We start from the raw sequence: 144,179 nt of genomic DNA on the forward strand, positions 1-144,179 counted from the left end.
TTACGTTTTAGCCGTTTTAGTGGATATTTTATATATCTTCCTTAGGAATACTGTGTTCAAGAATAACAATCGATGACTGAGAGCTGGAAGACGCTGCGTCTTGCCAACGCCCGTAAGCTCAGAACCGCCCATGCACGACTCGTGCAAACGCCGGTTAGCAACTTTCTTTTGTTTCTGCGAAGTGGGCTGCTGTTTCAAACTCTGTCGTGCACCGTGCGCTTGCTAAGCTATGCTTGATTCTAACTATGCTTCTGCCCTGTGTTATTTCGTTATTTAAAAAGAGCGTATCTTCTTCAAAACCTGTGGCTTGCTCCGCAGTGTGAGAAAGATTCCCGCGCGGCGGAACCGTGCACGGTTCGGGCATGTTCTTTGCGCCGTCGTGCGGCGCTCGTCCGACGACGCTTGTGCGGAGCGTTCAAGTGCCGTCTAACGGCAGTTCAAGCATTCAGTCGCCGTCCCAAAGTGTTAACCACACGCCATGCTAGTTCTGACGTCTTGTCCTAACAGCCGCTCGCCACCGATTTGTTTCATAAAGCGGAGCGAGAAAAACGTTAGAAGAGCGAGCATGCAGCATGATTTTTTGCATAAGCTAATGCCTGTGCGTAGAGACGCGCGGTCTCTTCGTCATATTTCCGAGGGTAAAAGCGCTAAAAACAACGGACAATCAACGCCCTGTGTTTGTTTCTTTTACTTGTCCATTGTTTTTAGAGGTTTCACCCTCGGAAATTAGGTCTTTTCGCGTTTACCGAACCGGCACACTTTTTAAGTTTACGATTGTGTGATGCAAAAAATAAAAGGAGTTTAGATGTCACGTTTTTTAGTAGTGGCGAAAGCCCATACAAAAATCAGAGCAGCTAGAAAAGGCAAAAACATGAAAAAAGGCGGAAAAAGTTAACTAATGTCAAACCTGAATATTTGATGGAGTTCAAAAACTACCACCGTACCAACTCGCCCGGTTATTCTTGCTGACAAAGAATAATAGCCAATATTAATAAACAAATAAATGCCAACTATTAATTGGTTACGAAGTCGTAATTGCTGCATTGCAGCCCTACGCTGCTCTACTCTTTTGGTGATATCAGGTAATGTGAAAATGTATAGGGCAGTTCATAGCAACCATTTATGCCCGACCCATTATATTGAGTTTTTTCTTTATATAAAAGTTATATAAAAAAGTGCTCTTCCTAAATTAAGCCGCGCCACTGAATGTACAATAGCGTGTAACGTTTATGTATGTTCTCAGCAAAAGAAAAAGATGCATTAAAAAAAAGGCCAATCATTTTGTTTCCTCTCTGTTGGAGCTGCTTTCACGTACACGCAAAATGTGGGTGTCTACGTCTAAAAGAGTGGAATTGACATTTCCTGCAGGCTGGAAGGCCTGACCCAGTTTGGCTAGCAGCTTGAAACCTATGGGAACCTGGGGAACTGAACCACAAGAGTGAGAGTGACACCCGCCTTGCACTTCCTGAACGATGGCACCATGAGGAAGAGGGAGCTGCCCTAAAGTGAATGCAATAGCAGATGGGTCGTTCCAGTGAACCCCTATACAGATGATACCAAGCAGAAAATTATTAATAAATGTGTTATTAAAAACATGAAATGTGAATGGCACGGACAAGAAGGAGGAGATCAACCCAGCGCTGTGCTTTGTTCATATCCTCTGTTCCCATATTCTTCATGCTTTCTTTTCAATAATTGGCTGCAAACTAGTTGAATCATCAGCAAAAAGGAGGGTGCGAGCTAGCTAAACAGGCTAAACACATAATTTATTAAAGGTGGGTTCTCTGAAGGATGACACAAATGCAGAGAAGTATCAAACACAGCTGAGTATTAATGGGCAAAAATGAATAGGCGACCCCAAAAAGAAAACGCAGGAGAAGACATGAAGTCAGTCTTTACAATTTCTCTTCTGCTTGCCACCACTTTACAAAGGGAATTCCTTCCTGGGCCTTACAGCGTTTTACTGTTCACAACCCCTGACATACCCAAGGACAGTAAACATAAAAAACCAACCTACTAACATTGGCGTAAATGTGATTGAACAAACAACAGGGAATGCCTTGAGCTTTCAACCTAGGAAATAAAAAAAATACGCACAACATCAATATTAAAAAAATCAAAAAAGCAGACGGACGCATCACACCTGTTTCTAACAAAAATATAGACCAAGAAACTTCTTCCACTCAATGGCAAAACACAGGAAAGGCACTAATAGATTTCTAGGTTTCATCATCGTTAGTGATTCTTTCAGTATACGCTTGTGGTCACTCTCTTTAGTTAAAATTATTTCATCATAATCATTCATTAAATCATCATCACAGTTTTGTTCTTTAAAGGGGTACGGAAACAAAAATTGAAATATTCAAATTCGTTCGGAAGTGAATCAAGTATGAGGGATAGTAACCGTAAAAGATAATCGCACGTTTGTATTTTGAACGAATGGCTATATTTTGCGTTCCAAACGGTGCACTCGAGCAAGCGCTCGAAGAGAAGCGAACGGAGAGCGCGATGCGTCATGGCATATCCGGCGCAAAAAAAAAAGCAGAAAAGATTCCCCGCGTTCGTGGAGTAGCAAGGCGGGCGCGGTTATCAGCTTTGCCCTTGGTGGCGCTGGCAGCGTTGTGGTGGTGTCAATAGCGTCAGCGCGTTACAACCGAGCCGTTCGAAGTACCCGTGGCGTGACGAGCGTGTGGCTGGCCCAAGGAGCACGTAGCTTCCACAACACTGTCAGCTTAGGGCTGAACGGGGTGGAGAAAGCAACTTTTGTTCGAGTTTTGAGCGTCGGGCTAATCTTCTAGGAGGAGAATGGTTTCCGGTTGCACGAACGAGGGTCCGAGAATGAGGGGAGTCCTTCCTTTCCGTCTTCTTGGACCGTTTGGTACAAGGCGCGATTTGTGAGTTGAACCAGATGCGCGTAGGAGACAAGTGATAAGCGAAGCGTGGGTTGCCTGCAATCCTCTGAGACAAACAAATCATGTCACTTGATCTCCAAACAGGAAAGCTTTACATGCTTCGTTTGTGGCAAACCAAAATGTTCACAATGGTTCAGCTGTGCAGTGCTATGCTTGGGGCCACTGCTTCCTCACTTAGAGTTCGAGAAGGGGGGGTGCCGTAGCATTTCCCAATTGCCCACGGGGTTATAATATGGCTTGCAAGGAGCTCTTTTGTATTACTTCCTGAAGTGAGTTGTGTTTAGTTTGACTCATTATTTCTTTATCACATGCCTCGTATGTGGTGATGTAGCAATCCTTCTAAGTGAAAAAAGTGTAAATGTGTTCAGTAAACATGATAAGCTGTAAATCATGTAATAATAATATAAGAATATGCAATACCATATATGATTTTTGTACAATTTACAAGTTCTGATATGTGTATTGGACACATTCCAATGAAATGTTCACTGGGGTCTATACTTCATTTCACCCTTCGTCCGAGCGCGGCGGACGCTACCAGCTAATCCAGCGTCGAGAGAGCGTCATGTGACCTTGTACTCCACATAACCAAAACGTTGCATGATACCCTCCCGGCGCCAGATTGGCTGGGGTGCCCCAGCATCCACTGGGCCACCCCAGCAGGTGCCCATTTCATGCCAAGCACCTTTTACCAAGGGTGTTAGCGAGCACCCTTTATGAAGGGTGCTTGCCTGAACGCCATAAGGGTGTTAGCCCAGGGACACACTGATTTACACCCTTAAGTGTGTAAAAACTTTTACTGTGTACTCAAGCCTTCTCTTTCCGATTAGTGCCAGTAAGCTTGTGTAAAGTGAAAAATATTGTAACTGAACAGTAGAGAGTTTTAGTAGATCGCTCCCATGACTCCGATAGTGATACCCGATACTCCGCCACCGCCTCCCTTGCGCATGCATTGTATCGTTATCGGGGCTATCGGAGGTATCGGAACGATCTACTAAAACTTTCTATTGTTGTACTGTCCCTTCACCTAAAGTTACTTCTTTTTATTTTTTTTACTGCTGCACTACCGGGGGATCTTAATGGTGGGACAACATACCATCCCTGAACCCACGACGACTGGAATGGTGGTCGCAACCAGCGTCGTAAGACTTAGTACTCAAAAAGTCCAATAAATATTGAGCAGCCTTGCAGCAGCTTCGCGTGTCATTACTATGTAAAAGTTTTTGGGGTTGAGTTCTCAAACTAGACCTCCCGAAACTCCTTGACAGTCTTCTGAGGAACACCCAAATTTTCTGGCAGTCTGTGATAAATTATGTAATAAGTGTATAACTACAGCCACTTTCGCCCAGTGACTGGCCGGAAGTCAATGGCTACCCAAGCAGCACGTTGTGAATGGGCCATCGCTGGCAAGTGTACTATGGCCAACCAGATTTTCGATGGCCCAAGCTTGGCCAAAGTGCTCGGCAATAGCAGTGTTTTAGTCCTCGTCTGGTGACTTTCCATTCACTTTATGCCAGTCGCTGGCCATTCACTTTAGGCCAGTGAATGGCCATTCACTTTAGGCCAGTGACTGGCCATTCACCTTTGTCCAGTTGCTGGCCATTCACTTTAGGCCAGAGACTGGCCATTCACCTTTGGCCATGACTGGCCATTCATATTTCGCCAGTGACTGGCCATTCACTTTAGGCCAGTGACTTGCCATTCACGTTTGGCAGTCACTTTCGGCCAGCCACTGGCCATTCACATTTGGCCAGCCACTAGCCATTGACTTCCGGCCAGTCACTGGCCGAAAGTGGCTGTAGTTATACACTTAATACATAATTTATCACAGACCGCCAAAAAATTTGGGTGTTGCTCAGAAGACTGTCAAGAGCTTCGGGAGGTCAAGTTTGAGAACTCAACCCCAGAAACTTTTACATAGTAATGACAGGCGAAGCTGCTGCAAGGCTGCTCAATATTTATTGGACTTTTTGAGTACTAAGTCTTACGACGCTGGTTGCGACCACCATTCCAGTCGTCGTGGGTTCAGGGATGGTATGTTGTCCCACCATTAAGATCCCCCGGTAGTGCAGCAGTAAAAAAAAAATAAAAAGAAGTAACTTTAGGTGAAGGGACAGTGCAACAATAGAGAGTTTTAGTAGATCGTTCCGATACCTCCGATAGCCCCGATAACGGTACTATGGATGCGCAAGGGAGGCGGCAGCGGAGTATCGGGTATCGTTATCGGAGTCATGGGAGCGATCTACTAAAACTCTCTACTGTTCGGTTACAATATTTTTCGCTTTACACAAGCTTACTGTCACTAATGGGAAAGAGAAGCCTTGAGTACACAATAAAAGTTTTTACACACTTAAGGGTGTAAATCAGTTTGTCCCTGGGCTAACACCCTTATGGCGTTCAGGCAAGCACCCTTCATAAAGGGTGATTGCTAACACCCTTGGTAAAGTGTGCTTGGCATGAAATGAGCACCTGCTGGGGTGGCCCAGTGGATGCTGGGCCACCCCAGCCAATCTGGTGCCGGGAGGGTTTCATGCGACGTTTTAATTATGTGGAGTACAAGGTCACATGACGCTCTCTCGACGCTGGATTAGCTGGTAGCGTCTGCCGCGCTCGGACGAAGGGTGAAATGAAGTATAGACCCCAGTGAACATTTCATTGGAATGTGTCCAATACACATATCAGAACTTGTAAATTGTACAAAAATCATATATGGTATTGCATATTCTTATATTATTATTACGTGATTTACAGCTTATCATGTTTACTGAACACATTTACACTTTTTTCACTTAGAGGGATTGCCACATCACCACATACGAGGCATGTGATAAAGAAATAATGAGTCACACTAAACACAACTCACTTCATGAAGTAATACAAAAGAGCTCCTTGCAAGCCACATCATAACCCCGTGGGCAATTGGGAAGTGCTACGCCACCCCCCTTTCTCGAACTCTAAGAGAGCAAGCAATGGCCCTAAACATCGCACTGCACGGCTGAACCATTGTGAACATCATGGTCTGCCAGAAACAAAGCATGTAAAGCTTTCCTGTTCGGAAATCAAGTGACATGTTCTGTTTGTCTCAGAGGATTGCAGGCAACCCACGCTTCGCTTATCACTTGTCTCCTACGCGCATCTGGCTCAACACACAAATCGCGCATTGTACAAAACGGTCCAAGAAGACGGAAAGGAAGGACTCCCCTCATTCTCGGACCCTCATTCGTGCAACCGGAAACAGTTATTCTCCCCCTAGAACAGGGGTGCACAACATACGGCCCGCGGGCCGCATGCGGCCCGCGGCCCAGCTGAGCGCAGAAACCGCTCGCCATGTCATTTAATGCACTACAGCCGTTGACTTGGCAGAAAGCATTCGAACCCTTTGACCTACTTTTCTCAGAGTCCTCTTTTTCGGGGGAAACTCCGCGTCCTTGGGGGGAAACTCCGGGGGGAAACTCCGCTCACAGACATACGTGCTCCCAAAACGGAGTTTGGCGAGCACGTATGTCTGTGATCAGACGTTCTCACTGATGACCCTCAACAAGGGCCGTCTTCGATCTTCTATGACGGGCATGACACTGCGAGATGCGCTGAAGACGGCGACTAGTGCGGTGACGCCAGATATTGAAAACCTGTCTGCAGCAAAAAGGTGTAACCTGTCACACAAGGTGCGGCCCGCGCAGTTTCCAATAAACAATGTTTGGCCCGCGTCATTTTTGAGTTGTGCACCCCTGCCCTAGAAGATTAGCCCGTCGCTCAAAACTCGAACAAAAGTTGCTTTCCCCACCCCGTTCGGCCCTAAGCTGATAGTGTTGAGGAACCTACGTGCTCCTTGGGCCAGCCCACGTGGGCCAGCCACACGCTCGTCACGCCACGGGTACTTTGGACGGCTCGGTTGTAACGCGCTGACGCTATTGACACCACCACAACGCTGCCAGCGCCACCAAGGGCAAAGCTGACAACCACGCCTGCCTTTCTACAACACGAACGCGGGGAATCTTTTCTTTCTGGTTTTGTTTGCGCCGGATATCCCATGACGCATCGCGCTCTCCGTTCGCTTCTCTTCGAGCGCTTGCTGGAGTGCACCGTTTGGAACGCAAAATATAGCCAGTCGTTCAAAATACAAACGTGCGATTATCATTTACGGTTATTATCCCTCATACTTGATTCACTTCCGAACGAAATTTGAATATTTCAATTTTTGTTTCCGTACTCCTTTAAAGAACACAACTGTGATGATGATTTATTGAATGATGATGATGAAATAATTTTGACTAAAGAGAGTGACCACAAGGGTATACTGAAAGAATCACTAACAATGATCAAACCTAGAAATCTATTAGTGCCTTCCCTGTGTTTTGCCATTGAGTGGAAGAAGTTTCTTGGCCTATATTTTTGTTAGAAACAAGTGTGATGCGTCCGTCCTTTTAAATCTTGATGTTGTGCATATTTTTTATTTCCTAGGTTGAAAGTTCAAGGCATTCCTTGTTGTTTGTTCAATCACATTTACCCAAATGTTAGTAGGTTGCTTTTTTATGTTTACTGCCCTTGGGTATGTCAGGGGTTGTGAACAGTAAAACGCTGTGAGGCACAGGAAGGAATTCCCTTTGTAAAGTGGTGGCAAGCAGAAGAGAAATTGTAAAGACTGACTTCATGTCTTCCCCTACGTTTTCTTTTCTGGGTCGCCTATTCATTTTTGCCCATTAATACTCAGCTGTGTTTGATACTTCTCGGCGTTTGTGTCATCCTTCAGAGAACCCGTCTTTAATAAATTATCTGTTTAGCCTGTTTAGCTAGCTTGCACCCTCGTTTTTGTTTATTAATAAATGACTGTAGGATTCAACTGCAAGCACCGTGTTAATGCATACTTATAAATAGCAGCATACTTTTATTGACTAGTGCTGATGATTGGACTAGTTTTTAGCCAATTATTGAAAAGAAATCATGAAGAATATGGGAACAGAGGATATGAACACAGCACAGCGCTGTGTTGATCTCCTCCTTCTTGTCCGTGCCATTCACATTCCATGTTTTTAATAACACATTTATTAATAATTTTCTGCTTGGTATCATCTGTATAGGGGTTCGCTGGAAGGACCCATGTGCTATTGCATTCACTTTAGGGCAGCTCCCCCTTCCTCATGGTGCCATCGTTCAGGAAGTGCAAGGCGGGTGTCACTCTCACTCTTGTGGTGCAGTTCCCCAGGTTCCCATAGGTTTCAAGCTGCTAGCCAAACTGAGTCAGGCCTTCCAGCCCTGCAGGAAATGTCAATTCCACTCTTTTAGACGTAGACACCCACATTTTGCGTGTACGTAAAAGAAGCTCCAACAGAGAGGAAACAAAATGATTGGCCTTTTTTTAATGCATCCTTTTCTTTTGCTGAGAACATACATAAACGTTACACGCTATTGTACATTCAGTGGTGCGGCTTAATTTAGGAAGAGCACCTTTTTTCATATAACTTTTATATAAAGAAAAATCTCAATATAATGGGTCGGGCATAAATGGTTGCTATGAACTGCCCTATACATTTACACATTACCTGATATCACCAAAAGAGTAGAGTAGCGTAGGGCTGCACTGCACCAATTACGACTTTGTAACCAATTAATAGTTGGCATTTATTTGTTAATTGCTAATGGCTATTATTCTTTGACAGAAAGAATAACCGGGCGAGTTGGTGCGGTGGTAGTCTTTGAATTCCATCAAATATTCAGGTTTGACATTAGTTAATTTTTTCCGCCTTTTTTCATGTTTTTGCTTTCTCTAGCTGCTCTGATTTTTGTAAGGGCTTTCGCCACTACTAAAAAACGTGACATCTAAACTCCTTTTATTTTTTGCATCACACAATCGTAAACTTAAAAAGTGTCCCGGTTCGGTAAACGCGAAGAGACCTAATTTCCGAGGGTGAAACCTCTAAAAACAACGGACAAGTAAGAGAAACAAACAACACAGGGCGTTCTTTGTCCTTTGTTTTTAGCGCTTTTACACTCGGAAATATGACGAAGAGACCACGCGTCTCTACGCACAGGCATTAGCATATGCAAAAAATCATGCTGCATGCTCGCTCTTGTAACGTTTTTCTCGCTCCCGCTTTATGAAACAAATCGGTGGCGAGCGGCTGTTAGGACACGACGTCAGAACTAGCATGACCTGTGATTAACACTTTGGGACGGCGACTGAATGCTTGAACTGCCGTCAGACGGCACTTGAACGCTCCGCACAAGCGTCGTCGGAGGAGCGCCGCACGACGGCGCCCAGAACATGCCCACGGTTCCGCCGCGCGGGAATCTTTCTCACACTGCATGCGGAGCGAGCCACAGATTTTGAAGAAGATACGCTCTTTTTAAATAACGAAATAACACAGGGCAGAAGCATAGTTAGAATCAAGCATAGCTTAGCAAGCGCACGATACACGACAAAGTTTGAAACAGCAGCCCACTTCGCAGAAACAAAAGAAAGTTGCTAACCGGCGTTTGCAGGAGTCGTGCATGGGCGGTTCTGAACTTACGGGCGTTGCAAGAGGCAGCGTCTCTCAGCTCTCAGTCACCGATTGCTATTCTTGAACACGGTATTTGTAAGGAAGATATTTAAAATATCCACTAAAACGGCTAAAACGTAAAAAAAAGGAAATTTCCGAAGCCTCTGGAACTTCAACAATCATTCAACCGAGCCCAACGGAAGCTGATTGCGATAGCGATGGTCTTGCGCAGCCTTTAAGAGTCTCTTTTCCTTTTTATTTATTGTTAATTTTTTTAGAACGATACTAAGAAAAATATTATTATATTAGTAACAATAAGAATGTCAATAAAACAATAATGTAAAATGTTACAAAAAGTAAGTAAATCTTAGGTTTTATTTAAACTTCAGGTTGTTTCTTTTTTGTGTAAACCGATACCGAAACTAACTTAAGCAACGTTTCCTTCGTCGTAATTGTTTGCGTGTGTGTGTGTGCATGCCCGTGCGTGTGTTGGTGCGCGCGCGTGTGGATACGTCCCCGTGCATGCGCGTGTGCGTTTCTGGTTGTGCGTGCGTGTGCCTCTGCGCGCGGGTGTGGGATTGCGCGTGTGCATGCGTGTGTACGTGCGTGCGCGCGTGTATGTGTGCGACTGCGAGCGCGCAAGCGTCTGTTTGTGCGTCCTATTGCACTGCGCCCGCAAGAAGAACAATTGGATGTCCCTGGACACTGTTAAAACACTATCTTATTGATTATTATTATTATTATGGTTTTTGTTGTTGTTGTTATTGAAACATAGCCCTGAGACTTTAGACACAGGGCCCTAAACTTTTCTATAGATGGCTCTAGCTGTATCTATAAATTTTTAAGGCCGACCATGCAAAGCTACAGGGGGTGATAGCCTCCCATTGAATTTCCCATAGACGACTATAGGCCATTTTTTATGGGATGTCTCGGACTGGTTTATTATGGTATTTGCCTCTTTATGTGTGTGAGTTTTTGTGCATGTCACCATATTCTCAAATGAATATTTCACTCGGGTTGACATGGTCAAATTTGCACATTCCTCAGTTCCGCCAGGTACTCTTGTCTCCATCGGCGCCAGAAGGCTTCCGTTGTCATCTGTAGGTGGGTTCAAAACCTGCGGAGGTTGGTGTAAACACCTTCGACATCTTTCCTCCCTACGCTTGGCAGCGTCGTCAGTCGTCTGCCCGTTAAAAGGAAAGACGGACAGAGTGACTCGGGCTCTCCAAGTTCAGCAGGGCAGGCAGCTGTCGCGTAGTTTTTTCTTTGCCGAAGAAACAGGTTTCGTTCATTGATGCAGTAATTCTGCTCAGGATTGATAGCGTTCTCCTGGAACTTTCCTTCTTCTCGCTTTTATTCTGTCCTTGATCCACGCGGCTGTTGCCTCGTAGCTAGGTTCCTGCGGTTTTGGACTTCGACCCTCAAAAAGGCAAGCAGTCGTGAGAGTAGTGGCACGATACCTCGTTCAATGGTGCTTGTCTCCATCAGCCGTTCCTGAGAGTCCTCGGATCTCGTGGACATCCCACCAGCTGAAGCATCCAGCGTCGACACGTCTGATGCCTGCTCGGTCACAATCGTTCTGTTAAAATCCAGCAGGATTTCTTTTGTCAGTGCACGGTGAACCATTGGAAACAGAAGAGCACCAAAGGTCTGATGCTTCTGTCCGAGTGCCTCCAGTACTCGGAGGTGGGAGATGATGGTGTCGTAGAGTTGACGGAGACCCCGGACGTCGTCGGCGTCTCGCACTTGCTGTAGATCTAGGAGCTTCTGCATGTGTGTCTGAACGAGGATGTCCTCATCTCCGAAGCATTTCTTCAGCAGAAGCACCACGTCCTCGTAGCACCGTGATGTGGGAGGAAAACTCCTGATGGCACTTGACGCCTCGCCGGTCACTACAGCCCTGAGGTACCCGAACTTGTCAAAGGTATTACTTGCGCGAACTGCTCCCAGAACTCTTGCCAGGAGAAGCTTTTGCCGTCATACTTGTGCAGCTCGAGCTTCGGGAGCTTCACTCGGCAGGCAGTCGTTGTCGCGTTTCTATTGTTGTGCATTGCCGATGAATCCGAATTTTGTGGTGCCCTTGCTCGGACTTCCTTCAACTCTTCTTGGAGTGTTGCAATATAGGTGACGACCCGATCATTGGATTCAATTGTTCGCACAAAGTTTTGCTCGGCTTTTTCTTCCGGCACCAGTGGCGCGATGGCGGCGTCCACCTCGTTCAGTTGGGCTTGGAGGGCGCCAAGCCTGGCGGAGGAGATGCTGAGGTTCTTTTCGTTTTTCTCATTGCTTTTGATGTATGAATTAATTTCAGAAACGAGTTTGGTCACCTGTATTCGCAGGGCAGTTCGTTTCCCCTTGAGTTGTTCCATGGTCCTGAGCTCGTTGCCTCAGCCGTTGGCGAATTTAAGATGGCTCCTGCCTTCTTCTCGTTCGTCTTTTTCCCTTTTATGTCGTTGAATGTTCTGCATTGAAGTCATGTCCTAATTTCCTTCATTCCCGGGTTTCGGCACCAACTTTTTAACAGTGTGGAATTAGTGAAAGGACTCGTTGTTTTTTTTAGTGTAACAGAACATGGCTTATTTCTAGTGAAAACTGATTTGAGTAAAGCGAACGAAGGCACGTCCACCTTTGTTCGATCAAGAAGGGAGAAGTAGCCCACACAAAGCGTGGGTCCAAGAGGGGGGCTCGTCATTTATGACCCCAAAGTGGGGCGCGCTCTCCTTGCGGCTCCCCGTCCCTCTTCGCGGTTTCTTGGAACGTGGCCGGTGCCTCGGTCTCGGCTCGTCCTCAAAGTCGTTTGCCGCTCTTTCTTCCCTGCTCGGGCATCTCCAAGTTCTCTTCTTTTTAATTTACAACAGCCCCTAAAGGTGTCCTTTTTGTCTATGGAAGTAGGAGGCTTCTGGAGGCGACATGAGGCCACCAGGGGTGAAGCCAGAAGCGTTGGGGGACACGCCCCCAATGATAACCAAAAACCAAGAGTTGCTATTGGACAGCTGTTGAGCCAGCTCTCCTTTTCGTCCAAAAGCGTCTCTTGGTTTTTGCTTATAGTTGGGGGCGTCGCGTCTCCTCCAGAAGCTTCCTACCTCCCTGCGAAACGGCGCCGTGTTGTTTGCAGACCAGTGGCGTCGCTGCGTTTCCATAGGAGCTAAGCCTTTTTCTTTCTTTACTTTTACGTAAGTTTGCTCTTTGCAAATTTTACAAAAAAAATGCACCATCCGTGGGCAACGCTGCACAAAGTCGTAGCGCGATAGGTTAAGGAACCGAATTTTCCGGTCAATTTAAAGAGCCTGGACAACGAAGAACCCGCATGAGTCACGGTTGCCGCGAGACATCAGGCACGATGAAAACGCGACAGCCGACCACGGATGAGGTGTTCGTCTTCGTCTCTGATAAGGGTGACCCCGCACGAGCCAAGATTGATGCAAATACACCCTGCACCACGGCAATGAAAGGGCAACAACGGATTTGGTGTTTAAACAAAGAACTAGTGTCTCAAGCATGTGCCCGCGAGGGAACACCCTACTATCTGTTTTATTTTTCTGTTTCTTTTTCTTCTTTTGTCATCCTTATGGGGGTCTTGACGTTGTTCTTCCTTCTCTTCCTCTTTGTAAATATAGTTGTGAGTAGCGGTCTTTTCTGTCTCTTCTCCAGACGTGTGCGCTAATACCGTTCAAAAGCCTGGCATCTCCTTCTATCACCCTGTAGAATGCTTTCTTGCAGCACTTGTGAAGACAATTGTATCTGTTTTTGTATTTTATCCTCGCAGTACATGTATTGCAGTATTTGTGCTCCCAGAATAGGTTTTCGAGTATATCTGACCAGCCCTGGCTATCTTTATCCTGGTGGGCAGCTTCTATATAGCATATAGATGGTCTTCGTCCCAAATTCAGAGGCTATAAGAACTCGATTTCAAGTGGCAGAGTACCTTAAAATACCGAGCAAGTGCCCACTCAAAATTTGGAGATAATCACAAACCATTGTGGGATGGGTGCTTGTTAGGTCATCATATTAACATGTATATATGTGTATTGTGCAAATTTTTTTTTTCTTCAAATGTTACAAACTTTGGGGTTGGGCACTTGGAATGGGCAGACGCTCTGTATACTACGGTGCTCTAAGCACTAGAACAGCGAGCACTATCATAATTCTTGACCCCACAAATAGGTATGGGGATGGGTTGAGCTAATAGGTATGTGTCTGCTATATGCATTGGCTTGTACAAAATACACAAACACCCAAAGGAAGGAATGGAACTCTGACCGCTGTCTATCAACTAAGGTTTATTACTCCTTCCTCTTCATTCCTGTTTACTGGGACCACTAATAGTGTTCACTTTTTTGATGACTACTTAAAAATGATTACCCCTCTCATTGGATTCATATGTGCAATGTTTGACAAGTAGTGAGCCTACTTAAAAATAAGCAAGCACATTAGAAAAGAACCGTGCCAGTGTGCAGTTATACTTTTCCCACACCATTTTAACAGCAATCCATCGAGCTTGGCATGTTGTAAAATTTTGAGCCGCCATTGCCGAGAAACATCACAGAAAACTTGGGCGGTGTGACTTTCCTCCAAGACATTCCGCCCTGTCCCACTGCCTGCCCCGCGGCTCCATGAATGTGACTTAGAACTCTTATGCCTTGGCACCTTACTCACTGGATGTGGCACCATCGGACTTTCATCTATTCCCTGCGCTCAAACAAGATCTGTAAAGACAGCCACTCCAGCAAGGAAGCCGTCGTAGGCGCTGCACGTGGGTGGTGCGAGGAGCAAGAGAAACAACTTTTTTCTGTGTGGGTGGGCTTTACTAGAAGCACATAACACTCAAAGGAGACTTTGCTGAGAAATAATAAAGGGCCATTTGCATGTGAAAGTCCCATCAAAGATAGGCTCACTACTTCTCAAGCTTCCCTTGCAGACAGGTTGTGTACCAATCTTTAACAACTTTCTACAGTACTAGCCAACAGTTTTTCAGTATGCTTCATATTTTTTGTTGGGTGTATTTGCGCGCCTTGTGTTGCACTGCCAGTGCACCTGATGTAAACTTGCTTTTGTGCGTGCCTGCTTGCAAGTGCAATGTGCCTGAAATAAATGGATGGATTTGTAAAGTTGCGTGCAGGGAGTTTTGTTGTCGGGTCTGCTGCATATATAGTCGACCATGCTGATCAGCTGAAAATGTCTTGCCTCGTATATTTTCCCTACTGGTTTCAGAAAAATTAGGCATTCCATAATTTGACTGCACATGGCCCAGTTGAGGTCATGCAGCCAGAAGTGTCAGTATTCTGTAGTGGAAATTTGGGTTGATGGAACCTCGCAAGTGGTTAACATCACCAAGTTTGGAAAAGAGGACAAACTGAGATGAGAGAGCTTATTTTTGTAGCTGCTGGAAACAGAAATGTCAATGGCAATGTGCCCAACATGCAGTGCATCTTTTTGCGGCGGCATTTTGAAACCCTGTTGCTGAAGCAAAGCTCACGCTAGCTGAATTCGGTTTCCCTTTATGTCTAGAGTACCTATTCACCAGTGCCAGGTGCCAGTTTGGCCGGCTTTTTGTAGTCGCAAAGAAAGATGGAGGTCAGGCAGGCAAAGCCAGCCCTCGCACTGGGGGGCTATGTTGCACATTTTGGACTCCCAGGAGACTAGGGAGAAGGAAGTGACGTCAACAACGCTCTTTAGATGTTGATTGGTGTAGTCGCTGATGACGGTATCTGCAGAAGTTGCTAAGACACGTTTATTCACACCTACGTCACTTCTTTCTCCCTAGTCTTCTGGGAGTCCAAAACGTGCAACATAGCCCCCCTGTGTCTAGCACAGGCTTCAAGTCACTCGGGCAAAACTATCGAAGGCTTGCAGACATGTGTGAATACAATCCTTTGCAGATATTTTGAGGTGAGCATAGCAAGGTCAAATCTCACACCTGCTGTCTGCAGCATGCGCACACAGCAGTGGGCATGTGGGCATATCACATTGCAGGGGCTAATTGGTAAGCACAGCGAGGACAACCCTTGACATCAACCAATTCATTCACACACGTGCCCAGTCGTCGGTGCAGGTGAGAACGATGACGGTAAATGGCCAGTTGGCTTGTGGAATATTTCCTCACGGCCCGCTTCCTTCGCTAAATTTGTAAGAATCACTACGTCACTTCGCGTCACTCCACAGTGGGTGTACGAGTGCGTGCACGCTGCCCGCGGACATGCTTCAGCCCCTCGAGTGATCGCGCAAAAAAAAAGCTTTGGTCGAAGTAGCTGCGTTCACGCTTTAGTACCTTTTCCAGTGGAGCACAAAAAGGCTGACATCGGGTATAGATCAATTTCGCCGCAGGCTTACAGGCTTGACAATGCACTTCTCTATTTCGACTAGCTGCGGGGAGCGCGATTGATTCTTGCAGAGGCGTGACAGTGTATGTGCAAAGCACAATTCAGACGTGCACTCGCGATCACCGCTTCTGCTCCGTTGGCGTCTCACATACGTACCTGGCGCGATTCCTGTTGAGGCCAGCAACGGGCGAATGTTGTTACACCCGTGAATAATGCAGCCAAGCGGCGAGTTGGGCATCGCTGTAGGGCAGAATACACAACACCGCAGCGGCGCGTCGTGCGAATGAAATAAAACATTAGCTACACTGGACGTTTTAGCGAAAGCCAAACGAGCTGGGTTTATTTCCAGGCCGTAAATAACTTGGGAACGCTGGCAGTGGTCGCGGGTCCTTAGGCCTAAACATACCCTTCCGTCCTGGCGTACGTGAACGTTACGGCAGAAAGCATAAAGCGGCCGTAGCGTAGCTGCCCAGTCAGCATTGAGACCTGTGCGCGTATGTTATCCAGTTTCACACCAACGATATCTTCCAATATCTAGCACTGCGTCAATGCACTTCTTCGACTAGGGCGTGGAGTACTCCAAAACAAAACGGCAGGGCGTCTGCTCAACGGCGGTAGCAGGGGGAGGGGGGCTGCACGCAGCTTAGAACAGCCATTAGCGCGCGCGTACCACGTGACTGCGCCAGCCAATCACGGTATTCTTCCCTCCTCCCTTTCCTTTTGCCGTTTTTTATTATTATTAGTGCAACAAGTAAAGCTTGTTCGCCTCAAAACGCCGCTCGGCCATGCATACCCGGCCCGCGCCTTGTCAATTCTCCACATGGGGCGATCGAACCCGTAGCCCCCTTGGCGACCGAACACCCGGCCAGTGACAGACGGGTCGAGGAGCCCAGCTGTGTTTGATAGAAGAGAAGTAATAAAAAACTGACCGTACACACATACGATCGACATTCTCCATATAATTATTTGTTTTCCCTTTGTGAACAATACGTAGCTATGTTCTAACTCTGCGACATGTATTTTCTCCACATAGGCCGTGTCCCCACAGCATCTCAAGAAGCCTGAAGGTTTTCCCGACCCCATTAGAAAAGTTCTTGACAGGCTTTCAGACATTTCAAGGCATTGTAAAGGGGACTTCAGACATTTCAGGAGAGCCTCTGACGGGGCCAACGAACCCACCAGGCAATATCGGTGCACCTTTCAAACATCACAAGAATTACTGAAGTCCCCTTCACACCCTTTAAAGAATTCCTGAAGTCCCCTCAGAGCGATTTTCAATAGGGAGCTACGGGCCATAGTTAGCAAACAAGTGCCAAAACTAGGCATACTGCCTTGGAGTTCGGCTGATGAGGTATTTGATGTACGCGGGTGGTCTTCATCTTAATTAAATAGAAATCAAGTTTTATTTGGCTAACCATTTTATCTTATTTTGCTGACCCGACTTTTTGCCATGCGATCTAGTCGCGGAGAGGCTGAGCCAATCAACGGCGTTCGGAGCGAGAGTTTTTGAGAAGTGACTTGCCAACGAAGACGTTGGACTCCCTCATCGCGCACGCCAGAGTGACCATCTAATTATTTTTTTTTTTTGCGATGCGATTTAGTCGCACCGCGCGACTGCTTACATTCCCGGTGTGAATGCCCCTTCACAGAAAGTGCTGCCATCGAGCTAGCGCTGCGCGAGAGTGATGTGCGCACGTCTCCTCAACAAATATTATTATTAGGTGGCGCATTGCAAAAGCGAGCGTGGTTCATGTAAGTGTCTTTTATTGTGATTGAGCACTGTCAAATCCTAGCGATAACAAAGAGCGGAAACGACCGGGGCTCCGTGGCGCGGCTCCCGCATCACACTTGGGGAATTAAAATGAAATCCCTGAACTTGTACTATTTTAGCGTGTTGGTACTTTTTAAACATTTAGAACGTGGAGACACATAAGCGACGATACAGACAGGAGAATCTTTCAGCTTCAACAACATTTATTTTCGGCTTCAAGCTCAAAGCCCGCCCGCTCCGTGGGAGAAGGGGAAAGTGAATTCTCGGGGGAAGAGAAGGCGGAGGAAGTGTACGCGATCGCCCTGTCCTGCGGGGCCAGGTACATCAAGCGAACGGGGCGATGCCTCAACGACCGACTCCGAGAACATCAAATGGACGCCGAAAGAGCTGCTTCTCAGCACCCGATCGTCATTCACTGGAGAAAATGTCCCGGCTGCGCTCCTAATTTCACCGGCGCAAAAGCCATGGGAGGCCACTGCGAGCGACTCGGGAGAGAAATAATTTAGGCCTCTCGCATGGCGACAAGCCCGCAAAACATAAGCACCCTTCCATTTCGCTTTCAAGAAAGGAGATCATCTTTCTGAGGCCCACAATGGAAGCCGAACGCTGACAGACTAGGCAAGGCGACAAGGTCGTCGGCAGAAGCGACCTTTCCTTTCATTCCGTTCCATTTCATTCAAGAGAAGGGCTGGGATTCCCTTGTCCCTTATTACCCTACTGTTGAACAGGTCGGGATACACTCTCTCCCCTGTAGCTTTGGCTGTACAGCAGAGCTTTTTTTTTTTTTTTATAAGTTGTTTTCGTTTTTTTTTATACTGTAAAGCGTCGAAAATGCTGAAGGAGCTTAGCTGCGTTGTTGATGCCCCTTCGACCTCGCCTTTTGCAAGTCCTCCCCACCTGCATTTTTGTCTTCGTCTGGCTGTCAGCGAGCGCGACACCCGCTTGAAGCAAATCATAAGCGTGGAGCGAAACGCGTGACCTCTCACTGTAGGACGCGTTGGACAAAAACATTTGGACGAAAATTTGTCACGTGACTCTCTCTGTCACGCTGATGGGATCTCTGGCGCTGTTGTGTTCGCTGTTTGCCTAGTTATACAAATAAGCGGGCCACGTAGGTCCGGTTTTCGAAATGCGCTCTTCATTGTTCTGTTGCTTTCGTGCGTTGCAGACGCGGCCGTGTTTTTTCGTCGTAAACGGCCGGAATAGGTCCATGCCAATTTTTCGGTAACAAGCATTTTTTTCACCGGAGTTCGTGGAATTTTTGTGATGTGTTTGTTGGACAGGCTTCGACAAAAACTGCTCTTCGCCGACGACGAGACGTCAGTTGAATGTGCGCAACCTTCCTTCTCGAGTGTGTTTGTGGGGCGCCTGATTTGGATTATGAATCTATCAAGGACTACATGGTATCACTATTTTATTAGTAAGTACACTGCAAGCACGCTTCTGATAGTAGTCCTGCTTTCCTCTCAATCTCCGCGGTTTTTTGTGTGATGAGTTTTGCTAGGCATGAGGACAGTGTTAATTCTGTTTTATAATTTGCTTTTCGTTTTACAGAGAAGTGTGACCTTTGTAAATATGTCGAGAATACACTGTGTGTAATGATAGTGGTTTAATAAACTTCTGGGAGCGATCGAAAAAATTTTGTCTGTCCGTATTTGTGATTGGATATGCAACAAATGATATGCAACGTACACATACTTGCACGACGTTCGGTCAATACGGAGCAGACGGATCGTAGATTATTCGGACAATATTGCGCGAACGCGAGGCCGGGGCAAAACGGCTGTACGGCAATAATTGCCGGATATCAAACGGTGGTGCAAAACTGGACGTCTGAGTGATATTGGAACCGAGTTTCGGCCGGTAATGTCACGATACTGCAAAGTATATCCGTGCTGTTTGGGAACGGAGGTGATGACATCTGACCATCATGCTTCCAACGCTTATTTAATTTAATTCTCTTCTGGGGCGCGTGAAAGAGCACTTCTGTGACACACCAGAGATATTCCAAACTTGGGCAGGCCTCTTGTCTTTCTTTAGGCACTTATTTGGCACTTCAGTGGGTCGCCAGAGAAGAGTCACACTTCGGCATGCCCCGAATCGCCAAATTAAGATTTGCTGCGGCAGTTATGGCTCAAGTATGGCACTATATTGGCACTTCTATGATGGACCAGAGAAAAGCCAAACTTTGGCACGTCCCAAATACCGAAATTAGGCGTTGCTCTGGCAGTTACGGCTGAAGTATGGCACCAACTTTGGCGCTCCTCTGGCGGACCAGAGAAAAGCCAAACTTTGGCATGTCTAAAATACCCAAATTAGGCGTTGCTCTGGCAGTTATGGCTGAAGTATGGCACCAACTTTGCCGCTCCTCTGGCAGACCAGAGAAAAGCCAAACTTTGGCATGTCAAAAATAACCAAATTAAGCGTTGCTCTGGCAGTTATGGCTGAAGTGTAGCACCAACTTTTACGCTCCTCTGGCGGACCAGAGAAAAGCTAAACTTTGGAACGTCCTAAATACCGAAATTAGGCGTTGCTCTGGCAGTTATGGATGAAGTATGGCACCAACTTTGGCGCTCCTCTGGCGGACCAGAGAAACGCCAAACCTTGGCATGCCCCGAATCGCCAAATTAAGATTTACTGCGGCAGTTATGGCTCAAGTATGGCACTACATTGGCACTTTTGTGGCGGATCAGACACAAGCCAAACTTTGGCACGTCCCAAATACCGAAATTAGGCGTTGCTCTGGCAGTTATGGCTGAAGCATGGCACCAACTTTGGCGCTCCCCTGGCGGACCAGAGAAACGCCAAACCTTGGCATGCGCCGAATTCCCAGATTAGGATTTACTATGGCAGTTATGGCTCAAGTATGGCACCAACTTTGGCACTCCTCCGGAGTACCAGAGAAGAGCCAAACTTTGGCATGCCCTAGGATCGCCCAATTAAGGCTATAGTTAGGCACCGTACTTTGGCACTGATGAGTGCCAGGGTGCAAAAACCTAACTGCGCCAAAGTTGGGCCCTTATGTTTGCCAGACCTTTGCCCAAGTTCGGCATTCCTCTGGCGTGATACCTGGATACCCTTGGTGTGATATGTTGAGAAATAGAAAATACCCGGGCTCGTAGCCTGCTTGGCCTTCGCAGGAAACGAACCAAAAGAGCGAACGTCATGCAGCCCGCGACGCAGGCAGTTCGACTTTCTTGGAAGATTATTTCTGTTGAGATAATCTCCAAAGAGCCTTTTTGGATATGTTTCGGGTTTCCGCAATAGCTGATAGGGTCGGGTCCGGGGTGTGGGGACGGAATAGACACGTTCGCTCATTTGCTTTGAATCTGTGCAAAAAAAAGCAGCTTTCTTCTGCATGTGCCCCAAAACCAGACTTTGCCTTTCTCAAATACTCTACTCAAGATACTGTATCTTAAATACATTTTTGGAGTATCTTGGTATCTTGCTAATACCTTTGATGGACAGTATTTAATACTCTATTTTAATTACAATTCCAAGTATCTTGTACTCATTATCTTAAATACATTTTTGACATTCCGCCATTTTACGAGTTTTTCGGTACGAAACGAGCAAACGTGAACATTATTTCGAGCAACCGAATCCTGTTGCTAGCTCCGATTAGCTACGGTGACTTTAACTGTGCTCGTGAAAACATCGCAATTTTTTGCCGACTGTGACTCATATTTCAGCCCAAAGTTCGTACAATGAAAGTTCTCCCCTCGCCTTCTCAAAGGCGCCTTTTGCTTCTATAGAGTTTCCCCCCAAAAAATCTTCAAACCAAAGGTGTGGTTTTACGGGAAAAAAGATGCCACCCTGAGGCGCAAGCAGACGGGGAAACGACCTACGAGAACAATGCAGACTCAGGTGTCGAGAAATAACAAATAGGAGAAAATGAGAAGCGGACACACACAAAAAAGTAGACGTTTTTATTTTGCTCTTTGTATATTTGACCCTGCTAAAGCGAAACGTCGAGGTTTTTTTTTTTTGTGTTGTCAGTCCGGCACTTATTGCTCTCGCAAACACTGTCTGTAAGTGAACATTGATAAGCAGAGAACAGTACAAGAAACGAACTAGGAGCTGGATGACCTCTCAAAATGCCAACAAAGTGTCCCCCAACGTTGTGTGCTTTTCTGAACGCAACCTACTTGAAGAAGGTGCGACCACTGCCGTGGCTATTATGTGGGTTCTCTTTGTTATCCATTCACTCATATCCGTGTCCCAAGTTCGTTTATAGTGAATATGGATTGCAGTTGAACGATACATCTAAGGTGCGCCGCATGATGCGATATTCAGCAATGTCACTATGGGCGAAGCGCTCTGACCCGTTTGTCGCTCCCTCACCTCGGTGTTTACACAACGCAAGGCGTGTGCACATGTCCACAGGGCTTGTGGGCATGTTCGTGTCATCTTTTTTTTTTTTATATAGCGCGGGGCATAGTGTAATGAAAATAAAATATACCAACAATTAGTGAAGTGACGTTAAGTGCCGGGTCTCCCCCGAAATCATTCCTCAGCAGGTGCAAACTTGACCCACTTGGGCTTTTGTGCTGAGCTGGGCAGGGCGCATGCTCCATCGTTCATGCAGGCCGGAGTGGTAACAAAAGAGCCCCTCCTCCCTTTCACCGGAGAACACGAACTCCAGCCGAATGCTGACGCCGCGTTCGGCTAAGTCAGCCGAGCGCTGAGCCAATGTATTTGTTGTCCCCATCCATCTAGTTCTAAAGTTAACCGCTTGGCGCGCCACGGTCTCATCTCCTCCCCAATAGCTAAAGCGACCTCTTTCTTGTTGTCCCAGAAATGTTTTGTAACATCTATGAGTGATATTGCCATGTGCGTTGCCCAGCGAGCGCGTAGCCAATCAATAAAGAGAAAAAAAAAAGCGAGCGCGTGGCTGAATGGTTACCGCATTCTGCATCTGGCGTTCGTACCGCTCGGACGCAGAATGGCTGGCTCCCACGGAGCAGTGATAACGGCCAACTCGGGCCGCGGTTTATCTGTTCTTTCTTCGACGGACGATTATCGTGTTGTTCTCCCACCCCTGCCAGCAGGAAGTTTTGCTGTGAACACCGTCTTCCTTCATTGCGACGTGACCGGTCGCCCTTACCGGGTAGACCACTTCAGGGCCGAACTGGAACGCCTTGGCGTGATGAAGGAGATAGCGGCGATTGGTGCCTACCAAATGAACCACCTGTGGATGCTGACACTTCACACCGCAAGAGCCAAACAGAGATTAGTGGAAGCACGAGAACTCTCTGTGAAAGAAAAGAAGTGCTTAGTGCTTGACCCGGACAACTCCGAAGACCGGTTAAAAGTGCACTGGGTGCCATTCCACGTTCCGGACGAGGCTCTCTTCCGAGCTTTTGAGCGGTACGGGAAGGTTCAGGAGGTCACTCGCGAAACCTGGAGGACGGAAGGCTTTCAGGGCATACAGTCGTCCACGAGGATGGTGCGCCTTAGCCTGAAGCAGGGCGTCACCATTGATAGCCTGCCTCACCAGCTCAAAGTCTGCGGCGGAGGTGTCCTGGTCGGGGTTCCCGGACGCGCACCCCTGTGTTTGCGGTGCAAATCGAGAGGACACATCCGGAAAGATTGCAGGGCACCCTGGTGTCAGCAGTGCCGCAGGGTTGGGCATGCACCTTAAGACTGCGTGCGTACGTACGCCACCGTCACCGGGGATCGTTCAACGGATGATGTGCAAAACCTCGAGATGGACGAGGAGGAAGCAGAGGATTCGGCTCGGAGCGAATCTCAGCGACCACCGCCCGCTCCACAAACAAACAAACAGGAGAATTCCGGAACGTCAAGTTCTGCTACCGGTCCCCCCGAGTCCAACGCTGAGCCAGAACCCAAAGCTCAAGGGACAGGTATCCTCAGTGAACCAGTTGGAACACCTGTCGAATTGACCGAACAAGCCGCAGAGACCTCCGACACTCCGCTGAGCAAGGAGCGTCAAGAAGAAACTGAGATCGACACCGACGACGCACCTCTGACTGACGATTTCCCAGCCTTGCAAACCCTCGACCCGTTCTCTCTCAGCCCTTCTCCGGACAGGCCACACAAGGTAGAACAAAACTGGAAGGGTAGGTTGACCAAGAAAGGACGCTTCAACCCAATGCCTCGTATCCCACCTGAAGACCGCCGGCGACAAGACCCAGCGTAGACAGTGACGCCGCCGAAAATCCGAGACGCCAAGAAGCGTATGCAAAGCGGTGATCTTTTTTTATTCATTTTTCCGCAGTTTATCTCCTCACATCACGCCCCTCAAAATTAAGCAACTTAAGATCGCCACGTTTAACTCGGTCAGTTTAATTTTCGAATAAGAAAACAGTGGCTTCTAAATTTGCTTTTGAAAGAAAATGTCGATATAATTTGTCTTCGGGAAACCAAACTTTCTTCCGAAACACATGTGAATGACATGAATTTTTTTTTCGAAAAATATTATCACTCTTTCACTCAAGGGCGGTCGGGCACAGTGGCGGCAGCGGAATTTTGATAAGAAAAGACAGAGGATTTGTGATCTACCCTGAATGGGAAACAGATAGGAACGGCCGGGTTTGCTCGGTGGAAGTGATTAGGTATTTGGAGTCGGTAAAAATAATATCAGTACACGCCCCCTGCGACGCGGCCGACCGCAAGGCTTTCTTTACCAATCTCCGGAAGTATCTTGACAGTCCTGTAAAGACGATTATCGCAGGAGATTTTAACTGTGTTTTAAACACGCAGGATTGCTCACGCAACTTGCAATCAGACTCCAGCCGGTCAGAACTTGATAAACTACTGCGAGACTTTGACCTCGTGGATGCGATCGAAGCGTCTCAGGGATCACGTCCTAGCTACACTCATTGGCAAGGCTGCTGCCACGCCCGGCTAGATCGCGTTTATATGTCGAGCGAACTCATCAGGGCAGTCACCGCGTACCAGGTGTCTCCGGTGGCCTTCTCTGACCACGCAATGGTTGCGCTGCGGGTAGGAAAGGTGAACAAAACCACAAGAAAACCATTCTGCTGGAGCTCTTGGAAGCTTAATGAGAGTCTCCTCGACGACGAGGCCCTCTGTTCTCAGATAAAAAACACTATATCGGAAGCAACACAGAAGGGGGATGTTGATGCTGCAGCATGGGAAGAAACTAAAGAAAAGATTAAGCTACTCTGTTATGACCACAGCAAAGAAAAGGACAAAAAGGCGCGGGAAACAAAGAATGCATTACTACAAGCCTTGTAAACTTTAATCGCCGAAGAAAACAAAACCCCGCGCGTTTTCACCGATGATATCCGTGCCTGCAAGGCGCAATTGCTTGGTCTCATGGAGAGTGAATACAGAGGAGCAATGGTTCGCAGCAGGCTCAGAGCGTTAGAAAAAGAAGAAGACCCCTGTAAAATTTTTAAAACAAACGTAAGAATGCGAGCTCAGCACAACAGAATAGACTCCCTTCAGGTCGGTGACAAAGTTTTAACAGAACAGAAAGATATAGAAGAGGAACTCGTGAGAGAGTTCCGAGAACTATTCACCAGCAAAGACGAAGGGATCAACAGGGCGCTAGATGAATGGGTGAATGCGCTCCCCAAAATTTCTATAAGTACTCAAAAACGCATGAACAAAACAATCACTAAATCTGAGATTGCTAAAGCAATAAAAGAACTACCACCACGGAAATCCCCTGGAGTAGATGGTTTAGGATCAGCGTTCTATAAAAAAGTTCGCCGACGTTCTTGTTCCCGTATTATATTACGCCTTTGCTGACATTCTCCGGAGGGACCTACTACCACCCTCTATGCGACAGGCACTAACTGTGCTAATTCCAAAAAAAAAAGCACGGGCTCTAGCGTCTTAACATCAGATAGATTAAGGCCTATCAGCCTTCTAACGACAGATTATAAGCTGCTGGCCAGGATACTGGCAAAACGATTGGAGATGGGCCTTAAGTTCGTAGTGGGCGACCATCAGACCTACGGGTTCAAGGGGAGATCTATTACCTCTAACGTTCACACGCTCCGGATTCTTTCAGAAACAGCTGAAACAACCGGACTCTCCGCAGCAGTTCTGCAGATTGACCTCAGTAAAGCTTTTGACCGGGTATCGCATGCCTTTCTATTCAATATTCTGGAAGCGTGTGGTGTTGGCAAAAAAATCGCGAAATATATTAAGCTATCCCTACTGAAAAAAACCATTTGGCGCCCATATGAAAATAAACGGGTCCATACCGGTAACCGTTTAACCATACTGGTCACCAGTTTGTCAAAGGGGTCGCCCATATGGCTCAAAGGGGTCCCCCTTATGAGCCATAACGGTCACCTATTTGGCAAACGGGTCGCTCGTCTGGGCAAATGGGCGACTCGTTTGGGCAAAGTTGTCGCACGTTTGCTCAAACCGGCGACCATGTTGCAAACTGCACCGGTTTAATCAAACGGCTCTCCGGAGCCCGTTTGATATTGAACGTACAGATCGGCGGCGTGGGCACGCCTAGCGTTTCAGCCGTGGCAGCCAATGTTTTCCGGAAGGCTGGGAGCGCCGGTTCATCGATTTCAGATCGTCCGCGTAATGCAAGTAATTATATTTATATTTCAATTGCGCTGATTTTCGATTATACTGCAACTAAAACTAACACCTTTTTTTTTTTTTTTTACGTAAACGCGCGACGTTGGTGAGCCGATATTTTTGACAGACCTTTAATACTTTGTCCATCTTTGCTGCCTCAATTTACTTATTCAGCTCGAATCTCTCTCGCAGAAGACGCGACCGCGTGAAAGAATGTACGTCTAGACTCCGTTTCACTTTAATTCAAGACGCAGCGAAGGTAGCACGCGTACACGCGGCTGCAAGAACATCGAGCATTGCGAGAGCACGCCCGCCGTTGCAGCACTCAAACTACGAGCTTGCGCTGAGTTCTTTCTTCGCTCGGGTGCAAGCCGAGCTTCTCGCAGCCCCGCCGCCATTTCCAAAGTTCGAGCGCGCGCGCGCGAGCGCGTTTGTTCTTCGGGACTACAAAAACGCATCTCCCTGGAATGCCTGGGGAGAGGGAGAGGGGCTGTCCCGGTGGTCCCAGCGCCTTGACCTCGCTCCCTCCCTCCTCTCTTGTCACCCCTGTCACGTGACCCACAGCAGCGCGCGAGCTATACTCCGTTTCAAACATAGCGTGCAACGTAGTCAAAGCTAGCGCGCCGGTTTGCACAGCCGACCGCGACTGCGTTCGCTCCACAAAATAGTGCGGCCCCTGAAAAAAAAAAAAAAAAAAGTCGAAAAGTGTACATTTTTGTAGCTAGTAACTAATAGTGGCGTTATGATTTCGAGGGAACACCGATTCTTTTTCAATAAAAAGGAAAAGATAATGTAAACTACTCCAAATTATTTTCCGTTTTCGTTCGTGCGGCACTCGCACTCACTTCGGGTTTTCGGGTTGTGCGGCTGCCCCTGCCTCGCCGGTTTCGTGAAGATGGCGTCTTACGCGGGAAGCTTTCTTTTCCTGCTCGGATATTTTCGAAGATTCGTTGTGTGAAGATCTCGCAAAAGTGCAAGCAGGTGATCGCCAACGTGTACGCGAGTTCAAGAACGTGTTTCCCGGAGACGTCGGTCCGAGAGGTCCTAGAGACGGTCAGTAACGACGCCGGAGTGTCTGGCAAGGTGGCGTCCCCGAAGCGAAGACCTCGCAACGTGAAAGTTCCGAGCACGCGGACAGTATTGTGAACTGCCACCTGTTGTTTCTGGTGTTGAAATCGGCCTTATGGCTTCAAAGTGAAACAAGCGTCAAGAAGGAACTGTGTCGGTGATGAATCGTGCCTACGGCTCCGTCTGCTTGCGGGACCTTACAACAGGCGGTGCCCGTGATTGCATTCCGAAGCGTCTGGGTTCTTCTGCCTGCGGGACCGTAACCATGGTCGGCTCCGTCTGCCTGAGGCACCTTAACCTTGGTCGGCTAAGTAAACGACGCACATGCCCGTGCCTGTATTCCGAGGCCCCTGCTTTCCTCGAAAAGGAAACAACACTCGATCCTGATCTCGAGTGCCGTGTGTTGTGTACGCGTCTATTGTGAATCACTCCCGGTTCATGGGGGCGCCGGCACCAGAGCACCGAGATACTGCCGTCTGGATGACTTCTTCCATACACCGGCGAGTATTCTGACTCTGGAGGAAACTTCCATGAAGTCACATCACGTGAGGGAATGCCAAGCCGTCTGAACGATGGCAGTGCGGTCCCCTAATCACAATATTCGTTATATAAAGGACCGTCCACCACACTCTCAAGGTACTCTCTGATTTTCACGCTACCATGTAAATAAACGGCTTTAAATAGAGACGCCCTGGATCTCGACCGTTCTTCCGTTTTGACGAGGCCGGCGCAAGTTCGAGCGGAACACCAGCCCCTAGTCTACCTTCTTATAAATGAAATAAAATCAACAAGAAAAGAGGAATTGAAATATGCACTTCCGCATTACGCACAATCTTGCACAAAAAATCGGTCGAGAAAAAAAAACCAAAAAGAAAACAAAAAAACTTTGCGCCCTAAGTGGATTCGAACCACCGCCACCGAGATGTCGGAATCGCAAGAGCAGCGCCTTGTACCGCTCGTTCACGAAATCTCGCGGAGTAACACAATTTTGTGTGTTTTTTCATGCGCACTACTTCAGTAGCTTTCCCAGCGTTGCACGCGATGTTTGAAACGGAGTATACACGCTGATAAGCATCGAGATCCGGAAGGGCGCGCCTTGCAGCCGCTTTTTTCTTTGTCTGCTTGTTGTCAGTTGCTGCTCGAAGTTCGCTCGGCCTACCTGCTTCAATCTGTCGCCTAACCCTGCGGTCTTATTGGGATGTCTCTCGACAACGTATTGGATGTGCACCAAAGCTATCAGTGTTCGAAAAGACCCACGTGTATGTCGGCAACGAGCGATTCTTCAAAGAAGTCGCAAATTCTCGCGGTTTGGTTGGGTTCGGCAAATGACAGCTTGTGCGCCGCATCGTGTTGAAACTTCCAAGGAGCCGTTCCCTCTCGTTTGTGTTTGTGTGGTTGTCCTGCTTTGACCGTGTCGACAAATATCACGGATTACCTCTTTCAAGTCCGCTATTGTTATGGTAAGTGCACTGCAACCTACGTGTTGGCAACGATTGACCGTTATTCTACGCGTACTCTTCTAAATTATCTAAAGAATTATGCAGCGCCTATTCGCGCGGCAGCCAGGAGAATAATTTCCCCGAAAGTCTACCTGTATAGTGTTCACAGATCGCCTGCACGTTTGTACTTGTCTACAGAAGAGGTAATAAACTTCGAGGAGAATTGAAAAAAAATCCTTTGTGTCGGTTTTCCTGTCCACTTACAACCACCTACGCGAGTGCATTTGTTCTACGTGTTTTCTCCATGTTATAAATACGTTTATAAGTTTCGGGACGTCTTAAATATGTTTAAGATAACCAACCTCCCAGACGATACCCATTTAGGGCTAGCGCATAATTTGCCATTTCGAAGGGCACGTTCAAACGTGTGGTCACGTGCCATGTCGAACGGGTACTCGTACCATACGGCACCCGTATCAAACGGGCACCTGTATCAAACGGGTACCGTTTCGAACGGGTACCGTTTCCAAACGGGTACCCGTATCCCATAATCACGTTTGATCCAAACGGATCGACAGGTTTGATTCAAACGGGCGACCAGTTTGCCACCCGTTTGAATTTCAAATGGGTTTTTTCAGTAGGGATGTTACAAAGATATATCGACACGATTACTGGTTAATGGGAGCGTAACAGAAAAAATCTCAGTTCAGGGCTCGGTCAGGCAAGGCTGCCCCTACTGAAAAAAACCATTTGAAATTCAAACGGGTGGCAAACTGGTAAATCAAACGGGTGCAAACTTGTCGACCCGTTTGGATCAAACGTGATTATGGGATACGTGTAGCCGTTTGAAACGGTACCCACTCGAAACGGTACCCGTTTGATACAGGTGCCCGTTCGACCTTGCACGTGATCACACGTTTGAACGTGCCTTTTGAATCGGGAAATTATGCGCTAGCCCTAAACGGGGATCGTCTGGTAGGTTGGTTATCTTAAACTTATTTAAGACGTTCCGAAACTCATAAACCTATTTATAACATGAAGGAAACACGTAGAACAAATGTGCTCGCGTAGGCGCTTGCAAATGGACAGGAAAACAGACACAAAAGATTGTTTTCAATTCTCCTCAAAGTTTATTACGTCTTCTGTAGACAAGTACAAACGTGCAAGCGATCTGTGAAATGTGAGAGGCACTCTAAGCTTTTATACAACTGAGAAGATAGCAAACCAAACAAGAACCGAAGTGATTCTAGACTATGAAGGTAGACTTTCGGGAAATTATTCGCCCGGCTGCCGCGAGAATAGTGGCTGCATAATTATATAGATAATCTGGAAGAGTACGAGCAGAAGAACGGTCAATCGTTGCCAAGAAGTAAGGTTGCAGTGCACTTACCATAAAAATAGCGGACTTGAAAGATGTAATCCGCGATATTTGTCGACACGGTCAAAGCAGGACAACCACACAAACACAAATGAGAGGGAACGGCTTCTTGGAATCAACACGATGTGGCGCACAAGCTGTCAGTTGCCGAACGCAACCAAACCGCAAGATTTCCTGACTTCTTTGAAGAATCGCTTGTTGCCGATATAGGCGTAGGACTTTTCGAACACTGATAGCTTTCGTGCACATCCAATACGTTGTCGAGAGACATCCTAATAAGACCGCGGGGTTAGGCGACAGGTCGAAGCAGGTGGACGCGCGAAGATCAAGCTGGAACTGACAACAAGCAGACAAAAAAAAAAGCGGCTGCTCGGCGCACCCTTCCGGATCTCGGTGCTTATCAGCGTGTATCTCGCGCCCGGCTGCAGGTCACGTGATGGGTGACAAGAGAGGAGGGAGGGGGCGAGGACCACAGGGACGGCCCCTCTCCCTCTCCCCAGGCATTCCAATGAGATGTGTTTTTGTAACCTCGAAAGAAAAAAAAACACGCGCGCGCGCGTTTTAGCACGCTCGAACCTTGGAAATGGCGGCGGGGCAGCCAGAAGCCCGGCTTGCGCCCGAGCGAAGAAAGTAAGTTTGACTGCTCCAACGGCGGGCGTGCTCTCGCAATGCTCGATGTTCTTGCAACCGCGTGTACGCGTGCTACCTTCGCGGCGTCTTGAATTAAAGTGAAACGGAGTCTAGACGTACATTCTTTCACGCGGTCGCGTCTTCTGCGAGAGTGATTCGAGCTGAATAAGTAAATTGAGGCAACAAAGATGGACAAAGTTTTAAAGTTCTGTCAAAAATATCGGCTCACCGACGCCCCGCGTTTACGTAAAACAACAACAAAAAAAGGTGTTATTTTTAGTTGCAATATAAGCGAACATCAGCGCAATTGAAATATAAATTTAATTACTTGCATTACGCGGACGATCTGAAATCGATGAACCGGCGCTCCCAGCCTTCCGGAAACATTGGCTGCCACGGATGAAACGCTAGGCGTGCCCACGCCGCCGATCTGTACGTTCAGTATCAAACGGGCTCCTGAGAGCCGTTTGATTAAACCGGTACAGTTTGCAACATGGTCACCGGTTTGAGCAAACGTGCGACAACTTTGCCCAAACGAGTCGCCCATTTGCCCAGACGAGCGACCCATTTGCCCAACGAGCGACCCGTTTGACAAAGGAGTGACCTGTTTGTCCAAATAGGTGAGCGTTATGGCTCATACGGGAGACCCCTTTGAGCCATACGGGCGACCCCTTTGACAAACTGGTGACCGGTATGGTTAAACTGTTACCGGTATGGACCCGTTTATCTTCATATAGGCGCCAAATGGTTTTTTTCAGTAGGGGCCCCCTCTCGCTTATACTGTTCTCGCTATATTTGGAGCCTGTCTGTAGAAGAATTATAAGCGACACCAGGATTCAGGGCGTCCCTACTGAAAAAAACCATTTGAAATTCAAACGGGTGGCAAACTGGTAAATCAAACGGGTGCAAACTTGTCGACCCGTTTGGATCAAACGTGATTATGGGATACGGGTAGCCGTTTGAATCGGTACCCGCTCGAAACGGTACCCATTTGATTAAGGTGCCCGTTTGAAACGGGTGCCCGTTTGATACAGGTGCCCGTTCGACCTTGCACGTGACCACACGTTTGAACGTGCCTTTTGAATCGGGAAATTATGCGCTAGCCCTAAACGGGGATCGTCTGGTAGGTCGGTTATCTTAAACTTATTTAAGACGTTCCGAAACTCATAAACCTATTTATAACATGAAGGAAACACGTAGAACAAATGTGCTCGCGTAGGCGCTTGCAAATGGACAGGAAAACAGACACAAAAGATTGTTTTCAATTCTCCTCAAAGTTTATTACGTCTTCTGTAGACAAGTACAAACGTGCAAGCGATCTGTGAAAGGTGAGAGGCACTCTAAGCTTTTATACAACTGAGAAGATAGCAAACCAAACAAGAACCGAGGTAATTCTAGACTATGAAGGTAGACTTTCGGGAAATTATTCGCCCGGCTGCCGCGAGAATAGTGGCTGCATAATTATATAGATAATCTGGAAGAGTACGAGCAGAAGAACGGTCAATCGTTGCCAAGAAGTAAGGTTGCAGTGCACTTACCATAAAAATAGCGGACTTGAAAGATGTAATCCGCGATATTTGTCAACACGGTCAAAGCAGGACAACCACACAAACACAAATGAGAGGGAACGGCTTCTTGGAAGTTTCAACACGATGTGGCGCACAAGCTGTCAGTTGCCGAACCCAACCAAACCGCAAGATTTCCTGACTTCTTTGAAGAATCGCTTGTTGCCGATATAGGCGTAGGACTTTTCGAACACTGATAGCTTTCGTGCACATCCAATACGTTGTCGAGAGACATCCTAATAAGACAGCGGGGTTAGGCGACAGGTCGAAGCAGGTGGACGCGCGAAGGTCGAGCTGGAACTGACAACAAGCAGACAAAACAAAAAGCGGCTGCTCGGCGCACCCTTCCGGATCTCGGTGCTTATACACTCCGTGCGACGCGACTGGCGCGCCGCCGCGCGGCCGGTAGCGAAGGTAGGCAGTGAGAACCCCGGAGAAAACGAAACCGAAACCACGCTTCGTACATTGGTACGCATTGAAGTCGGAGTGGTGCGGTTGCGCTGGGTTCACAGCATGAAGTGCTGCCTGTGCTGCGTCATTAAGTGCTTCAATAGTTATGCGCCGTATCTAGTGGAGACAAAGTTTCACAGTTTTTCACCTCGCCGATGTTTTCTGGGACAGCGACAACGATGGAGCCGTGCCGTACGACGCGAGAAATTTGGTCCCCCGATCATGTCTGCCACTGTGTCATCACGGCTGACATATTCTACTCTGCCGCTTTGCGCTCTGCGTTTGTTTTCGTACCAGTAACGCCTATATGTGTAAGCGCCGATGGGACGAACTGAAATGCCATCCCACACTCGCGGGTATGAAGTGCCAATTTCGTTGGAGGAATGCCCTCCAAAGAAGTTTCGTCCCCATCGTACGTGTCATTGATATTTCCGGGCAAGTATGGCGCGCAATCTGTACTTCATGAAGAAAGATTCGAACGGTAAAAAAAAGTGACAAATATAAATCTAAAGAAAACAACAGTGAAACTCGGAATCACTGGAGAATCGACGTTTGAGTATGGAAGTTTATGTGGTGTGCTTTCTTTCTGGATCAGCCTCCTTTTGGATGTGAAAACGCTGACACCCTGATTTCTGTAGACAACAATCTTTTTTCTCGGCTTTAGAGTTACCTATCCCAAAGTGGTTCGAACTGAAAGTACCGTCCACTGGTCCCTTTTTACCTGTGAAGTGTGCACCTCCCACGATGAGTGATATTATCTTGACAGCCTTTGACGGTCAAAACTGGTTCCCATTTAGTTACGTCGCCCAAACTAAATTTCCGCCTGGTTTCGCTATGCCAACTCTTTTTGTTATAATAAGTATTGTGCCAAGTGACGGTCATGTCAAAGTACCTGTGCGCCGAAAATCACCACCTCGCACAAGAGGTTATTACACAACAGCTGACCGCAAAAGCCCTTGGCGGCCAAACCGTGTGTTGGCCGACAGCTTTGTTTTCTCGGCTTTGGAACCACCTTCCGTAAAAATGTTTTAATTGGGAGTACAGTCCACCAGTCTCTTCCTACCTGTAAAGTCTCCACCTCCCACAATCAGTGGTATTCTCTTGACAGCCTTTTCATGGTCAAAACTGGTTCCCATTGAGTTACGCCGCCCAAACCAAATTTTCACCTGGTTTCCCTTTGCCACCTTTTTCTTTTTGTATAATAAGTGCTGTGTCATGTTACTGTAGAGTGCAAGCACCTGTCTGCCCAAGTCTGCTCTTTGCACAGCCCGCTATAACACAACCTTTTGGGTCCAATATTGGATATCCCGTACAGCTTTATTTCTTTATTCGTTAGAAACATAACTTTCACACCTGTTGTCTTAAAGAAACTTGGCACTCTTCGTGCACAAACTTAGTGAACATCTCACTCGCCTCCAATATCATCGTTCCAGCAGTCCTACGTTTACAGCGACGAGCGAAACAAATTTCCCACGGAGAGCAATTATGGTGGCGGCCGTCTTGTTTTTCGGAAAATTGCTCAAACTCCTTTTTCGGCCGCAACTAGAGAAATTACCCCTAATAACGACTCAAACTCAATATATAAGAAGTGGAGAACAGCTAAATGCCCTTCTGCCCCAGCACTCATGCAACGTCACCCTCAACTTATCGGCTCAAAAAGCAAAAGTTTCGTCCGTGCGCGCTTCCGCCGCCACAGTTTGGCATGCGAAAAGGCGCCGCAGGCTGCTGAACGCGCCTCACAGTCGAACGCCAGCTCCTCCGCTAGTGGCGCTGCGCGCGTTTTTCAAAGCGCCCCCTATAGTTCCCGCACGGAGTGTATATCAGGGTGTAGCTCGCGCGCGGCTGCAGGTCACGTGATGGGTGACAAGAGAGGAGGGAGGGGGCGAGGACCACAGGGACGGCCCCTCTCAATCTCCCCAGGCATTCCAATGAGATGTGTTTTTGTAACCTCGAAAGAAAAAAAAAACTCGCGCGCGCGCATTTTAGCACGCTCGAACCTTGGAAATGGCGGCGGGGCGGCCAGAAGCCCGGCTTGCGCCCGAGCGAAGAAAGTACTAGTTTGACTGCTGCAACGGCGGGCGTGCTCTCGCAATGCTCGATGTTCTTGCAACCGCGTGTGCGCGTGCTACCTTCGCTGCGTCTTGAATTAAAGTGAAACGGAGTCTAGACGTACATTCTTTCACGCGGTCGCGTCTTCTGCGAGAGAGATTCGAGCTGAATAAGTAAATTGTGGCAACAAAGATGGACAAAGTTTTAAAGTTCTGTCAAAAATATCGGCTCACCGACGCCCCGCGTTTACGTAAAACAACAACAAAAAAAGGTGTTATTTTTAGTTGCAATATAAGCGAACATCAGCGCAATTGAAATATAAATTTAATTACTTGCATTACGCGGACGATCTGAAATCGATGAACCGGCGCTCCCAGCCTTCCGGAAACATTGGCTGCCACGGATGAAACGCTAGGCGTGCCCACGCCGCCGATCTGTACGTTCAGTATCAAACGGGCTCCTGAGAGCCGTTTGATTAAACCGGTACAGTTTGCAACATGGTCACCGGTTTGAGCAAACATGCGACAACTTTGCCCAAACGAGTCGCCCATTTGCCCAGACGAGCGACCCATTTGCCCAACGAGCGACCCGTTTGACAAAGGAGTGACCTGTTTGTCCAAATAGGTGAGCGTTATGGCTCATACGGGAGACCCCTTTGAGCCATACGGGCGACCCCTTTGACAAACTGGTGACCGGTATGGTTAAACTGTTACCGGTATGGACCCGTTTATTTTCATATAGGCGCCAAATGGTTTTTTTCAGTAGGGGTCCCCCTTGCCAGGAATGCCACAAAAATGCTAGCATATGCCGATGATGTCACTGTTGTTTCCGCCACCAGATTAGAAATTGTTCTTGCGGTGCAGCACTTTGCTGATTTCTGCGAAGTATCCGGTGCCCAAATGAACCACGCTAAGTCCACAGGCGCATGGCTCGGAGACTGGGACGTGAAACCACGGCGCTTTATTAATATTGATTGGAGCTCTACTCTTACGAATTATCTTGGGGTCAGCTTGGACCCCTATTCGCTTAGAAGTGGTAAAGGGGGCATTCACCTCAACAGTTTGAGGGCAAAAGTGCAAAACTGGCGTGGTCGGAACCTTTCCATTCTAAATCGCGCCTTCGTATGCAACTCAGTATTCTTCTCCACTGTATGGTATGCAGCTCAACTTGTGCCATGTCACGCAAGCGAAATCCATAAAATGCACCGCTTTTGCGCAACCTTCATTTGGAATTCCAGCTTTGAGCGGATGAGGCGCACTAACATTTTTGTTAACCAAGCCAAAGGAGGATTTGGTGTTTCAAACCTAGAAATTAAACTCAAAGTTCAGAGGTTTTTATTTTTCCGCAACCAGAGGAACTCTGTTATTGTGCAGTCATTTGCTAAACTTGGCGGCCGGCTGTTAGCACCATGGCTCGTTGTAACCCAGGAAGGAGCTACGTCAGCGGCTATACTGAGGTTTTATAAAGAAATCGCTGCTGCCATCAAATTTTTCGAAGCACGTTTTTCTCGGCAGTATCTTAGCAAGGTGAAAAGAAAAACCCTGTATTGGGATACAGTCGACACGGTCTTTCCTCCGCCGCTCTATCGCTCCTTTCTTGGAACTGATGTAGAATCCACGGTTTTCAAGCGATTCCGCAGCTACCCCGTTCGCAAAGCCGCAATCGACTTCTTTATTTCTTTTCACACCGAAGTGCTGCCAGTAAAGACGTGGCAGGAAAAGAAAGGCTTCTTTGTTCCGTGGAATTTGAACTGTGTGCTGTGTCCCACACCGGAAGCTCTACAGCATGTTTTTCTTTTTAGTCCGAACGCGGAGTTATTCTGGGCGGAACTACGCTGTAGATTACAGGTTGAATTGTACATGGATTGGCGCAGCGCAAAGCTTCTTGAGTTTGGCACAGGCCCTGACAGCAGATGTCTGGAGGTATTGGCATTGCTTGGACTGCACGCAATATGGAAGTCCCGCACAGATCACCTCCTGGTTCTCGAAGAAGGCAAACCAGCATGGCGTCACTTTGAAGAAGGTTTCATGATTGCGAGTAGCCTCATTGCTGAGGTGGGAAACCCCGAAATGGCTGGCTGGGCTGAATTGGAAGCGCGCCTTAAAATGCCAAAAACGCCTCGAAATCGGAGGAGATAAGTGCGGAACTTCGAAGCCACTGTATGAATGTGACTGGATACACGAACCAGTGTTGTTTAAATGACCACATCGTGCGCTGTCTTTGCCCAAGTGTATTTTAACCATGTAAATAACCCTTGTTTTACATAAACAATAAAAAAGCCAAGTCGGCAAAAAAAAAAAAAAAAGGCTGAATGGTTACCGCGCTTGGCTCTCGCGCGGAGGGCTCCGGGTTCGATACCAGAAAGCGAACTTCTCTTTTATTTATTCCTGCAACTTGACGTTCTTTTAAGTTCGAGAATTTTGTGGTCTGATCGACTTACGAATGTTCTACGCGCCGAACGTTTTTACGCCGAATGTTCCAGAAACCCACGCGGGTAGAAAAGGTGCTCCGAGTGGCGGTCCGGAGTCAGTCTCGCCCCAGCGGTCGATCCTTTTGTTTCGCCGACATCGACGCCTGCAACGCTAGCCTTTCTCTCTTTTGTTTTGGGAACTAGTTCGCGCCATTAAACGTGAGTTATTCGCCGCCTCATCATTTATCATTCGTGACATTATTTTGTTCTTTATAGTCGGACTGCATAAAATAGCCCTGGGATACTTTTTTTTCCGATTTGTGTTGTTGCGTGCACACAAACCATTCTGGTAGCCCAGATTTGCGTAGCTGCATAATTGTCGTTAATTAAGCAATAAAGGCAATTAAGCAATCAAAAGTAACTGAAATACATTTCTAAGTATTTGTACTCTACTCAAGATACTTTACAATGAAAGTAACTTCAGCAGTATTTTAAATACCTTATTGCGCAGGTATTTAGTAACTTAAATACTTTTACCGAGTATTTTGTCCAACACTGCGCAAAACACGCCGGGCTTGGTCCGATCGTTGACACTCTATATTGAACATGCGGTGTTATTTGAGAGCTTTCTTAAATCCTGTTCGGATAACGCGGCACCGTGGGGTATGTACAATATATGTTGTTCGATTGATGAGACTCGTGGAATTGCATATTGTGAGCGGGGAATATCCATGCAGTTCGGATATCCTGTGGTGTGGTCAAATATTTTAGGCAGTTCAGACCTTTGTAGATTGACACGGCGGAGTGTATGGTGCCGTAAAAAAGATCTGCATAAAATAAAACAAACATTCCTGCTGCATTTGTTATGTCACGCAAGGACTCACCAAAACAGCTTTCATTTCTTTGTTTTTATTCCCAAAGATAGTAGAATGCATTCTTTAAAAAAAATATGAAAGCTGTTTACAACTCTTCTTTTTTTTCTCCTCAGATTCTGAGCGTGCGATTTTTCTAATAACACTTCGAAGAATTTGTACCGTATAATCTTGTTTTTAGAGCGCAGCTCTTAGGCGCCCGTTCCCAGCTTGAGTGGCGTCGGCGTTGCCGTCGGTGTAACCGTAAGGTCATGTGACCCCCCAGGTCATGTCACCCCCACATGTCACGTGACTCCCCAGGTCACGTGACCCCGAGGTCACGTGACCCCGAGGTCACGTGACCCCAACCAGGTCACGTAACGCCCCCCCCCCCCGAGATCATGTGACACCCGTGAAGGGAGGAGGAGAAAGGAAAGGGGGGTATACCCTCCCCTCGGTACCCTTCCTTCCTCCCCCTCAAGAGCTGCGCTCCATTGCGGCCTTACAGGGAGTTGAAAACGGCTTTCATTTTTTTTTATAGCAAATGCTTATACAGTTTAAGGGTGAAGCTGTTCAGTGTGCTAATGTATTCGGTCAGTGCTTTGGATTCTATTTTTTCTTGTAGTGTTCCGATAAGAAAGCTTTCATGGCTGTTTTTGGACGCTACCAGAAAATAAAACATTAATATTACTAAGAAGTTGTGTCGGCTGAACAGCCGCCTTGCACCGTCCGGGCCAGGTTTTAGGACGGCCAGGGGTCAAGCAGGAGCCAGAGGGCCACCATGTCGCGGGAAGTCAGGAACAGCATGAAAGCAGCCCGCCTTAGGCCAGCGAAGTCAGTACTCGATGCCACTCCGTCGTCGTCGTGGTCGATCATCATTACTTTCCGGGTTGAGGTGCGTCCGACCTTGGCTAGCTTTGCCGCTTTGAGCCTCATGCAGAAGAAACATATTTCTGCTTATTATTATAATGCAATTAAATGCGAAGGTGCAAGGGAGGTGGACAATAATGATGAAAATAATCCCTGGAGAAGGGGAACAAGAGGGACAAAGGACAAACACAAATCTCCAAAAAGAGCTTTGTGTTTGTCCTTTGTCCGCCTTGTTCCCCTTCTCCAGGGATTATTTTCATCAATATTTCTGCTGTTTGTTGCTATTCTAATCAGTTTGGTATTGAGTTTGGGCTTAATATGTAGACGGACACACTGGGTAACTAGATGTAGATAAGCAGTTTTGTTTGGTCTGCAACACTGCAAACATCTGTGCGACACAAGTGACTTGTTCCGAAGCTTACACATATGATCTCAGTATTTGTTTTAATAATATAGAGATCTCAAAGGTTTTTAGATTTTTCTAAAATATATTAAATATAGATGAAGGACTCTGTATTGTTGGCTGCCTTGCATGTACAATTACTAAGATTTTGAACGCACGGAAGAATGAAGTTGTCCATAAAGGGCTTAATTCTAACGAAGTACATCGGGAGGTTGGTGACGTTGCATGGCGTCTCGGTAGCGGTTATTAGTCCCATCAAGGTCCAGCGGCCATCCTTTGCCTTGTACACCAACGGGCCTCCACTGTCGCCCTGTTTAAGAAATGAAAGGGGAACAGAATAAATTGAGGAGTTAAATACCGGAAATCCACGCAAAAGCTAATTTACGTTCGCTCACGCTTAAGAGATAGCGCAATGTGGGGCAGCCATTACGGTAGTTTGACGCCCTCCATTTTTGTGTCGAAGAAACCTGTGGCTTGTATTCACTAATCAATGTACTCTCACTGAAAGGTACCTGGAATGCACCGTGTCTGCGCGGCAAGACACGTTTAATTCGAGTTGTAACTCAAAATGTACTTTAACAACATTAACGAATATTTGATTGGTGGCATGGGTTTAATTTACAATTCCAAATATTACTGAAAGCAGTATTGACAAACCAGTATAAACACCAAAAGGCTGACGGTAATGGTTGTTGTTGTCTGTCTTGTTTGACTAACAGTTTTCTGTCCTATACTCTTGAGTCTTTAGAAGTTCTAACAATCAGTTCTAAAATCACCAACAAAATTCCGTGCTCACCGCAAAGAGCACTGCACGGAAGAGCTACGCTGGGGGTCTTAAAGAAAGCTTGAGTACACCTTGACTCCTCTTTGTCGGGGCTTGTTTCTATACCAAGTTCATTTGTCAACGGGCAGTGTAGTGGAATCAAAGTGCTTGCTTGACCAGTTATACGTCTATTTCTAGCGCCACGAGAGCGGAGTCAGATGATGAGAGGGAGGCGATTGATTGACCCGGCGAGCGCGCAGCTCCCATCGCACTGCCAGCATAGGGGTGAACGAAGTATAGGCAGAATGCTGAACATTTGGGGTTTGTCTGTATGCCTAGATAATCGTCGTGGAGGCAGTCTATCAGGTCGAAATAAGTCAGAGAAAAAACAAAAACGAAAAAAACAGACAAGTCAAGTGACTTCCAATCCAAAAAAGAAATATATTTAGGAAAGATGTTGTTTTAGGGATGAAGGTGCAGAATCACTGCGAGGAGAAGCTCCAGTTGTTTCGCCCCCAGCGCGAGCTTCCGACGTTAGACGACGCTTTGACGTCTCGTGCACCTCAAGGGCGCGTGCGCTGCCAAAGCACAGTTGAAGGCGCTAAGAGTTTGCTGGCGAACGGGCGTTCTGAAGACACTCCCTATCATTCTCATTCTTTCAGTGAGCACAATCGACAGCGTTCTTGATTGCTGACGCTAGAAAATGATGCATTCTGAGTTTTTTCAGTATTAATATTACCGGGACTGGCTGCCCATGTGTTCCTTGGGCTGCCAGATGTTTTTAGGGCCGGTGAGCGCATGCGAACACCTACGTAAGATATTTGTGTTGACTGCAGATGTTTTTAAACGCCGTCGAAAAGACGATCGGTATATTTAGTTTTTCAGACTTGCCTTATTTTAACTTAATGGTGCATATCTTGCTAAGAAATGGTTATCCTCACCGAGCATATAGATCCAAAGTCGTGCATAGCGCAAACGATGTTTCCATGAAGGGACGTCTCGTTATAGAGCTTATCGCATTCCTCATTTGGGATTAACCGAACCCGGGCTTCTTGGAGCATATCAGGAAATTTATTTGTTGCCGGGTACACTGGTGCCAGAGCAGGGTCATAGTAGTCGTAATACTCGGTTGTGTCTGAAATATAAAATCAGATGGAGGCCGAGGGATTAAGATGATCATGAAACTTTTTTTCGTAATTCTAACTGAGTTTGGAAACCGTGAAAAGTTTTCTAAATGATCTATCTTGCGAAATTGGTCTTCACGATTTATGTTGAATTCTAAGAAAAATTAAAGAACGCAAGAACGTTTATTACTGCGAGATTGACATTAGTATATCTGTATTGACTTTAGTATATCTGTAAAATCTTAAAGATATTAATTCCTTGCGAAGGGAAGCATGTAGTCAAAGGACAAGCACAAATTTTCAACGGAGCTCAGTGACCTGTACGCGACTCGAAAATCCGCCAGGTCATGCTTGGTGGAGCGCTGCACTGGAAATAGAGACGTCCCTGGTTCGATACTAGGACCAGAAGGATTTTTGCAGTAGCGCAAGAGTCACCTAGTTGTGTTTGGAGATTTGTGTTTTTCCTATGTCCCCTTCGCAGAGATTATTAGCGTTATTCTTGTCCACTTCGCTTGCACCTTTGCACTAATTACATTATCATCAAAAGGAATCTTGTTAGTTATGAATAAGAATATACATCTTGAACGTCGCTAAAAGTAGGGTACCTGGATTTAAACCCCTGGAAATTAAATGATGAGGTGATGAGAGTTGGAATGCTGGAACACTTTAGCAACGCGTTCAAGGCGAGTTTCACCATTAGAAGAACCCTGATTATGAGTTTTCAAATTAAGTTTGTTATAGTGAGCTATACTATAAATATTATATAGCCACAGATACCTAGTGAATAATATTATTTTTGTACTAGATATTTGGAGCGTTTCTGCCCCAGAAGCATTGAACCAAATGGATGCGTGAACCTAAGCTCTTTCACGCTTTTATAGCAAGCCAATACCGCAGCAACATTCTTAAAGGGTAACTGACACCCCAAAAGTTGTATTTTTTTGTTGTTGAAAACGATGCAAGTTGTAGTGCTAGAAACGCAAAAAAATGCCACAACGCAAAAACAAAACTTTTCCTACAAGCTAGCGTGCCTTCTTTTTGACGCCTTTCTCTCCCTCGTCTCACTTCCTTGTATCTTTTTATTTGTGGCGCGAACAATATGAAATTTAGAAGAATTGTAAGCGACGTTTCTTAAATTTTTAATGAAGACATTCGTAAAAAAATGTATTTTAACGCAATTGTGAGCGCACTACGGCCCTTGTTTTGGAAATACCGAAAATCGGAGTCTGAAGTAACGTCACCTGCTGGCTTTGTATTATCCCTCAGTAAGCATAGCGGTGCTGGCGGCGCACGGCATATATGGCAGTGAGGATGATCGGTGAGTGGGGGAATCGGAGAAGTTCTCTTTTTTAAATGCCCGATGACCTCTCAGACTTCGAAAAGGAAATCGTCAAGCGGTCACAACAACTGCGTTCGGTATCTGTTTTACCGTAGTTTCGGTGATAACTCTGCCGGGGCAGCCTTTCACGCAGAACCGGCGCGACGTGGCCCCCCACGTCGCTGGCGAAGTCCACTGCGTGTCCTCTTCGACCTCGCACCGTTTCAAAGAATTTGAGATCGCTGAAAGGAACCTAAAATATCTTTACTATCGAAAGTGAAGCGTCGTCTGCTTACAGCAGCAGGCGGCGGGCACGAAGAGGAGAGTTTGATCGCGGAACGCGGGCGAACACGGCACCTGGGACGGGATGGTTTGGAGGTGTGAAAGAAACTTGAGTTGCAGGACAATTGAATCTTTGACGTCACTGCACTAACACGGATCTGGGGGGAAGCTCAAATTCTGCTTTGGGAAACTGCTTTTTTACTTCACAAAAACTGAGTTCCCAAGTTTCGAAGCTTGAGGATAATGTCCAGGCATCGTTTTCAATCGTTTCAGATTATAAAGAAAATATTATTTTGACCTGTTAGCGCCCCTTTAAGCACATCTGAGTGCATCGGTATACCCCACCTTCAGTTACTTCTTGGGATTCTTTCTCTAAGCCGAAGTTTACTGTCGTCAAATCTTCTTTGCCATGAGACCCGTCCGCATCTTCAGACAAAGACTGGTTATTCCACATGATCGCTGCGAAAAGGAGTAGAAAAAAAGAGATATTGATTAATGTAGCTGGATTCTGTAGGTGCTAACATTTAAGAGTGCATCAACATCGTTAAATGATTAGAACAAATTGTTGTGAATGTAGTCCCAGGTAATATGCATGTATTATTATAAACTATATTGGTAATACAATTCATCAAAGCCTTGGAAAATCAGTGTGCCGTGGACGTATGCGGAGCGAAGGCGATTTTATTGCTGTTTGGCACCATGCATCACAATTGCCCTCTGGAGGCTTGATACTCACGGTGAGGACTTTAGAATACACATTATAACCCCAATGTATTTAGACGTTCTGTAAACCAATAGGGACAATTTTTGAGAACAGTCTTTGCAGATTCGGGTCTTGCATCGGAGGCGTTGGCCAGTATTGAGTTACACGAAGAAAAGTCAGTGAGACCAGCAAGCGAGAGCTCAGTTTTTTTACGAATTTAATGCGTTCGCATCACCAAGGCGCTTCATAATGCCATGCCGATTTTACCAGTTAGCAAAGAACGCCTAAATTAAGTTTTTTTTAAAAATTGTTTTATAAAAGGGGATGAATTCTACTCGATTTATGCGTATGCCGAAATCATTATCCCAAAACAACTGCCTTGGGCTTTCTCAAGAAATACAGTATTTTATTTGTCTGCTTTTATGAATAAGTGAACCATAAATTTCTTTGACAGGAGTTTAGCAGCCTCAACTTTGATTTGCTTCCCAAAACTTTGATTTTGTTTTTTTGACGCTGTAATCACTGTAGCTGACGTGAACGCGTTAATATTTACTTTTTAAATATCTGTTATCTGGTATCATTCCTAAAAGAAGTGCTTTCATGAGGTAGTATTTACGAACTTTGCCGTTCCGAACAGTCCCTCTCATACAGAACAGCAATTAAGCTTACATGATGAGAAGGAAACATGTTTAAAAAAGTACATTGCAAAAAAAGAAAAAGAAAATAAGGTGTTAATGGTTTATCTACCATTTCAAACATTTTCTTAGGAGCGAGTATTATCTTGTGATTTTTTTTTTACGATGAACCGCTGAGTTCAAAATTGTAGGAAAATTAGTATAGGTGCTGCTCAACCACACATTGAATTTCTAATGTTTTAAAGAGTATCTTCAAAGCAATAAAATAGTTTAAATGCAAATTTTATGTATGCTATGAAATTATAATTTGATAGGCTCTTGGTGGAAGCGTAACAGTATGCTGAAAAAAGCGCTTTTAGTAATACCTGAGAAGTTTAATATGCTGTTGTACCACAAATAAAAAACAGTGTCGTAATTTCGTGTAATAAACTAACTCTAACTGTTAGTTAGGTGTCACCTAATATGTTTTTACAGGGGTATACTGCAGCGCCCAGAGGGATTATCACCTGAAAGCTAACAAATTATTCCAAATCATTCACGCTATGCTACTGTGTATCCGATTTCATTCTTGGACTATTGTTGGATAGAAGGATTATATGAAACATAAATTACCGTACAACGTTTACATTTTAACTTCGCTATCTTGATCGGACATTTGCGAATTGATGTATGACTATACTCCGTGTCATCGTACGATGGACTAAAGCCCAGTGGTACAGGCCGCTGGGTCCAATAAGGAACCCGATAAAGCCACGTGATTTGTTTGCTGACTGCGTACGCTTGCTACTACTGAAGACTACTGAAGGGACTAAATATCATCTGAATGCGATGTGATGAAGAGAACCCGCGATAAGAACCAGTGGTCATTAAGAAATGAAGATGAATCGGATCGAGTGTTCGACAAGGAAGCGTATGTTCGGAGTACGTGTGTACGGGGGATGCGGGTCCAGGTGCGTTCACAAAGATTGGATTGGATTGGCTAAGCGACTTGCGCCCTCCAGCTTATCCAAACAGTTGACATGTTTACGAAATATGGCATAAATGCTTATGAGACAGAATACTGTGTACCTTCCTTCACCAATATAAAATAGCGCCCCTTGAAAACAGAAAACTATTTGCGAAAAATTACGGCTCTTCGTACTCTGCGTATCGAAAGTTCTCTCGCGCGCTCTTTTGAAATTCGGATGCCCACTTTCCCGAGGTAGTGCTCCCCCCCTTGGCCTTCGGGCCCTAGTTCATCGCCGGGTGAGACGGAGTATAGTACCAAACCTTATCTTTTCGATTTTTGTTTTGTTTGAGTATATATATTTTTCATCAGTATTAACCAAAGACAGTTTTCACAGAAATACCCTGGCCTAATTGAAATGAACTCATGCTCTCGTAGTAGCAGTATGTTACAAATAGTCGTGGAGGTTTTTTGAGCAGTTCGTAAATCCTAGGTATGTTCCTCTAGAAATATTTTCTGTGGAATATACGCCCAAAGACTACACTTGTTCACCTAACGCTACAAGTTAAATATTTATAGATTAAGGGCCAACGAATGGAAAGTGTTATCTCGTAAACTTCACATGGTAGCACGTCCAAAGGCCCACCGCCATTTTCCTGTTATTACTCCAGCTGAGTATACGTTTAAGGTCACCTTGCGTAATGGTGTATTCTCAAAAAAATGTCAATATTTAGGTAAACCATACTGGCATCACTATACAGCCGGACGATAAAAAATACATCATTTGGAAGTTCAATAATAAGGATTAAAAACTAGAGATGTCCTAAAAAGAAAGTTTTTCTTTTTTCAAGAGGAAAACGGGCAACGCCGGGAAATACCAGAGGTGGCATCAACTCTTTGTGTTTCCTTTCTGTTAACTAAAACTGCCGTAAAGTTCCAAGAGAACGCATGGCCCCGAGTTGGTATCCCGTTTTTCTGGCTAATTATTTGTAACATAAAGATTCCGAAACATCGCCCAACCACCGAATCCTGTCGGACGTCACGCGATATCTGAGAGGAATCGCACCAACCCCGGAATTCGCTGTACCGGCAGGTCTGACAAATGTGACAGGCAAAAGTGTAGAGGGTTACCGCGTCTTTGTTGCACCATAAAAACTGCACCTGCTGCGTCCGCCCTTTGCGGCATCCGTTTCCGTGAGATGCGGGTTCTTGGCACCGTGAAAGGCGAATCTGCTGCGTCCGCAACCTGCGGTATCCTTTCCAGTGGCACAGGTCTTCGTAGTAAATTCCCGCGTGTTTATCGCATCGTTAAACGCGAATTTGCCGTGTCCGCGATCTGCGGTATCAGTTCCCGCGTCACTTGGTTTCTAGGCGGTGACAGGGTGTTTAACATTATTTCTTTATAAAGTTTTGCTGTGGCACCCCCAAAGATAGCCCATCCCATATTTTCCAGCATTTAATTCCTCATTTTGTGTGGGCGTTCTTTCGGAACGTTACGGTACACGCAAGCTGCTTGACTCGATGTGGACAGACAGAAACCTCTAAAATATTCGTTTGGTTTTATAATATTACAATTAGGTGTTTTAAATGAGAACTTTATTAGTCGCTCTTACGTTCAGTGAATCCCCATCCTGCAACATACATGGGAACGTTAGAATCAGGATTGTCATTGATGTCGGGCAGACAAACTGTTTTAATTGTTTCTGAACATTCCACAGGTCTTTTCAGTGTTATGATGGCTATGTCAGTCTAAAAAAAAAGAAAGATACAAGTGGTTTGATATAATTCTAAATTGAATGAGAACAATATTACATACTTTCAGATTAGTATATTGCGATACATAAAAATAAATTTAATTATTCGCCCTGTGCATGAACAAATCGGCGACATTCAGAATAATAAAATTTTAATTGGGCTATTCTGGAGAAGGATAAAACTTCAATATTTTAAATGTTTTTCAGAATTCATTTATAGCCCAGGGAAGAAAGAACCGTATGCGGTTTATTAAAGAAACATAATTTTTCTTTGCTCTATTGATACAAATTGTACGATATGATGGAAGAATTGGACGATAAAACAAAAACAAAACACGTACATACTCTTTAGTGTCGTCAATATGAAGCACTATTTGAGCAATTGAGAAGTGTGATGTAGGAAACAAAGTTTTACAGAAAATATAAAAAAAATCATTGGCAGTGCATTTGTGTACGTACGCGCATGGTGTTACTTTCAGCTGTACTTTAGATTGTTTCTCACTTTGCAAGCTGCGGAAACAACATAAATTATTTACGTTCGGCAACAAGCCGTGCTACGCTTAACACCATTCTTTCCGGACGGTGCGAATTCTCGCTAGTAAATAAGTTGTTGATGTTGATTTTGGCAACCCTAGAGAATTGTTGCCAAATCCTTTTTTAGACCCCTTTTGACAGAATAAGTGTTTGATCGTTATTGTTGAATAGTGGATGGATGGATTAATGGATAAGTTATTCTAACATGTTCTCAACTCACGTAATTAAATAAGTTTCATTTGATTTTTTTTCTCAAGCATTTCATCATATTATAGTCTTCATGAAAAGGTTTCATAATATTTTCACAACGAATTAGATAGTAATATTAGTATTTTATTACACCGGAAGGCTCCTGGCTTTCATTGGAAGGGGCGATATTCTCAAAGGTTAACAGATGCAGTAAAACTTTGGTGGTAAAGGCATGGTGGTTTACGCAAGGCCGGTTTACACCCTCGCGTTTTTCTGCAACCATCGTCGTTGTGCAGACTTGCCCTCTCTTGTGACAAGATAACACGCTGCCTGGTACTCAGGCTCCATCTGTGAGATAGCACTGAAACTGCATTTAACTAGTGTGAAGGTTTTGCAATATTTGCGATATTAATTGTATGCTCTATGTACAGAAAATAGTCCTTCACAACATTGTTAAAGGTATGTTAAGCTTAGGTTGAAAAAAGATGTACAAGTAAAGAGAATGTATGAACATTTTAAACGATCCAGGGTTCCCCGTTTGATGACGTCACTGGTCAGTGTGTTCTTTCATAATAAGCGAGCACAATTGGGTGCACAATGTTGTTTAACACACTTGGTTGCAGTCAAACGGAAGTTTGAAAGCCAGCCTATAGAATCTGCGCAGCGTTACCTGAATTTAGAAACTGCTTCAATAGGGCATACGAATCTCGAAACATAGCCCTAAAGCTGCCGTAAAACCAACGGAAATTCCTCTCTATGCTTCCAGAAGATCTTCCAGAAACCCTAGATTTGAGAGATGGAAGAACTTAAAGCATACATAGCGCTTCCGGTTTATTGGCGGCCAATTCTTGCGCGGGTTGGCTGCACGTCGGCGTTTTCGCGTCAAGAGCAAGATCGCGGGCGGAAAGGAGTAATTTCTTGCAGTTGACCAACGCTTTCGTTAACTTCTTGCACCTTAATTGTGCAGTTAAACTTAACTCATAATACAAATCACGAAGTACCGATTCACCAGTTTGAAGCGCTCTCAAATTCAGGCACACGAAAAGCTTCATGATACGGGTGTCGCCGTGGGGCGGTTAATTCCCTACCACCCGAAGAGGGTAAAAATATTGGCGGCCGGTGGTACTTAGAATAAAGACTTACAGCGCCACCTGGTTAATGCAGGTCGCTCATAAAACTGGCAACGTCGCCTTTTGCAGCATAGATATAAGAAGTTTTATTACCTGAACCCCCGAACTCGCTTAAGCATTGCTCCTCGCAATGGAGGATTCGAATGTTCATACACGCTTCAATTTTTCTGTTCTAGCCTTTTGAACATTTTTTGAGCTGTTAGATAATTGGCATTTTTCGTCTTCCCTTTAGCATTAACATCACAAAAACACTTCATAATACCGTATTTACTCGAGTAATAGGCGCACTATTTATGAACAAAGACCTTGCGTCTACTGTCAAACATAAAACATTTACAGCCAATCACTGCGTTGCGCACATATAACACACTGACGAACCAGATCGATAACACGATTCTCTATACAGATTCAATCTTTACAGATCGCATCTTCGCACGAAGACGTTATCTCTGTCCTGTAAACAGCTGGAGTCATGCTGTCGATCGCGCTGATTGCCGATCTGCGTGCTCTGCGGAAAAACGAACCCCCAAGTTTTCCTCATAATCAGTGCGGCTATTGCTCGAGTAATTACGGTAATATATACTATTAGCGCATTGACTTCGCCGAAAGTACATAATGTATGTAGCGTTGACGAGAAATATAGATAGATTTAGACAAATATAGAGTATGTGCTGCAAGAGCAGGTCATATCGATAGTGATTCTTTAAATTTTGTTTTGTTCTTATAACAATTAGTAATTGAGTAATTCAGTTAATTTAATTAAGTTTGATTGCTATTAAATATTATTCAAAACATCTTGGTCGGGTAACAATTTTTATGGGAGCATTCATGCTGTCACTTGCCTCGAATATGTTCTCTACAAATTGAGAGTACATGCAGATGGTTTCAATTTCTTCCTCCAGTCCTTTCTCTGCTTGCTGCCTGGAATAGCTCCCGAGCAAAACTCTAATGGATTTCTTGAATACGTGGCTGTAAATTGATTATAAATAGCATTATTATTTCTGTGCTTACTCTCTACTTTAAAGGAACGCCATATGAACACCACGTGCGACCTTGTGCGTCCTCCTGATTGAATTTATTCACTAAAGAAAGCTGATCAGTACAAAAGTTTCGAAAAGACTACATTGTACTCCGCCAAAGGTTTATGCGTTTCACGTGACGTCAACGTCTCGGGCGCACATCTGTTGCTCGTCTCAGCCACTGGGGGGCAGGACCGCGGGTGCTTTTATGCGCTCCGATGACGCGTTCAAACTGAGCGGTTTTTCGGAGCGCCGTAAAATGCTCTCCCTGCAGCTGCCCTATATATTTCTAGAAAGAGTTGTTTTAGCGGTTTCGGATGATGCTTGGCAATTTTCCCAGCTGAACCACATGTTTGTTTTTACCAACTAAAACATTAATGAATAAAATTGTATTTAATTATCTTGCTAACTAGTACGTTTTTGCAACTCTTAACGTCCGCTAGGGACGGTAGTTCGTTCCTTCAAAGAGTTCTTTTTTTAAAATTTCGAATAGCCTATATTTAGGGTTTTTTGATATATGATGAAGAGCGGTTCCCGCTCGAGACGTCGTAATAAACTTCGCATCAGTAACCTCGACAGTACGCATCTTAGACTTTTTCTCAGCCACTGGGGAGCAGGACCGCGGGCGCAGAGATGCGCTCCAATAGGAAATCCAAACCTAGAATAGTGTCCAAATTCAGCGTTTTTACGGAAGGCCCTAATATATTGCCCCTCCGTTATATTCTTCTAAAAAGAGTCGATTGAGTAGTTTTCGATGTCGCTGAACACGTTACTAATTGAAAAAAATGTGTCCTATTCTTATATTATTAAAAGCTAAGTTTTGATTTTTAATTAATTAGTTGGCTGATTATTACGATTAGCCTCCTAGACTATGTCAGCCTGGCCGTATAACTCACCTGCACAAACCGCATTACTGTAACTTTCACAGCATTTTTTAAACTAATCTATTAAGTTAAAAAAAAAAAATATATATATATATATATATATATATATATACGAGGACACGGAGCACGACGAACGCAGCGATGCGATCGACCAGATAATAGAGTTTTAGTAATACGTATAGGTGCAAACGCAAACCCCCTACGTTAGCGTTAACGCTGCGTCGACCGAACGTTACGGAGCGCGTCGAATACGCACTTTTAGTACAGCGGAAGAAGAACGCATACGTAAAGTCTTGTAGTACCATCTAGATGTGCCCCTGTAAACTGCTTCAAACAATCCAAGGCGGGTATTCGGTGAAGCCGATCCAAAGCCCTGATTCTCCTCGCTTTGTTACGGAAGTGCGTGCTTCCGTGTGCCTGCTGTGTACGTGTTTTGTCTTTTTGTTTTTTTGTACCGACCGCACGGTAAACATTTTTTGGGGTTCGACGGCGTCGTCAACGTTCTTGGCTATCGAAACCCATCTTTGTGGGTGCTCGAAAGGGTTTGTCGCGTTGACTTCTTTGAGGACGTTGATGTCATCTTCAATGGTAAAGCGAACCCGTACAATGCGCGTAGCACCTCCGCTGGTTTGCCTCACCGCGGTCATTTTTCAAACTGGACTAGTCTCGCGCTCTCCCGTGCGCGATGAGAGCAACGAGATGGCACGCAGGGGACCGCTACGTATGTTCGCAAAAATCGATAGCGAGCGTACATACGCAAGGCTCGCCGCAGTACGTACGTATGGCGCATGCGCAGTGTGGAGGACGCAACGTTAACGTTAACGTATGGGGTCTGCGTTTGCTCCTATACGTATTACTAAAACTCTCTAATGTTCTGCTGGTGCGCGCCCGAGTAACCTCAGGCAACAGCGGTTCCGCCGTCCATACGGCGCAACCAAGGAAGAAAGAAAGGGAGACAATTTGTCTCGTTCCTATGGCACCTGGGCGCGCGCTCTTCCCGCTCAGACATAGCCTCCTCGATACACCTTTCCGAAAAACGCTCCTAGGCCGTCGCCATGTTGCTGATGCTCATGCGGGTGGTGCAACGAGGTAGAGGGGCTTAGAGTGATAAACCGGAAGTTCGGAAGTGGCACCCCCCCGGTTGCCGCCATATTTTACGCAAATGTGACCACTCGTCACATGACCTTCCAAGAGCCGTGACGTCACAGGTAAGATGGCAGCGCCCAGAGCTGGCGGATGCGAGTTTGTTCGGTGCGCGGTAGCCGTGATGTGCTGCTGCTTTCCGACGACTTCGGGCTTCTTCGTGCTCGCTGACGCAGGTATAATGTGAAAATATGAAGGAATGATACTTTATACCGTTTTTGCGCAAGATCGCTCTGGATCATCTGGATATTAACGCCTGTGAGACAGCATCAGCTCTGCATCGCCGTACCGGTGCTCGGATTCCGGGATGTGTCCGAGGATAGATAGAACTTTGAGTGCTTTTAACATGAAATTTTCGCATTCTCTTAGCTTTGTTTGAACGTTGAAATATCTGAGAATCTACGCGAAATGTATACGTCACGTTAGGGCCTAAGGGAAGTTGTTTCAGCCCTCCGTCATTGAACCACCATAGGAACTTTTAGCGAGAAAGCTCCTGCGATTTTAACCTTTTGTGCTAATCCACGATTCTACATTCGATCGCTTTTCTTCCTTTTTTTGTGTGTGTGTGAGTGCGAAGTGCACCCTTATTTTCAGCTACGAGGATGGCGTTTTATTGAGTATGGGGAAGAATAAATCGTTGCAGGCACCTGCTTCAAAGCTATTCGACTTGCTATAAGAACAACTGTTTTGGTGCATGCATAGATTAACTGCGCATTTTTTCTGTTTTGTAGGATTTATTGCAGCTATACTCTTTTCCATCAAGAGTGCATTGTATTAGTCGGTCAATTATTTAATTGTTCTAATTACCTGGATAAGATGATTCATATTTTTGTTCATCCCTTGCCTGGAGAGTAGTTTGTTGAAAAATGTTGACTACCATTCCTTTCGGTCTCTTCAATAGACTCTTTTTAAAAGTGTGGGCTGTCTATACTTCGCATCACCGTAACTTGGAAAAGGCCAACCGCCACAGCCCCCTCGAGCCATTCAGAGAGACCGAGCGAAGGTGTGTGACAAATCTGTGCAGACGAGCACTCTGATGATATGTTGTCATGTGCCTCTGTCCAATGTGTGTATTGACTCACCGAGACTGTAGCCTTTGCCGTCTGCCAAATTCTGATGAAACAAATTACAGTAGCTACTACTGTAATTACCCCAGGCTTTCATACTTTGGGCATTTGTTCGACAAGAATGTTATGTCCGCCATCCCTGTGAATTCGGCTCAGCTCCTATTCGACTCGAATGCTGCATTAGCGTTCAACCTGAACTGGGGCCCATTCGTGTGCTTCACGCCGAAAAAAATGATGGCAGTTGTGTTGCTTGATAAGGTTCTGCAAAGGGTCTATTGTGTCATACATAAAGGAAGTGTCATGCTATATAACAATGCGTCAACACATACTATTAAACTATATGCTCAGAGTTGTGTTTGTTTTTCCAATTAACAAGTTACAGCAGTGTGCTTTAATGCTATTATCATGTGTGTAGTTTTAAGTATCCTCTCTGCAATGCCTACGAAGGCCCCTGGAAGGAATAAATTAATAAATAACATTTTCACATCACTGGAGTTGGTTTTCAGATGCACCACATGTTCAGGAAAGCTTGAACGAGTGCAGCCCCTTGCAAGAAGTCTGCCAGTCTGGTATGACCCCTTAATTAATATTGAAGGGTCAGAAAAGCGAGTGTCCTCGTAAGGTCCAGAGCGTGCAGTGGACACAATTCTCGGTGTGTAGACTCTCAAGGCATGAAGGCAAGCGGAAATATGTTTATCTGGTTAGTGTATCAAATATGTTCATTTCCATTTGATTACATAATTATTGAGTCTTAGTAAATGGTTAAATAACGAGTTCTTTCTGCGACTTTCTGCAGTCTCGTGTCAGGCGTTCAGTCGTAGTACCTGTGGACCTTGTTGTCGGATGACGCTCCTGGCACGTCGGTGTTCAGTTTGGTCGAGTGGCAACTTTGACCGACTGATGCTGTCTTGTAATCATACGTCATGTGCGGCCACTGACGTCTGATGCAGTGAAGCTGCAGGGCTGGCTTCTAATCCGAAAATTTTCCTGGTAGTTTTCGGCATCAATGTAGCAAGCTCGGGCATGTATTGCTTACGTGGCTGTGCCTTTTGCTGTACCGTTGACTTGATAGCTGGCAACAATTTTTGTTTGCTATCCCAGTCTGGTGATGCTTGCAGTTCACTTTTGAGAGCAACCAACCATTCTACTCCTTCAAGTCACTGAGGGGCATTTTCCCTCAAAGTTGGAAATTGTGTGCTTCATTGCATGGACACAGATGAACGGTGTCGGCAAATTATTAGGTATTGTCCTTGGACGACAACTAACACCAAATCAACTGTCACTGCATCGCCGCTCACCTGCTTTGTCGTGCTTACCTCTTGTTGAGGTGATGGACATGAGGAGCTACGGGGTAATCAGGGATTCAGAACCTTCGATTCAGCACCTTCGGCATCAGGGACAAAGGTCGCCGAAGGTAATCCTTAATCTCCCGTGGTCGCTCCTCGAGACGTAATCGAGGGTCATTTGGCACGAACCCTCGCAGACCAATTCATTGGTACGGGCTGCTTTGGTAGACATGGTCGGCTTCATGCAGTGGTAGCAAAGTGGTCTTCGGTCGCACATTCGCATCACCTACGTTTTCCTCGGTGCACTTTGTTGAGCACAGACCTACACACAATGTCGGGAATGCTTCGGCGTTAGAGTGTCTCATTGAATTGGCATCGAATACTAAGGGGCAGCCGGTGGCGGTCGTCGTGCCATTGTGGCGTAAGTTGCCCTCGGTTTGTCAGATGCCGCTTCGCTCGCAGAAGTCTCGGTTGAAATACCTGTCAAACTGGTTCCGAAACAATCTTGGCAATCAAAATAAAAGCCGGGCAACTGATGGCAGAAAGTAGCTTCCTGATCTCCTCCCAGACAACGTCGTGGATGCCTGGGAGGCTGGCGTCGAAGTAGAAGCTGGACAACTCGAGTGTCGAGACGCCGGGAAGTTGTTCATAGTGGCAGGCTCGGGCATGCAGTGCACATTCCATGTTGGAAGCCTCGGTGATATGAACACTTCGACTGTTGTTGGGGGGTTGCGGACAAGGCTGCCGAAGGTGTTGTCCCTCACGTGAGGGGCATGGGATTCTTAGGTTCTTGTCTTCTGTAGCATCAAGGTCGGCGTGGGCGTAGGCGTGGGTGCTCGATCAAGCGCAAAACATCCTCTACGAGTGCGGTGGCGCTCTCGTTGGGGCAGTGTCCTGGACAGAATCAAGAATGCGGCTCTCTCTCGTTGATGTTGGCTGACGAATGCACGCTTCAGCTCGATCTTGCAAACTTCCCATGACGTTAAGGAGGATCTATGGTTCTCAGACCAGCGCCGGCAGTTTCTTCCACTAGAAGTAAGGTTCTGCAGGAGCTGGTTGTCTGTCCACCCAATGTGGCGGGCGACACTGTCATATTGTTCAATCCAGTCCTTGACGTCTTCATACAGCTTGCGTGAAAAAGCGTCGGAGTGTGATTTGCGACGGGCATGCAAACAATGGTGGGAGGGGACACGGTTCGCTGCTACAGGTTTGTCATTGTTGGCTTAGTAAGCTTCGGATTTTCAGACAGGAGACCGAATTCCGGTGGTTTTTCCTGGCAGCAGCAACTGACTCGGATTTCAGGTGCTTCGTGGTGTATTTCCGAGGGTACTCCTTGTGGTACTCGGTCGTCTTGAGGTTGTTCTGCCAGGCTCGGGTCAGGACTTTGCTTACGGCTCGACGGGGGTATAAGACGCAAAATAGTCCGCCAACCGTGTCCCATTATCGGGTAACTCGGCTGACACACAGAGTGAAGGGCTATGGGTAAAGTGCCCAGCACCTCCACCAGAACATACAATTACAGTTGAGCATGACCTGCAGTGTCCCAGAATAGCGAATATTGATAGAAGATAGGACTGGAACAAGGATCGTGACAGTATAACAAAACTCGCAGAAGAGAATCTATCCTGATTACTGAAGAAGCTGCATTGCTTTAGTGGCATTCTGTCCGAATAAATCCTCTCCTTCGGGGTTTGGCGACTGCCGTGGACGAACTGAACTGAAATGGATGTGGGACCACTTTTCTGGTAATGAGCCACTGAAGAACTGTTGCCACAAAGCGGCGTGAGCTGGGTACGTAACACGCTCGATGAAATGTCCGGACAGCTTGCAATTCGCGTAACGAGTGTGAATGAAACGTTTGTGTTGACGAAACGTGCGACAGACCAGCGGGACCAATACCAACTGCAACACCTGTGCTCCGTGAAAGTGCACGTCTACGCCGGAACAATTTCGGAAGCAGCACAGCATCACTTAAAGCATGGCACAGGAACTACCAGCTTAAAGGCAGCTCTTCGGTGCGCCGCACACCTGTGCTCCGTGAAAGTGCACTTCTACGCCGGAACAATTTGCAAGCAGCACAGCATCATTCAGCACGGCACGGTAACTACCAGCTTCAAGGCAGCCTTCCGGTGCGCCGCACAACCGAAGTGAGCCCTCGGTCATTTGATCGAAGCTGCACCGCGATTGCACACCGCCAAGCACGACTCACGCAATTTCCGTCGCTAAACTGTGTATCCAAATATATTGCACACGCTTCACTGCAAACCTCGAAGATTCCGATGGTCAACGAGAGCACAGAAACGTCGCCTTAAATTTTATCCTAGCGGTATCCGATTCAATCCGAGGTCCGAGCAACGTAGGTCAGATTGCCTCTTCCGTGGCAATATCCCGGTCGGTCACCAGCGAAATGCACACCGTTCCTCCGTATTTTCACGTTATACCTACGTTAAACACCACGCTGAACTCCGAACTCGCTTTCGACCGGCCTCATATGACGGCTTCCGCGTCTGAAATCAACTCGCCGAGACGAACGACAACCAACAAAGCATCCGACAAGCTCCGGCTCAGCTGGGGCCAGCCGCTGCATGGGCGCTGCCATCTTTTCAGTGACGTCACGTATTTGGTCTGGTCATGTGACGTGTGGTCAAATTTGCGTACAATGGCAGCCTCCTTATGGGGGTCACTTTCGAGTGCAGACCGGAACCCCGGTTTATCGCTCTAAGCCCCTCTACCTCGTTGGGCTGGTGCGACTCTCGCGCCCTCTATCAGCTAGAAATGTTCTGCCGCTTGTTGGACTGTGAAACCACGCTCAGCGCGATTCTCTACCTATGTCTTACGGTTTTGCATTCGACGTTTTCTCGCCCCTCTTGAAAGTTTCTACTTATTTTTTTTTATGCGTGCTGCGTACCCTTTTTGTGTTATCTCCCACTGCGACAAATAGGGCAAAAAAAACAACAAAAAAAAACACAACAATTTGTTTGCTTTGTATGTTCATACAACCTTGATGATAGACGCCTCAACGGGTGATCTGTCTGTTAGCTGTCGATGATAAATTTAGCCAGTGTGGTGCAACCGCTAACCTGGGGGTTCTAACGTGCATCACGCAGTAGTGATTCCACGAGCGTGTTCCGGTACGGAACTCATCCACATCGAAACGGGCGGGGGCGGTAGGGGCCGAAACCAGGAGGCTCCCTGCGCAAGCTTTCGCTCCACGCTCCGAGCTGGGACGCGTTAGCTCACTCGGCCACTGATTAAAGCTACCATTAGCTTTAAGTAGCAGCATATCGAACAGCCATCTGGTGGTGCCGCATGCAACCAAGCCGAGGAGAGGGTTTTATCTTGCAGCTGCGGCGCGCGCGGTATCCATGCCTTTTAGATGTGTTACACGCGGACCACGCATACCCGTGACAGGAAATATCAGAAAAACCGGTTTGGTTACCATGACTGCAGAGGCAAAAGGTTGTACAGAAAAGGAAAGAATAAATCAAATACATACTCATCGCTACCAGGAATCGCACCCACACATCTTCGGCCGCCTCCCTATGCTCTACCGCCGGGTCAATGAATCGACTTCCGACGTGTATCGACCGAGGAGCGACCTCTACGTCTCCTACCACAATAGCCTCTTTTCAAAAGTTCTGCCAAACACATTGGCGGTCGCCATTGCTGTGACCCGAAGCGCGTGTTTGGATCCGAGTGCACGCCGAATGATGACGCAGCCTTCGTGTCCAATACACGCACAGGGTATGTGAGCGAGGAATGGCGGACAGGCGATGGCGCGGACTTTGGAAAAGGGTCTATTACGATATGCTTGCGTTTTCCGTAGTGTTTGGTGGTGTTGTAGGGGAGCATGGGGAAATGAATAAACACTGTTTTTCTTCACCCGGAAAGCGACTTGTTAATGTATTTTTAAACAAATTTAAACGATCGCGTTTTAAACAACGCGTCCCATGTCCGATACCGTCCTTTTCGAACTAGTACGCGGAATATATAGATTAAAAAATTTATGGTTTATGGGGGTCGGACTATCTCCAGATGCGTACAATACAAGGATTGATTTTCGTTTTCTAAAGATCGTTTATTATGACGAAACATGACGGATTTTGTGAATTACGGAGTCGGTTAGTGATCGTTTATGTATAATACAACCTTCTTTTCGAACTAACAAAGCAGGCATTTTTTAAGGCGTGCTGTTAGGAGAGCTGTTTTTTTACGTATACTAGTCAATATACACTCAAGCGCCAAGGACAAGGACTAGCAAAAGACGTAGAGGAGAAGCGCTGTAGTAACAATTCAAGCTTAACTCAAAATTGACGTTTAACTCCGAACCAGGGATGGGCAGTATTTCAAATACAAATATTTGAAATACGTATTTCAAATACTTTGTGTATTTTGGATTTGTATTTAATTACAAATTGGGTAATGTATTTGACGTGTGTATTTAAATACTAAAACGTGGGTATTTCAAATACAATTGTAATTAAATACAATTTTGTGGGCGAAATTACATCCCTCAAATTTATTGTCACTGTCCAGAGCAGGAAGAAAACTACGTTCTGCACCAAATGCAGTGTCTCTCAATCAAGCACAAGTGTTTAGTGACTTTGTGATTACGGTGCTAGTCCAGGGCAAGAATAGTGACGAAATCGACGTTCACAGGCAGACTGGCTAAATAAGTGCCTGTGACAACTTGTGATGCTTTCCAGCCTGGTTTCCATCCACATCTGAGTTGCAACAATAAAAAATTCTCTAGCTAGCGCTGCGCGTCTTGGTCGTCCCGGTTCTTTGCTGGCCTATACCAAAATGTAATCGACAAAAAAAGCTGCTTAAGGCTCTGTACTTTTGTCACCTATTACGTCCAAGCTGATTACATTTTTGTTTTTGTGATTATATTTCTGTTACGTTACTAGAGCCTCGCACACTAACTCCCTAGTGTGCGATGCAAAATTAATATAAGATACCCAAAAACCTGTTGCAGGTGCCCTGAAGTCGCTGACGCAAATTTTGAGGAATGTAATTGGAAAAGTATTTGGAGGGAGACCACATACATTTGGGTGTATTTGTATCTTGTATTTGAATGCTTTTCTGGAAATGTAATTAGATTTGTAATTAAATACATTTCTGACGAAGTATTTTGTGTTTGTATTTTGATACATATTTGCATGTATTTTGCCCATCCCTGCTCAGAACTGATGTTTAACTCACAACTGACTTTAACTCATAACTGACGTTTAGGGCTGAATCGCATGTAAGCGATTTAGCGATTGACGAGATTAGCGACGGCGATAGCGACGAGAGTCAGCGACGAGCGACGAAGATTTCTCACTCTCTTTTGTCGCGTCGCTCGGTTTCTGGATTGCTAGAAAAAGTCGCTCATATCCTTGGTCACTTGCTCCTGCTGCTTCCTTGCGGTTTGCCTCGTCGCTCGAGCGACCGAGCAGCAGCAAAGCGGGTCGCCGTCGTTCGTCTCGTCTCTCAACAAATCGCTTACATGTTGTTTATACTTTATACTCGCAACTGACGTCATCTACTATGTACGAGGTGCGAACTATGAGCCGTGTGCACACCACGTTCCTGAAAATACGGCAGTACTTTCAAGGGAAGTGTCACTGGCATTTTGTTTTTCTTGAGTTTCGTAAAACACTTGATAATTGTTGATATGAAGAAATTATTTTAGACTGCTTTGGGACTCATTCAATGAGAACCTTACATAATAATATGTCTAAAATTGCTTACGTCAGACAGTGAGCATTTGTCAACACATGTCGGGAGGTTATCAGGGCTCCACCGCAGCGGTGTCCGCTTGCATCAAAAATTTCAACCATCCATGGCCATGCTCCAGGAGTCGCGTTTGTGCCGTTCAAAATGCGTTCACTTATCACCGAGTCTGGCGTTGTTGTAACAAGTCCACAATTCTCTGAACGAAACGAATTTGAAACGTTTTATTGGTAATGGTTATGTGGAATTAGTAGGAGGTAATGCTTTATGGAGAAAAAATAGCCGAGCGGTACATTTAATTGAGATCCGGGATATAAAACAGAGTGCTAGCAGAGTGGTTTTTAGATGAAAGTGTTCGACTCTTCATGGTTAACTATAATTAGTAGCACGAAGTACTTACTTTGAATTGTAGCGTCAGAACATAGACGAGATGCTCTCAGTACGCTGTGGCTACAATGATTTGCCAAAACCTTAGTATATAAACAGAATAGAGAGCAAGTGAAGTATTCACATTTTTAACCAGAGCAGGGAAACAGGACGGGACAACTCTTCCCACTCCACTGTATTAAAATGTCAGATTTTAAACATCTCGCCTGCACTCTTGCTTTAACTTTATTAAGTGAAGTGTAGAACTGTAATGTCTTTGTAAACAAATTTGAATGACCAGGCAAACGTTTGTTCGCAACTTTTCACCCCAAGTTTACCCCATTAAAGGTTTATTAATTGCTGTTTATTTATTGTTCTTTTGGTCACCACCCGTATTATTCTGGTGGATGTGCGGGGTACCGGATGGGGTCCCTGCAGCGTACCCCTTCGAGGGCACGCAGGGCAAGTCCGACAGCAAGCCCATGACGACCCAACGAAGACACTACCAAGACCCGATTAAGTCGCCGCACCCAAGGCCAACACCCGGAACTGGGACGTTTGCTAGCCAGCACCTCCACCAGAATGTCACGGGTGGTGACAAAAAAAAAAGAAGAAATAAACAGGTATAAATAAACGGTTAATGGGGCGAACTTGTGCCCCAAACAAAAAGAGAGCAGACGATAACAACAGAGCGTCGCGGGCATCGAAGTCGGCGTAACAGCGGGATCGAACGCTGGGCGAGACTGACCCCGGCCCGCCACGCGGAGCACCTTTGTATCGGTGTGGGTTTTTGGAACATTCGGCCTAGAACGTTCGGCGCCTAGAACGTTCGTAACACGATCAGATGAGAAAGTTCTCGAACATACGAGAACGACAAGTAGAAAGAATAAATAAAAGAACATTCCGCTACCTGGACTGAAACCCAGATCTTACACGCGACAGTTGAGCGCGGTAACCATTCGGCCATGCACGTTCTCGCTCAACTACGCGCGTGGCATTGTCTAATGTCTTGCCTGTGTAAATGGGAATATTTGTAAACACACACTGATTGGAACGGCCGCTTCGACGAAATTCAGTGAACCAAGAATTATGTGAGCATATGCAGCAAGCCGCAGGAGGAGATGATTCTGCTAAAATATTGGAATCACTAAATTTTGTTGCAGCGGCTAGTTACCTCAGACTGTGCGTTTCGAAGCCAGTCTATGAGTGACTGAATGGAAAGCGCTGAATAAACAAGGATGAAGAAGAGGAGAGAGATGAAGCGCACTCTCAACTGAAGGTTTATTGAAACAAACGTTCACTATTAATACCGTCTATCTGGGTGTTGGCTCAAAAAGAAAAAAGCTCTTTATCTGTTAGGTTTAGTGACGGCGCACTAATACACAAACTCTCCTCTTGCTCTCTTATGCGGAATGCCTCATGTATTTTTCGCGCTCTTATGTGAGTGTATCTTCCCAGAACTGTTGTTTTTTTGCAATTCCGAGCCACATGGGCGCCTCTTACAGTGCACCGCAAGATTGCCCGACGGGGACTGTTTCATTAAACAGGCATGTTCCCTGGCCCGCTCATTTATGCAACGCCCCGTTTTGCCAACACACGATTTCCCGCAACTCATTGGTATGTTATATACCATTGACGTTGCACACTCCACGTAGTTCTTAGCGTGTTTCTTTTGACACACTTTACCCTCTCTATTTTCGTTGTTTATTTTTGAACATAGATGAGACAGCTTGTCTGGCGCTGAAAATATCGCTGGTACTTCAAAATGAGCCGCCACTTTTTTATTTTGAGATAGATTGTGAATGCAAGGAATCACCGCCGATCTTGTTAGCTGTCTGGAAGGAATGAGATCGTAATTTTTTTTCTTCATCTTGGAAACGAGGTTATCCGCTACTTCCCCCAAGGAGCGATCGGGGTACCCTCGGCGTTTTAGACGGTGCACCTGCGTGAGGGAGCTTTCATCCGCGACATGGTGGCATGATTTTGCCAGCGAGGCCCTGATTAGGCACGATGCTGTTTCCCTTTTAACGAGTTTAGATTGCGCAGAATTCAAGGGCAGAACCCCTTTCTTAGTTCGCAGCTCATATTTCCAACAAACATGGTCACCTACGAAGTTGAAGCCCAAATCCAAAAAACTGCAGCCTTCCCTTCGTCATTGTTTCATGGGTGAACGTCAATCCATGTGAATTCAAGTTAAAACAATCCAGCACATTGTTGATTAAGCCCATGCTAACAATAACGAACTTCGGGGCAAGCACCAAAAAGTCATCCACATGCCGACTGATTGTGAATTCCCCCAATTATTCGATATCCTTACGTACTCCCTTATCACATTCAACATTCAGCCAAACATGTACCGCAGAGCACTGGGGCAACATGGGAGCCGATACATATGCCTCGCTTTTGAACGTAAACACCATCCCCAAAGGACACAAAGGCTGAGTTAACGTAGCATTGTAGTAACTCTAAAAAAGGCACCACAATTACTCCGCTCGAATTTCTGAAGCTTATTCCATCGTTTTCTTCAATTCACTTTTTTCCCGTTCGGAAAAGCTTGTCATGCGAGATGGAATAGAAAAGGTCTTCCACGTCAATAGAAAACGCTCCGCCGTAGGACTGGTCGCACTTCGTGAAAAATTCTATGACAGCCTCCGAGTTTCGCAACAGGAATGGGCCACTCAATTCAATGCCGGCCATATGCCTACTAAGGAAGCCCCCCTCCCCCCCCCCCCCCCCCCCCCCCACACACACACACACTTCTTTTTGCTACGTATCCCTTTCCGTTACGATCGCTCTAAAAGGGCAGTTTACATTGTGGCTCTTGACACTAAAGAACAATGAGGTTCTGTACTTCAATTCTGCGCAATTCATACTCGTCAAAAGGGGAACAGCATCGTGCCTAATGAGAGACTCGCTGTCAAAATCATGCCACCATGTCGCGGATGAAAGCTTCCTCACGCAGGTGAATCATCTAAAATGCGAAGAGTACCCGATCGCTTCTTGGGGGAAGTAGCGGATAACCTTGTTTCCAAGATGAAAAAAAAAAAGATGTCGATCATATTCCTTCCAGGCAACTAAAAAGACCGGCGGTGATTCTTTACATTCACAATCTATCTCACAATCTAAAAACGTGATGGCTAATTTTGAAGTACCAGTGGTGGTTTCAGCGCCATCCAAGCTGTATCATGTGTGTTAAATAATAAAAAAACGAAAAGGGAGAAGGTAAAGTTTGTCAAAAGAAACACGCTAAGCAATACGTGGAGTGCGCAACGTCACTGGTATATAACATTCCAATGAGTTCCGGGAAGTCGTATGTGGGCCAAACGGGGCGTTGCAGAAATGAGAGGGCCGGGGAACATGCCTGGTCATTAAAACAGTCCCCGTCGGGCAATCTTGCTGTACATTGTGATAAGTGCCCATGTGGCCCGGAATTGGAAGAAAAAACAGTTTTGGGGAGATACGCTAACAAAACAGCACGAGAAATACATGAGGCATTCCGTATAAGAGAGCAAGGGGAGAGTTTGTGTATTACTGCGTCGGCACTGCACTTAACAGATAACGAGTTTTTCATTTTGAGCCAACACCCTGATAGGCGGTACTAATAGTCAATGTTTGTTTCAATAAACCTACAGTTGAGAGTGCGCTTCGTCTTTCTCCCCTTCTTCGTCCTCTTTTATTCGGCGCTTTCCATTCAGTGATGTACCAACACGCCCAGTCATATATTCTGCTACAGTGTATGAGCTATTTTTAAAGTAGACCGTTTTTTTCCTGCTTTCAGAAACTGAGCTTTGGAAACTCTTATTGCTCTGTAGCGAGTGCAATTCTTAGTCAGTGATATGCTGCATAGATCACTAAAACATAGCAGCTGATGATAACCGTTTTTGTAAAAAAAAAAAAGAAGACGCGAAGAACATATTTAAATAATAATCCCTCGCATTACCTCGTGACATTTCTGCTAGAGGTGCGGGGCACCGAAACCCATGAAGGACGCCCCTCTGAGGCCTCGCCGGGCAATCCGAGTCCCGGGCTCAAGAAGACCGTCCGTGCAAACTACAGAGTCCTGAGCAAGCAGCCACACCAAAGGTCGACCCGCCAAAAATTTGGACTTTAACGGATTCTTGAACTTATTACAGAAGAATAAGTAGACGAAACCATCAGCCCACTGGGCCTGCAAACGAAGACTCCCGCTGTTGCCTACCGCGTCGTTTACCTGCCCGCCCCTCCTCGTACGCCGACGCCCCTCGTACGCCGACGCCCCTCGTACGCCGACGCCCCTCGTACGCCGACGCCCCTCGTACGCCGACGCCCCTCGTACGCCAACGCCCCTCGTACGCCAACGCCCCTTGTACTCCGACTCCCCTCCACTTCAACCTCTACGAAGACATCAAGGACTGGATCAACCAGTACGAGCGCGTGGCCCGGCATAATGCGTGGACGCCTGAGCAATGCCTGCAGAACGTCTAGTTTACCATAAAGGGCACGGTGCAACACTGGATCGAGGATTATGAAACCTCGATTACGTCACGGTACCAGGTGAAAGGAGGGCGTTCGTCAGTCAGCAACGATGGGAGAGCGCCGAGGACCTCCTTCGAACGAGGGCACAAGGCCCCAACGAAAGCGTCACCAGCTTCATCCGAGATGGCATGCGACTGTGCGCACGTGCCGACCGAAAAGCAACGACAACAACAATCTGCGTGTCCGTATGTGCGGGGTGAGGGACGACATCTTTGGAGGCCTCGTCCACAAACACACCGGCAACAGTCGTAGCTTTTATCACGAAGGCAATGAAGACAGAGCGCGCCCTCCAAGCACGCGCCTCCTACTACTCAACGGCATTCAGACGTCATTGCCTCCACGCTGCTTAGCGACGACATTGGTGAAGGTATCAGGGGCATCCGTGAGGTTATCCAGGACGTCGTCCGGAACGAGCTTCGAAAGTTGCTTCCTGCGGCCAGTTCTCCGGCATCCCTCTCCATCGTTTAAGCTGTTCGCGAAGAAATTGACCGGTCGCTACAACCAGAGGTTCCCGTCACCATGGGGGCGTAAGGGGAGCCGAAGTTGACCTACGCCGCAGTGACCCCACGACCGCCGCCTGCTCCCCGTTAAAACCAGGCGCCATCTCGACGGGACAATTCAGCGCCGCAGTAACCTCGACGCCAAAAACAAGTCCAGCACGTCCGACCAGAGCAACCCTCGCCGAGAAAAACCGACGTGCGCGAAGGGCCGACCGACGCCCCATTTGTTACCATTGCGTAAAAGCCGACGACGTTACGGAAGATGCCCCTACCGCTAGCTGGGTCTGTGAGGGTTTGCGCACAGTGACCTTCGACCACGCTATAGGGAGAGACCTCGGGACATCCACAACTACCTACGCCGCTTGACATCTCTTGAGCAGTCTCCTCGCCGAATATATCGCTCGCCTTCACCGCGAAGCCCTGCATTGCCTTTTCTTAGGTCCCGCCGGGAAAGCCTGTGAAATATGCCTCGCCGGGGAAGCTAATCGCGGCGACCCCTTGAGATGGAGTTGCAAAAGACGTCCGGCAGTAAGATCATCAATGAACGTCGGAGGGTCCTTACTCTAGGGACGACAAGCATGAAAACGACGATTCTGCAAAGGTGCCCAACAACCTCACCGTTGCTATCGACAGCAACGACGCGTCGGCAGTCGTGGACACCGGAGCAGATTACACAGGTTTCAGTGGGGAGCTGCCCCGTCGCCTTCGGAGAGTCACGATACCGTGGGTCGGCAGGTAAATACGCACCGCCGATGGACACTTCATCACTCCTGTTGGGAGGTGCACTGCTAGCGTCGAAATTTATGAAAACCTGTCCAGTCAAGTTCGTCATGCTTGAGGACTGTGCGAGAGACGTATTTCTTGGCGTAGATTTCTTGTGTGAGCACGGTGCCGTGATTGACCTTGCAGCAAACAAGTTGAAGCTGTGAAAGCCCAACAACGTTTGGCAGGATCCAAAACGACGCCAGCCGCCCACTGAGTCATTGCGGACCACGTGAACCCGGTTCCGCGGTCGAGTGTTCTTGTGCTCGTCGTGACCGATGCTGTCGATTGCGGAAAACTTCTTTGGCAGGAGACGTCCAACAGCTTCTCGGCAAAAGAATAGGCGTTGCAAGGGGCGTAACAGAGCTGCAGGATGAACGCACTACTGCAGTCCTCGTGACGTACCTCCGACAGAAGGCATAGCACTTCACGAAATGTGCCGTTGTAGGACGCGTCGACAATCTCCGGAACGTCGCCGAAATCACCGCGATCTCCAATGAGCCCTCGCCATCTCATCCGTGCACTGCATCGCCGCCGCAGTTTGATGTTAATCTCAAGCTCAGTGCCACAGAACGACGATAGCTCAGAGTCCTCCTTGCCAAATTCAGGGACTGCTCTGCGATTCAGTCGAAAGTGGGCCGAACACTTGCGAAACATAGCATCGTTACAAACGACGATGCGCTCCTTGTGCATCGGCCACTGTACCGGGTCTCCATAAAGGAAAGAGAGGCCATTCATGAACAAGTTCAAGAGATGCTCAACGAGGACATCATGCAGCCTTCAAGTAGCCCGTGGGCCTCACCAGTCGTACTCGTGAAAAAGAAGGACGGAACGATTTGATTTTGCGTAGAATACAGGTGGCTCAACGCGGTGACGAAGAAGGACGTGTATCCGCTCTACCACATCGACGACACACTTGACCGGCTGTGCCACTCCTAATACTTTTCATCGATAGACCTGAAGAGTGGCCACTGACAGATCGAATTCCACGAACGGGACCGAGAGAAGCCTGCCTTCATCACGCCCGATGGACTCTGTGAGTTCAAGGTGATGCCCTTCGGACTGTGCACGGCGCCAGCAAGCTTTCAACGTGTCATGGACACCGTGCTGGCAGACTTCAAAGGCGAAAGTTCTCTCCTTCACCCCGTCGACGTCGTGGTATTCTCGGTTAACTTCCACGAGCACTTCCGGCGCCTTCGAGCCATTCTTCAAGAAATCAGGACCGCCGGACTGACCCTCAACCCGACAAAGTGCCGGTTTGCCTACGGCGAACTGAAGTTTCTAGGCCAGGTTATGAGCAACGAAGGTGTTTTTCCTTACCCTGAGAGGACTCGCGCCGTAATGGCATCTCCACTTCCCACCAACGAAAAAGGCCGTACTAAGATTTCTGGGACATTGCGCGTTCTACTGGCGGTTCGTTCGGGATTTCGCCAAGCTTTCTGAACCACTCACGCACCTTAGAAAAGACGGCGTGAACTTCGAATAGGGAGAAGAGCAACAACGGACATTTGCCGAGCTAAAGGAACGACTGCAGTCGCCACCGATTCTTGGCCAATTCGTGCAATCGCTCAAAACAAAAGTCCACACGATCGCCAGCAATGCAGGACTCAGCGCAGTACTGGTACAACGACAATAGGGTACCGAGAGCGTGATCGTCCTCACTGGACGGACGTTGTCGATCGCGGAACGAAATTGCTTGACGACTGAGAAGGAATGCCTGGCCGGCGTCTGGACCCTCGTAAAATTCCGCCCCTACTTGTACGGGAGTCCTTTTGGAGTGGTCACCGTCCACCACTCGCTATGCTGGTTAGTGAGCCTGAAGGATGTATCGGGACACCTCGCTCGATGAGGCCTACGACTGCAAGAGTACGCCGTGACCATGGTTTGCAAGTAAGGGCGAAAACACAGCGACGCCGACTGCCTTCCACAGCCCCCGTCGAGTAAGCTACGGTCTGTGCGAAAGACGACGATGACGAGGATCGCTTTCTTGACGTAGTGAGCGTTAACGGCATGGCAGCGCTCCATCGGGACAATCCTGTACCTCGCGCACTGATCGATGACTTGAAGAAACGAGGCGAACAATTGTCCGAGCCTTTTCACGTACCCTACCAACATTTGTCCTCTGGAAAGTTATTCTCTACAAAGAGAACTTCGAGGAGAGTAACTCGACGTAACCCGAACGAGTCTTCGAGAAGAAATCTTCCAAGCCTACCACAATGACCCGACATCTGGTCACCTTGGCTACAGCAGGACTTTCGCAAGTATCCGAGAGAAGTACTTTTGGCCAAAGCTTCCAATGACTGCCCGCCACTACACACGATCGTGCCACGAGTACCTGCGACGGGAGAAACCGCCGTCGAAGCCGGCAAGCCTCCAGCAGCCGATCGCGCCCCCGACTACACCGTTCTAGCAGATTGGAAGGGATATACTTGGACCTTTTCCAACGTCGCGGCAGTGAAACTGTTGGATAATTGTGCAACTCAACATCCCGTCCGGCACGAGAGGCGAATGCACTCCTGTCGGGAACCTTTTTGAAAGAAGCCAAGTTCTTCGTTGAGTCTATAGTCCACCGACACGGCGCTTCCCAATTTATGATTACAGACCGAGGCTCGTAGTTCATGGCGCAACCGACGCATGGGATACGCCGCCTGAGCCAGATCGACCACCGCCTAATCACGGCATACCAGCCGCAGACCAACGGCTCACGGAGCGACTAATCAATACCATCGCCGACATGATCTCGATATACGCTTACGTGGAACACAAGACATGGGATAAGGTGTTGCAACCTTTCCTCTGGTGCACGGCAGGAAGGTGACGACAATGCTCGACGCCAAGCTGCCCTCCGACCCGACGGACGACGGTACCGACGACGTCCAGCTTGTCACCCAAAGGGCAGAACGGGTACGTCAGCTAGCCTGCTATCGGATAAAGAACCAACAACGTGTGGACGCTGGCTGGTACAACCTTCGTCGCCGCGACCTGGAGTTCCCGCCCGGAGACAGGATGTGAGTGTGGATGCCCATTTGCCACCGCCGCCTCTGCGAGAAAATTAAAACGCTACTTCGGTCTCGAAAAAATCGTTTGCCGCATTGGGGACTTGAACTACGAGGTGCTTTCCGACGGAACCCGACCTTCAGGACGCCACCAGCCACGACCCAGAGTGGTCCACATTGTCCAACTCAAGCCGTTCTACGCGCGTTAGGCCTGTGACGCTGCATTTTTATTTCATCTCGCCGTTGATGAAAGCCGCGTGGGGTCCAAGAAGTGTGATCGTGGCCCGGGTCGGATCCGTGGAAAGTTGCTTCGTCTGGTAAAAATTGTACCGATTTGTGGAAATAATGTTTACGACCTCCTGTCGGAAGTTACAAGGATCATCTGGAGAACTATGTTACTACTGTAAGTGGACTCTTGAGCATTTTACGGTCATGTTTGTGTCGACCAGGTGTCCCGCCTAGGTAATCCTAATGCTACCGGTAAACGAACACGGCGGCTCGTCGACGGCCGAAGCCCCCGGTGCTCGCTTCGGAACCCCGCAGTGGAGGCACGATGACCATGGATGTGACTGTAGAGGGTGCCGAAATTACACCCGAAGAAGTGAGAACCAAGGATTGGCCACGAAAGGGGGGGTTCTGCAGCTCAGAGAGCTGCAGAACCACGCGAGTGGCAAACGGCGAGGAAGCCAAAATGGCGAAGCGAGGGCAGGTCATGGAGCCGATTTCGGGAGTGCGAGAAGATGGCGGGGGAAGTGAACGCCGGGTATAAGAAGCTTAGCAGAAGATCGCGGAGCGTTCAATTGCGCCGCATCTCCCGCGATTACCGGCGAACGACTACAAGATAATTATTCGGCCGAAGAACGGGCTGGCGCTCGCAAAAAGTTTTGATTGCCAGGCTGAGTGTGGCGGTGCGCAGGGCTGCGCAAATTCCGTTGCTTAAGGGTCAAGGAGAGGACGTGCTGGTTGTTAGCGATAAGAAAGGCACCCTGATTTTCAGCACCCCGGACATGGGAGGCTGGAAGATTAAGTCTATCAAGATCTACGACGACGACTACGAAATCTCGGCGTACCTCGCGCCTCACGAGGACAACGGGCGGGTTGGGGCACCCGTCATCGACCCGAGATTGACAATACAGGAACTGACGGAGGCCCTTTGGACACCCGAAGAACCCACCGATACTTGGCGTTCAAAAGCTGGGCAACTCCAGTTCGGCAATCGTAACCTTGAAACACGAGACAGTGTCGATGTGGATGTACTGCTACGGTGTAGCTCTGAAGCGCGTGCTCTGCAGTAAACGCTATGAGATGTGCTACCGATTTTGCGAGTTAGGACACAGATGAGGCGTATGTGTCAGCGCCCAAGTTAATTGTCGGGGATGCGGAATTTCAGCCCCACCGAGGATCACGTATGCGAGCCCAAGTGTAAGTTGTGCGGTAAAGGTAATTTGACAGCAGACCGGAAATGCAAAAAAGCTTTCAGTACCCGGTATGCGATAGAAAAGAGGAAATGGAAAGCGCAGGGAAGAGGAAGACTGGAAGGCGAAGGAGGCCGAAGTGGGGAGGAGCCGATGGGAAAAGCATCAATGGAGATCCAGAAGTTTTTTTTTTTTTTTTTTTTTTATTTCTTTCTTTCTTTCCGGATTGACCGGGAGGTGGACAGAGACTAAAGGCGTGATGCCTGACGAGGTCTCTGTCCCCTTTACAGTTCTAACACAGCAGTGCGGGGTACATTGATTTTTGAACATGAAAATTAGAGAAAAGAACCTATAAAATTCTATACAACTCAGAAACAGTAAAAAACAGGATCGATCAAATATTCCACGATAATTTTTTTCAGCAAAGAAGGATAAAAACATATTGGTCAGAAACATGTTTTAACAATTCAAAAGTGAAATATGGACATGATTTAACAAGTACACAGTACAGATATATCAGAACACAATGTCACTGCCCACCAGAAGTGTCTTTAGTCTTTTTTTGAATTGGAGTATATTGCAGTTAAAATCTATTAGATCTTCCGTATTATTCAAGATTTTGGCGACTTGGAAGCATGTCGTTTGTTTTCCGTAATTGGTACGTATTTTTGGAGGTCGTCTGATTCTATGTCTAAGAGTGTGATACGCTGTGTTTTCTGGCGGAATTGCGAAGAGTTTTTTTGTGTGTATTATCTGTAACAATTTAAAATAATAAATTTGATTCACTTTAAGTAGGCCATATTTGCTGAACAGCGGTTCAGTTGGGAGATCTTGAGGCTTACCTTTATAATTTTCAAATAGTCGCAGAATTTTTTTTTGTAAGATGATCAACCTATTATAATTGGTTGCCGATGTCGTGCCCCAGACTAAAATGCAATAACACAGTTTGGAGTAAAATAAAGCGTAATATATATTCTTTTTTAGCCACAAAGGTATGAGATTTCTTATTTTATAAATACATCCGATGGCTCGGGATAGCTCAGAGCTCAGTTTATTTATGTGCGTGTTCCAACTTAACTCCCGATTGAACCACACACCAAGAAATTTTTGTTCTGTAACCTCCTCTATAATTTCCTTTTCAAAATATATTGTCACCTTAGTGTTGTCGCACCTATTAACGGGGGTGAAAATTATATATTTTGTTTTTTTTACGTTTAGTTGTAATTTATTATTTTGAAGCCACACTGATAGATTGTCTAGATAATTATTTGTCATACATTCTAAGGCCGCTTTAGAGGTTGAAGCAAAAAATGCGTTAGTGTCGTCTGCGTACATGACCAGCTCAGGGGATCCCAGAATATTTGTGATATCATTCACATAAAGAAGAAATAAGAGCGGGCCTAAAATAGACCCTTGCGGAACACCGTACTTTATTTTGAGTGAATTAGAATAATGGTTGTTAATATAAACATACTGCTTGCGATTTTGGAGGTAGTCTTTTATTAAAGTCAAAGCAACCCCACGTATGCCGTACCTTTGAAGCTTAATTAGTAATATGTCATGTTGGATCGTATCGAAGGCCTTTCTAAAATCTAGGAACAAGCCTAAGGTGTATAATCTATTTTCAATATTGCTTATAATTTTATCCTTTACTTCTACAAGTGCCTGCTCTGCAGATTTAGATTTTTGAAAGCCATATTGAGATTTGTTTAATACATTGTGCCTGGAAAAAAAATTGTCTAATCTAGAATTTATAACCCCTTCAAATATTTTTGAAAAAATTGGCAAAACCGAGATTGGTCTATAATTCTGTAGAAGGTGTTCCCCGCCACCCTTATAGATTGGAGTAACTCTTGCAACTTTTAGTTCGTTAGGAAATATTCCAGTTTCTAGAGTAAGATTGATTACATGTGACAAGATATAAGATATTTGTTGGGAGACATATTTGACAGGCCTTGGCTTGAAGTCGTCTACGCCAGCTGCGGCGTTATTTTTAATTTTACTTATAAGCCCTTCTACTTCATATGGCGTAGTTGGAAATAGCATTATCGTGCTTGATAAGGAAGTCATTGCGTCTGTGACACAGCATTGCGAAGTGTCTTCGTGTTCTGGTGGTGAACCAACGTCAACAAAATGCATATTCATTAGATTTGCCATTTCCTGTCCACTCACGTTCCTGCCGTCGATAGTGACACTTTGCGTTCCCTGCACACGTTTTTTCCTATCGGTAATTTCGTTCACAGTTTCCCATATCTTTCTTGGGTCATTGAATACCCTTGAAAATATATTTTGATAATATTCGGATTTGGCCTTTTTAAGGTCGGAGTTCAATTTATTTCTTGTTTTTTTAAATTCGATGAGAATATTTTGGTGCCTATATTTAATAAAATTATGGTACATCCTATCTTTTATCTTAATACGCCTGTATAAGTCATTTGTAATCCAAGGTTTTCGTACATGTTTTTGACGATTATTTACTTGAATAAGCGGAAAAGCGACGTCATAACAAAGCTTAAATTTGTTAGAAAAAAGTGCATACGCAAGGTTGGGGTCACGTTCCAAAAGGACGTTCTCCCAGTTTGTTTGCTCGAGCAGGACAAAAAAAAATTTGCAGTGATTCTTCATTTATGCGTCGGTAAGAGTAAGTATCGCGTTTCGGTGTATTTTTGCCACGATAGAAAGATGTCAGACAGAAAACTGGCATGTGGTCGCTTATATCTTGTGTAAATATGCCAGATGTGGCTTCCCTAGCGTTGAGATTAGTTATACATATATCTATTGAACTAGAAGTTTCTAAAGTCACTCGGGTGGGCAGTGTCACAGCATTAGTACATCCCCAAGCAGATAAGAGATTATTCATCTCTATTACGTAACTATTACATTTTAGTAGGTCGATGTTTGTATCACCCATAATTAAAAATGGTTTGGAGGTCGATCCAAGAAAAGATAGTAAGTCTTCCAAAAAAAATTAAAAAATCTTCCTTATTACCAGTGGGGGGTCTATAAATAACAGCAATAATAACAGTTTTGGCATCTAAAACAAGGCACTCAACATCAGCTGTGATCACAGAGAAATTTTCAACAACATACCAAAAAATATTTTGTTTTAAATAGATGGCAACACCTCCTCCTCTTTTATTTTCTCTGCCTAAGCTGGCACATTTATAATCATTAAAGTAAGGTGGTTCAGCATTTTCGGGAATCCAGGTCTCAGAAAAAAGTAGTGCGTCAAAGCGCATGCTCAAAGATTCAAAAAAAATTTCCAGGTCGTCACGTTTGTTATTGATACTCCTGGTGTTAACGTGGATTGCAGAAAAACTACTCTCAAAGTTGCGGAACGTGAGATTAAATGATGAGTCGTCAAAATATCTACATTCTATCGGATATGTTTCATCCATTAAAAATATAAATTGTAGTTGAAATAAGATCTAGGGAATAACCGAGATTACCCCGTCATTTTTTCTACGTCGTCGGGGTCAGCAATTCTGATAGTAGGTGAGGTTTCATTTTTTCGTGCGTATACCCTTCCTCCCGATGACCAAACAAATTTCCATTCTACGACACGTTTTCGAGCGATCGCTGCTCCCAGAATTTGTTTGCTTTGTCGAGTCAGGTGCTCATTCACATACACGGGGGATGCCGCACCAGCAGCACCAAGATCTGAAGTCGTCATGCGCTTCTTTTTACATTTTTGCAACAAAGAGTTTCTCTTGCTTCGTTGTACCAGGCGTACGATTATGTTTTTTTCTGTGGGTTTTTGTGTGGGCACCCTGTGACAGATGTCAATGTCCGCGTCGGTTATAGGCTCGCCTAGAATCTCTGCAATCTGTTTTACAATCATGACAGGATCGCCTACTTCTGGCGCACAAGTGAGTCAAGAAACCGGAGCGTGTCGAGAGGGAGATCGGACTCTTTCCCGGGGTGTCCGCAACGGCAAGAAGAGAAGCAAAAGAAGTCCGGACCCGGGACTGTGGGGACCTCCAGAGGCGCTGTCCTCAACAACCCAGCCAGACCCAAGTAATCGAGCCGAAAAGTCGGATGGGTGGACATGGCCTTCTAGGATAAACGCGATGAAGAAATGTTTAAGATTAAGGCAGAATATCGCATGCTTAAAAAAGAGCTAGTGGTGATGAGTAGGCAGATTGCGGAGCTTCAAATAGCTCTTAAGCCTCATACAGCATCTCCGAAACAATCCCAAGAGCCGGAAAAGCCAAATGAAGGAAAAACAAAGGAGCAGAGTGCGGCTCCGCTGCCGGCTAAGAGGCGAAAGGCGTGGACAAACCCAAAATAGATAAGGACACAGAGACAGTGATAGACCTAAAAAAGTGAAATTTGAGGCAAACTTTGAGGCCAAATCTAGCCAGGACGATGAATGGCGCAAGGCCTCTGAGGAACGCATGTTGGGAATGTTTCAAACTCTGCCGGAGCAATTGCATCAGCGATATAAGTATCTCGCAGAGCGACTGCATCAAGGGGATAATGATCTCACTGAAGAACTTTAGGAAGAATTTGGAGAAAAGGGACCCGGCAGCTGAGCTGAGGGATCGGCATATGAACAGCTCACCCAACAAGTTTTAGGAAGTCGGCTGGATCTGGTAATTGGCCAATCATGTCTTACAGGTCAAGTAAAAACACCGCGTGGCCCTGGAACTTTAGAGACTTCACGCGTAAGCGTGCGGTGGAAACCGAAATGACAACGATGTGGTAGACACGAGATTAATAAATCTCTGGATTACAAAGAAAGGGTTACAGGACCGTCTTCGACAGAGGAAATGAAACCGGAATACCAGAAAACAGATAGTGGCTTTAAACAGGAAATTGAAGAGCGCGCAGTCGTGCTCACGAAGCAAAATTGCGGGACATCTGCGATCAGATGGGGAGGATTTTAAGTAGCGCGTGTACTTGGCAACTTGTTCGCCACCTCTTAGATCCGGATACCAAAAAGTCGGCGTCCAAACAACAGGTGGAAAGACTGGCGTATAAATATGACGGAACTAAGAATGAACACGTGAAAGTTCGGAACACGTACATCAATCCGGCCGGACCTGAACCCCTCCCGGACTGCGGAGGGGGAGAGAATTCGGAACACGACGTTCCGATCTCCTTGTCTGAGGGCAGAGCGGAGATTAACAGGCTGAGGTCTAAGTCAGCGGCTGGGCCGGACAGAGTGAGCAACAGAATGCTCTGTAATTTAGACGACAGGTCTATCGCCAACCTCGCAGCGTACATGCAGGAGTCCTGGTAGAAGGGGACAATATTGCTGAGTGGAAACTTGCAAACCTTATTTTCATCCCCAACCCGGAGAAGAAACTGGGCTTCAAAAACTTCTAAATGATATCACTCACCTCTTGCGTGGGTGAGCTCATGGAGCACGTCGTTCCGACGTGGCTGAGTACGTACATGGAGGAAAATGGGCTTTATCCGGAGACCAAGATCAGTTTTCGAGCAAAGTTGTCGGCGTGCGACATGATGCTGCGGCTCAAATACAAAATTATAGAGGAGCAAACGCGAGACGCGAAAGTGATCGTGGGGTTAGATGTGGCGAAGGCATTTGAGAACGTTAGACACCTGTCGATGTTGGAGACGCTGAACTGATTCAATGTCGGGAAAGGAGCGTAAAATTACATCACGGACTTTCTTACGAACAGGAAAGCCACTTTCAGGATAGGGGAAGAGTCCATTGAGGACGTTAAACTGAATAAGGGGGTGACGCCGCGGGGCTGGGTGTTACCACCGACCCTCTTCAAGTTTGCGAGGTTGATATTCCCCGAACACTGAGGTAAATTAAGAATCTATACCACACTTTATACGCGGATATGACTTAACATCATGGATAAACAAGGGCCGTAACGGGCAAATTGAAAGCTCCCTGCAAAGTGCTATTTATATCATCGAAGAGTACCTGAAACCCAAAGGACTCAAATGGTCGACAAAAAAGTCGGAAGCACTGTTCCTCATGCCCCCCGGAAAACAGCGGCTTCACCAAAAGCGCGAGGCGGACATCCACCAGTACGTCAGATGCGGAGAGATCTTCGCGGTCGCCTGTATCCGCGTCCTCTGTTGAATATTTTCAACAGCGATCGGCCAAAGAGAGAAGACGACGACGATCACGACAGCCGGCTTAGGGGCAAGCATCAATTTTTTTTTTATCCGCCACGGTGCGAGCTTGAAACGGGTATCATCCCAAGAAACCCATTTCCATGCTTTAAACAGTAATATCGTCCAGTTATTTTACAGAACATTTGGTGCCGAAACCCGGGAACTCGTCGCCTCATCAGCGGCCCTTACCAAAACCGGAGGACGATCTGACCACATGGAACGGGTCAGAACAAAACGGACGGCTCGTCGCGCTCAAACAAACTGGCTAATCAATGAGGTCCGTACAGTATTTTCAAACGAAGCCTACGACCTGAAAGACCTTATATTGTTGCACGAACGATTGAGCCGCAACAGCGAGGAGTTCAAGACCCTGAACCGGGAGTTGGATCAATTTGTTGCAGATGGAGATTTAGAGCAAGAATACGAGAGCGTAATGAATTACGAAGATCAAGTGGCCTGCGCTCTAGTGACGCTGATGTACCACATTGACCGGCTGAAGTACAGTCAGGCATTTGCGGCACCTCCAGCGACGTCTCAAACGGGAGAACGACACCGCGAGGAAACTCCAACGTTGGTGGCAAAGCAACCGAAGCTGGAGATGCTGAAATTCGACGGGTATATTGGAGAGTGGCAGTCCTTCTGGGGTATGTTCATCAACAGCGTCCACGAAAATGCGCAACTGCAGAACATCGACAAGTTTCAATACCTGAGATCACTTCTCACCGGAACAGCTGCCAAGGCTATCGCTGGCATCCAAGTATCGGACTCCTGCTACTCCGACGCAGTGAAAATTCTAAAGGGATGATTTGGCGACACCAAACTTATAATACAAGATCACCTAGCTAAGCTTTGGACTCTGCAAAATGTCAAATCATCCAGCGACATATTCGCCCTGCGGAATTTATTTGACAGGGTTCAGATCCAGATCAGACGACTAAAGCTTTAGGAGTCGACTCCATTTCGTACTCGGCTATGTTGTACGAGATTTTGTTGAAGGATTTACCTAGCGACATCGTTATAGAGTATTACCGGCGGCAAGGCTTCAGTGGCCCAAGCACATCGGCAAAAGCATTGGCAAGCGGCGAGCTAGACGGAATTTCGGGACATTTGAAGGTCGAAGTAGGGATTCGAGAGAGGAGGCATGGTTCAGACCGAGCTACAAAAGGCAGTGGTCGGTCTGCTGAGCCCACTGTAATACCATACTCGATGCCATCAGCAGCAGTACTTCACAATCGTACGAAGCCGGCGCCTAAAGATTGCTTTTTCTGCGGCTCGCAGACGCACAAGACGGAAGAGTGTGACACAGAAGGGAGAAGCAAAGAAAAACAAACTCGCACAAGACTGGCGCTGTTACAAGTGTACAATGAGACCTCATCAAGCACGGAACTGCAGACGGCGTATATCGTGTGGCACGTGCAAAGGGAGGCACGCGACAACCATATGCAAACCCCGCAGAAGGGGTGCGAAGGACGACGCCTAAGAGGAAGATTCCAAGGCATTAAATGCCTTCACTGATGACAGCAACAGAGGAAAGGAGAAGCCGCAAGTCTTGGTGGAGACATTCAGGCCATGGGTCGCCGGTAACGGAGCCTACATCTATGCGAGGGGAATTCTAGCCGGTGGGAGTCAACGGATATTCGTCCGAGAAGACGTTTCTCGTCGATGCAAAATGCGGGTGCTCGGTGAAGCAAACCTCAACATTATCATCTTTGGATCAACCCAGCCGCGAAAGCAACAAAGACAGATCGTTGAAGTGAATTTGAGAAGTCAATACCATCAGACAGAGTAGGTCTTAGAAGCGGTGGAGGTACTATATTGCCGCACGCGCAGCTGGCCAAGTAGGCAGCGCGCGCGTGGCCTAACGGTTATCGCGCTTGCTTTCCACGCTGAAAGCCAGGGTTCGCTTCCTGGCCGCGGAGGCACATTTTTGTTGACTCTGTAAATTAATGTTCTGGTAAATTCGAGAACCATGTTGCTTGTTCGAGGTTAGAATATTCTACGCGCCGAACCTACTAAGCCGAACGATCCAGAAACCCACGAGGGTACATAAGGGATTCCGCCAGGCGAGCGCAGTCAGTTTCGCACCAGCGTTCGACTCTGCTGCTACGCCGACTTCGACGCCCGCGACGCTCTATTATTATCTTTTCTACTCGTTTATTTTTGGCACAAGTTCGCCACATTAAACGTTTATTTCTTTCTGTTTATTTCCTGTTTTTTTTTGTCACCACCCGTGACATTTTGGTGGAGGTGCGGGGTACCGCATGCCCCTGCCGCGTACCCCTCCGAGGGCCCGCAGTGCAAGTACGACGCCTAGCCCACGAAGAACCGACGAAAGCACTTTCGAGATCCGGTTCAGTCGTCGCACCCAAGGTCTACACCCGGAATTCGGACCTCTACCGCCCAAGCCTAAGCAGCCAACGAGGCCAACGATGGACAGCCAGTCGTCCCAGAACCCGTCCACCACCAGCGTCGTATACCTGCCCGTCGCCCCACGCAACCCGACGCCGTTCCATGGTGAGGCCCATGAGGATGTGGAGGATTGGCTACAGCATTACGAACGAGTGGCCCGCCATAACCAGTGGACACCAGAGCAGTGCCGTCAGAACGTCTACTTCGCTCTGGAAGGCACGGCGCGCACCTGGTTCGAGAACCACGAAGCGTCGATTTCTACGTGGGAAGAGTTCCAGGCCGAGCTGCGACGCACCTTTGCCAACCAGCAGCGACGACAGCGTGCCGAAGAACTCCTCCAAGCAAGACACCAAGGGCCAAACGAGAGCGTCACAAGCTTCGTCGAAGACGTTCTCCGCCTCATGAACCGCGCCGACCCAAACGCTCCCGAAGAGAAAACGTTGCGGGTCCTAATGCGCGGCGTCAAAGAAAACATCTTCGAGGGCCTCGTGCGGAGCCCGCCTACGACTGTCCAGGGTTTCATTACTGAGGCCACCAACATCGAACGTGCCCTTCACGCACGGGCCTCACACTACCAGAGACTTCCCGGCTTCGCTGCCCTCTCGCCGTCCAGCTGCAGCATCCCGGACATCCGCGACATCATCCGGGACGTCGTCCGGGAAGAACTAAGGAAGCTGCTGCCTGCTGCCAACCAGCCGGCTTCGCTGTCGATAGCCGAAGTGGTGCGCCAAGAAGTTCAGCGCGCAATTCAACCGGAGACTCCTGCCAGCGTGGCCGCAGCCGATAAGCTGGCGCTGACCTACGCCGCAGTGGCCCGAGGACCGTCGCCAACTGCTCAACACTACCCGGTGGCGCCACGACGAGACCCATCAACGTAGGCGTACCCCCGACGCAACGACGAAGTACGTCAGTACGACCGCCGAGAACAGCAGGCGCCAAGGAAAACCGACGTGTGGAGGACAGCGGATCGACGACCCATCTGCTACCACTGCGGGGAGGCCGACCATATCTACCGTCGTTGTCCCTACCGGCAAATGGGCCTGCGTGGGTTCCACCCGAACGACCCACGCCCGAGGTACGGCGAACGCCCTCGCGACATCGAGGAGTACCTCCGACGTTCGCCCTCCCCAGTGTCGTCTCTCCGCCGTGAAGCCCGCTCCCCATCGCCACGACGTTCAGCCTCCCCAGCGCCACGATCCCGCCGAGAGAGCCTGTCTCCCCTGCGTCGTCGGGGAAACTGAGTGCGGCAACGCCTGGAGGTGACGTTGCCGAAAACGACGGAAGCAAACAGCCTCCAAGAACGCCGGAGCGCTCCCACTCTCTCGACGCCCCGCATTGCACCGACGCGCCTGCAACGGTGTCCAACAACCTAAACGTTGTTATTGATGGCCAAAACGCATCGGCACTCGTTGACACCGGGGCAGACTACTCAGTATCGAGTGGGAGGCTCTCTCGCCACCTTCGAAAAGTCACGACGCCGTGGGATGGACCGCAGATACGAACCGCCGGAGGACACCTCATCACGCCTGTCGGAAGGTGCACCGCTCGCGTCGAAATTCACGGCGAGATGTGTACTGTGAAATTCGTCATTCTACAAGACTGTTCCAGAGACGTCATTCTTGGCATGGACTTTTTGTGTGAATACGGCGCCGTCATCGACCTTGGAGAAAACAGATTGACGCTGCGGACACCTGTTCCGCCTTCAGAGAAACTCCAAACTGCGTCAGCCGCCGTCCGACTCGCCGCCGACCATGTGAATCTACCGCCGCGATCAAGTGTTGTCGTACCCGTCGTGACCGATGCAGCTACCCGTAGCGAAGTTCTTCTGGAAGGTAACCTCCAGTTGCTTCTGGGAAGAGGAATAGGCGTCGCACGAGGAGTAGCTGAACTTCAGGATGGCCGCACTGTGGTCCTCGTGACGAACTTCCGGAATGAAACGAAACACCTCACAAAAGGTGCAGCCGTTGGCCACGTCGAGGATCTCCGAAACTCCGCCGAAATCGCTGCCATTACTGATGAATCCTCGCCACCTCAGCAAGACGGTACGTCGCCACCGCAACTCGACATCGACCCTAAGCTTCCGGACCCGAAACGACGGCAGCTGATTAACCTCCTCTCCGAATACCGTGACTGCTTTGCGACGTCGTCGAAGGTACGCCAAACAGCCGTTGCGAAGCACCGCATCATTACCGAGGACGACGCGCGCCCTGTGCATCGATCACCGTACAGAGTCTCCGTTAAAGAAAGGGAGGTGATCCAGGAGCAAGTTCAAGAGATGCTGAACGACGACATAATCCAGCCATCAAGCAGTCCGTGGGCCTCTCCAGTCGTACTGGTTAAGAAGAAGGACGGAACGCTTCGGTTCTGCGTGGACTACCGGCAGCTGAACGCGGTGACGAAGAAAGACGTCTACCCACTCCCCCGAATCGACGACACGTTAGACCGGCTGCGCCACTCTTGATACTTCTCATCGATGGACCTGAAGAGCGGCTACTGGCAGATCGAAGTCGACGAACGGGACCGAGAGAAGACAGCTTTCGTCACGCCGGATGGGCTGTACGAGTTCAAGGTAATGCCCTTCGGTCTATGTACGGCGCCAGCAACTTTCCAGCGTGTTATGGACACCGTACTGGCAGGACTGAAGTGGCAGAGCTGTCTGGTCTACCTCGATGATGTCGTGGTATTTTCCAGCGACTTCGACGAACACTTGAGACAACTCCGAGCTGTTCTTCAAGCCATACGGACCGCTGGACTCACCCTCAAGCCGTCAAAGTGTCGGTTCGCCTATGACGAACTGAAGTTTCTAGGTCACGTGGTTAGCAACGAAGGCGTGCGCCCAGACCCTGAGAAGACTCGCGCCGTCGCGTCATTTCCAGCGCCGACAGACAAAAAGGCCGTGCGAAGATTCCTTGGACTTTGCGCCTACTATCGTCGCTTCGTTCGGGATTTCGCACGAATTTCCGCACCGCTCACAAACCTCACGAAGGACGCCGAGAGGTTCGAATGGGCCGAGGAACAGCAGCAGGCATTCGACGAGCTGAAGAGACGACTCCAGACGCCTCCGGTTCTTGGACATTTCGATCAGGATGCGGACACCGAGATTCACACTGACGCAAGTAACGCAGGACTTGGCGCGGTACTAGTTCAAGTACAAGAAGGCACCGAACGAGTCATCGCCTACGCAAGTCGGACACTGTCCAAGGCAGAGAGAAATTACTCCACGACTGAGAAAGAATGCCTTGCGGTCGTCTGGGCAATCACGAAATTTCGTCCGTACTTGTACGGAAGCCCGTTCCGCGTAGTCACGGACCACCACTCGCTCTGCTGGCTTGCGAGCCTCAAGGACCCGTCAGGACGCCTCGCTCGATGGAGCCTCCGGCTACAAGAGTTCAACATGACCGTGGTTTGCAAGTCAGGACGCAAGCACAGCGACGCTGACTGCCTGTCCAGGGCCCCTGTCGAAACACCTTCCGGCAGCAACGACGACGATGATGACGAGTGCTTTCTAGGGGCAGTGAACACCGATGACATGGCACGACGTCAACGAGACGATCCGGAGCTGCGAGCCTTAATCGAGCACCTGGAAGGGCGCGGCGGTACCGTACCCCGTGTTTTCTCACGAGCCGTGCCGACCTTCGCCATTCGACAAGGTGTACTCTACAAAGAGAACTTCGGGGACAACAACTCGCCGTGGCTGCTGGTAATCCCAACCGACCTTCGAGGGGAGATCTTTCAAGCATGTCACGACGACCCGACGTCCGGACACCTTGGATACAGCCGGACACTGGCCCGTATTCGTGAAAAGTATTACTGGCCAAAGCTCCCCAAGACCGTCCACCTGTACAGACGATCATGCCACGAGTGCCAGCGACGCAAGAAACCTCCGACGAGGCCGGCCGGACTCCTGCAGCCTATTTCTCCTCCAACTGCACCCTTCCAGCAGATCGGAATGGATCTACTTGGTCCTTTTCCGCCTTCGACGTCGGGGAACCGCTGGATCATCGTCGCCACAGATTATCTCACACGGTACGCCGAAACGAAAGCTCTTCGTTCGGGGACTGCTGCGGAGGTTGCCAAGTTTTTCATTGAGTCCATCGTCCTCCGGCACGGCGCTCCAGAAGTTCTGATTACAGATCGCGGATCATCGTTCATGGCACGACTGACCCAAGAAATCCTCCGACTCAGTCACGCCAGCCATCGTCGTACAACTGCGTACCACCCGCAGACCAACGGGCTGACGGAGCGACTCAACAAGACAATCGCCGATATGATCTCTATGTACGTCGACGTAGAGCACAAGACGTGGGACGAGGTGCTTCCCTACGTCACGTTCGCCTACAATACGGCGGTTCAAGAGACCACTGGATTCACCCCTTTCCAGCTGGTACATGGTCGGAAGGTAACGACCATGCTGGACGCCATGCTGCCCCATGAGCCATCTGACAACGAGAGCGACGACGCCCAGGCGGTTGCTCAACGCGCCGAGGAAGTTCGCCAGCTCGCCCGACTCCTGATTCAAGACCAGCAACGCGTCGACGCCGGCCGCTACAACCTTCGTCGCAGTGACGTCCACTTCCAGCCCAGAGATAGGGTGTGGGTATGGACGCCCATCCGTCGCCGCGGCCTCAGTGAGAAACTCCTTAAACGTTACTTTGGACCCTACAAAGTGCTTCGTCGACTCGGGGATCTGAACTACGAGGTGATGCCCGACGGAACACGGACTTCCTCACGCCGCCCTCCCCGACCGGAAGTCGTCCACGTCGTGCGACTGAAGCCGTACTACGCTCGATAGGACTGTGGACCTTATGTGTTCCAAATGACTCTCTAGTTTACCGTCCTTTTTATTTGCTTTGTTTTGTTTTTGGGTTGCATCGGGACGATGCACTTTTTTTAAAGGGGGGAGTAATGCCGCACGCGCAGCTGGCCAAGTAGGCAGCGCGCGCGTGGCCTAACGGTTATCGCGCTTGCTTTCCACGCTGAAAGCCAGGGTTCGATTCCTGGCCGCGGAGGCACATTTTTGTTGACTCTGTAAATTAATGTTCTGGTAAATTCGAGAACCATATTGCTTGTTCGAGGTTAGAATATTCTACGCGCCGAACCTTCTACGCCGAACGATCCAGAAAACCACGAGGGTACATGGGATTCCGCCAGGCGAGCGCAGTCAGTTTCGCACCTGCGTTCGACTCTGCTGCTACGCCGACTTCGACGCCCGCGACGCCCGCGACGCCCTATTATTATCTTTTCTACTCGTTGATTTTTGGCACAAGTTCGCCACATTAAACGTTTATTTCTTTCTGTTTATTTCCTGTTTTTTTTTTTGGTCACCACCCGTGACAGTATATTTGCAACGACATCGAGAAGCTCCCAGTACACCTTGGATTTATACAGTCTCTGCAAATCCAAGGCAAAGGCCTCGCAGATGCGTGCCTATTTGCAGGAACCATTTCGGCTGAAGGTATCAGCTTGTTGATTGGAGCCGACCAGCTTTGGAAAATTGTCAAGGGAGAAGTCACCCGAAATACAGACCAATCAATAATGGCTGTCAATACGCGCCTTGGATTGACTGTGCAAGGACCGACGGAAGCATCGTGTTCCTTGACTAACCAGTCAAACGTGGTTGCGTGCGCACTTCGTATCAACGCACTTCAAAAAAAAAAAGGAAGAAAGAAGCTTACTAGCCTTTTGGGGCCTGGAACACATTGGAATTTCAGGCACTATGGTCACGTCAGCGTATAAAGAACAGGTACTCGAACGATTTCAGTAATCAGTTAGTGTCAGCGAAGGGCGTTATGAAGTATCCCTTCCGTGGAAAACCGACTTGACGAAGCAGCTCGACAACAACAGAGACCTGGCAGAAGCTAGGCTGCGTGGACTGGTCCGCAAGCTGCAGAGGGACAAAGTCCTTCTGGAGAACTACGACAACGCTATTCGTCAGTACCTGCAAGACGGTAACGCAGAATTTGTTCCCGACGCAGAAGCAAATAACGTCATGAATGAGCCCGAACATCTCTACTATATGCCACATCATGCAGTAGTGAGAGAACAGACTGTCACAACAAAAGTGAGAATAGTTTTCGATGCGTCCTCGCACAAACAGGGACAAGACAGTCTCAACTCTCATTTGACAACAGGCCCTAAGTTGTCAGGCGAGCTGCTACAGATCCTACTGTGGTTCCGAACTAGGAAGGTTGCAATGACAGCAGACATTCAAAAGCGTTTCTACAGGTTTCAATCAGGACGGAGAATCGGGATGCTCTTCGGTTTCTTTGGTTCACGAGCGCACCCGATTCGTGTGGGACTGACTCTACCGCCATTGCAAGAATGGAGAATGACGCGCGTGCCCTTTTGGAACTACTTCTAGCCCCTTTTTACTCACAGCTACGCTCCAGCACCACTTTCAGAATATTGACAGACACAGAGAGACTGCCGAGATGTTAGCGAAGTCATTCTATGTCGATGACCTACTCACTGGAGCCGCAAATGAGAATGACGCCTTTAAAATATACACGGAAACTCAAGAAATTATGCAAGCTGCTGGAGTGACAATGAAGAAGTGGACATCAAACTACAAGGATTTACAAAGGCGTTTCACTGAAGGTGGCGACGAAATTCCTGATGGACCTGCAGAAAGAACTCCAGAAACAAAGATCTTAGGTGTGGTATGGAGCACGTCCGAAGACACCTTTAGGGTGTCACTTGAAGCCGTCCTAAGTTTACTGGAGTCACGAGTCAACACTAAGAGGTTCATTCTCCAAGCATCGGCGCGAATATTCGATATCATGGGTCTAATCGCACCATTCACGATTCGGGCGAAAATGATCTTTCAGAAGCTGTGGGAACAAGATATATTATGGGACGCTGAGGTTCCTGTAGAAATCAGCAATGAATGGAGAATCTGGTGCAACGAACTTCATCAGCTTCAAGCACTCGCCATACCCCGATTCCTATTCCACGATTTGCGAGGATCGGAGCGGTCTACCGAACTGCATGTGTTCACGGATGCCAGTCCTCAAGCATACGGCACTGCAGTCTACATTCGATACTCTGACAATCAAGGGAACGTCGATACTCGCCTATTACTAGCAAAGGCTCGGGTTTCCCCACTCAAACGGCATGCGCTCCCACGGTTAGAGCTGATAGGAGCACTCATTGGAGCACGGCTTTTGAGGTACGCCCAGAAGACGTTTGACACAGAGGACTTTACCTGCTACATGTGGACAGATTTCATGATAACTCTGAAGTGGATTCAAGGGCAACCGCAGCGCTGGGAAACGTTTGTCGCAAATCCAGTTGAAGAGATTCAACGGCTGACAGTAAATTCCCACTTCAGGTATTGTCCAGGAAGGGATAACCCGGCCGATTTTCTCACTAGGGGAATTTCCGCCGAAAGACTGAGGGCTGCCCAAGCTTGGTGGGAAGGTCCAGTGTGGCTCCAGAGACCCAATTATAAATGGCCCGATCACTGCGTTGAAGAAGCTACGGTTGAGAAGAAAGACAGCATACCTGCTGCTGTGCTACTCGCGAGAACTAGCTCTTTCGAGCTGTTGTTCGACCTCCATCGTAACAGCAGACTGCAGAAGATAATCCGAGTTACTGCTGTGATACTTCGTTTTAGGAACAATTGTTCAAGCGAAAAGCTGTCGGCAAATCACCTCTCAGCGGACGAAGTAACCCGAGCAGAACTGTGCTGAATCACACATGTTCAAAACTCGGTATTCTCTGAAGAGATAGACTCACTGACAGATAACGGCAAGTAAGTAAAAGCTCGAAGATCACCCAGCTTAACCCCTTTCTTGATGACAAAGGAGGGTTGCGAGCAGGCGGGAGGCTCCAAGAATTGCGTTCCTCAGAAGAAGTAAAACATCCTGTCATTCTACCAGCCAACCAACGCATAACGGAGTTGACAATTTCAAGTGCACACATCCGAGTTCCACATGCAGGAGTCGCTGAGACACTAACGCAATTGCATGAAAGATATTGGATTATTCGAGGCAGACAACTGGTAAAGAAATGTGTAAACAACTGCCCTACATGCTCTAGATAACGGCTCAAGCCACTGTCAGCACCATCAGCTCCTTTACCTGCTAATCGCATCGTGCCAACCAACCCTTTCGAGATAGTGGGAGTCGACTTTGTAGGGCCCCTTTATACCAAGAACATGACCCCGAAAAAAGTGTTCATAGCTCTCTTTACGTGCGCAGTGACAAGAGCGGTGCACCTTGAAGTCATATCAAGCATGTCTTCCCAGACCTTATTAATACTACGTCGGTTTGTGGCACGAAGAGGTCTGCCAAAGGTCATCTACTCGGGCAACGCTCTCACCTTCAAAAGGTTGTTTAAAGACATCAAGGAGGTATGGACAGCCTTACGCCACCAGGACGTTCAAGACTACGTTGCCCACAACCAGATATGCTGGAAATTTAGCGCTGAATGGGCAGCCTGGTGGGGAGGATTTTGGGAAAGGATGGTTCGTAGCGTGAAATCCTGCATCGAAAAAGTCTTGGACGAAGTTCACTAAACTTCGAGGGGCTCACCACTGTGGTACAAAAAGTCGAGGATGCGGTGAACTCACAACCGTTGACATTTATGCATTCAGAGCACGAAGAGCCAAGAGCCAAGAGCCTTAACTCCTGCTCATTTCCTGACCCGCAAGCGACTCACAGCATTGCCGTCATCCAAAGACGCCGAGTCGTTACAACGAAGAGGAGATGAACTCTCAAAACGTTGGAACTACCGACAACGACTAGTTGCATAGTTTTGGAAAAGATGGATGTCCGACTACCTTCTGCAGCTGCGTTCGGCACATCATGCGAAGCCACAGGAAAATAATGATCTAAAGGTCGGAGACATCGTAATTATACACGAGCCAATGCGTCCTAAAACGATCTGGAAACTAGGACGGATAACGGAATTACATGTGGGTCGGGATTCCCACTTTCGTTCATGCGACTTAAAGTTGGCAAGTGGACAAATACTACGACGGCCAGTACAACTTCTTTATTCACTCGAGGTGCCTCGTTGTCCACCTGAGGCGGCAGCCTGTTGAATATTTTCAACAGCGATCGGTCAAAGAGAGAAGACGACGACGATCACGAGAGCCGGCTTAGGGGCAAGCATCAATTTTTATTTATCCGCCACGGTGCGAGCTTGAAACGGGCATCGTCCCATGAAACCCATTTCCATGCTTTAACCAGTAATATCGTCCAGTTATTTTACATCCTCGTGCCAAGATTCGGGCGAACCAGAAGAACCATACAACGCCTGCTAGATTAGAAGCCAGTGCAAATCAGGCGGGTCGTCTCATTAGACGAATAGCGAACAGGCACGCTGGGATGAAAGATCCGAGTCTCTTGAGACTCGCGCAACCTTTTGTAATCAGTAGGCCAGTGTACGTGGCACCCTACCTCCAACTGAATGGAGTGGAACGGAACAAGTTTGGAAATCAATATCAGGAAAAGTGTCAAGGTGGCGCGCGGAATCCTCTCGAACACGTCCACCGACAGACGTCTGTGACTAGGGGCATCGAACACTCTCGAAAAGCTGATTGAGGCTGCCGTTACCACGCAGCATCAAATCATACTCGGATCTAAAACGGGGAGGAAACTTTTAGAGATATACGGCTACGCGCCCGAGCATAAGCAAGTGCGCTGAAGAGACATACCGAAACAGATCAGGGACGAGATTAAAATCCCTCCGCCACCCGTAAACCCTGCCTTTCACGAAGGCAGATATAAAGACAGGGCGGAGGCATTACAAGCTAGGTATACAGGTCGACAGGACATCCTATCTACGGGCGCTGCAGATTAGGAGAGCAAAGCTGCACACGGCGGCCGTGGCGGTTAGGGAATACGGCACTCCGGTGAACGTGCTGCACAGTCAGTAGCGTCGAGACGGTAGAAGCTGAAGAAGTGGCCATAGCCTTGGCTGTCAGCCAATGGGGGGGTTAAGGTGGTCATCAGCGACTCCAAAACGCTGTGAGAAATTAAGAATCGGGGAGGATGATGGAGACTGCCATGCGTATATTAAACATGGAAGGAGGACCCAGAGAGCTGGTTCTGCTCGTTAGGGCACGAGATCAACCAGGGACTTAGACAGAACGAGGAGGCTCATTCGGTCGGCCGAGGTTTCACTTACCGGTCGACCCCGGAACCACACAAGTCCCCGAAACTATCAACAGCAGAGAGGATATGCGCGCATATCAGGAAATCACTACACTGCAGACTAAGGAGTGGGCATGAAAGAGCGGCAGCCATGCAGACGTACCAAATCATGTTCTGCTTTCTTGTGCAGATTTTCTTGGGGAATGGCACGTGCTTCCATCCTTTTCGGCGTGGTGCGTCAGCGAGTTCGTCAAACCTCATGGATCACTCATCGCAGACAAGTTAACGTTGTCCAGCGTCTTCATTTGTTGGTTCCGCCTGCGTTACGTCACCATCTTCGGCTTCATCGATTCCATCGGCACAAACATCAAGTTTCAAGCGGCCTTTAAAGCAAGTGCTGGCGACCTGTTTTGCCAGTGGGCATGAAAGAGCGGCAGCCATGGCAGCCATGCATACGCACCAAATCATGTTCTACTTTCTTGTGCAGGTTAGTCGAAGCTCTTCTTTGCATTGTAAACGAACAATGTGAATTTACTGCTCGTTCCATGCCCAACCGTTCTTCTTAACACTGCCTGTGAATGCCTGTATGTTACGAAGCTGCTACTTTTGAGTGGGGACATTCAACTAAATCCCGGGCCTAATAAGGGGGACTCTGTCGCGAAATCCAACGATGTAACGTTCTTTTTGAAAGAACTGTCGGCGAAAATGGATAAAAATCACTTCGAGGTCCTCTCGCAACTTAGTGAAGTTAAACAATTTCAAATTAATCTGGAAAAACAAATGACCGACATCAATGAGCGGCTAACAACCATTGATCAAAAGATGGCTGCCTCAGAGGGCTGCACTAAGGAAGACATTGCCAGCACTGTATCTGTTGCTCTACGCTCTGAGACAGCTAATCTTGCACGTCGTTTAGACGACATCGAGGACTCGCGGCGAGAAAATTTGCTGTTTCACGGTTTTCCGGACGTACCCTCAGAGTCGTGGTCAGATTCAGAAAAACGTGTTCGTGAAGCCCTTTCGTCCACGCTGAACATGCAGCTTTCTGAAGAGTCGATTGCACGAGCACATAGATTGGGCAAGTAGCTACCAAACAAGTGACGTCCAGTGATCGCTAAATTTTCCAGTTTTAAGGTCAAAGATGCTATATTTGCGGCGAGATCAAAACTGAAAGTTGCCGGTATCAGTGTCAGCTAAGACTTTTGCATTTCTACTCACACTTTACGCAGGAAACTAACTGAATACGGCAAGGCTAGCGGTCAGCAGTTTTCAATTCGGTACGATAAGTTATTTATTAACAAGAGGTGTTACGTTTATATTTCGTCATCTAACAGTGTTTGTGAAATGCTTTCCCACAATGATGGACCTGATCCCGCCAGTCATGTTGAAACTGTGCCAAACGAGCCTGAATCGTAATTCGACATAACAATCACCTCGTGCAAATAATCCTTTCCGTGACAACTGCTTTCTTTTTTCAAACATTCGGAGCGTTGTAAACAAGCGTGATGACTTGTCGTCCCTTATTGATACTTGTAGTGCTGATGTCGTCATACTAACAGAAACGTGGTTATCTGCCAAGATTTCTAACAATGAAGTATTTGAGTGTGAAAAGTCGTGTAATATCTATCGCTGTGATCGCGGTACTAGATCAGGAGGAGGTGTCCTAATCGGTATTGCTGATCATATACAATTTTTTTATGTCCCTGTTGTTTCGTGTTTAGAGGTGGTCTGCGCAGATATACGTATTAACCACCGTGACGTGATTTTCTGCGCCTGTTATCGGCCACCAACTTTATCCTCCACTTTTTGCAATGACCTTCATGACTTGTTAAATAATATTGTCGTAAGGTACCCTCATTCGCTTATATTTTTGTTAGGCGACTTCAACTTTCCGAAAATACTTTGGAGTGATTCGTTCCCGGTTGTTTCCGAGTCACATAGCTAATCTACGGCATTTGTAAACCTTTTCCTCTGATTTTAATTTTTCCCAAATGGTAACAGAACCTACACAAACTTCATTATTGAGTGCCAATATTCTCGATCTCATTTTGACATCTCCTTACTTGCTTAACTCAATAACCTACTTGCCCGGTCTAAGTGATTATTGCTTTATTAATTTCACTCTTAAAGGATCTGTTCATCGTTCAGTCACTAAACCAAAGTATATTAGAGACTACAACTAGGCTGGCTATCAATCTATAAACAGAGAGCTTGAAGCGTTTTTAGATGAATACATGCTGGATTTTTCGGAACGTACTATCGGAACTAATTGGTATCTTTTTAGGGACAAGGTGAACTATTTAGTACAAAAATACATACCATTACGCGTAATCTCATGTAAGCATCGAGCCGCTTGGTTCAACGTTCCATTAAAGCGTATTTTATATAATAAAAACGATTATATCGCAAAGCCAAACAAAGTCAGAGTCATGTCAACTGGTGTGCTTATCGTCAATTTACAGCTCTGTTTAAAAACGTAATGAAAGAAGCTAAGAGGATTTTATTTCATAACACACTTCCTTCGTTACTGATAAACAACGCTAAAAAGTTTTGGAACGTTGTTGGTGGTCCGAAACAGAATAAGATATATCTAAACGACGACAATGGTGTGAGTATTCCTCAGTCTGAATGCTGCTCTGTGTTTAATGAAGTGTTTGCAAAGTCGTTCTTGAATCTACCCTCCGTTTGTCTTCCTGATGTTGCTGATTCGAGTTTTTTTCCTATGGATCCTGTGCTGATTGACTGGGTTGGTGTGATGCATTTAATCCGAAATTTAAAAGTTTCTTCGTCATCTGGACCCGATGATATTAACTCAAAGTACCTGGAGAACACCGAAGTATACTCCTCCATAATTTTGTCGAAACTTTTTTCACAGTCCCTAGATACCTGTATTGTGCCCGGCGATTGGAAGGTGGGCAAGGTGGTACCCTCGTTTAAATCAGGAATTTCGCATTCTTCCCTTAGCTACAGACCAATATCTTTAACTAGTTTTCCTTGTAAAATCTTAGAGCATATAATTTATTCTAACCTTGTTAGTTTCCTTGAAAGTAATGTATTTTTTACATTATGCCAGCACGGCTTTCGTAAGACGTTCTCCTGTGAGACACAACTCAGTTCATTTACACATGAACGTTTTGCTGCTTTAGATAATCCATCTCATGTTGACTGCATATTTTTGGACTTTTCTAAAGCTTTCGACCTCGTATCTCATCAGCTACTCTGTTTGAAATTAAGCAGATTAAATATTGACCCTAATATTCTCGCATGGATTGAAAGTTTCTTGTCTAACAGAACCCAATTTGTAGTTGCTAACGGCTTCAAATCATCCTCGTCCCCCGTCACTTCAGGTGTGCCGCAAGGGTCTGTGCTTGGCCCTCTTCTCTTTCTCATTTACATTATTGACCTTCGTAAATCTATCGACACATCCATCAAGTTGTTTGCTGACGACTGCGTCATTTTTCGAGTCATTTCTACTAGTTCAGATTCCTATGTGCTTTTAACAAAATCTCTGATTGGTGTGATATCTGGAAAATGCGTCTGAATACTAACAAGCGTAAAGTAATGAGAATTACGCGTCAGACCGTTTGTGGCAACATTTACGATTATCAACTTTCAGGCAGTGCACTTGAACAAGTAACGTCATATAAATACCTAGAGGTTCACATAACCGCTAATCTGTCTTGGCAAATGCATATTAAACATATAGTAAATGCCGCTAACCGCATGCTTGGATATTTGCGTCGTAACCTTTCAATGACACCATCATCTTTAAAGCTTTTCCTCTACAAAACTCTCGTACGCTCTAAACTGGAGTACGCATCTTCGGTGTGGACACAGGCCTGGAATTTCTTACTAATAACTTAGAATGATACAGAATCGCAGCGCACGTTTTGTCTTGTCGAACTACTCCCGTTCATCTAGTGTATCCTCTATGAACGCAATCTTGAACCTTCCGAACCTCTCTCTGCGCAGAAAAATATCGCGACTCACGCTATTTTATAAAAAATATCATTATAATCCGCACCTCAAAACCCAACTTTTTTCAGAGCCATCATGCGTCTTATCTCGTTCGGACCACCATAACAAAGTAGGCATGCCACACTGTCGCACTAACTTGTTTTTCGATTCATTTATCCCAAGGACTAGTAACGAATGGAACCGCCTGCCCGCCTCCATCGCAACGACTACCGACGATTTCACTTTCAGACTTGCCATTGAGTGTTATGTACTTTCTTAATAACCGGCGTTGTCTGCATTTTTCATTCTCTGTTCAGTTTCTGAATTAACTACCTGTTGTTTGTTTTTATGTTTCCATCACTCCCTTTTGTAACGCCCCCTGGTCCTTGAAGGTACTGAAATACTGTAAAACCCTTTATTTTCGCGGCCCCTATTTTTCGCAAATCGGTCACAAATGATACAGTCGCGACCACTAAATTTCGCGAATTCCAGACGCCTGCATTGAAAATCTTAAGGACCGAAATTTTCGCGCCCCCTTAAATTTCGCGAATTCTTCAATTCGTGAAATTCGCGAAAATTAAGGGCTCGAGAACATTAAGGGTTTTATAGTAAATAAATAAATAAACAAATTTATCTGAGAGCGGACACAACGCTCAGTGAGAAAGAGGGGATTAGGTGGAGGAACCTACAGACGGCGTTATTTACCAAACCAGTACTCTACAGCCAGTCGCATCCAGAAGTATTCAGGTCAAAGTACTAAATTTGCGATGAGGCAGCAAATTCGGTCCACATGGTATGGAGATGTCCGACCAAGTACGATAGCTCGTGCACTCTAGAATCCTGGGAGACTTTGCTCCGCAGCCCAGATCCCAAAGTCCAGCAGGAGATCATCGGTCAAGCCCTTGCTGTTGCTGTGTACTAAGACATTCCGGCCGACGGCTAGGGGCGAAGGGAGAGATGGACTTCTCTCCTGGCGTTCATTGACTGGTGTTTCAGTAAACTGGTTTCTCTCTCTCTCTCTCTCACTCACCGTACTTTTTTTTTTATTAGTCATTTTTGTTTTCCTTTCGCGTTGGATTGGGACGATGCGCTTTTAAAAGGAGGGATAATGGAACGCGCAGGGCCGAAAAGCAACGCTTGGTCACGGACTTCTAGAAGATTCGCTTTCTCTCGTTTTCTGTGACGCGGACAAATCACCGCCCGCTTTTGTTCTGTCTCGGCGCTGGCTTTTTTATTTTGTTCAGCAAGAATTCGCCGATAAAACCTTTCGTGCCAGTTAATTATTTATCATTTCTTCGCCTGACACCGTGACGATATGTTACGATAGTACTTATATGTGAAACTAGAAACTGTACAAAATTTCAGTGTTGATGTTTGATGGTGCCGGCTGCTTATCCCGTATGTCGAGAACATTTTCCTAATTAGGGAAAATAATTTTGAGTTGAACTTGCTTGCGAGATACTTATAGGAAATCACCCCATCGACTTGGCATATTGGGGGTCTTCTAACTAGATCACAACAAAATCCAGCTGAAATACGTTGAGTATAGCATAGTAAGCACAATGTAGCTGTGTAATCTTGAACTTTACAATGGGTTGCTTAACTATAGTGGTGAAAACGCGCTACATCTCAATTACATTTCAAAAACGCATGCTAGATACATACCGGTTAAACGAGGAGAAGATGCGGAGTTGTGTTTTAAGTAGAAAATAATCAGGATTAATACGTTGGCTTTCATTTTACGGCTTCTCTCGAAACGCGCGGGGATTCAAGCACGCTTTGCCCTTTTATTTAAGCGAACAGCTCTAAATGCAACGGTTTGTGTGTTTTGTCATTGTTAAATGTCGTGACGTGAGGCACTTGCCTTTCATATGACGTTTGTCTACTCAAGGCGAGCGCAAAGAAATAAAAATAAAAGGCTGAGGTGAACTATTGACATTTAGGAAAGGCCACACTGAATATTAGGAGGAAATAAACAAGGAGTTGCAGCTGACAGACTACGCAGCCTACCACGTGAAGTAGCTTCCAGCGTACGCCCATCTACAGGTTGCGAAATTTTAACAACGGAAGAAACCAACTCAACTGCCTCTTGCTTATTAACCATGGAATTGGCATGTCTCAGTAACGAAATAAAAAAAAAAAAAGCAATGACGCTTTGACGTGTGCTCCGAATGCGAACCTAATTATTTTGACTGTTCGTCAATTTATATGTGTAGTGTTTCTAAAATGAATGCTTTGGTTTCTAACCGATATTAAAGCCGTCACTTAAATCCACGCGAATGTGAATTTTCGTATAAAAATTTAGAAACTGACTTGAATATGCTTTTATGCACAGAAGACCATTATTTACAACAGCAAAAAAAAATTGATGACATTTTTTAATGAACGTTTTATGAACAATTGTCCTATCACAAATTATATAATTTGTTTTGTTTGCTTTAGGGCCATAAAGCGACTACTATAGCAATTTCATTCTAAGATGATGGTACATAAATACCAGGCGGTGCATGCTGCCGGATTATTAAAGAAGCTGAGAATTAAGCTGAAGTGTATCTAATGTGTTACAGAAGCAACTGAAATAGCTGGTGTCCTCGGTTCGATAACAATCGTAATAATCGTGCAACCCAGCTACCTGGATCCGCGTTCTGTGTCCAAGGCCTGCGAAGTGCAGGAATACACGGGTGCGAATCGATAACTCACGCTGGCGGAGGAAAGCACGAGCGGGGAGCGTTCGAAAAATAATAAAATAGTGGTAGCGTCGGTGGAGGTGCAACGCCTTTGGGCGGTGTCCACAGGAAATTCGTTAGGTTTACCTGCATCCCCGGCACCGGTTCAGAAAAGTGTAGGGAGATGCACTTCCGGTTGTGTCTCAATACACATACCGGAAGTACACCTCCCTACACTTTTCTTCACCGGTGCAGGCAGTGCAGGCAAATCGCACGAGCCTAGAGTGTGCGCGAATTCCCTTGCTGCTACTTGCCTCGGGCAGTGACAAGGCACACCGGTTCAAAAACACGAGGACCTTCAATCAGCTTTATCGCCCGCGCCGTGGTCCCAAAAAGCCCCGCGCATCCGCTGCTACGGTCCTTTATCAGCGGCGGAGCGCCGCTCGCGAGGCCAGTTGCCTTGGACCACTGACGATTGTCGGAGGGGCAACCTGGGCCAAACGCTTTGAATCCCCACGTTGACCAAACACACACACACACACACACGCACACGCACACGCACGCACGCACGCACGCACGCACGCAGGCACGCACACGCACGCACACGCACGCACGCACGCACGCACGCACACACGCACACACGCACACACACACACATATATATATATATATATATAACTGAGAAAAAAAAAACCTTAGTGAAAACAGCAACACCGGACGATTTATTCTTCGACGTTTCGGCAGGAGTCCAGCCTTCGTCAGGAAAACTTTTACAGGTGAAGGCGGGTTGTATTTATACAATGCTACGGTCGAGACGAAGTTTCAAAAACGGCGGGATGACGGTCGGAGGTCCCAAAGAAGCGTAGGAGGAGTTCCGGATGAGCAAACGTTTAGACAATTATATTAACGAAGTTGTTCCCTGTTAACAATAATAACAAGTCGGCAGTGATGAGGGTATCTTCCAACAAATTTATATTTAAATCACAAGCGCCAAAAATAACATATTTGCTTTCGTTTGCGAGAAACATAATTTTATCTGGAAATGTCAAAATCGTGCCATATTTCCGCTGGGCGGACGATATATAACAGCAAAAATATAAAAGTTATTTTTCAACACGCTATCTTATAGTCATCCGTAGCAAATCTATAGTCAGGAACATTTTCAAAATCATCACTCGCAAGAAGGATGGCGTCCCCCCCCCCCCCCCCCCCCCCCCCCCCCCCCCGACGCATAGAATCACGATTTTGATAACTATGGATATACTGGGGGAGAAAATAAAATCAGTTTCATCTGCGTACAAAGTTTTCGTGAACATTATAACATCAAACGAACATTTGCATGAATAAAAAAAGGAACAAGCTTTCGTCTATCTTGGATTTAGCTCGACTAACATTCAAGTAAAAAGTTTGAAGACTTTATTTGTTTTATTTGTCTTAATCCCAATTGCATTCGCTTATTTTTTTTTTCTACTTTCTCATAGTTCAGCAGGTAGGTCGAGGTCATACTTCGTGCAAGTAGAGAACATTATCGACTTCAGATAGCATGAGCGCCCCTATTTTCTCGCTGTTAGACGCGAGAAAGGCCGGCGCGAGCATTCCAGATTGCCGGACGCGCCTCGCTGCCCGCCGGTGACGTCGTGTTTGGGTGGCGGGGAAAACCGAAGAACAGAGAACAATTTTTTTTTCTTATTCAACTAGGGTGAATTTCGAGGGACGAGATAGCATTTCCGAATCGGAAAGCCACGCGCATTCCGGTGATTCCTTTGGATAAGGTAGCTAAAAAAATCGGCGGAGTTGCTCTTTAACCGCTAAAAATATTGAGAAACCTCCCATAGACGACGAAGCAAGCTTGCGGAAGCAACTTGTTTGTTCAACTCATATTGTTATTCACTTTAGTTTTCTTCAGAGGAAACCATATAGTGAAAAGAGAGAATGCAATAACACAATGCCTAACATTTGTCGGAATGCGCGCTTGAGTGGGATCTTTTTCTTGTCATGAGTTTGGTTTGGAGGAGGAAGGCTTGCATCGCCGTTGCCATTGTTCTGGGTTCGCAGTTTTGCAAGCTCGCGGAGCGCCCGCCACACACGCACCATGTGCGCGGTCGAACCGTTTCGCTGTAGCACTGATCTCCATTGTAGTGGGCTGGATCGCGGATCGAGGCGGTCTCTCTGGGGTCGAGTGCAAACACCGGCAGTCATCGCTTGACGCGATTTAATGCATGATACTCTTAGGCAGAAACGGTGAAATCTGTAATTTCTTACCTTAGCAGCTTTTGTTTACAATGAAACTTTAATCGTGTTTTCCGAGAATATCCGCTAATATTCTGGACGCAAAAATCGAAACCCTTAGAATACCAATATTTTTCAAATAAATATTTCGTGGTTGAGAGTCCAGGGTTGCGACTTTGTTGGGCGTAAACTGTGACACGGTTCAATGAAACAAGGTTTGCCCAGAGTTGATGTGCAGTCATTCGTGATCGCGAAGTCAGCAGAGCTTAGCAAACGAAAAGTTAGATTACCTTTACTCGGGGCATTCGCATCGTTTCAGGCGCTTGTACAGAGTACGTCTGGTGCAAGGTTTTGCTTTGAACTCACTAACTAAAACTAAGAGCGTGTCGTTCATTTGTTGAACGTGTTATTTATTTAGCAAATGGAGCGTGCGATGCCGCCACCGTCGATGGTGCTCCGGCCCATTTGATCTTTTTATTCGGCGTTGAACCACTTGACATATACAGAATCGATCTCCAAACACCGCCCGGCTCCCCATCCGTGATCGAGTCTACTACCATAGAAATCAATGATTGGCAGTTGTTTAGTTGCTTTTGAACATGTCCACAGGGGCCATACATAAGTTGCGTGAATACTGGAAAATAATGAGCGACACTTACGCGCTCAGTGTGGAGCACATTTCAATAATTTCAATTCAGTCCTAAGTCTGTAAAATTTCTTTTACAGTCCTAAGCGTAGTTTCTAATATTTCTTTTCCTTTATTTCAGAAGACATTTCACCTTCATTAGGTTTATTTTGTGTTTTTTCCGTCTTTCATCACAGAGATAAAAAACAACTGTATCCTTAAAACAAGGAATGACACACTCACTCTAATACATATAGCACGTAACGTTAGAAAAACAACAGTCAAGCTCCCAATTTAAAAAAAATTCAGAGAGAAGTAAAGCAAAAGAAATAACTAAAAAAGACCCACAAATCAGTTTCTGTAAGAAAATCTTTTGTATTTATTGGCAGGGTCAGAAATATAGATTAAACAAAAATGATCAAAACTAAAAAAAAAAAAAGAAACAGAAAAATATATTCTTTTAAGAACCTTTAGTTTTAGTTTATTCACAATTTGAAAATACCTGGCTAGAACACACGAAACCTCTTTAACCGGGCGGAAAAAGGCAAAGAAAAACGTTACTTTTATTAAATAAAAAAATAAAAAAACGAAACGCCGTTTGTTTGGATTATTAGTCGGTATACTCTTTATAAACTTAACATGGCATTCTAGTTAATAATTTGTTTCGAATCCTTGCTCGGGCGACTCCTCTTTACATAACTCGTTACTATATATACGTAGAGTGCTAATCACACTCGTTCATAACGCGGTAGCGCGCGGCATTCTCCGACGAGCGCTCCTTGGTGGCGATAGTGGCAACTGATATAGGCACGTGGGGAAATATAGAACAACCCGCTCGAGGAGGTTTCCTGCCCGCTGAATAGGGTGTCGTCGACAAACACTACGCCTGCTTGATAAGAGATTTGGTAAATACTTTTAAAACACAGTACAAGGAAAAGAAAGCTTTTTTTTATCTTTGTAGCCACATTGTTACTAAGCCAACGGGCTTTAGTTTTGTGTTCTGTGGATAGGGTTTCATGACGTTTTCGAAGAGCGGGATAGCAGGGCTCGGCGACCCCGACACCCCTCGAGCGGGACGTTCCGTGTTTCCCCCCGTGGTTAAATTAGTTGCCGCTAATGCCACCAGTCGATCGCTCCCCGGAGAAAGCCGGTCCCTTTCGCGTTATGTACAACTGTCGTAAGCAGTGTACATCGATCTAACACACCTGGAGCGTGTTCTCTCTCGCAGGTCAACTGGCATTAGCCAATCGCTGCAATCCGGAGGGGGCTTAGTGAATGACGGAACTGGTAATATGTCTAAACATAAAAAAGAAACTGTCAGCGCTTTGGCACTGAGAATGACTTACGTTTCACCCTGTTCAGTGCCATAGCGCAGACGGTTTTTTGTGGTTCTAAACGCACTATTAGCTTCGTCATTCAACGGGAGGCCTCCCTAAATTGCAACGATTGGCTCTTTCAAGCGCTTTCATTTTCTTTCATTTCATTCATTGTTTCTCAAAGAAAATCTTTCGGACAAATTACATAAGCGAGGACTTGAAAAAAAAAAAAACCAAGAGCACAGTACATAGGAAACCTTGGGTTCAAAAAAACAATCGAGCCATTAAAAACAAGATCAGAGGTGGCCTTGATTGACTCAAGTCATGTAGTCGCCCAATTTTGTAATAATATGAAGCGAGCGCCGATCGCCGGGACGGCCAGCGCTGTACCGCGCAAAAATGCGGCGTCACCGCGTCACGGGAGAGATTAAGCACGTCCGCACAAACCCCTCCCTGGTTGGAGCGTCGTCTACTAGGCTATTCCGTTGACCGCGCACAGCCCCCGCTCCGTAGAATAAGAGCGCAGGGCGCTTGCAATGTCGAAGTCCATCGCCGATACGCCCCTCCTCTTGAAATGCGTTCAAAATCCCATTGACGTTAGCCTGTTTAGCACCGCCTGTTGTTTCTATATCCCCTTGCGTCATGCCGCCCATCGACATTCTCACAACATGTTCCCGTGTCATTATGGGCCCTCGAGGAGGCATAAAAATGTGCGCACGCCCGCTGGTCAAAGAAACTGTGACTATCCGGTTACATAGGCTAGATGACGACAGCAACAACGCAGTATAGAATACAAAACATCAAGCCCAAGCGGAAACCCTGTCTATACTCCGTTTCACTTTGAGTTGTACCGCAGACGACGCTACGAGCCATCTTGGCTAGTCTATCGCTAAAAGTGTGTCACGTGGCCTTCCCATCGGCTACAACAACATGGGGAAGCACGAAGTCACGTGGCAGGGTGAAAGCACTGGATTGGTTTCAATGGCTCGTAGCATTGTCTGCGGTGTATAGTTTAATGCGTGGTAGCATTCAGTTTGTCGCGTCACCGTATTTTTTATTTTTCTTTGTGTTCACAAAAGTAAACGTGTACATGAAATGCCCAAAAAAGTAAATTAAACTCAAGATGCCGCGCGGTCTATGCCACGCCTGAGCAGTATCACGCAAGCAAGCGCTGTTCAGATCTTTGCTTAAAGCGGTAATCCGCCGATTTCTTTATCGTCCCTGATTTGCTTGAAATGTTGCTAAACTCGCCAAACAACATCGCTAAGATAGTATCCCAAATATTAGGTCAAAATAAATTTTTTTCACGAAGTTATTGAATTTACAATTTTGGTCCTCACCGTGTTTTTCAAACTGAAAGTCTCTACTGGCAACAATGAAAAAGTGACGTCAGTGGAAGTGCAGGGGTTCACTCTTTGGACTGTAGAATTTGTTCCCAACTAATTCGAAGCAGTTTGATGGTGTCAAATGAATGTTTTGGAAGCTCGCTCCAGTCCCCGCGCTCCAGCACGGAACAAATGATTGGCATATTCTATTTTTTAAACTGCTCGCCCGACTGGCAAGCTTACCTTCCACTGACGTCGCGGCCCTGAAAAGGGCGGTATATTTCAATGTTTGTTTTTGCATCATTTTAATTTGCCGATTTCGCAATAACTATTATGAATTTCACTATACTAAATAGCATACCAGAAAGGGTAAAGGCCGGGGAGTCAGGAAATATAGTTAGTTGAGGTAGCTCGGAAATCGGCGGATTACCCCTTTAAAGGCTGTTTGTTAGCTATGCCAGCAGATAATGAACAGGCGCTGTGTGCGGTCCACGGAATAGCCTAGCAGACGGCGCTCGCAACAGAAACGGCTTTGTGCGCACGCGCTTAATCTCTCCCATGACGCCGCTTTTTTCCGCGGCACAGCGCTGGCAGTCCCGGCGGTCGACGCTCGCTTGATATTATTAAAAACTTGGGCCACTGTAGACTATGCCGAGCATATTCAAGCTCAAACAGATTATCTTCTTTGAACTAATTCAACGATAAATCGTCACATTTCTTCCTAAACAACACCACGCCACGTTCTGTTGACTTGGACTCTGGGAGCGCGTTCCAGACTCTGTGGCAGCACAAAAGTCGGGAAAGCCGGCACTCCATAATTCTTAGACTGCATACCTTTCTGACGTCTTTGACGGCGATATTACTCCCAAGTCAAAATTTAGGCTCTTAAAGACCCGCGGAAGTCTTCGGTGAGGATGACTCGTTGTATGCGGGTGTAGTGTAGCGAAGGTAACGCATCAGGCGACAATCATCGGCGAGTTGTAGAAGGCGTTGTTGACGAACCGTCGGAGCCTGCGCAGCACCGGGCGTATCCGAGCCCACACGCCTGCCGGTGGTCGTCCAGGTCGACGCGAAAGATGGCTGCGCAGAGCGGACGGCCCTCATTCTGCTCCACGAAAAAAAAAACCTTGCACGAAAAATCATACAAAAAAAATTATTCGGCGAAAAGGTTTATTATGGTCCGTAAATGTTTATTGAACTACGGCCGCAGCAGGAAAAACGTCCATGGGCTCTTCGCGCATGACGATGTCGGGGGCGCAAGAAGCGAATGCCCGTGGCTCGGAGTAACTGTAGTCCTGCAGAGGCAAATGTGCAGACCCCCGCGCCGCAATCTCCGAGGCGCATATTCTTAGTTGCGTGCGATTGTTTATAACTCTTCTGCTATACTCCGTTTCACCTTACGATGGACCGCCATAAACACTACGAACCATCGAAGCCGATCCAATGCCTTTGGAGTGCCACGTGACCTTCCAGATGTCCGCAACAAGAAGTGCGGGGCGCGTAGTCAGATGATGCATGCACTGCACAGGATTGGTTGGGATGGCTCGTATCGCCTGCAGCGGTGCAGCGTAAGGTGAAACATGGTATGCACCTTTCCAAAAACCACTCGACCCCAAGGGCAACAAAACGTTTTCGAGCCCAGTCACTGAGTGTGAGGCTAGACTCTCAACGGCGTCCCTCCTAACCCTAACCGAGTGGATTGTGATTTCAATAGGCGCAGCCTGCGTAGGCGCAGTTTCAAACGCTGCTGGCGGCTAAATTCTCGTCGTTTCCCGCTGTATTTTGTATTTCATGGTACATGTATTTTCCCGAGGACATTGAGTAAGCATTGTACCACATTTAAAAAAATGAAAAAAACCCCAAAAACCTACGAACTATTTTTCTTTGGTACGCGCGACAGAACGAATACGACTAGAATGTATAGTTCTAGATATTTTTTTTTTCTTACGATAAGTTTTGACGGTACCGCGAAATTCGCCGCATGTAAAACGAGAAAAATCTCTGCTGTAAAAAAAAAAAAAAATGCAATAGAAGACTGCGGAAAGGCATGCATTTTTCGCGCTCACAAATAACCTGTTTACCGAAGAACAGGACACGGGCATACAATTGAGGAAGTGTTAACATTCGAAAAAAATGTCGTACGTACCACACGATGCAGTGTTATCCGAAAATATTTTATTTGAGCAAGATCTCAAATAAAACAGTCACAGTCGACGGCAGTCACATCTTGACGATCGGACGGAATCCCCAATGACTTCGCTTTGAGCACGTTTTGGGGAGAGCTTCCTTTCTTCACAACCGCACCAAGGCAAAGGAAGGAACGCGATTGAAGGGGTGTCCAAACAGGACACTACAAAACGCACGACTCCGACAAGTCGTGAAAATTGAAGCGGACGCTCCCGCTTCAATTTTCACGATTTGTCGGAGTCGTGCGTTTTGTAGTGTCCTGTTTGAACACCTCTTGACCCGTTTCCCACCCCAACCAGGACAACTGTTTTGGGAGACGACTGAGGATTCTACGCGGATTATCTGTAAGAGGGGGGAGAACAATGTTCGCGAAATCGCGTCGAGGGTCGTTTGACGTCCTTCACCTCCTTCGTTTCCCGTGAATGTCGAGCAGAAACGCTTGAATGGCAGGCACTTACCAGCCTTATTTCTCACAATGAAAGATAACACAAAAAAGGTACGCAACACGCATAACAAAAAATTAAGTTGAAACTTTCAAGTGGGGCGAGAAAACGTCGAATGTAAAACCGCAAAAGCGCAGGTAGAGAACCGAGCTGAGCGGGTCTTCACAGTCCAGTAGAGTGGCAGAAAATTTCCAGCTGATAGAGGGCGCGAGAGTCGCACCAGCCGCATCAGCATCAGCCACATGGCGGCGGCCTAGGAGCGTTTTTTGGAAAGGTTTATAGTCGAGCAATAGAGTTGCGTGAACTGCCCGTGCGGCACAGCACGGGAGCTCGGCCGTTCGGCCGCTGTCCAGAGCGATGAGCGAAGATTGTGGAATCACGACTGCAAGCGGAGTCTATCGCCGGAGTTCAGTCAGCGAGCAAAGCGAGCAACCGAGAAAGCCAGCAGATAAGCAAAAACGAGCCTGCGCACTAGGCCGTTCTCTGCAGCAGGCGGCGCGCCGTCAGGCAGCGCGGCGATGCAATTCGGTCTAGAGTTCCTGTTTAAACATTTTCATCCTCCTCCGCATGGGCCTGCCATTTTGGAATCAGGTGACTGGGCAGCCATTAGGTTGCGTCAACTTGCTGCCCCACACTCCCCTCCGCGCCTTGGCGGATGCGTTGTATTCGTGTTTTTCGTCGCGTTTCACCGCACTTTCCTGCTTTTCTTCGGAAGCGGTAGTCCGACACGTCTACTCGACGACTAAGACATGACGAGGGTTCAAATGTCTTTATGACCACTGAGATTTGTTTACTAATAGTAGCGGAACATTCTCAGTGAGTACCGCGTATATTTATATCGCGCATGTAGGATAGGAAGGCGTCAAGAACAGTCAGCACAAGGAGACCATCCGTATTTCCTGAAAATGTCGTTCTTTGTATTCATAATATATCGAAAACAGTTTCCTCTGATTATGTGAGCAAACCCGCGGAGGAGATAGGCAACGAACGCTTCGCTTGTATTTTATCTGAGGCTAGAAGTACGTCAGCATCAGGCGATTTGTTTGTTCATGATATCAGGCTTACATGTTTTTGAGGTTCTCATTCTTTTTTTTTTTTCGCAACGTAAAAATTTAGTTGGTTGGTTCAGCTCTGAAGTTTAGGGTATTGCATAAATTGCTTGCTGCCATTTGGACAGCAAATTTAGTAATTTATTCATTATATTCAGATAAGCATTGCCATCCACTTTCTTTATTTTAACACAATGATTCGGTCTTCCCGCGTAAGAAACTGCCACAGACACTTAACAGTACCAAGTATTAAAGTAGCGTGCACAAAAAAGTAACATATTGTTCTATTTGAAATCCAGAACGCGGTTCGGGTTCGGCGCATGCGCAATAATGACAAAATATTTTTTTTTTTTTTTTTTTTACGTACGTTGTTTTAATTTTTGCAGTATCTGAACTCCGCAATATTGGACGCCCCTCCGCCCCCCCCCCCCCCAAAAAAAAAAAAATAGATAAAAAAAAAGAGCCGGCTGCATGACAATTATATTGTCATGGGCAATTGGAATGTCCAGGATTGTCGATGGCAAATAGGGGTTTACATTTGGTGGGTTGGCGACGCTAAAATTTACAAAGCGATTTTCTTCAAACAACTAAATATTGTTTGTCACAGGTCAGTCAAATAGTGTCCAGCGCTAGAATTCAGCCAAATGTTCTGAGGTATTTCTCCTCCTGCGCCTTTCAATCTTATTTGTCCAATTTAACGGAAGACAAATGCAAGACTTAATTTGACGGGCCTTCACTTAAGCTATATCTTTAGTAGGGAAGCGTTTTTATAAAAATAATTTATTTCCTAGGGCCAATATCGCTAAATGCTGCTTATGAGTACTTTAGCATTGTTGATAATTTAAGAACATTCCTAGTCGGCCTGTCATAGCATGGTCGTGTACTGAATTCAAAAAAAGGGGCCGATACGATACTACTTTTTTTGATCAGTTATGCGCATCCTTACACGATAAGTTTTTAGTCTGCGAAGTTCACTAAAGTTTGGGTGCCCACGAAAACCAAGCAATGAGTAGTTAACTCGCCAGCTCATTTGTTCTAGCCGATTCAGTACACTGCTAATCAAGCTGTTAATAGGCTTCTTTACATTCACGTGTTAGTCTCTTCATTAGTTTGTTTTTCTGGAGACTGGCGTCTTCGGGTGCGGCCGTAGACGATGGTAATCTGCCCTTTACATTAGCCAGGCTTTTCCCGACTGACGATAATCAGTTGCATCGAAGGACCACTGTTTTATTGGTGGTGTACAACGAGCAAAATATCGTAGCACAAAATTCAGCAAAAGCAACGTAAAACAGCAACATATCAGCGTTCACGTTGAAACCAAAACCAACCAAATTGAAGCAACCTAATGGTGCCGAACGTGTAAGCGCCATCTATCCACCGAAAAAAGACTACAAAAATGAATATGTCTATACGCCCCCCTACGGGAGTTGCGCGTTATTTCCCGTAGTGCCGTGTTTCCTGCACGGTCTGTTGATCCTGCTCCTCAAGTGATCGGATCTCGGCGAATAGCGGCGTGGCGACACGTGAAAGTCAGACGCGCAACTCTGGCTCTCGTAAGAAGCCGATACAGGAAATCTAATTCGGTCTAAATCCACCTAATCGACCCCATCAGTGATGGCGTCAAAACATGGCGCTCCGCTCTAAACAGACCGTTGCTAGGGCCGTTGTTTACGAAGAGATACAGAGGGGCTCGACGTGACGTTAGGAATTGTCCGATAAAAAAAGTAGATATTTTTTGTAAGCACTGATCTTGTCAATATTGTGACGGATGACAAGTGACGAGGCGGTGAATGACCGAGTAAACTGAACGTTTAATGGGCGAACTTGTGCCCGAAAATAAAAGGAAAAAGAAAGATAATATTAGAGCATCGCGGGCGTCGAAGGCGGCGAAGCAGCACGATCGAACGCCGAGGCGAAAAACTGACTCCGGCTCGCCACGCGGGGTTCCTTATGTACATGCGTGAGCTTCTGGAATAATCGGCGTAAAATGTTCGACGCGTAGAATTATTCGGACCTCGAACAAGCCCTCGAATTCACCAGAAAACTAAATTGCAGGAAGAAACAAAAGGACGCGTGACTCCCGGGAACCGAACCCTGGCTTTTCGCGTAGGAGGCAAGCGCGATAACCGTTAGGCCACGGCCGCGCTGCCTACTTCGAGCGCGGCAATATCTAATCACGAAGACTTTTTCTATGGTCTCTGTGCCATAAAGCGATGACAAAATCCGACAATAGAGATTCACAAAATATTTTGCCTTGCTAACAGACGACTGAATGGCTTCGCGGGTTCACTGGCTCTCTCTGAGGGAGTCCACGGAGTGTGCAGCCAAGACGTGGACGAAGCAGGACAGGACGCAATCGATGCACAACTTCCAACTGATTTTTATTGAAACCTGTTGTGGTCACTTAGTCACAAAACAACACAAAGAACCATCACGGATCATGTTGAGGGTACAGCATTATCTTGCTCCCAGGTAAGCAAGTTCATTTTCAGATAGAGCTATCCAAGGCTTAGCGATACACGTTTCGCCTGAGTAATTACTAGCTTCTACAATTTCACGTGTTATCGTAGCCTCGCCTTTTTTTAATTCTAACGCATCCATCAAATAATTTAGCATAACCGCATGCCCTGCAGTGCATGTCAAGAAACCCATCGTTGTATTTTTGCACATTGTTACAGTGCTCGCGAAGCCCATCATTCAGACATCTCCCCGTCTGCCCGACGTACCGCACGCCACAAGACAGCGGATTGCGACATACCATGAAATGTGTGGCAGTCGACAAATTTCGTTCAGTGTTTCTTTTCGCATTCGTGTTGGGCGGGCACGTCAAGCTTCGTTGGTGTGCACAATTTCACGAGCCCATTGGCGCGGAAAACACTACTTTTAATCTTGACTGTAAAGCTATTTTCCTCGAATTGTGCGACACTTGCTGAATATACGATATAACAACTTTTTCTTTCTGTATCGCCTCCTGGCTTCCATTGTTTTCCTTTGAGACAGTGATTTCCTAGAAGAACTGCAGCGACCGCAACAAGATGTGCTTGGAGTACCCAGCTGCAGCAAACTGCATTGCGTGCTGCTTAAAACCAGCAAAGGTCAAATGCTCAGTGGATTGTTGGAATGCATTGTTAAGACAGAGGCTAACAATACTTATTTTGATCAGCTTGGAGTTGGCTGAATGAAGAGGAAGCAGCGGCTTATGCGCACGCGGAAGTGATATTCGAGAAATAAAATCCTGAAGTAAAGAAAACGTATAGTGCTGTCTAAGGGCATCTGATGCGTGGCGTTGAGCGTGCAGAGGCATTACTTAAAAGTGGTCATGGTTTTCGCAGTCAGTGCTTCAAAAGCGTTGGTATCTGAACGAGTAAAAACTATGAAATCATCTACGTATCTGAATCGTCCTTTCTTTGGACCCTTAAAACAGGCTGCTAAGAGTGCTATCAAGTTCTGCTAAAATATATCGCTGAGGACTGGGGCGATGCACTACCCGACACATATGCCCTGTTTTTGCCATCATAGTGAATCAAAGTTTCCAAAGATAACACACTGAGGGATTCTAAAGAGCCACTTCTAGGACTACCCGATTTATTTTGAAAGGCTACAACTCAGTGCATTTTCATGTTTGGTGTGGTAGCCTTTCAATATATGTCGGGGATTTTTAGCAGTGGCTTTTCAGAAGTACTCAAATATATTGTATAATTGAGTTTTTACGACTCCTTGCTCTTTACAGTCACCGAAAAGTGGTGACCGGGACGCACGGTGTAAGATACATTTAGGTAATGTCTCTCTGCCCGAGGCGGGGACCACATTATGTTTGGCGCTCAGAGCGCTTCACTTGCACAGGGATAAATGGCGCCCAAATATGGAATCCCTCCCAAACAGACCGCTCCGGTTGTTGCTTCCAGCAGTGGTTCCCCGCCCCCCCCTCAGTCCCTCGCTTACCACTTTTCGTTTACTTCACCGCCGCCACGCCTTCACCAAGTCGCCAGAGTCCGTAAAACTGTGTTCTCTTTCTTCTTCTTCTTCTTTGGGTTAAGGCTCACCTTCATGCGCGATGGTGGCACCTGTGATCGACACAGCACCAAAGGAAAACGCAAGGCCAGCCACTGCCCGCACGGCACCACCACACAATGAAAAAGGCGAGCATTCTATGCCGCCCACACCGTGGGCCCCGGGGGGGGGACCTCATACCCACGATGCTCATACCCCAGCGCCCTCCGCGGCGGCGCGGAATTAACTACTCCTGGTTCGAGGCTAGCACCAAACACGATCGGGTCACTCCGTCTTCACGGGAAGAGCGGCGAAAGCCATCGCTTAAAAATGTATTTCTTTCATCGTGCCCGGGCGTGATTTGAACACGCCAGCTTCTCGAGATCGTACATTTTTATATACGTTCTTCAGAACCTCTCGCAGATGCAACCGCAAGAACAAACTAACTTGGACAGAAGCAGCCATTGCACAATTATCGGCCATCAAAAAGGCACTCTCGACAGCAATGCTGTTAACTCACTCTGACATTTATCATGGCCGCAGCAGGTGAAGTTCTACTAGAGTTAGAAGACAACCAAGGGTGTCCAGTGTCGTTCCTCTGAAAACTATATTCGTCAGCAGACACAAGATACAGTACATTCTGTAGCGAGCTACTTGGACTGTTTCTTGCTGTAAAACACTTCCGCCATTTCCTGGCTGGTAGACAATTCGTATTTGGACGAATTACAAGCTTTTTGAGATACGCGTTTGAATCTAACAATTTCAACCATACCTTCCAAGAGTTACGTCATATTTCCTTCGTGTCCGAGGTAACACTAAACAAAAAATTCGTATGGGGCAAAGACAACCCCGTCGCCGTTGCGTTAGCTCGTATGCGCATAAACGAGATCTCTTAAACTCGACAGGTAGTAGACTTTGCAGTTCTCGCTCGAGCCAAACAGGCGAACTGTGCACATCAAAAACATCCCTCATCCTTTAAGACGTCAACGTTCCTGACAGCAACAGAACAATCGGTGGCGACGTTTTTGCGGGCACCACGGGGACCATACATCTCTACGGAAATCCCACACACTATCACGCACTGCGCACGCTGCCACGTGCTTGTACACGCGCTCCCCAGCGTTTAGTCACATTACGCTGTGTGTGGCCGGGCATCAACGCAGGTGTGAGGCGTCGGTCGCAATCGTGCCCTCAGTGTAAAAAAGTTCATCAAAACACGGTTACACCTCGTGGCATTTTTCATCAACCTGACACTCGCTCGAGCTATGCACATCAGGAGATCGTGGGACCATAACCATCCTCGCAGGGTTTCCAGCAGTGGCGTAGCCAGGACGTTTTTTACGGGGGAGCGTCAGCGAGCGAAAAAGACGTCTGTGCCCCTGCTTTCTCAACGGTGGTTCATTCCGCGCGTTCCTGGTTTTCGCTAAGCGTGCTGCGGACAGTGTGTGTGTGTGTCCTTCTGGTGCACCTGCCCGGTTTTATTTGTTGAACTACCGTACATCTAGGAATTTACGCGGCGACATTGTGAGTACTTTGAGAGAGATTTTTTGCGGCAAAGAACTCAGTTGTTCCTATTTGGTCTGATGGCTTTTGTCTGCAGCTGTGCAAATTGTTTCACTGGTCTCGACCCTGTGAAATAAAGACATGGATCTTTCAGGCCTATATTGTCACGAATTAAGGCGACGAGGAGGCGAACAGAGAACTGAAAATAAAGGTTTAATTGGCGAACTTGCGCCAAACAAAAATAAGTAACGAACAAAGCGTCGGGGCAGCAGAAAAGCGGGCGGCGATTCGTCGGCACTACAGAGCGCTAGCAAAACTGGGACTGACTCGACAAGGTCGCGGGCAGCTGCTTATCTACCGTGCGTCACTATCTCGAAAGTTCGGCGAGGAAGGTTCGGGCGTCGCGCGCTCGTGGCGAGGATGAACTGGCACTTTCGAGAATAACAAAGCAGAGGGAAAGTTACGTCTGCTGCGAGAATGACCGGGAATCTTCTAGAAGACCGTGACCAAGCGTTGCCTTCTCGGCTCTGCGGGCGGCATTATCCCCCTTTTAAAAGTGCATCGCTCCGATGCAAAACGAAAGGAAAACGGAAATGGCTAAAACAATTGCGGCGAAACAAAACAAACATGCAGTTTCACAATCCTAACGCGCGTAGAACGGCTTGAGTCGAACTACGTGGACGACTTCGGGTCGTGGCTGGCGGCGTCCTGATGGTCGAGTTCCGTCAGGGAGCACCTCGTAGTTCAAGTCCCCAAGGCGGCGGATGACCTTGTAGGGTCCGAAGTAGCGCTTTAACAGTTTCTCGCTGAGGCCGCGGCGGCGAATGGGCGTCCACACCCATACCCTGTCTCCGGGCTGGAACACCACGTCGCGGCGGCGAAGATTGTACCGGCCAGCGTCCACACGTTGCTGGTCCTTTATTCGAAGACGGGCTAGTTGGCGTACTTCTTCTGCTCGTTGGGTGACCAGCTGGGCGTCGTCAGTGCCGTCGTCCGTCGGGTCGTGGGGCAGCATGGCGTCGAGCATCGTCGTCACCTTTCTGCCGCGCACCAGCTGAAAGGGTGTAATGCCGGTAGTTTCTTGAATCGCCGTGTTGTACGCAAACGTGACGTAGGGCAGCACTTCATCCCACGTCTTGTGTTCCACGTCAACGTACATAGAAATCATGTCGGCGATGGTCTTGTTTAGTCGCTCCGTCAACCCGTTGGTCTGTGGGTGGTATGCCGTGGTCCGGCGGTGGTCGGTGTGGCTCATGCGGAGTATCTCTTGTGTCAGTTGCGCCATGAACGAGGATCCTCGGTCCGTAATCAGGACTTCGGGAGCCCCGTGTCGGAGGACGATAGACTCCACGAAGAACTTGGCTACTTCCACGGCGGTCCCCGACGGGAGTGCTTTTGTCTCGGCGTACCTGGTGAGATAATCAGTTGCCACGATTATCCACCGGTTTCCCTGCGCCGACGGTGGGAAAGGTCCGAGAAGATCCATTCCAACCTGCTGGAATGGTGCAGTTGGGGGCGCGATCGGTTGCAGGAGACCTGCCGGCTTCGTCGGTGGTTTCTTGCGTCGTTGGCATTCGTGGCACGAACGGACGTAGAGGTGGACAGTCATCGGGAGCTTGGGCCAAAAGTATTTTTCTCGGATCCGTGCAAGAGTCCTACTGTAGCCAAGGTGACCAGATGTTGGGTCGTCGTGACAGGCTTGGAAGATCTCTTCTCGAAGACTAGCAGGAATGACCAGGAGCCACGTCGAGTTGTTGTCCCCGAAGTTCTCTTTATACAGGAGACCTCTCCGGACGGCGAATCTTGGCAGGTCACGCGAGAAGGCTCGGGGAATCGTACCCCCTCGTCCCTCCAAGTGGTCGATCAGTGCACGCAACTCAGGATCGTCCCGCTGGAGCGCTGCCATGCCGTGAATGCTCACTGCTCCAAGAAAGTGGTCGTCGTCGTCGTCTTTGGCACATCCGGTAGCTGACTCGACAGGGGCTCTGGACAGGCAGTCGGCGTCGCTGTGTTTTCGGCCTGACTTGTAGACAACGGTCACGTCGTACTCTTGCAGTCGTAGGCTCCACCGAGCGAGGCGTCCCGATGGGTCTTTCAGGCTCGCTAACCAACACAGCGAATGGTGGTCCGTGACCACCCGAAAAGGAGTCCCGTACAAGTATGGGCGGAATTTTGTAATGGCCCAGACGACGGCCAGACATTCCTTCTCGGTCGTCGAGTAATTGCGTTCCGCGTTCGACAGCGTCCGGCTAGCGTATGCGATCACGCGCTCCGCACCGTCTTGTCGTTGGACCAGTACCGCTCCGAGTCCTGTATTACTGGCGTCCGTGTGGACCTCCGTTTCGGTTGATTGGTCGAAGTGGCCGAGAATCGGTGGTGACTGGAGCCGTCGCTTTAGTTCGTCGAATGCCTGTTGTTGTTCTCCACCCCATTCGAAGTTCACGGCGTCTTTCGTAAGGCGCGTTAGCGGCGCAGAAAGCTTGGCGAAATCCTGAACGAATCGCCGGTAGTATGCGCAAAGTCCAAGGAATCTTCGGACGGCCTTTTTGTCGGTGGGCGGTGGAAAGGCCGCTACGGCGCGAGTTTTCTCAGGGTCAGGACTTACACCTTCGTTGCTCACAACGTGGCCCAGGAACTTCAGTTCGCCGTAGGCAAACCGGCACTTCGTCGGCTTGAGGGTGAGTCCTGCGGTCCTGATTGCCTCAAAAACGGCACGAAGGCGTCGCAAATGCTCGTCGAAGTCGGCCGAGAATACCACGACGTCGTCGAGGTAAACGAGACAGCTCTGCCACTTAAGGCCTGCCAGGACGGTGTCCATGACTCGTTGGAACGTTGCCGGCGCCGTGCACAGTCCAAAGGGCATCACCTTGAACTCAAACAGTCCGTCGGGCGTGACGAAGGCAGTCTTTTCTCGGTCCCGTTCGTCGACTTCGATCTGCCAGTAGCCACTCTTAAGGTCCATCGACGAAAAGTACCGGGAGTGGCGCAGCCGGTCCAGCGTGTCGTCGATGCGGGGGAGCGGAGACACGTCTTTCTTGGTGACCGCGTTGAGCCGCCGGTAGTCAACGCAGAATCGAAGCGTTCCGTCTTTCTTCTTTACAAGCACGACTGAAGAGGCCCACGGGCTGTTCGAAGGCTGAATGATGTCGTCGTTGAGCATCTCCTGTACTTGTTCATGAATGGCCTCTCGTTCCTTTGGGGAGACCCGGTACGGCGGCCGATGCACAGGGAGCGCGTCCTCGTTGGTAATGATGCGGTGTTTCGCAACTGTTGTCTGGCGCACCCTCGACGTCGTCGCAAAGCAGTCGTCGAACTCGGCGAGGAGGTCTCCGAGCTGTCGTCGTTCCGTCGCGCTGAGCTTGGGGTTAACGTCGAGCTGTGGCGGCACAGTACTGAACGGCTGACATGGCGAGGGCTCGTCGGAGATCGCGGCGATTTCGGCGTCGGCCCGGAGTTCCTCGACGTGTCCTATAGTGGCACCTTTCGTGAGATGCTGCGCCTCCGGTCGAAAGTTCGTCGCGAGGACCACACAACGTCCATCCTGCAGCTCTGCTACGCCCCTTGCGACGCCTATTCCTCTTCCGAGAAGCAGTTGGACGTTGCCTTCCAGAAGGACTTTCCCGCTGGCGACTGCGTCGGTAACGACGGGCACAAGAACACTCGACCGTGGCGGCAGGTTCACGTGGTCCGCAATGACTGGGACGGCGGCTGGCGACGTTTTGGATTCCTCCGGAGGTAGCACGGGCTTGCGCAGCGTCAACCTGTTTGCTCTAAGGTCGATCACAGCACCGTACTCACAGAGGAAGTCCATGCCAAGGATGACGTCTCTCGAACAGTCTTTGAGGACGACGAACTTCACGGGGCAGGTCTCTCCGTGGATGTCCACGCGCGCAGTACACCTTCCCACTGGTGTGATGAGATGTCCGCCGGCGGTTCGTATTTTTGGGCCATCCCACGGCGTCATCACTTTCCGAAGGCGGCGAGAGAGCGTCCCACTTAAAGCGGAATAGTCTGCTCCGGTGTCGACGAGTGCCTTCGCGTCGTGGCCGTCGATGGTAACGTCGAGGTTATTCGACACCGTCACAGAGGCGTCGTTCCTATCCGTTTTGTCGCTAGTGTGGGAGCCCTCCGACGTTTGTGGAGGATATTGGCGTCGTTCGTCACCGGCAATACCACCTCCCGGTATTGCCGCACTCAGTTTTCCCGGCGAGGCAGGGGGGACAGGCTTTCTCGGCGGGACCTACGATGAGGCGATGCAGGGCGTTGCGGTGACGGCGATCGGAAACCGCGGCGGGGAGACGGTCCTGGTGATGGCGAACGGCGGAGGTATTCGTCGATGTCCCTAGGTCGCTCTCCGTAGCGCGGTCGCGGGTCGTCGGGGTGGAAGCCTCGTAACCCCAGCTGCCGGTACAAGCAACGGCGGTAGACATGGTCGGCTTCCCCGCAATGGTAGCAGAGCGGGCGCCGGTCGGCGGTTCGCCACACGTCGGTTTTCCTGGGTGCTGGTTTTTCCGGGCGCACGTACTGCCGTTCTTCGCGACGTTGGGAGTACTGTGGCGCTGGAGGTTCACGTCGTGGTGGCACCGTAGCTTGGCGGGGAGTTTGCGGCGGTCGTCTGGCCATGGCGGCGTAGGTCAGCCTCGGTTTCTCAGGGGCTTGCACGTTGACGGGAGTTTCAGGCTGCAAGGCCCGCTGTACTTCGTCGCGCACGATCTCGGCGACTGACAGTGACGCCGGGCGCTCAGCAGCGGGGAGCAGCTTACGGAGCTCCTCTCGGACGACGTCCCGGATAACGTCGCGGATGTCCCGGGTGCGGGCGCCGATGTCGTCATTAAGCAGCGTGGAGCCAACGACGCCGGGATGTCGTTGGTAGTAGGAGGCGCGTGCTTGGAGGGCGCGCTCCATGTTCGTTGCTTCCGTGACAAACGCTTCGACGGTGGTCGGCGGGTAGCGGACGAGGCCCCCAAAGATGTCGTCCCTCACCCCGCGCATGAGGACACGCAGCTTCTTGTCATCGGTGGCTTGTGGGTCGGCACGCGCGCTCAGTCGCAAGACGTCTTGAACGAAGCTGGTAACGCTTTCGTTGGGGCCTTGGGTCCTCGTCCGAAGAAGGTCCTCGGCTCTCTCCCTTCGGTGCTGACTGGCGAACGTCCCTCGGAGCTCTCCTTTCAGCTGGTCCCATGACGTAATCGAGGTTTCACGATTCTCGAACCAGTGTCGCGCCGTTCCCTCGAGGGAAAAATAGACGTTTTGCAGACGCTGTTCCGGAGTCCATTGGTTGTGCAGCGCCACCCGTTCGTATTGTTGCAACCAATCTTCGACGTCTTCGTAAATCTCGCCGTGGAAGGACGTCGGTGTACGAGGGCTGACGGGCAGGTAGACGACGGGGGCGGCGGTTGGGGTCTGCGACGACTGGGGGTCCATGGTCGGCTTCGTCGACTGGTTGGTCTTCTTCGGCAGTAGACTGAATTCCGGGGGCAACCCTTGAATACGGCGGCTGGCACGATGCTCCGAGTCTTCAACGGAAGGTCGTCGGGAAATGGGGCTTGCTGACCGAGTTCTTTGTAGGGGTACGCTGCAGAGGTTTTGTACCCCGCACCTCCACCAGAAATGTCACGAATTAAGGCGACGAGGAGGCGAACAGAGAACTGAAAATAAAGGTTTAATTGGCGAACTTGTGCCAAACAAAAATAAGTAACGAACAAAGCGTCGGGGCAGCAGAAAAGCGGGCGGCGATTCGTCGGCACTACAGAGCGCTAGCAAAACTGGGACTGACTCGACAAAGTCGCGGGCAGCTGCTTATCTACCGTGCGTCACTATCTCGAAAGTTCGGCGAGGAAGGTTCGGGCGTCGCGCGCTCGGGGCGAGGATGAACTGGCACTTTCGAGAATAACAAAGCAGAGGGAAAGTTACGTCTGCTGCGAGAATAACCGGGAATCTTCTAGAAGACCGTGACCAAGCGTTGCCTTCTCGGCTCTGCGGGCGGCAATATGAACTAGCCGCATTTTATTTTGTTAGCGAATAGTCCAGCATTTGTTAAGCATACACCACCCACATTTCACAGGCTTCTTCCTGTACGCCTTCCGTTGGCGTACGAAAAAAAAAAAACACGGTAAGTTCCGCTTAATTGCAGCAAATCCAGTGATTTCTGGTAAATCCAGGCTTTACTGGAAGGGAAGAAAGCCCCACAATTCAGTAAACTATTTTTTTACTGGAAATAAAATTCCAGTAAAAATATTTTCAATAGGGAGTTATGACATTATACAATAATTCTTAGCCAGGAAAATTCACCACGCGTAAATCATGACGAATATGAACTCGGGCCTATTGGCACAAAGCAGAAGACTAATGAGGATGATAGGACTGGTATTGGTAATACGGAATATATGTCACATAAAGAGTTAAGCGCAATACATATGAGAAAGCAAAATACTTTTAACGCCGTGCTGAATCAACCTGAAATTGGGGTAGAGAAGACACATCGAAACGTACGTTTTGATCTTTCTTCTCAACCCGATCTCCCTGAGGCTGGGGTAGAAAAGACACATCAAAACCTAGAAGAGACAGAAAATTTGAGACGTCTTAGTGTCTATTTTCTGTCTCGTCTACGTTTTGATCTTTCTTCTCAATTCTGCCTCCCTGAGACTGGGGTAGAGAAGACACATCAAAGCCTAGAAGAGACAGAAAATTTGAGACGTCGTCCTGTGTATTTTCTGTCTCGTGTACGTTTCTTTTGTTTGTCCTCAGCCCTGCACTTGCCCTGCCTGCACGCTTACGATATTTTCCCTTTTAACGCAGTTACACAGATATGCAAGAGCGAACTCAGAAGTGTGATGCCGGTGGTGACAATGGGCAATAAATATTGGTCTCAACTTTAAGTGGGAATCGGCACGGATTCAAAGACAACTGCGTTTCGAAATGGACAGTCAGTGATTAAAAAGGACCATGAACTTCCCTGTCTTCTTACCAATAAAACAACACCCCTCAGAGGCTGCGACACAAACTGACGTGCCTAGGGGTATGTAGTTGCCTTTTGCCACCCTCTGGAATTACTTAGACTTGAAATAAACTTATATTTTTAATAGAACGATGAACGCGCTGTAATTATCCCTGTGTTTCAAATTAAGCCTCATCAGCATATATCTTCACTGAAGAGCGCGGGATTTTGTAGACCATTATAAAAACATCAGTTTTACGTTTAGCCTGGTTACGTTTACGTTTAGCCACTCCGGAGTTGGAATGATTCCGGAATCATTCCGCATTTTCACGACCCCGGAATTAAATGGGAATGGAATGGCGGAAACGTTTAGGGGAATTGAATGGGAATGGAATTAGGTGCATTTTGCCCGGAATGGAATGGGAATTGAATGGGCACGTTTCTTTTTTTTTATTTTTTATTTTTTGTGTGTGTGTTTACGGTTAGCTAAGCCGGTCCAGTCAGCGAGTCAGTTGCTCAGAAATAAAATGAGCGGGAAACTGCTAGCCCGCGTGCAGCCCTAACAGACTTATACACACACAAAATATTCAATCATAAAACAAGCGTCAAAGCAAAGGGCAAAGAAGGAAAGGGGGTAACATGGCGCCTTTCACGGACGCGCAGGCGTCGGGCTTCGATGGCGATACACGAGAGCGAAACAAGAAACCAAGCACCAAGCAAAAGAAAAGGGAGCGGCAAACAAAGAAACCGCCCTGCACAACTCCTCATCGTCCTTCTTGTCACGCTTTTTTTGTTGTTGCGACGGTTTGTAGAATGCACTCGCCCGTAGAGACTGAGATCTGGGAGCGGAAGCGACTCATAACTCGCAGAGCTCTGATAACTCGTTGACTCGGGCGCCGCCGAAAGATGATCAGGTATTGTTTTCTTATAGTTCGAGGAGCGTTGTTTAGCAGGCAGCCAACCCTGCTGCCTTCCACGTTCATTCGCGCGCACTCCTTTGAAGTGCGAAATGTGGGTTTGCTTCGGCATTAAAACAAAGCGAGATTCACTTCCCTCTTCTCCTCTTGCGCTTTGCTCCGAGTCTTGTTTTTTTATACTGCATTTGTAGTGTAAGTCCGCCTTTTACTTGGTCATTGTTCCGATGCTTGTTTTTTGTGTTATGTGTTTTAGTGGGTTGGGGTTACAAGCAAGCTAGCGGATTCCCGTTCATTTCCTTTGACTTTAGTCTCTGCATACTTCGTTTTACCTTGCGATGGACCGCTGCGGACGCTACGAGTCACCCTAGGCAATCCAGCACCGTGAGCGGGACTGCAGGGTCACGCGACAGTGGAAGGCACTGGATTGGTTTCGATGGCTCTCGTGCTGTCTGTTGAGGTCCATCGTAAGGTGAAGTAGACTATAGTCACCGCTCTTGGTGTGACCGAACTGATTAGACCTGGAGAAAGACCGTCTCGCGCCAGACGAGGCGCGACCGTTGCTGTGAGGGCAACTGAGAAGGAGAGCTGGGTGCTAGCTGCCACCGAGGTTTTGGCTTTCGCGCGTCTCGGCTCTCCGGTCTGCATTCGTGCTCCTTGTCCTGGACCCTGTTTGAGGCGGTGAGAAGTCAGTTGGACGGTGTTGTTGAGGAAACACGGGAAATGTCAATTCGAACGGTGCGGTATTACCCCGTTAATTGTATCTTGATGTGAAGAGCTTTGTCAACGCTGACTGCCCGACCCGTCGCCACAACGCGAACAATCGACACCGAAGTAGAAGAATGAATCGGTTGGTACTGTCTGCTGCCTGAACCCGCCACTTGATCAGCGCGAAAGGGAACATCACAATTCGGACGAGAAGACAAGATAAATACAGATCGAGTCATGGCATCGTGGAAGACAATTTTCGACGTTAGTCGCGAAGAAAATAAACAAGCGGCACGCTGAAGGTTGTGCAACGATACGAAGCTATATACACGGTGCGTGCAGTTGGCGTATATCATCGAACTTTATTCGCCATCTGAAGAGGAAACACGAGAATGAGTATGCGAAGGGTGGAAAAGGGCAGGCGAACCTGCCAACAATTGAATTGAATATGATAAGAAATAACGAGATTTGTAAGACAAGCGTGAACTTATGCGTTTTAAAACAGGTTTCGTGACATGGTCTATACGGTCCCTCGTGCTGCGCCGCACAGGTGTCATTTTGTCGGAGGATGTGTTCTTGCCGCTGTGCATGGAGTCGCTTCCAGCGGTGTACTAGCCGTGTTGCTGTATTTGAAGCATACAGCAATATAGCTTATTCCTGCGCCACGCACGAACTGGATATTTTTCTGGTCTTATCAAACAAACACGCTGGCCGCGTATGTCCTAAATTCAAATGCAAAAAAGTAAATGAGTGGACTTAAGTTTTTTCTGTTTGTTGTGAGTCACGTGGTCGCGAGACCGACGTCTTAAACAAGCATCGACATATCAAGGGGCTTTCTCGATGTTTGCAGTACATTGTAAATAAACACTTTGTGCCACCAGCGGTCCGCTTAGTAAAAACAGTGCTGTTTTGAGGAATTTAGCTTTTTTTTTTGCAATTGTCTCTGCATTTGATCATGTCAACTTTATGCTGCTGCTTATGCCGGCAACACAATGTAGCTGTCAAGTGCCAATTTTTTACGTTTAGGAATTGAAGGAAGGGAATGGAACAATTTAGCCATTCCAGGAGTGGGAATGGGCCCAGTGTCTCCATTCCTAGGAATTGAAAGGAATTTGATTATCGAAAACTCTTATTCCACGGAATGGAATTGCAATGGAATGGGGGTGCCCCTTCCGCAACACTGGTGACAATGTGCAATAAATATTGGTCTCAACTTTCAGTGGGAATCGACACGGATTCAAAGTGTTTTGTAAGCGTCGGGACGCCATTACTTTGCATGTTTTTATTTTTGCGCCAGTCACCCGAAGTCTGCTGGAAACGGGCCGCGGTCCCGGTGTTTCTGAAAGGACCGCGGCCAGCCGTGTGGAGGTGAGAAAAGCCTCCGCCAGACGGAAGTGGTCAGCGGACCGTGTTTTGAAAACCCCTGAATTAAACCGTTATACCAAAAAAGTCGTGGGGCCATGGGAGCTCGATCCTAGAATAAATTGTTACCTGAAACATTCACCTTACGGAACCTAATCCTATTCTCACAAAAGCACTCGTTGACGTATTTCCGGTCATGCCTCTCAAGGAATATTGTTCCCAAAAACCCGAAAAGCCTAAGTTGTCGCGCGTTATTATACAAAGGGGTCGGATATTCGCTGGGCGGAAGCGTCGCTACCTGAAGAAATGGATGCCTCAAGCTTACTAAAAGTGTGTACCTTCCCATCAAACGGGTAGCGATATATGCTCGTAGGATTATTGGCGTATAAAGGTCTGAAAGGAAGGCAGTGAGGCATACAACGAGCGGTAGCTCTTTTGCTCGATTCCATTTTTTTCCGACTGCAAAAATCGCCTTCACTTAACAAGGCCAAGAATACGCATGAAACGTCTGGGGCCTTGACAAGGCGTTTGTTGTTAACTATTTATTCCGGTCATTACTTCTTCACAATGATCGAAGCTTACGGTTTGACCCTGCTTGACGCTCCAGCAAGAAGGCTGGGGATCTTTTTGTCCTGTCCATTCAGGTTTTCAAATGTACCGACCTCGCTTGTGATGTGCCCTTCGCCTTTTGGCCCTCATGCCGTTCATCCCTAAGCGGACAGTGGGGTGGAAGCTACAGAACAGTCAAGCATCCATCCTTCGCTACATAACCGGGCTCTCGCTCATACCTGCATGCAGAGAAATGGACGGGACAGACGATCAAAGGAAAATAGTTGATTGGTTCTTGTGACCTGGTATAGCTCGCACCGCAATGTCAGATTACGTATGAAGGAAGTATAGTGTCGTCGTGATGACGTAACCGCAGCGAATCTGCTTGCAGTGTTCGTGAGCCGTGGTCTTCCAGTGATGTCTTTGCACGCAAGCTTTTTCTTTCGCCTTTCCAGCCGCCTTTGTGCGTCTGTCGAGCTCTTCGTACGAGGTTTTGCGTTGAGATGGCTGTCGTTTATTTGCTCCGTTGTCTGTTTCACGAACTTTCTCCATAAAAATATTTATGTTATTTTAAGGGCGAAGCTCCTTAGGGGCTAGCCATGTCCGTATGTCCGTCCGATGTCCGGCTTCTGGTTTTCGTGCTCACGAGCACGTGAGCACGTGCTCCCGTGCTTGTGTGGAGCAAAAAAAAAAAAACGCATCTCAACGTGGTGAATGAAGTTGATTGGGGCAAAGCTCTGGTGGTGCTTGTCTGCGTAGACGGTGAGCCGCAGCATGCCGAGCTTTTCGTTCGTTTTCGTCCATGTCAGAAAGAAAATGTGGGCCATGGAACGTGGTTATATACGCATTTGAGCATTTGAACGCAGCCTGACATGGATGAGAACGAACGAAAGGCTCGGCATGCTGCGGCTCAGCGTCTACGCAGACACGCACCACCGGAGCTTCGCCCCAATCAACATTATTCACCACGTGGCGATGCGTTTTTTTTTATAAAGTTGGCAAATGGGCTTTCTTATTTGGGATAAAAGTAATTTCAAAATTAACGAGTTTTTTTTTTTAATTTACTGACTGAAAGTAATTCATTGCACTACTGAATCGCCAGCCTATAAAAGTAATACAGTGCATTACTCATTAGCAAAGCAATTAATTTTATTATTGTAAATTTGTGACTGCAATTTCATTAAATTAATTTCATTACAACCATCTCTCGAAAGGACTGCCTACTGTCCTTCCACGGCGCTATGAATGATGAAAAACGCGGAATGACTAGTTCACGCGGTTGCGTATGTTGCGTTAGGAGCAACCTGGGTAAAAAGCTGATACTACAGTTGCTACAGAGCCACCGGGACAACTGTTTCATCGAGCAAACCACCAACAACATGTAATCAAGGAAGCCACAAGAGACGAGCGGAAATCGCGAAAAAACCTGTCCCGTCTAGTTCACGTTTTCTCACTAAGTGACGTCCGTTTCGTTGGAGTCGCGAATACTCAAGCACAACCTTATGTATCAATGGAACGAAAGCTACAGACCCGCAGCACGCCGTCTCAATGCGCAGCTGAATATAGTCCAACCAAAATATTGTCTTAAGTGCAACTATATATATATATATATATATATATATATATATATATATATATATATATATACCCTGTTGGAAAATCTCGATGTTGGAAAGATGACGGAAAAGGCTCATACAAGCGTAACCGTAATATGGGACATCCTATACAAGCGAAAGGGCGGCTCCAGTATAGTGGATTAAGGCGGAACGATACAGGCGGGCGGAACCATACAAGCGTCTCGTATTATGGGACATCCTATACCAGCGTAGTGGATTACGCCGGAACCATGTAGGCGGACGGAACCATACATGCATAACGTAATATGTGTCATCCTATACCAGCAAAAAGTCGATACCAGCATGGTGGAGCCATATGGCTCTACCAAGCTGGTATCGCCTTTTCATTGTTGTAGAGGGCGATTTAGTTTTAAGCTTTACATATATGTTTAGAAAGGTCGTGAAAGCTAAATTAATGCGGTTTGTGCAGGCGAGTTGTACGGCCAGAGGTACGTAGTATAGGGACCTAACCGTAATGATCAGTCGGATAATTAAATACAATTTGTTAATTAACTCTTTAATTACTAAAAACGAACAGATGGTTTCAATTAGAAACTTGCCGAGTCATCGAAAACCACTATATCAACTCTTTTTAGAAGGATATAACGCAGGGGTAGCATTTTATGCGTTGTGTAAAAACGCTTTATTTGGTTCCGTTTCTAGGTTTCGGTTTCTCATTGGAGGGCATCTCTGCGCCCACGGTCCTGTTCCCCAAGAGTTTAGTTGTGCAACACACGTGCGCCTTGCTTCCCTCCATCCTAGGAGGGAGGCGAGGGGTTGGCTTTGCACTGCGGCCACCGGGCAGCAGGATCGCAGGCCCAAAGATGCACTCTGGTAAGAAATCGAAATCTGGAAACGCGTCCAAATGGACTATTGTTTAGAACGTCGTAAAATGCTGCTCTTGTCTTATATCTTCACAAATAAAGTTTATTTTGTTTGTTTTGATGATACTTAGCAAGTTTCTAATTGAAATCATGGATCTATTTTCACAAATTGAAATTTTAAGAAACATATTATACTTAAAGGGAAGCTGAAGCGGTTTTTTATTTGAGGAACCACATTAAAATATTCCTTTTGACCTCCAGGATATCAAATATCAAAATTATTTCTCAATTTGGTTAATCGAGACTGCATAGAATCATTTTTAAAGTACTGATGGAGGCACTTCCCTGGAGAGCGACGTCACAAAAGCAGCTTTCGGAATCTTTGCTCACGCATCTTCAGCGCCTATCAAAGCTATGCATGCACATGCTATTTCTTAAAAGGGCAGAAAAATATGTCACGACTGAGTGCGGGAGAATATACCTAGAAAACTTGCGACTGGACGAGCGGCCCTTAAGCGACACACACTTGGCGGCTGAAAGGTTTTCTTACGATGTCACTATTGGTAGGATGTTTTTTTGTGTTTTCTCACGTTTAGTTATATCTTTGTGGAAAACGAAGCGGATATTCAGATTCGCGGGATAAAACTACGGTAGAATGAACCTCCATCTAGTTTTTGGAAAGAAGTTTGGCACTTCTCTGTAATAAGCCGACTGATCATTACGAATTAGCCTTTTATACTATGCCGCCCTGGCCATATAACCAATGTGCACAGATCGCGTAAATGTAGCTTTTATGGCTTTTAAAAAAAAACCTGTAAAACATACAAAAAAAACACACTGTAGAATGTCCCCCAATACGATACGATTGTATGGTCCCTTCCCCGCTTGTACCGTTCAAGAAGGACTTGCAGACATCCAGCCTTTTATTGGAATGCTGGATGTCAGCGAGTCTCTACACCAGTGAGTGGTTTCAAACAAGCATGATGTTTGCACACCAGTAAGCTCTTATCCGAGGCCCTCCAGGAGCACTAAAAGCAGAGGCAAAATGTAGTGACCTGATAAATTTGGTTGCAGGTATTTATTTTTAGAAGAATTGCATGCAGCAAATTTTAAGTTTGTTCAAAAGAAGATAATTGTAAATTCAATACTGAACAATGGTGTCCCTTGAGTTGTCAGACCAAACTCCCACTCTTGCCACTCAGGAGTTCCTAAATTGTGCGTAGAGGATCAGCACAACCCAGATTTGTGCTGCGAGCGCACCTGCAATATAAAAGTTCAATAAACATGAGATGGAAAATGAGACGTTTACAATTTTCTTTAATGTGAAATTAGAGCACAGATCTTGAAAAGGAAGATGGGAGGGTTAGCCCCTCCTCGCCCTCTCCTCCCCCTCTTCTGCTCCCTCCCATTTAGCGGGAAAATTTCCCCACTAAATTTAGCGGGTAAGTTTCCCACTAAATTTAGCGCGGAAATTAATGCCACGTGACCTCAACACCAATGCAGTTTTCCCGCTAAAAGTAGCGGGGAAAATGGCGTCGCATGACCGTGTCACGTCATCCATAAAAAAATTCAGTTTCTCAGCTAGACTTAGCGGAAAGATTAACGTCACATTACCTCAACATTGATTCAATTTCCTGCCAAGTTTAGTGGGGCGGGCGGTTACACCGACAGCGACGCAGCGAAATGCGGAAACAGGTGCCTAAGAGCTGCGCTCAAATAACTAAATGCCTCAAGTGAAATAAAGCAAAAATTAGAGACAAGACAAAGAAAAGAGAATCTAAGATGCTGTTCTCAGATCCTTCCTTTAGTCCGTTCTGAAATGTTTTGATTTCAAAAAATGTTTATCTCTTTATTCATACCTAGGGGACCCCTCCCAGTTTCAGCATGAATGCAATAAATCAATGCAGACTAGACCTTGTGAACTATAATGCACATGAAAATGAATGTTTGCCACATAGTCATGCATGAGTCGGTGGCTCAGATCTCTAAATACATTTGTAGTGAGGAACATTCTTGAATAAAACTTCTAGCCTTCGTATTCAACAGTTTAAACTTCCATAAGCGACACTGTATGGCAGATTTTTTTGGTGACACATCAGAAACGGTACAGCATTCTCATCCTTGCATACCTAACAAGAATTTGCCTTTTTTTAGCATGGCATGTGCTATTCTAATACCCATACAGCCCCCTCTAAAAAAAATTCCTTTGTAGAACTTTTTATTGGTTCTTACTTAACTCGCACAACAGATTCGGTACCTTGAATTCTCACTCGGCATCAACAGTTTTATATATTGATGTAATAGCGAAAGAAAAGATGTATGATCTTGAGTACGGCTCAACAAGCACAGATGTTGAGAAAAGTACTGAAGAAAATTCAAATGTCAAAATAAAAATAAGCTGGAATGTGGATACAATTATGGACATGGTCATGAATACAGTTAGCAGATTCAATATGAAGAATATGTGTTAGACGCACGCTCAACGAAACCTATTGCATCTATATTCATTCAAATTACTTTGCAGAACCCAGCGCTGCAGTCTCAGGTGGGAGTTCGCTGAATGAGTCTACTGAAAAAGAGTGTAGATGGAAAAAGCAGTTTGATCTGCGATAATGAGCATTACATAAGTGACATGTCATTATTACTGTTACAGTGCCGAATGTTCCAAACTGTCAGTCGCATCATTCTGTGAGTTCCCTCCGTACATTACAGGGTTTGGCTATCTCGAATGCTTTGCGAGAAAAATGACGAACTGGAAATATCTAGAGTAGTAGAAAAACTATTTCCAGAATCTTATCTCAGCATCGCAAAGAATATAAAAAGTTTCTAAAGACAAGGTTAGTGCAGGAGTAGAATAAACTAAATACTTTGTTTTTCGAAACCATCTTGCCGTAGTAAACGTATGAAGTTCCCCTAGATAGAGCTAGTCATTACGGATGATTGTGCCCATTGCGTACCATAAAAATTTAATTTGCGACCTACAATATTTACAAACTCAATTAACTCAGAATAAGTGGACCACTTGGCATTAAAGATTGGCCTCACCTTGACTGTCTGCCAACATCTACATAATAATTTCCATGAACCTATGTACTTCAAGAAAATATTTGGTGCGAGCTGCTTAAAACACAATAGCACTTTTTAACAAGTGCTGATTGTTGGGCAAATTGGTACGGTACGTTAGAAAACATGATTGCGCTTTGAAGACGGGGACATAGGAAGGACAGACACCACAGAGTGCTAACTTGTAACTGATTTATTTCAAGAACCTGAGCGTAGAAACACACTGTGTCACCGCACCACATCTTAACCAATCCGTGGCGCTGCAACGGGCCGCAAGTACGCCAACTCCTTATCCGCCAAGTCAATTGACTCCACATTGACACAACACGTGCCGGAACCAGAGTGTCGAACCGAAATTTTTATCGGTTCGGTTCCGGTTCGGGTTCACGGCTTTCGGTTCGGTTCCGGTTCAGTTCCGAGGAGCAAAAAATAACGGTTCAAACCGGTTCGAACCGGTTTGAACCGCTAAATTGAGAATATATTTTCTGCGTTGTTCTGCCCATATACACTATTTACCCTGTGAAACGATTAACTATACAGTTTCTTCGATCGTCCGTGCAATTTACTTTTGTTCTTAGGTACCAAAATATGAAATTCAGTTTTATTTTGACCCAAGGGTAGAAGAAAATCTTCTTTATATACATAACGTCGTGTTCATGCTACTCAACATCCCTTTGTTTACGAGTAACATATATTTTACCTGATTCAAAATGTTTAAGTACAAGAGTGAAGAGTTGAGCTTGTTGGTACATACCTGTTAATAGATCAGCTTGAAATTTAGAACTATACTTTATTTTCTTGTCCTTTCTTCGTGTTTAAGTAAAATTCTTAAGTTCAAGCTGATTTATTTACACGGTATGAAATATTGTCGCGAATTGTGATAGGTCTCCCAAAATACACGTGATTGGTACAACTTGTGTCGCAGTATTAAAAGTAAAATCGTGATTCTGTCCTTGAACCATGAATTGATTACATCACATAAAATTATGAAAGGAGTGTCTTGTGGCCATATATATCACAAAATATGGTTTACGAGATATGCTTCACAATATATATGTATACGATGACGAAACAACTGAGCTTAAAGCGATGGAATTTTCAAAATGTCACAAAAGTTTTAGGATAATTCCTTTCAGTCTATTTTTTATAGAAACACCGAGCGGCAATCAAAATGCTTGTTGTTTTGACCAAACATTGTTTACACACCGCACCGCATGTATGCGACTAATCATGCAGCAAGGTGTAATCACAATTGTTCACTCTAATCTATACGCACCTTCGCACTCAGATCGAATCTGGCCCAAAATAACGCTTGCCGAAGTGAACATTTTCTTATACGGGAGAAGCTGGCATAGTCTGGCTAGCTGTTGAGGTTTGTTCTTGACCAGATGCCGGTCAACTTAATTCGCAAATGAGCATCACCCTTGCTAATTGATGCTTTTAACGCGAGGGCGTTAAGGAGCTCATGTCGCAGAAAAGCCGAAGTCGGTGACGTGACTGGAAAATCTTGATTGGTCGATAAGGTGATGACGTCAAAACTACATGCCCTTGCGCAAGACTCTCTAACAACCAACAATGCTCACGTGAAACGTGACATCACGCGTGGAGTGAGAGTGATTAAAACATGACATGTAATGCCAATTAAAGGTCGACGTATGCTTTGCCTTAAAGAAAACGAATCAGAATTTTAGGTGGGATTTGAACCCACGACCCTTTGGTTGCGAGTCAGACGCTTTTGACTAGGCCACGCGAGGCACGCTTGCACGGCAAATGAGAATGCGATGCAAACGAGGCCCGTTAAGGCTATCGCGTTCCACTTTTAAAGGCGAAACTTAAGCGTTCTCCAAGATTCTTTTTTGTTAAGTAAACCGAAGTAGTGTTTCACGTTCTACTCGACATGGCAGCTAATTAATTGGACACTTTCTGACGGTTTGCGTACGTAATCGTCATACTTCCGCCGCGCGCCGTTGTTCACTTTGTTTTTGTCAAGCCCACAGATACATAAAAGTAATGTTTACCACATACAAGAGGCACTAACAGACTTCTATATGTTTGAGAAGTTATATGTGTGAGGAACACATAGTTATTTAAATTAGCTTCAAAATTAGAAATGCGTGTAAGGCTGTCCCATATCACTTACTACGAGCCTATAGAGGATAAAAACGCCAGAAAAGATTGGCAGAACACCTTTCAAACAATTTGGGGGGCATTGCTTTAGGGTGGTCGGCCCTATTTATGTTGTCAAATATTCAGTTAGTTATTAAATATATTTTAATAACGATCAATAAATTTTACTTTAAAAAGTTCACATAACCGCTTGAGACCGACGCGGAAGGACGATACTCGAAACTACGCGAGCTGTGTAGTGTGCGTAAAAGTGTTTTTCTGTTTGCTGATTGGCAGTGTGAAACATAGGGTTGCAGGGTACGCTAAAAACGGCTCTGTGCTCATATGATACATTGGAAGTCAAATACGTGAATTGTAATAAAGAGAGGGATAATTAATGGTTATTTTCCTAAATAATCCCACACAGAACACCTTACTGCAAAAAGAGATACGTAAAGATGCACGCAATGAAATTCATAAATTTACATGAATAGGGCGAAGGACAGGCAAATATTCTTGAAATCGTACTATAAATCACATTTCATCAGCTTGCATGAGCTCGAAACTTCGCGAAATACTGCACCGAGAGGCTAATGTTATATTCGATTTTACCTGCATTTGTTTCGGGCCCTCACATTACAACACTAGTCATGCGCTCTAACCTTTCTCTAGGCTGCCATATATCATTGCGAGACTGCTATAAATACTGCACAACTTTACAATTAGGACATCTATTACTAGTGTTACGAACATCAGATTTCACCAGAAAGCTGAACTTTTTAACATGGTATGCACGTGACGCCATCACAATATAGGCTGGTGGTCATTCTGATTTTTTCTTACTGAGAAACTCGAATTCGATGGTGCAAAATGCACGCTGCAGGAGGTTCAAGCTTAGTGAAAGCCTAGTATTTTAAAGGCACGTGTTATTATCCTGAGTGCATCGTCGTGATGAACGGCACGAGCGTCTGGCACGACAAAAACGTGCTTTTTGGCCAGAGCGTTTTTGCACACAAAGTAGTTTCCGGAGACACGCTTTTTGGTCTGCGCCAAAGATGAGGGGAAGAGAAATCTTTACAACACAGTAAATTTTTCAAATTAACCCCCCGCCACACACACACACGTACGCACACACACACACTTCTTTTTACAGCGGAGCTGTTAAGGGCTAGTTTCCCCAGTATCGTGTCCGTCAGCAAACAAACGATGACACTAAACTCGGGACAACTACCGCCATCTATAAGTGATAACGGCAACCGGACAACCGGCTTGCCGGTTGTCTGGTTGCCGTCGTCGCGCATAGATGGCGGCAACCTCTCCAGCCTTTCCACTCTAGCTTGCCGACTTACGGCCGGCAATTACTTCATTCCCCCCATCGTATACAGCTACGCTGGTCTTCCTTCTTCACCAGAGTAGAAAGGCTGAAAGTATTGCTAAAGAATTGCCTCCTCCATTCGTCTATGCTAATTCGACAATTTTATTTGTCACTTGTTAACAGCAAACCTTCACTGCTTTTATTTTGCACCCCGTGAAGTTTAAAGTGGTCATAAAACGATATCGGGTTGGAATGTTCATGACGCTTTCGAGGCGTACTGGTCCTAGTCAGACCCAAGTATACTCGCACAGGCCGCCACTGATTCAGAAGCTTCTTTGTCGCGGTGAAATTGCGAGAATAAAATAAGTCTATTTCTTTTAGTCGCCTTCGCAAAGATTGATGTCGTAATTGTGGGATCAAAACCACCCGCCTGACGACAGTCCAGCGCGGCTCATGGATTGGCCACGAGAACTGCGTGAGCACTGCTCATAGGCTCGTAACAATCAATGCCTCGGCGGACACTCAGCTAGTGAGTGGCTCGTGTCCAACCACTGCGGTAATGAGAACAGCCGAATTCTAACAATGCCTGGAGCTCAGCACGCGGTTTCTTCCTTTCCAACCCCAGCGCGGGGGTGTGATTAACGTTGGGGGATTAGGATAGGCACCAAGCCACGTAACCACTTCCGGCTCCGAGTTGAGTGGATGAACGATGCTCACATTTCTCTCATTTTGTGGCGATTGCCATTGCCCAGAAAAAAGAGCAAAGCCAATTTCAATCAGTTATTAACGTTAGTGAGTGATTCTCAGTAGTATTTAGTGATGTATAGAAATCTTTTTATAGCTTCTTTAAGCAAAATACAGAGGGGGTCAAAACTTGGGCAATAGCTTGAGAACGACGCTCGTGTGAGACTTACAGCGAATGCCAATGTTCGGCTGTCTAACTAAATTTTTTTGTTTTGTAGGTATTTCTTTCGAACACACATGTATTTCTATGTAACGTCCTATAAATAAGTCGCATCTAGTCATTCCAATACTTCTATTCTCGGGGACATATTTCGGATGCAGTTCAGCAACAACGAAAAAAATGTTTGGGTGCCTCAATAATGTAAAATTATCTTGCAACATTTTTTTTGTACTTTCAATAAATGCTGCTAGAAGTGACCCCTGACGTTGTTAGGTTGCGAAAAAATTCATTAGTTTTCCTCTCCGCGCAATAGCAGATGCAGAAAAAATAAAGGAATGAAACAGCTGTCGATCCCCTCCTCAACTCGCAACTTTGAACAAGCGACCAGGTGATCTGACTCTAATTATATACCGTCAGTGTTCGTCATAGGCATGCCCTAGGCGGCAAGGATTTGGAAAGCAAAAGCTTAGGCTGAGCTTCAGATATTATTAGAATTGGGCTAGTATCATATTTAATTGAACATGAGCCGTTACCTTAATGTTTGGCAATGCTGATTGTCATGAACCCGAGCACTCGACTAGGGGTTATGAAAATCACTTCTGTCACGATGTCACGTGACTCTCGGTGCAAGATCGTGATGTCATGTTACGTCACGCTGCCAACAAGGTTAATACATCTAGTGAATTCCTCAAATTAAATCGAGTTGACACAGTGAGTCACGTGACTCCACGAGGTCACGTGACATTGATTGGCAACATGTATTGACACCATGTCGTCACGTGACAACGTGACACATGGTTAATTATAGTGCCAATACAAAAGCGCCACGAAAACCCACAATTCAACATACATGGCAATTCTGTATAGTACCATTTGATCAATAGATAGAAATACAGCCGCCAATTTTTTATTCCCATATGTTCATTTTGTGATATTAACAAAAAAGAAAAAAAGAAATTACTTTGAACCGTTTTGAACCGGTAACCGTTATATTTTTTTCGGTTCGGTTCCGGTTGAGTTCCAAGATGGCGGCGAATATTTCGGTTCGGTTCAGTTCCGGTTCAGCTAAAAATAACGGTTCTGTTCCGGTGTTCGGTTCGGTTCGGTTCCGGTTCGACACCCTGGCCGGAACTATTTATAGCGTCAGCCTCCATAATCTCTCTAACAGCCCTATCTTTGTGCCTAGCAAGAACAGTAGACGAAGCAAATAATGGTTTGCACCCGCAGTCATGATCTGTTGTGTCACTGTCATGACTGCGGGAGCAAACCATTATTTGCTTCGTCTACTGTTCTTGCTAGGCACAAAGATAGGACTGTTAGAGAGGTTATGGAGGCTGACGCTATAAATAGTTCCGGCACGTGTTATGTCAGTGTGGCGTCAATTGGACTTGGCGGATAAGGAGTTGGCGTACTTGCGGTCCGTGGCATTGGTTGAGATGTGGAGCGGTGACGCAGTGTGTTACTACGCTGAGGTTCTGGAATTAAATCAGTTGAAAGTTAGCGCTCTGTGGTGTCTGTCCTTCCTATGTCCCCGTCTTCAAAGCGCAATCATGTTTTCTAACGCACTTTTTAACACTAATAGAAAGCCTGTAGTGGACCACAACTTAAGCAGTTTTCACTTCATTATGAAGAGCAATTACACATATGTCAACCATGATTATAGGCCTGCACTGAATGTTTTTCTTAAGTTGAACGTGCTATGCTCTGTTTACTATATAAATCTTTGCAGAGCTGACAATGTGCAAGTTCCTGTTTTTTTTTATATTTCACATGTCCCGACTGCTGGGTGTGGTAGGTACATAAGATTGATGACACCAACGTAACACAATGATTATTTTAAGAATTTGTTTCGGTATAGCACGAGCAAAGTGATCTGCGGGAAGTTATTTCTGTGACACCGTCGAACCTACATCCGCGGGCTTTAAGTTCACATGTTAATCATGCCTGCAGACTCCTTTTTGTAATTGGAACTCCATCCAACCCAAGATTTGAATATGTTTTTTGCATTTCAGGCTTAGTAGTGCTTTTGCTGTTCTATTAATAGGTAAGAAGAATGCTTATTTCAAGTGGCATACCTAACACCTGGTGGCACGAGGCCTCCCCTGTCGTGACGCTGATCGAAAGTCACAGGCAGGGAGATACTGCGATGCTCTTGTTGCTGGGACTACCTCCCCCATGGTCCTGGCCAGACCACATAAGAAGATTGAGTCCAAGCTTGTGGCCACTAGGATCTCCAGATCTTGAGGCACCCAAGTAGCTGAAAATAAAAACAAATCACAATCAAGTACTTGGCAGAGCTACATTAGAATGGCTAGCATATTCTTTCATGATCAGCACATAGATCCTTTTATTTCAGTCATAGTCACCCCCCAGGACAAGGCCACGTAGGCGCTAAAATGATGGGTACCGAATTAAGGCGAATGATCAAATGCATTCATTTAACCCTCTTCCACCTCAACCTGAGAGGTTCATGTCAAATATTCACATTCAACTGCAAAGACTATAAATAAAACTTTTACTGCAATGCAGAGCCGTATAGTGGGAGACTTTAGGCAGTGGGTGTGGTGACGAAGGCGCCGGAGAGGAGGACAGGGAGGAGAACGCCGAAGGAGGGAGAGAGAAGGCAGCAAAGTGGAGACGACCGCCATTCTGACGCAAAGCTGTTGGCACGGAGCACTGTTGAGGCTACGCGTCGTCTGCTACGGGCTTATTTCTTTTTTTTTTTTTGCCTGAATAAAAGTTTGCATTCAAACATGGAGGAACTTTCTTTAGGTTTTTCAGCCACCGAGGAATAACACTATATCATTTTATTGCCTGAGCCTGCCAAATAAAAGGAAAGAGCCGAAATTTGGATATCGATCCCATGCCGGGCTAATGAATGAAAATGGCGGCCCTCCCCGCTCAGGTCGGAGCAGCCTAGAGTTCACGCGCATGCGCTCACGCCTCTCGCTCTGTGCCGCGTGCCGATCAGCTCACTCGGAAGGGAGACGTTACGGCAGCGAAATCATGGACTGCCAGACTCTCCCCATATATGGCTCTGCTGCAATTGAAAAATTTTCCTACCCTCGTGCTCAGCGAGTGTCGACTGGGGATACAACTCCAGTTCATACATTCGCTGAACATGAGGGTAAAGTGTACCAGCGGAGGGCAGGTGTATCTCGGCTTGACACTAACAACGGCACACAGTATCTATTTTACTGACAAAGGGGTACTAAATCATTATTTTCAGCTACCTAATCAAACTAAATATTCTTCCTGGCGTGCTTTTTGGGAAAATCTCTAAATTTACAAGAACTATTAAGACAACTGCTAAAAAAAACTATAGTAAAACCAACAATCGAATTCACCTGGTCTCCAGTAGCATGACATCTATGGCAGGCAGACCTGCAGAATGAGCAAGCAGTTTAAAAGACAGAGTATGTCCTATGTATATTTTTTTTTCATGCTGCAAAGCAAGCGCTGGAAGGAGGTTTCACGACATTAACGAAATTTCTTGCAATCAGTTGAGAACAAGTTAGAGCAGTGAACTTGTCCTTGCCCCTGGCATAACGTTTTAGTGTTGACCATCGAAACTCACATAAATTTGTAAATAAAAACAAAAAAAAGACTAACAAGCTTCATAAAAAAAATCTGTAACTTTGGCAAAGGAAAGGTTACCTTCAACAAAATATGTGCGATACAGTTGTACAGCGTCCATTTGTGTGCTGAACCAATTTTGAGGCAAATCGGCGACAATGAAAACAAGACGTTTGAGTACAAGTAGGGAAAGACAGAAAGGATGCATACCTACAACAAAAAAAATTTAGAACGACCACGGGCAGGAAACTCTGGTGAGACTCTCGGAGCGACTCCCTGCAATGGGCCTGCGCAGACCAGAGAACAAAGTCGGTCAGAGCTTGCAGCCATAAGGTGCTTCATACTATGAAGTTACAGAAGTGGATGCAATTGGAAGCAAAGTGCATTTAATTTCCTGCAGAACGAAGTTTAATAGCTAGTGTGCATTCATAAGGTGATACAGTCATGAATGCACAGACTTTTCAATGCAGCACTATATCACCAACTTGTTAACCATGCCGGGCAACACTAAAAGCCGAGAGCATTATTCCAAACTATCTCAGCTTAAAGTTAACCACAACAGAAGCTTCAAGCCATCCTTGCAAATTCAGTACACAAAGCAAGCCATGTGACCTTCAAGTTGGACGCCATGGTACGTCGAGCTTATAATCATGTGTCATGCTGTTTTTGCTACAATGGCTTGTAGTGTCAAAAGTGGTCCAGCCTAAAGAGACGCAAAGTATAGACGTTTTGAGTGGGGCCCTCACCTAGTCTGCAGCTACATTGCGAAATAGGACGTTCCAACCGGGATGTTTGATGTCTGTAACCACACGACCAGGTTGTGCCGAGCGATTGTTCGAGCTGAGTACATGTCCTCGACAGTGCCATTATTTGACAAGCATTTTTAAGAACGTTAAACATAACTGACTTACAGAGAGACTCCACCTACACGACTAATGACTTGGGATACCTAACTGAATACTGATATCTCAACTAAATGCAAAACAATTACCTGGCAGGCATTAAATTTTTCAAGAGGCTGGGTCTACTCCGCATTAAGTTGAACGAGTCGATCCGTAATAGGACAATACAAACAAAAATATGCCTTAGAATTCTTTTTGCACCCCCAAAATGATGTGTTTTTGAAGGTAAGGTACACAATGTTCTTGATTCAGAAAGTGCCTCAGCTGTACAAATGCATATGCAATAAGGGCACTTGCCAAGGCTATTCTACTCAGCTCTGTGCAGTTTAAGCTAAGTTAGAGTATAGAAGTACACGCTTACTGACACCATGAGAAAGGCTGGCTGGGAGACGTCTCCGTTGTTCGACCTCCAGCCCGTCTGCTACCTTCGATGACGTTTCAGCGCCTGATGAGCCTGGAGTGAGCACATCTGTCCAAAGCGGGGTGAAAAGCACAAGCACGTACTCAAAGATGCCCAGCCCTTCTCTTTTTGTCATCGGCTATACTAGATATTTTTAGTAAGACATATTTTTAAGTGAGAAAAAGTATCGCAAATATGCAGTCCACCTTAACGATAACTTCTTCTTCTTCTTGTTGTGAGGTCCAGAGAAGGAAAGGGAAAGCCGGGAGAGATGTTGGCCTCCTGTACGGGGCGAGTCGCTACCCGGCTTGGGGAAGGGGTAGGAGCCGTAGGTGGCTAAAAGAGATAGTATGGAAATTTGGAAACCAGTCCAATAATGTGATGGGGGTTTGGCACAAGTGTGGGTTTCAATTTAACAACCTTGCTGTTTGCGGTGTCTGGTTTTTGATCAAAGACGGTCTGCCAAACCAGTCTCACTCAAAAAATCCAAGAGGTCTTTGTAAGCCCTCTGGACAAGCCGACGTGGCGCTTCTGGGATGAGGAGTTCCCGAGTGTTGGAGGAAGGAAGTCCATTGAAAGTGTAGCGTTGAAAGGTTTTACGCTCTTCTTCGTATATATAGACATATATAGATAACAACAGTTGCCATTCACCATTTTTCAAATAAGTGCTCCCACCTACCGGAACATCTACACATGTGGTGCGTGAGTGGGTTCAGGGCTGAGAGGCTAGAAAACGAAGCGCTCACAAGGCTTGTCTGGCCTTTCCAACCATGCGGGTAAATTCGTCGCAAATCCCCGATTTCTAGACAAAATGATTTAGAATGAGCAAATCTTGTCTACGCTTGAGGTAGAACATTGAATTGTGATTCCCCCATATTGTGATTCCCCATATTCCCCATAACCATCCTTTAAACTGCGGTACCACCTGCAAATAAACTTTGTGCTGCGGCACGCGTCCATGCTGCCTGCTTCAGAGGAAAACCACTGCTCGTGTTGAAGACGCCGTCCCACAATGTACAGGCAACAATGTTTAACAAACTAAAATAAAATTGATAACATTCAATAGACACAGATAGGCTCACAAGGTGTCGACACCATGATTGTTGTTGGTTTTACTCTTGCATACAAACAAAAGTGACTTCCTCTTTCCTCCGATGTACAGTAAAAACCCCTTATCTTCGTGGCCCCTATTTCTTCTCGAATCGGTCACACAGGACATAATCGCAGCCACTGAATTCTGCAAAAATAAAGGCTGCGAAAATTAAAGGTTCACCAACATTAAGGGGTTTACTGTTCTTCCGTGTGTCACATGATGTTAACATTTCAAGGAGGCTTCAGGTATTGGTTTATGAAAAAACTAACCTATGAAAAAAATGCCCTTCTCCAGGTTAGGCACGCGAGGTTGTTTTGCACTACCTGTAAGGTGGCAAGTCTGTTTCGGCAGAGCTTTTGGTAAAACGGAGTCACAAAAGTAGCTATAATTGTCGTCAACTATTTTGTGCTGCATTATGAAGCTAGAGTAGATTCCACAGTGCTTCAGCACAGCACTGTTTGTTGCGAGAGCATATGTGGTTTAGTGTTGCATCCCATTTGCATGATCCAGAGAAACCAGCGCTGACAGTGTTGGAGCACTGTCAGCTGTGAAACTCGGAGGAGCAGGTAGTAATATCGACTGGACCAAATATTTACAGCGTGAATGGTGTGTTAACTAAGAGATTAATCTCTTATTGCATTCATATTCAATGTCGAGAAACGATATTAGCGACAAAAAGGCAGATTGTTTTTAAATTATGTATTGCTAAGTTTGTCACCGAGAAAAGGCGTGCTTTGAGAAAGGCGGGTATAAAAGTAATAATAGCAAACGACGCAGCAAGGGATCGGTGTAGCGTGGGATCATGTACTTGTTTTCGCGTGCTGCGTTTGTTTGCGTGATCCCTGTGTGTGGTGCGTTCAGCCGATTTATGGCGTGCGTAATGTTTGTGCAGTATAAAGTGTAGACGGTGCAATTATATCCGCGCGAGCAATGCAAATAATTTTTGAGACCTTTGAATTGGGCTATAGCTAGCACGTTCTAGCTTCTTCTTAAGAGGGAAATAAGATCTTTTACAGCAGTTATTATTCACTCTGAACCAACGTAGCGGTTTCTGCATGGTCTTGCTGATGAGACTATTTCTCTTTAATAGATATTTAAGTATGAACTGTTAAGAGCACGCCTGTTACACGCTGTGTAGGTAGGAAGTTAGTAACATATGCGACAAGAGTAACTAACCAAACGTTAGTGAATAGTGCGACCTTTTTTCTAAGAGTACTTTCTAATTAATTTGGCCATATCTATAATAAAAAGCATCAGAGTATTTCGCGGACGTTCGGCAGTACGTGTAGCGGCCCGCTAGACACGCAACACTCGTCAAGGCTGTACCGGGAAGGAACAGATTCTCCAAACACTTATTTCTGAATTTCTCATGAGTACATTACAGCTGTACAATAAATAAAGATGAAGTACTTTCTGCCGTGTCGCGTTTTATAGGTTCGACAGGTGCAAGGGTGAGGTTTTAACATACTGATGTGTGTAAGAAGGACTTATATTAAGGGTTAACGGCAGATAGTTAAGAGCGAATCCAATGGTTCAAATGTTAACATTCACCTCTAACCAATGTAGTCTAACCAACGGTTGAATCGAATGATTATCGCGTAACCTTCAATATACATTCACCATGCTCACTGCAGATGTGTACGAACAGAGATAAGGCAACGGAAAGAAATGAGCCTTACTGACTAGCAAACCACATTCTCCACGGGAGTGAGGAATGTTTTAGTCCTCACACCACGGAAGTGAATTCTAGACTTGGACATGAAAGAGCGAAACAACGAACAATCTTTTGTATTAAAGAAATGTCCGTTACTAGTTATCACGTGTACCAAGAATACCAAGCCTAAATTTTTATGCATAAACTGCTAGTCTGCTAATTCGTGCAAAACACTATTCCAGGCTAAACGTAAAACGGATGTTTTTATATTGGTCTACAAAATCCCGCGCTCTTCAGTGGAGAGATATGCTGATGAAGCTTAATTTAAAGCACAGGGATATTTACAGCGCGTTCATCGTTCTATTAATAATATAAGTTTATTTCAAGTCTAAGTAATTCCAGAGGGTGGCAAAAGGCAACTACATACCCCTAGGCACGTCAGTTTGTGTCGGAGCCTCTGAGGGGTGTTGTTTTATTGGTAAGAAGACAGGGAAGTTCATGATCCTTTTTAGTCACTGACTGTCCATTTCGAAATGCAGTTGTCTTTGAATCCGTGTCGATTCCCACTGAAAGTTGAGACCAATATTTATTGCAGATTGTCACCACTGGCATCACACTTCTGAGTTCGCTCTTTCATATCTGTGCAACTGCGTTAAAAGGGTAAATATCATAAGCGTGCAGGCGGGGCAAGTGCAGGGCTGAGGACAAACAAAAGAAACGTACACGAGACAGAAAATACACAGGACGACGTCTCAAATTTTCTGTCTCTTCTAGGCTTTGATGTGTCTTTTCTACCCCAGCCTCAGGGAGATCGGGCTGAGAAGAAAGATCAAAACGTACGTTTCGATGTGTCTTCTCTACCCCAATTTCAGGTTGATTCAGCACGGCGTTAAAAGTATTTTGCTTTCTCATATGTATTGCGCTTAACTCTTTATGTGACATATATTTCGTATTACCAATACCAGTCCTATCATCCTCATTAGTCTTCTGCTTTGTGCCAATAGGCCCGAGTTCATATTCGTCATGATTTACGCGTGGTGAATTTTCCTGGCTAAGAATTATTGTATAATGTCATAACTCCCTATTGAAAATATTTTTACTAGAATTTTATTTCCAGTAAAAAAATATTTTACTGAATTATGGGGCTTTCTTCCCTTCCAGTAAAGCCAGGATTTACCAGAAATCACTGGATTTGCTGCAATTAAGCGGAACTTACCGTGTTTTTTTTTTTTTTCGTACGCCATCGGAAGGCGTACAGGAAGAAGCCTGTGAAATGTGGGTGGTGTATGCTTAACAAATGCTGGACTATTCGCTAACAAAATAAAATGCGGCTAGTTCATACAGGCCTGAAAGATCCATGTCTTTATTTCGCAGGGTCGAGACCACTGAAACAATTTGCACAGCTGCAGACAAAAGCCATCAGACCAAACAGGAACAACTGAGTTCTTTGCCGCAAAAAATCTCTCTCAAAGTACTCACAATGTCGCCGCGTAAATTCCTAGATGTACGGTAGTTCAACAAAGAAAACCGGGCAGGTGCACCAGAAGAACACACACACACTGTCTGCAGCACGCTTAGCGAAAACCACGAACGCGCGGAATGAACATTTACCACCGTTGAGAAAGCCGGGGCACAGACACGGCGTCTCCGACGTCTTTTTCGGTCGCTGGACGCTCCCCCGTAAAAAACGTCCTGGCTACGCCACTGCTGGAAACCCTGCGAGGATGGCTATGGTCCCAAGATGTCCTGATATGCATAGCTCAAGTGAGTGTCAGGTTGATGGAAAATGCCACGAGGTGTGATCGTGTTTTGGTGAACTTTTTTACACTGAGGGCACGATTGCGACCGACGCCTCACACCTGCATTGATGCCCGGCCACACACAGCGTAATGCGACTAAACGCTGGGGAGCGCGTGTACAAGCATGTGGCAGCGTGCGCAGTGCGTGAAAGATAGTGTGTGGGATTTCCGTAGAGATGTATGGTCCCCGTGGGGCCCGTAAAAACGTCGCAACCCACCGTTCTGTTGCTGTCAGGAACGTTGACGTCTTAAAGGATGAGGGATGTTTTAAATGTGCACAGTTCGCCTGTTTGGCTCGAGCGAGAACTGCAAAGTCTACTACCTGTCGAGTTGAAGAGTTCTCGTTTATGCGCATACGAGCTAACGAAACGGCGACGGGGTTGTCTTTGCCCCATACGAATTTTTTGCTTGTTGTTACCTCGGACACGAAGGAAATATGACGTAACTCTCCGAAGGTATGGTTGAAATTGTTCGATTCAAACGCGTATCTCAAAAAGCTTGTAATTCGTCCAAATACGAATTGTCTACCAGCCAGGAAATGGCGGAAGTGCTTTACGGCAAGAACCAGTCCAAGTAGCTCTCTACAGAATGTACTGTATCTTGTTTCTGCTGACGAATATAGTTTTCAGAGGAACGACACTGGACACCCTTGGTCGTCTTCTAACTCTAGTAGAACTTCACCTGCTGCGGCCATGATAAATGTCAGAGTGAGTGAACAGCATTGCTGTCGAGAGTGCCTTTTTGATGGCCGACAATTGTGCAATGGCTGCTTCTGTCCAAGTTAGTTCGTTCTTGCGGTTGCATCTTGCGAGAGGTTCTGAGGAACGTATATAAAAATGTACGATCTCGAGAAGCTGGCGTGTTCAAATCACGCCCGGGCACGATGAAAGAAATACATTTACGCGATGGCTCTCGCCGCTCTTCCCGAGAAGAGGGAGTGACCCGATCGTGTTTGGTGCTAGCCTCGAACCAGGAGTAGTTAATTCCGCGCCGCCGCGGAGGGCGCTGGCGTATGAGCAGGTACCGCCCGATACAACGGGCTCAGCCGTATTCATCCATCATCCATCCATCCATCCATCCATCGTGGGTATGAGGTCCCCCCCCGGGGCCCACGGTGTCGGCAGTGTAGAATTCTCGTCTTTTTCATTGTGTGGTGGTGCCGTGCGGCCAGTGGCTGGCCTTCCGTTTTGCTTTGGTGCTGTGTCAATCACAGGTGCCACCATCGCGCACGAAGGTGAGCCTTAACCCAAAGAAGAAGAAGAAGAAAGAGAACACAGTTCTACGGACTCTGGCGACTCGGTGGAGGCGTGGCGGCGGTGAAGTAAACGAAAAGTGGTAAGCGAGGGACTGGAGGGGGGGGGGGGGGGGGGGACCACTGCTGGAAGCAACAACCGGAGCGGTCTGTTTGGGAGGGATTCCACATTTGGGCGCCATTTATCCCTGTGCAAGTGAAGCGCTCTGAGCGCCAAACATAATGTGGTCCCCGCGTCGGGCAGAGAGACATTACCTAAATGTATCTTACACCGTGCGTCCCGGTCACCACTTTTCGGTGGCTGTAAAGAGCAAGGAGTCGTAAAAACTCAATTATACAATATATTTGAGTACTTCTGAAAAGCCACTGCTAAGAATCCCCGACATATATCGAAAGGCTACCACACCAAACATGAAAATGCACTGAGTTGTAGCCTTTCAAATAAATCGGGTACTCCTAGAAGTGGCTCTTGAGAATTCCTCAGTGTGTTATCTTTGGAAACTTTGATTCACTATGATGGCAAAAACAGGACATATGTATCGGGTAGTGCATCGCCCCAGTCCTCAGCGATATATTTTAGCAGAACTTGATAGCACTCTTAGCAGCCGGTTTTAAGGGTCCAAAGAAAGGAAGATTGAGATACGTAGATGATTTCATAGGTTTTACTCGTTCAGATACCAACGCTTTTGAAGCACTGACTGCGAAAACCATGACCACTTTTAAGTAATGCCTCTGCACGCTCAACGCCAGGCATCAGATGACCGTAGAAAACACTATACGTTTTCTTTACTTCAGGTTTTTATTTCTCGAATATGACTTCCGCGTGCACATAAGCCGCTGCTTCCTCTTCATTCAGCCAACTCCAAGCTGATACAAATAAGTATTGTTAGCCTCTGTCTTAACAATGCATTCCAACATTCCACTGAGCATTTGACCTTTGCTGGTTTTAAGCAGCACGCAATGCAGTTTGCTGCAGCTGGGTACTCCAAGCACATCTTGTTGCGGTCGCTGCAGTTCTTCTAGGAAATGACTGTCTCAAAGGAAAACAATGGAAGCCAGGAGGCGATACAGAAAGAAAAAGTTGTTATAACGTATATTTACCAAGTGTCACATGACTCGAAGAAAATAGCTTTACAGTCAAGTGTAAAGCTAAAGTTTTCCGCGCCATTGCGCTCATGAAATTGTGCACAGCAACGAAGCTTGACGTGCCCGCCCAATACGGATGCGAAAAGAAACACTGAACAAAATATGTCGACTGCCACACATTTCATGGTATATCGCAATCCGCTGTCTTGTCGCGTGCGGTATGTCGGGCAGACGGGGCGATGTCTAAATGATGGGTTCCCGAGCACTGTAACAATACGCAAAAAACACAGCAATGGGTTTCTTGACATGCACTGCAGGGCATGCGGTTGTGGTCCACTATTTGATAAATGCATTAGAATTAAAAGAGGCGAGGCTATCATAACACGTGAAATTGTAGAAGCTAAAAATTAGTCAGGCGAAACGTGTATCGCTAAGCCTTCGATAGCTCAATCTGAAAATGAACTTGCTTACCTGGGAGCAAAATAATGCTGTACCCTGAACATGATCCGTGATGGTTCTTTGTGTTCTTTTTTTGACTAAGTGACCACAACAGGTTTCAATAAAAATCAGTTGGAAGTTCTGCCTCGTTTGCGTCCTGTCGTCCTTCGTCCTCGTCTTGGCTGCACACTCCGTGGACTCCCTCGTAGAGAGCCACTCAACCCCCGAAGCCATTCAGTCGTCTGTTAGCAAGGCAAAATATTTTGTGAATCTTTATTGTCGGATTTTGTCATCGCTTTATGGCACAGAGACGATGAAAAAAGTCTTCGTGAGATATTGACAAGATCAGTGCTTACAAAAATATCTACTTTTTTATCGGACAATTCCTAACGTCACGTCGAGCCCCTCTGTATCTCTTCGTAAACAACGGCCCTAGCAACGGTCTGTTCAGAGCGGAGCGCCATGTTTTGACGCCATCACTGATGGGGTCGATTAGGTGGATTTCGACCGAATTGGATTTCCTATATTGGCTCCCTACGGGAGCCAGAGTTGCGTGTCTGCTTTCCACGTTTCGCCGCGCCGCTATTCGTCGAGATCCGATCACTTGAGGAGCAGGATCAACAGACCGTGCAGGAAACACGGCACTACGGGAAATAACGCGCAACTCCCGTAGGGGGGCGTATAGACATATTCATTTTTGTAGTCTTTTTTCGGTGGATAGATGGCGCTTACATGTTCGGCACCATTAGGTTGCTTCAATTTGGTTGGTTTTGGTTTCAACGTGAACGCTGCTATGTTGCTGTTTTACGTTGCTTTTGCTTAATTTTGTCCTACGATATTTACCTTGGTGTACACCACCAATGAAACAGTGGTATTAAGCCACTTTAAGAACAACGAGGTGTAACCATAAATTGCGGGGTTTTTTCACCAGCTCCTTTGATGCAACTGATTATCGTCAGTTGCGAAAAGCCTGACTAATGTACAGGGCAGATTGCCATCGTCTACGGCCGTACGCGAAGACACCAGTCTCCAGAAAAACAAACTAATGAAGAGACTAACACGTGAATGTAAAGAAGCCTATTAACAGCTTGATTAGCAGTGTACTGAATCGGCTAGAACAAATGAGCTGGCGAGTTAACTACTCATTGCTTGGTTTTCGTGGGCACCCAAACTTTAGTGAACTTCGCAGACTAAAAACTTATCGTGTAAGGATGCAGATAACTGATCAAAAAAAGTAGTATCGAATCGGCCCCTTTTTTTTAAATTCAGTACACAAACATGTTTTGACAGGCCGACTGGGAAAGTTCGTAAGTTATCAACCCTGCTAAAGTACTGATAAGCAGCTTTTAGCGATATTGGCCCTAGGAAATAAATTATTTTTATATGAACGTTTGCTTACTCAAGATATAGTTTAAGTGACAGCCGTCAAATTAAGTCTTGCATCTGTCTTCCGTTAAATTGGGCAAATAAGATTGAAAGGCGCAGGAAGAGAAATACCTCAGAACGTTTGGCTGAATTCTAGCACTGGACGCTATTTGACTGACCTGTGACAAAAAAAATATTTAGTTGTTTGAAGAAATTCACTTTGTAAATTTTAGCGT

General features: G+C 46.7%; 1 protein-coding gene across 1 annotated transcript; it reads right to left on the minus strand.

Annotated features, from left to right (window-relative positions):
* Positions 1-39,221: 39,221 nt before the first annotated feature.
* LOC115324519 (chymotrypsin-like elastase family member 2A) lies at positions 39,222-94,485 on the minus strand. Its single transcript, XM_040221135.1, has 7 exons — positions 94,413-94,485; positions 59,647-59,827; positions 49,354-49,480; positions 46,518-46,653; positions 42,966-43,079; positions 40,838-41,031; positions 39,222-39,443 (listed from the first exon to the last, which is right to left on the minus strand). The coding sequence occupies exons 1-7, from the start codon at positions 94,483-94,485 to the stop codon at positions 39,222-39,224; spliced, it is 1,047 nt and encodes a 348-aa protein (XP_040077069.1).
* Between the last annotated feature and the right edge of the window lie 49,694 nt (positions 94,486-144,179).

Source organism: Ixodes scapularis, unplaced genomic scaffold (assembly GCF_016920785.2).
Source record: "Ixodes scapularis isolate PalLabHiFi unplaced genomic scaffold, ASM1692078v2 PGA_scaffold1__304_contigs__length_218370807, whole genome shotgun sequence".
Lineage (NCBI taxonomy): Eukaryota > Metazoa > Arthropoda > Arachnida > Ixodida > Ixodidae > Ixodes > Ixodes scapularis.

Coding starts and splice junctions, on each gene's coding strand:
- LOC115324519 (XM_040221135.1), bottom strand. CDS start 94,485: ATGAAAGCCAACGTATTAATCCTGATTATTTTCTACTTAAAACACAAC. Junction 43,080..46,517: donor AGGATGGGGATTCACTGAAC/GTAAGAGCGACT, acceptor TCCTTTTCGCAG/CGATCATGTGGAATAACCAG. Junction 41,032..42,965: donor ATCCCAAGAAGTAACTGAAG/GTGGGGTATACC, acceptor TTTATATTTCAG/ACACAACCGAGTATTACGAC.